Raw genomic sequence first — 144,179 nt, 5'->3', positions numbered from 1 at the left:
AAGTAGGCCAACATCTATAAAGAGGGGAAGTCACATGCGGAGGCACTGCTGAGGGTTTAAATAATAAATACGAACAGTGATGGGGTGAGAAGAAATGAAATGGAATTAGAACGATTCAAATGAAAAGAAATTAATACAGAGATAAAGGCGGAGAGAAAATAGAAAGAATGGTAAAAAATCCAAGAAAGTGTTGCTTGAAAATAGGCTGAGAGATAAATCTAAGAGAAAAAAATGCGGGTGGGGGGAAGGGGGGGGGGGAGTAAAAGCGAGCCAGGAACAAGGGTGCCCGACACGATAAGAGACAGAAGAACATGAAAAGAAGAAAAGGAGAGGGAAATGAAAGGGGCGATAGTGGAGGAGATTAGGTTGAGTGTTGTAAAGAGAAAGAGGTCCCGGAGGCCTTGGCAGAGCTGTGATCCAAGCAGCGTAACCTCTTCATCTTTTGCCAGATCCTTCAACATGACAGTTCTACCCATCTCTAGGACCCCAGAGGGGCAGCATGGGCACAATTGTTTGCCAACCTGACCCTTCATGGCCCTCCTACTCACCCCCAACCTCCATAACCAAGCCTCTAGCAGATCTGGCCTTCCAACATACATGTAGGCCCAAAGGGGGTCGAACACCTCCAGAGTCCAGATAGAAACCACTGCACTGACGATGAGCATCAATGCCGCACTTTCACTGCATGGTACGGCACTCAAGTCAACTCGCTCTGTGATGGGTGGAGCAGAAATTGTATCCATATCAGATGGCTCCTGTATGTGCATACTGTAGGGACAGCGACATTTCACAGCAGGGGAAAAAGGGAGGGTGGAGTAAAGCCTCTAGGGATCAACCAGCAAACACACAGGGATAGTTGATTGCTGATGATGCTGCTGCAGAAGTTGTCTCACTAAGATGCTGTTAATGTTTGTGGTTACGGATAGTACCTGATACTGTTTTTGGTTACTCCTTATTCAAGGTTCCAAGCGAGCTGAGCTGATGCCAGGAGGTGGAGTTAAACACTGCAGGCTGCTGATTGGTCAGAGAGAAACATGACTTTTTCAAACAGTCAAGCTACCGTCAGCAGAAACCCAGACATTCCTCTATTTGTTAATTAAATAGTAGGGTATGGTGCTGTAGTATGCTTTGGCTTGTTTGTATTACTTTAAACCAATTACATGGTCGTGGGCAGCGCTAAGGAGGAGGTGCCCTTGCAAGATAGATAGCAGAGGGCCTGAAGCTTTATCCCAGCAATGTACATCTGGTAAGCCAGACTACCGTTGAAAAGATTCAGCAAGTGTTTCACTGAAAACAGCTGCCTGCTGCTGCTGGAAATGAAATGAAAGAACAAAATAATGAGCTGAAAGATGCTAAAAAGGCTCAGAAGCTAAGAAATGTGGAGTTGATAGAGGATAGGATGTGATAATTCTCCCTAGGGCTGTACCGATTTATCGGCTGAACATAGGTGTCGGACAATATTCGCCTTGTTGACTGCTGTCGGCCCTTCTGCAAATAAGAAGACATTTGCCAATGTTTATCTGCTGTGTGCGTCAGCTTAATGATGCTTTCATCATTAAATAGATAAAATAATAAGTTAAATTAAATTATAAAAAGAAGGTTCAGTTTCAAGTTGTTGTTTTTTTAAATGAAGATGTGTTTGTTTCCCTGGCACAAAACTGGAATAAATAAATAAATACAATAACATAACATAACCAAAACAGAAAAACAACAGCAAAACATTTTTGTAAAATCAAGTATTGATTTCAACTGTAAACATGCTGATAAACTTACTGCGCTGGCAGATATGTTTACTTGCTTATAGAAAATAAGGATTTTGAGACTAAATTATAGACAAAAATAATGTGTTCAAATATTTTTTTTGACTGTGCAATACATGAATATGTATAAGAATGAAATAATTGTGAGGTCTACGGTTCTATATTATTTAAAAAAGAGAAAAAGAACTAAACAGACGCCATGGGTAAACCTAAATAAGAGATTTGTTTCATTTTTAAACAGAAAAATAAGAGAATACACTAAAGGAAGAGGTGGTAAACAAAGGACAAAAACATCAGAAGTCAACAAGAAGCACAACAGACGGGGAACAAACAGACATTTTATCTCCACAGATATATTTTGAAGATTCAAGCGCTGTTGAATGTGGACCTGACGACCCTTCAAACCCTAACCCATAAAGACACAGACGTCTAATACCTGGGGCAGGTGAGGCAGATAAAGCTTGTGAGGGCTGAGATTGTCTGAGTTGAGATTTTCTGAACAAAGGCTAAAAACCAGAGAGGAACATAAATATACTCCACAGGTGAGACAAGAAACCCACAGGGAATTTCAAAAAGCATCTCATCTCAAGAGAGAGAAAAAAGGCATCAATGCTTCAACAAGGACAAGAATAGAAATCCAACTAAATATATGGATGAAAGTTAAGGGGCCTCATATAAGAATAGTCGCCTGGATTTAGGCATCTTCCTCCTGTTCTGCAAAGCTGTTGGCTAACCTTTAACCTCCGCTTGTTTATGCCACCCTGCGGCCTTCTGCCTACGTCTTCCTGTCGAGGCGCCATGAGCTTGACGTCTCTTGCCATGATTTGTTTTGTGCTGTCTGCCAAAATCCTCCGGGCTTCAACTTATCAGACAGCACTCCCTCTGTTGTGAGTGTAAATGGGAGGGATTGCTGTGCTATTACCACATTCGTTTTTCAAATCCCTTAAGGGACGTGGCACTCTGCATAAAAAGGGACCCCTCCTTATGCACCCACTGTTTTCAGTTTGATGTAAATATGATCATCCAGGAGAGCATGGAAAGCCGTAAGAGTGGCTCTTCTCCCGCTATAGAGCGTAAGTCGCCTAATAAGTCTGCCACTCGAGTATCAACAGGGAGGATTAGGAGGAACACAAAAGATCCATTTCCTCTCCTGAGTGAACCCTTTTCTCCCATCGGCACAGATGCATCAGGGAGGAATAACACACACACTTAAGCATCCAATATGTGTCGAGCATGCAGCCTGTCTTCAACCCTGTCCTCGAGGCACCGGGGAAAGAGTTTGGCTATAGCTTGTGCCTCAGGGATCGGACTTTCCTCAGGGGTAGAGAAGGAGTCGAGGAATGCAAAATAAAGATTTCCCTCGACTGATTACAAGTCTTTCTGCAGCGAGTGCCTCAAATGGCACTAATCAGCAACTGGCCTCTAAGGCCAGGAAATGTTGCTCAGCAAATACAATCTATGATAAGTGCATCTGAACCAGACATCAATATATAGAAAACACATCGCAAATAAAAGTTAAATCATCTCAGAAATCCTGCTGGCTCTTGGTTGGTTAATGTGACCATGTCTGACGTGGGCTGCATAACGCAATTAAAAAAAAATAAAAAATAAACAAATGAAAGAAATCCTGCTGGCTCTGGAAAAGTTCTCCCGCAAAGTGAGAGTCAAGTTCATTTAGCCCTAAAACACAAATCAAGCGTGTGTTTTTTTTAAAACAGCTGATGCATTAATGTTGAGATGCATGCCTTCTTTTGCACCACAGAGCTGCCCCAACAGGAAGACGATGAGAAACAAAGGAGGAGGAAGTGTGCAGGAAGAGGAAAGAGAAGGGCAGCAAGGAACTACTGATGCATTATCCCCAAAGCAATTTCAGTCAACAGCTACTGGACTTGGTTATTTGTTGCTGTTGACTGAAATTGCTTTGGGGATAACGTTGACCTGTACAAATGAGAACATTCACAGGCTTACTGATGCATTCTAGCGCATTTTCTGCTGCAGCACCTTGTGAATAATATGGAGAAGTGAGTTCCCCCCTAAAGAAGGTCCCCTGAGCTGCCCGCAGAGCATGCTGGTCCGGCTTGATGAGAGAAGAGGAGAGGAGAGGAGAGGCGAGGAGAGGAGAGGAGAGGAGAGGAGAAGAGAAGAGTGGAGAAGAAAGGAGAAGAATCCCTGGGACTGTGGGGAGTGTACAACTGGAGTGAGATCACAGCGGTTCAGGGTGTTTAAAGAGAAAGAACACCCCCACTGCAGAGATGGAGGGCAGTGAAGAGAGAGGAGGCTGCTACAAGCCTGATAATCAAAGACGGGGAACGAAGAAAAACTTCAAGTGGTACAGGCCCCCCTTGTGATTTAGAGCTGAACAAAGCGAGGAGCCACTGAGTCTTTTTTTTTTTACTTGGAAACCCAGAAATGATATACAAAGTCCAGTGTCACTTTCCAGGGCTGAATGTGGAGCTTCTTAAAGTGTTCAGAACCGCACTGATTCACCAACAGAACAGCACTTGTCTGGAGTGGAAAGGGTATACAGAGGAGACTCAGATTAATAGTCTAAAATGTCAGAAAACAATGAAACATATCTCAGTGGCTGCACCATTAACAATCTTTTCTTAATTATAATCCGCAGCTGAACTAGCTAAATGAGCTTGATTAACCGGTTCTTCCAGTTTCCTAAATGAAAAGATTTACTACTTTTCTTTGTCTTGTATGACTCTAAATCAATTAGATATCTCTCATTGTTTGGTCGCTAAGAAAAGAGGAAAAAATGTCCATCAAAAATTCTCAAAAACGTTTTTTTTTTCAAATGAGAAGAAACAAGGGACTGGAACCAGAAAAAAATGTTTCTATTTTTGATTTATTTATGATCAAAACTGATACATTTGAACAATTAATTTTCTATCAGTTAATATATTACATCTTATGATCTAATCCAAAACGTCAAAATCTACAATTTACAGCGATATAAAAAACTTGCCAAGATCTATTTTCTGTCAAAGTGCTGACCTAGTAGCATCCATACTGTGTGAATGACAGGTGATTTCTGGGAAGTGTAGTGCTAAAGAGCCACAGAAATGAGCAGCAAAGATGCCACCACCATAAGTGAAAAGGGATGACACCAATTATAATTTCACAGAAAAAGTGGACAGGCTTTCATTTAAAAAAAAGCAAAAAATTTAAAAAAAAAAAAGGTCCTCATTTGTACTCAATCGTTCAGCTTTACTGACTCATCTGCCTACAGGGTTGCTCAGTGAAGCCTTTTGCATATTGGTCAGACGTCAAGTACTGTGAGACTATTTCACACGTTCTAATCACATTCTACATTTGAAAAAAATGGCAAACAGCTCACTGTTCTTATATGTGTTTCTATTTTTGTTTCAGTCAAGAAAAATATGACGATGGCAGGTTAAAAAAAGAAAGGCAGCTTCTCTCATCTCCTGCAGCAACCATGCAACCTAAGCTTGTCTCGCTGTGAGCTGTATCGATTTCTAGTCTCACTGCTGCTGCACGGTGCACCATGGAGGAAGGTGCTGTGGAGCGGGACTGACCTTTATCAAAGTATGCAGATGCTGGCTGTAGGGCCATGGCCGGGGCCAGGAAGGGGCACCTCCACGGGCACCCCAGACTGTCACCCTGGCAGGCAGGGCATGAAATGAAATGAGAGCAGCGACCTGTATCAGAAGCACCACTCTTCATCTTTCACGTGCAAACCATATACACCCCAAACTACCTATAAAGTAGAACATTATATTTGGTTAGAGATATTCCTGATAAGAGTCGACACAACTGTCATATGTGAAAATAACATAATCTGATTTTTAGTCCCTACGTAAAGCTCCCAAAATGCTAGATCCTAAATTTCCCATAATGCATCTCAAAAGAAAATTTTAAATGTGCTGTTTGTTAAACACCCATGTCTTTCCAACACTACAGCTCCAGTTTGTAACACAAGCGAGCTGAGATGACCCTGATTTCCTTTTCTTGGTTCACCCTTTTTGTTGACACACTTCCACAGTCTGTGACGCCACGCCGTCCGCATCACAGCCAATAAAAAGTTCCTGCATATCCTACTTGTCACCTCCTGGAGGCCAACATGAAAGGCTTTCCCCAGCAGGCAGTTCCTATTTACAGCACATCTGATATGACTGAAGGCAGCATCACAGTACTCGTGCTTTCTACTCACAAACTAGCTCACACTAATTAAAGAAAAAGATCTAATAGCACAGTATACTCAGGTTTCAGGTTGGGATATTCACAACATCTGCTGTAAGCAGATCCCTTTGCAGTGTGGATGTTTTATGTTTTTGGGAGGATCTGGGTTTTGTTTGTTTTGTAGAAGAGCTTTAGGATTATAATCAATCAGCAGGAAAGAAGGCAAACGTTTAAAAAAATTCACAGAATTATCCTCTGGAGCTGAATGCAGTTTAAAGGCTCAGTTCACCCAAATTACAAGAAAATCTTTCTCATATACACCACCACCAACAGTATACAGCCATGCACATACATTTGGTTTAATTTGCACAGGTTTTAAGATATATCTCTCAGATTTCTGCCCCGACCTGAATACAATGGACTGAAAATTACATAAACAACACTAACAGCCGAGCCAAACATCCTGCTTGAGCTGTGCGTGATGGCTGCCTCGCTGAAACTGCTGCGGCTTGCATATATGTGGTGTTCACTCAAACAGCGTTGTGAAATGCTGCCTGGCTTTCTACTTTGAGTTTACCTTTGATAATGACCATAAATAATATAATGTTCCATGTCATAATGAAAGCTTATTTGTTTTGGACAGAAAAGGCTCTGTCCACAGAAAAGAAACCAGAAAATGTTTGTACATGTCTGTGACATATTCAACATACATACACATTGAGACTGCAGTAAAAGTGCTGTAATGATTTCAACATGACTGTCAAAAGACATTTTCTTTCTCGCTTATTCCTGCGAACTGCTCATGTGTCACAGTAAAAATAGGAGAGACCTCAAATCTCCAGATGTTCCACAGTCGAGCCGCGCTGCTCCAATCTGTTAACATGGGCGCCAGAAAAAAAGCAACAGGTTCAGCAACAAACACGCACACACACACAGACACACACACACACACACACACACACACACACACACACACACACACACACACACACACACACACACACACACACACACAGCCCAGCTGAAAGAGCTTGCAGCCGTGCTGTGAGGCTGTACTGAGACACAGCGGTGCTTTGAACTAGATGCTGACGTCAGCACGCTCACTAAAACAATGTTAACATGCTGATGTGCAGCAGGTTTACCATGGTGCTGCTATGTGAGCTATAAACCAAAGTATTGCACAGATTTATATGTTTACTTGATCACCAAACATGGGCTCACCAAAATGATTCATCATTGACATTCATCCTGGTGTAAACATGTATGCCTGAACCAAGTTAAAAAAACAATCCATCCAATAGATTCATTCAAAACCACAAATGTGAACATCATGTTGGCCCGAGAGGAAAAGTCAGAGGATCACCAAAGTCAGTGGGATCATCCTCTGAGGAGAAGAATCAATTTGTTGAGATATTTTGGTTGGGACTTAAGTGGTGGAGCCACGCTGCTACTGAGACTAAAAACATCCTTTTCCATGAAAAATGTCCCTGTTTAAATTCAACTTTCACTGAGGAAAAAGTCCCCATGGAAACCATCTCCAAGGCCAGATACCATCAGGGGTTAAGTGAGGGCATAATCACACTGTCCATCCGTACCATGCCCAAGCAGGTTTTATGGGTAAAGCCTAGTTCGTTTGACCAGTGTGAGTGTGAGTGCAACCGCACTGCGCCTAGCTGCGGCCGAGCGTGCACACGTGAATGAGCACAAGCACGAGGCCTACGGTGGCCCTGACGTCATTTTATGTGCGCCTATTCCGACATAGAAAAAGAAAAAAAAAAGACGACCATGCGCAGACATTTAACAACAACAACAATGGTGGCGAAAGGTTCACGTTGGTGTGATGCGGAGGTGGAGTGTTTACTGCAGATTTGGTCGGATTAAAATATTCAAAAACAGGACAAGACGCACAAAAACTCTGAGGTCTATGGAAAGATTTGTAAACAAAACAACGCATCGCGATCACGTCAATCAATGCGTGTGACGTGTTACGGCGTGATGACGTATAGGCAGCAAGAAGCATTCCCCGAGGCCCAGGTAGTGTGAGTACAAACGGGCTGGCCAGCGGGGGGAGAGGGAGGGGGGGACAAGTACCCTAAAGCACGGGGCACGGTACGGACGGACAGTGTGAGTGCGCCCTTAGAAAGATGTATTTTGGGGATTTTGGGTGAACTGACCTTTAAACTACTTAAAGTTTAAGCCAAATAAATTCGAAATAGATCTCTTAAATGCAACAAACATCTCTCCGGGATGTGAAACTATTGCCATTTTGTCAACTGAGCACTTAAAATAACAAACTTGTTTAAAGTTTGCACTATCAATCACTGTGTAAGAGCAGGCTTCGTGTCATCTTTTCAGAATAAAACTGAGTTATAAACCAGTGCAGTGTTTTATTTGTTAAAACATTGTAGTTAAACGCTTTGACAGTCAAATTGGTCAAACTGATGCACTTACCTCCATCCTAACTCTATTAGGCTGCAGACACTGTCAAAAGTTTGCAAAGCCCGAATGTATGATCCCCCGGTCAGATTTACACACAAACACTCAGGGGGAGGCTCGGAGCTGGCGACACGCCCTGCACTGAATCGCGTTATAAATAAGCTTTAACTTAATTGCATTCCCCCAACTGGAAGGAACAAACGCAGGGCCAGCATATTTATTGCCACTCAACCTGTGTGAGTTAGTGTGCATGTGTTGGTGTTTGTTTGTGTGTGTGTGTGTGTGTGTGTGTGTGTGTGTGTGTGTGTGTGTGTGTGTGTGTGTGTGTGTGTGTGTGTGTGTGTGTGTGTGTGTGTGTGTGTGTGTTAAACAAACTGATCTGAGATGATAGCAGACGAAAAAGTGTTACAGAGAACAATTTAATGTTATTTTACAGCCAGTAAATCCTCCTAAGGAGACCTTCACTCCACCAGAGGGCTTGATTTTAGCAATGCTCGTAATGCAGCTCTATGGACAGAAATGTTGGTCAACTGCTGTGGTCTGACTGTAATATCTCAACAACTATTTGATAGATGCTATTAAACTTTTCCTAGTGCCATCAGCAGGTCAAAGTTTTCACTTGTCCAGTGAAATATTTCATTACCTCAACATGGATTGGCACCAAATTTTGACATTCAAGGTCTCAAAAATCTGAATTGTAATAACTGTATTATCTATTGGCATCATCAGGTCAAAATGTGGGTTTGTGCAGTCCTGTGGTTTATGATCAAATACCCACCGAACTAAAACCATTCGCATCGTCGCTGTACTTTGTGTTTAGTGCCAATTTGTAAATGACAATTGTTAGCATGCTAAAACGCTAAACTTAGATGGTACATTATGTTGCAATTCATTAACCTTGGAAGTCGGAACTGGGAATGACGTTACACCAGAGTTGCATGTGTTCCAGTTACTTAGTTGGAAAACCATTATATTGAATGGGTTGGCCTTTCTGGAATTATATTCGTTTTGATCCTTTGTCTACAGAAATCTCAGACCTGACCTGTCCAAAAAAGGAGCCATATGTGAGTAAGTGTGCCTTTTGTTTCATAAGTCGTGGATCACTGTTAACTTAACGTAAACTGTAAGATAAGCAAATACAAAAATACTACAAAGCAAACTTCACCACATTACCAAAGAAAACAAAGTGTGATTGCACCCAAAGACACTGTAAAAAATACAAAGACACATTCCAATTATTGAGAGAACAGAAAGTAAGAGGCCCGCATGAATAAAACAACAGAAGTGCAGCAGTGAATATGATTAGCCGGAGCTGAGATGATCCTGGTTGTGCGAGAGGGCTGGCTGCAGGGGTGGTAAGGTAAACCTCGTGGGTCTATTCCAGGGATGGCTGCAAAAGTGCTGGCAGGGGGAAAAGCTGAGTGGTCAGCAGGAGGAGGATCAGCGCGGACATGTGTTCTGTCAGTCATGCTGCCCGGAGGGGTGACAGCTACACATTCAAGAGATATTAAAGAAAAAGGGTTGGGTAAGGGCGCTGTGTGTGAGCTGAAGGAGGTGGGGGAGATCGCAGGGGGAAAAGGGCAAATCCATGCATCTTATCATAAGCGTAATGGAAATCCCTGTGTGATGCTATTCATAAAAAGGGTTTACAAGCACAGGAGTGTCATGCTCATGCAGGCGTGACCACAGTGGCAATTACTTTAGCTGATTCTGGTCTGTCCGCTGCACACACCACTCATTTGTTTATGAATCCATCAACGCCTGGTTAAACATCTGTGTCTCCAGGGATGGTGCTTCTCCACCTAGCAGCTGTGGCATCTTCTTCGGGTTACAGGAAACGGAAGCCTGTAACCTTATGGCATTTAATATTAAAATCGCTTAATACTAGCGGTTACCAACATGGGGGTTGGGACCCTCTTAAAGGCTTTCAAGATAAAGCTGAGGGTTGAAAAGGTTTTTTAAGAAGTGCTGCTCAGGACTGGAAGTGGAGATGATTCTCAATACGGTATAAGCTGCGGATTAGTTTCTTGATTCATCTTTTTTTTCATCATTCAAGCTGATGTCTTCAAATTTGGCCAAAACCTGAACATATTCAGTTGACTGAAGAATCCAGCAAGTAAAGACATTAGAAAAACTGTAACCAGACATGTTTTTTCTTCAAAAACGACTCAAATCATGAATCATTTGTTAGAATAGTTGCCAAATTAGCTGGACTAATGGACTGATAAAAAAAACTGTTCTTTACTTTTTTTCTGACTTTTCTTTTGAAATACTGGATATTATTGTATTTTCAGCTCTTCACTCCTCTGAAAATCATTAAAATAAAACAATACAAGAAGGATCATTCTCATGTTGTGCTGACAGAATAAGTTGATTAAAAGAAAAATAAACATCAACAATTTGAATTAATCATTTCAGTCATTTCAGCTTCTCCTATGTAAGAATTTGATGATGTTGTCTGTTTTATATTACTGTAAATGAAATGTCTTTGGGTTCTTGTCGGATAAAACAAGCTATTTGAACACATAACCTTGAGCTGTGGGAAACATTTGAGTGCATGAAACAAAAGTTGTTGTACTTGCTAGTTGCAGCTCTGCTCCCACATCTACACTATAACCTGATGGGTAACATAGAGACGTTGGCTCATTTTTAAAAGAACCACTGCCCTGTACCGACCCAAAATGTGTCCCAGTTAGCTTTATATCTAACCTATGGGAAGCACTCTTTAACTTGAGAGTCACTTTATAGCTTTGAACCGCCATTAAGTGTACATTTAAGAAGCTGGTGGAGCCTACAGCAGATGAGGTTCATATCCGTTAGCTCGGAGCAGAGGTGCTGCCACCAAGAAACTATTAAACTTCATCCTTCGTGCTGAGAACTATTGTCTGGCTAAGAATTGGACTGATGTATTCCAGTGCTCCAGATTAGGACTGTAATCAATTTCCACTCTGGTTGATAACAATGGGCCCAAAGTGTGTGAAAGGAGATTGAGAGTCTCTTAAAACAGGGGGAGAGAGAAAAGAAGAGCATGAGAGCTGAAGCAGTATGTGGCCTAATTGTCCTAAAGGACACAAAAAAAAGCTGTTGCCCTTTAGACAGGGAGCACACTCTGCACTCATTTAGTTGTCACAATTAACACTGAATTAGCAGCAAGAAGGAAAACTGTTCAAACCAATGTGCCAGGGAGGGAATCCTTCTGTTATTACGACATTTATGCAAAATGGAAATACACATAACATTTCCATTGTCGATTTCAGTTGGAATATGAAGGCAATGGAGGCAAATAAATTCAGTATTTTTTCATGTCGCAAGCATGAAAACGACCCTGAGGAGAGCTTTCAAGACAGCAGAAGAAACATCATTGTAATTATGCCTTTTAGTGAATATTCTACATATTCATCCCCTTTGTTTTGTGTATGGAAATGTTCTCATGAATCTTCTAGTATGCTTCTGGATGAAGCTGTCACTTCTACTGCTCCTCTTTGTCTTTTTTATGGATGCACACAGAATCTAATTCATCACTATCCGAGTGTAATTATGGAAATTTCTGGAGATTTGTTGGGAGTTCTGTAACAGCGGTCTCCCATTTCTACAAATGATCCAGAAGTCTCTGAAGGGGGAAGGAAAGAATTTCATATTAATACCCAAGCGTGTTCATGCATATGAACAGTTTTCATTGTTTTAACTGCTTAACTGAATAATGTTCTGTATGTTTTGAGAAGTCCATCATTACTCTGTAGCGAGTGCATTAATCAACACTGACTGTGTGAGTTTAGCTTAATATCCACAATATGTCTTGTGCTGTCCCTCTGCAGTTAGAGTCACATCTTGTTTGTTTGTACCCTGCATGTCAAATGTGCACATATGTCAACAAGACCTTTTCATTGACATGTATTCCACAGATGGTGATTTTGACACTTATTATTCAGTTATCATATTCTTTTTTATTTACAAGCACATGGCTTCTTCTTTGCAATCTCAATTAAAATGCCATAACATTTACAACTGATTTAAAAGCAACAATGTGATTTCAGTTCTCGCTAAAAGGATCAAAGATCGCACATTATGATCTTCGGCCCGACCCTTAACCGCAATCATTCAAGTCAGTCAAGTCATCTACATGAAGTGTTTTGATTGACTAATAAATTTCATGTCCAAAATGCATATTAGAGTTATGTTTGTAAAATAGAACATGGATTATATTCAGCCTACGTCTGCCTCATGTTGCTACTCCCTGGTTTAAGATGGTTTATAGGAATAGTTCGCTTTCTTTAGAGTTAGATGTCCATTAAGTATGAAGCTACAGCCAGCATTAGCTTAGCCTAGCATAAATACTGGAAACAGTGGAAAGGTTTGACTGGCTTTGTCCAACAGTAAAAAATACTGCCTATCAGCACCTCCAAAACTCACTGATTAACACTTTATATTTAATCTGTACAAAAACCAGTGTAAAAATGTTAATTTGTTGTGCTCCAGTGAATGAACCCTCCATCAAATGCAGATTTCTGTTTTTGTATGGATTAAACACACACGATATAACCTTGTAACTAATGAGCTTTCGAGTTGCTCATAGGTGGATTTTTGTTACCTTTGGACAGATGTAGGCTAGATGTTTTCCCAGTTTCCAGTCTTTAAGCACTGCACCAACCCAGTCTACCTTGTTGTAACACTAGATCGCAGCCTCTCCTAAGGAACATGTAAAAACACCAAACTGAAAGTTAAATCCCGAAATAACATTCTCCAGAAGCTGACTAACTCCAAATGGGGAGCAAAAGCATACACATTCTGGCTCTGTGCAACTCCTCTGCCGAGTATGCGTGTCCTGTTTGGGAGAGATCATCCCATGCCAAGAAACTAGACCCAGCGTTGAATATCACCTGCCACTTAATCATGATGTTTGAAGCCCACAAATATAAACAACCTGCACCTCCTCGCTGGCATTGCCCCTGCTGATGTGAGACAGGAAGCTGCCAGCTGAGTAGAGATAACCAAGGCCACCAGTGATGAACGCCACCTCTTCTACGGACATGTACCAAACAGACAATTCCAGGAGAAGTCTTCAGAGCCATGTCCAGCCCCTAATAGCATCCCAGGAAGAAACCAGACTCCCACTATGGACAAAAAGGCTTGACCGAAGGATGACCCCGCTCCTACCGACATGGGTATCCGAGCCCTCCCCCCGGGCCCAGAAGCACCATGGATCCAGTGGAAGACACTGAACCGCCTGAACTGCCAGGTTGTTTTTACATGAGTCTTTTCTGTTATACTGAGATGTTCTGAAGTGATAATTACTTGAGTATGAAGTCTGATTGTTCTCCCAGATCACTGCTAGCATTTATCAGTTCACAGCATGTCATGTTGTGCACTTTCACATCGGAGCGGTGCTGCACGGTAAGAACATCTAACTCGCAGCACAATGCACAACACAATGAACAGATCGATAGACCAGCATTCCCTCACAATGCCAACAACATCACCGCAGTCTCATAATAATAGTCTTTCTCCACATCTCTCTCCTCTACTCCCCCAGCAGCCTTCAGGCCTGGCCCATAAAGCTTCTCTCATATAAATCAAGCAAAACCCTGAGAGCTCAGCAAGGACCCAAGAGCATGCTGATCACCCTGACACTCAATCCCCCTCGCTGCCGGTCTCCTGGGCTGCCTCAGTCTTCAGGAACCCAGACCCTGGGGCACAAACCCCGCCTGTGAGCCACAGCATGCTGAGAGGGTCCTGATTGGTGGGGGAAGGGGATGTCACAGAGGCATGTCACTTTGATTCAGTGCCTGCAGACCAATGTGTGAGATGCAAGCGGATGCAAGCTGTGAAATAAACAAATCAATATTTCTCAGGCGTAATTCTGTACACATGCCAGTATCCCAGAGCACTGCCTCACACGGGACAAAAGGCTGTAGTATCATACAATACATGGCTCCTGTGCAATGTGTGTTACAGTGCAGTAAGTCGCTGTTATTGCAACACTGCCAGATATGCCCACTCTGTCGTAAGCCTGTGTGTTTTGTAGTGCAGTTTTGTACCTATATGGCAAAGCTGACAAGAGTGCATAACATAAGCAATTTACATTAAAAAATATTACTCATAGATGCTTAACATGACTGCTCCCAGTAGGCGCCAGAACTCCAGTCTTGTCACTCATCACAGGTGTGTTTCCATTGTAAAATGTGGCCGCTCAGAAAGTTTCAGGGCATGCCCTCTCAAATGGCCGTTCCCTCGCCATGTTTCCATTACAAAAAAAGGAGGTGACGTATCACTCTGAATGGGTTTTGATCGCCAGTGATAAGCTGATTAGTGATACAGCAGCGCGCCATTCTTTCTCCAAGTGAGAAATACATTGTTGTGTGTGTGTGTGTGTGTGTGTGTGTGTGTGTGTGTGTGTGTGTGTGTGTGTGTGTGTGTGTGTGTGTGTGTGTGTGTGTGTGTGTGTGTGTGCAACCGGGCATCTCTCAGGGTAAAAAAAAACGGCCAGTCAAACAGCGGCTCGAGAGACTCACATGCAAATTAGGGCCGTTTGGGCGAGATAGACCGGCCTCATTCAGGGTATTCGACCCTAATGGAAGGCACCTCATGACACAGTCTGCCTGCCGACCTAAAACAACCATGTACTGATTATTTTATGGGCTTGAGTCTGCCCTGTAACCTTTGTTGTTATCATTTCTACTCTCTTTCTCTTTTTGTAATACTGTTCCTTTTCTTCCAGTTTCTTTCAGTTGAAGCACACATGACACAGACAAAATCCAGAGTTCGACAAAACAAAAGCAGCAGGGATTAGAGAAAGAAGCAGGCGGGGGGGGGGGGGGGGGGGTTACTTAAGGACTTCCTGTTTCCACAGTTGTGTGACAAATCCCAAAGTTGAGCCCCTATTGCATGCGACTCACAGAATTGCTACCAAAGCACTCTGATCAGAGCGAAATCTCTTGACAGGAAAACAAGAAGGATATAGAGTTCACACTCAGATGAGAGCGCACGCTGTCTAACCATGTAAAGAAAAAAAGGTCTAGAATTTAGTACAAACAGCACATGAATAGGTTAACAAAGTATGTTCTAAATTAAATGATGTCAAGAGGCAAAGAACATCTTTGTATCTTTGTATCTAGCAGACTGCTGAAATAGCTTTGAACTTGCTTTCATATACCGGTAGCTATCGTTTCTTGACAGGTTTATCACCATCAAACAAAAAAACAAAAACAAGGACATGCAAAAAAAAGCACACAACAAAAAGAACTTATTCATGACTCCTAAATGGACTTAGCCTCAGTTGAATAAAAATCTGTAATGGTAAATCACCAACACCACATTAATAAAAAGCAACTGCTGCACAACCCTGAGGGGGGAAAAAAGATGCTGTCTTACCAGGTTTCATCGTTTTTGAACTCAAGCTCTCCGTAGGTGTCTTCAAAGTCCTCCCCTCCTCCTTTGGCGAGACCCTCCATGGTGCGATAAGGCACAATGACCGTCCCTCTTGCTCCAGAAGTCCTTATCACTTTCACTTCCATAATACCCATGCTCTCACTGACGTGCACTGAGCTGCTCTCAAAGGTGAAGATGCCTGAATGATCGTCATCCAGAATGGTCACAGTGGCCACCGCAGGGAAGCCCAGCATGGCCTTTGGGTACGGGAGACTGTTGGGGGACAGAACCTCGTCTTCCGTCTCCAGGATGCGCAGATTATTGAGCCGCACAAAAAAGTGCTCATCCTCCTCAAAGATGTCGTCGTCTATGATGCCAATGTTTATTTCTTTGAACATCTCTCCTGGCTTGAACACTACTGTGCCCTCTGAGAACTCGTAGTCGGCCCCAGCGTTGGCCGAGCCGTCCTCCGTCTTATAATCCACATAGATCGTCTTGTTGATGTCGCCACCCTTTCTGGTGACAGTAAGAATGGCGGCGCCACAGTTCTCGAGGCACTGGTAGACAGCAGGATCAAATGTAATTCGAGAGACATACTCATCTGGCTCCTCCACGTGCACCTCTTGCACGCTGGTGCTCTTCTTCGCCTGCTCCGCGACATGTTTCTTCAGGATATTTCCTGCGCCTGTCATCATGCGTGTAGCTTGGATGCGGTAGAAGGCACGGCTCTTTTGCTGGTGCGAGAGAGCATAGTAGTTGGCCATCTCGACCAGCTGATCCAACTCTTTCTCGGGGTGTTTCTGCTTAATGTCTTTCAAGATGCGGATCATGTCCCGCCGGGACTCGTCTACCTCTTTGCTCTCGATCAGACCAATAAGATTGCTTGCCGCACCTCCGTCCATGAAGTGAGAGTTGACCATCTTGCCGTCCATCTCTATCCCCTTGGAGCGTTCGGCCTCCGTCTCGATGATGACACCCCTGTGTTTATCAGTGCGATACTTCTTGTGCATAAACTTGTAGAAGAGCAGTCGTCTGTCTGCTATCCATGCAAGGAATACGCATATGGGGAAGAAGGCCAGTGTGAGTAGACCCTCCCAGACCTGGACTTCATTGGGAGAAAACACAGCCAGAATCATGTAGAGCCAGATGTAAGCAAAGATGCTCCAGCCTGCGGTGACAAAGAAAACTCTGAGGTGTTTGATCTTGCGTACCTCTCCTTGGGGTATGACAGATACACAGAGGCCAATGATGACAAACATATTGAAGGCTGCACTGCCAACAATTGTGGCAGGCCCAAGCTCACCAGCTTTGAATCCATGTCCACAAATCTCAATTACAGAGAGCATAATCTCAGGGGCGGATGAGCCCAAGGCCATGAGGGTGAGGTTTGAGACCGTTTCGTTCCACACCCTAATAGTGGTGGTGGTTGTTTCCCCATTGGGCCTTTTGATTACAAGTTCCCTCTCTTGGGAGGTGATGACCTCAATGGACGCCATGAAGCGGTCGGCAATAATGGACACTCCGAGAAACATGTAGATCATAGCCACAAAATACACTATGACCCGTGCAATCTTGTCTCCCATGGAGGGATCCTCGGGGTACCAGATTGGCAGGATGATCCCTGTACGACACTTGGAGTTTCCTGTGCAGGTTGCATTGCTGGGGGATAGCAGAGGGCTCGGAGTGGTCCGGGCCTCTGTACAAAGGAAGGCTACAGTCACAGAGACCAGCCCCAACCAGAGGCAGGCTGATGACCCCGCTTTTACAGGCCTTGAACCCTCCATGCACCCTCCTTCGTCTCAAGGGTCCTTACCAAACTGACAGTCCCCCTGGGATCCAGCACTGGGCTGTGCTGTTTCTCCACCCACCACCTAAACACAACAGACAGAAACAACAGAGATTACTTGAATGCTTTTTTATGACACAGTGTGTTTATTCTTATGTTAGACAGCTTTCAAACAGTGGTAAAACAAAAGTACTGGCATTCTCAGCTCAACTCTTTTTAGAGCCTAATGGGCGCCGACCCAGATGCCATACAACTGGCAAATTAGGTTGTCAGCACTCACAAAGTATATAATACTTCTAATAATGCACAACAGAGGAAACAGACATGTTTCAGCCCTGGGAATTCCTCTGTGTTCCTCTGACAATAATGTACAACAGTGGTAAAACAATAGCATCATGCTGCTTTGCATCTTTTTACTAGATAGATAAATGCATATTTTGCTTGATAAACATTTATTGCACTTTCTTCATGCATTACATGTTAAACATAATCATTCAGCAATGAATGCAATTACATAATGGAATAGTAATCCAACCTTAGGGTACTTTCACATTTTTTTAAATCCCAAGTTCAAGGAGTATTTTTAGTATGAGTGTGTAAGACTGTATTTGCATTTCACATGGAGAAACACACAATGTGTCTGAAGCAAGAAAATAATGTCTCAATTTAATTTCCCTTCAAGTAGAAAGTATGCAAATTATCCCACTATCACTCTGTACAACTTCAATGAGTTAGTCAGCATAGTCATGAGACCTTTATGTTATCTATGAGAGGCGGGCTGGAAAACACTTCCCCATACTTAGAAATTCATGGGATTTTCAAGTCTGTAAACCACTATGTGAACAATGTAGATAACATTAGCTTAATAAAAATATTGGCCTGTGGGCTCATTTCTAATCATAAAGTTTATTTTCAGTTTATATGTGGATATGTGCACCCAATAATGTGGATTTGAGCGTGATTGTCTAAGATCTCAGGGGTAATACACAGCTCTGAACCAAACAGCTCGCTCAGCAGGTGTGCAATGTTGCCAAACTAAGCACTGTCCAAAATGTCGCATTGGCAAAAACAGCAGAGGGGAGGCAGGACACCGTCAAGAGGCAGACTGAAACAAAGGGTACAGATGCCCCGTCCAAATGCACTCTATACTGAGCTCTAAATGCACACTTACCACTTACACAAGACAGAGCAGCATTACAATAATAATGCAGACATTGTCCAAATTCATAAAAGCTCAGGCTAAGCATCTTACGCACCTCTTCAGCTCTTGTGAGATTGGACTGAACGGTTCCTTTGATGCTAATAGGCCAGAGGCAACAGGGGGCACAAGGAACAGTTAACCGCCCCAAACTTAAAAGATGTGAGCTGCTTTAAGAGATTACCCAGAGGATTTATTATAAAGGCTGTCTACTCAGTGGTACCTGTGATTATTTGGTGGTTCAGAAGGGTGGGTGGAGACCCTCTGCAGCCTCCACCACACCTTTGGGCCCATGAGAAGCACAGATAATTTAGTCTGAATTATAATTTTCTCTTCAGAGAGATACAGACTGCACAAATTAATCAATCTGTTCTTTCACTGGAGGATTAAAAAACTTTATTACTGCCACACTTGTTTCCCTTTGCTTATGTTGAGCTAAAATGTAGTTTGAGGTTTTCTAGATTTTGTGCCTAAAAGTGCATTCTTGTGTTCTGATTCCTGGTTAAAGGGCTGATTACCTCTAGGGCCGTCTGCACTTAAATGTGTACAGTACGCACTCATGGCACTTAAGGCCACTTTGGATAAAAGCATCCATTAAATGGCATATGTTATGCTGGGTAATGCAGATTTCTTATTTGATTTAAGTCTTGAGCAGTACACTGGATCTGAAGACTTTTAAAATAACTACTTGAAATTCCAAGGTGATATTTTTGGAAATAATATCCATCATCCAGACAGACCACTGGCTAGTTTGGCTAGCTGACAATTTTGTCAGTGGAGGTGATGATAGACAAACAGGAGCTGGCATATTTGAAGCACTCGCACCAATTTAAAAGCTAAATATTGCCTCTGGAACCTAAGCAGTGTTAACACACACCTAATGTCTGCAAAAAAAACCTGGCAAAGTTTCTATCAACGTGTTGTGTGAAAACTCAGGCATTAGCAAAACCAATGAATGTAGTCTGGAATAAATTAGTCCTAATATTTCTTTCTAAGGGATCATAACCTCAATAACATCAAGAGGTGATAAAAAATAAAAATGTAGGACATCTCAGCTTGAAATTAAATCAATCAGAGGTTAAAAAAAAAAAAAGATGATCACAGAGCAGCACGTTGAGCTAGAGGAAAAGGGGATGACAGCAAATGGCAGCAGAAGCGGGAGACAAGGAACTTATATTTAACTGAATCAGCAGAGCCATTTATATGGACAAGAGCCAGCAATGCAATCCCTGTGAGAACCAACAGCGCTGAGCACAAACAAAAACAAGAGGGGAAATAATTGAGTGACAAAGTTGTAACTTGATGAGAGAAACGTTGAATCTGAAAACTATGGATTTTGCAGCTGTTTGGACTTTTGTATCAATCTGAAAGTTAACTCACCTACAAGAATAAACTTTTAGGGATAAAGAAAATGTGTGTCATGCTCAAATTACAGCCATAATCGTAAATTATTTTATTTAAAAATACTTTAAAAACTGACAGCCGGGATGAGTTTTTGAAGGAGGCTTAAGGAAGTGTTTCTCCCTGTTTTAGAATCAGAGCAGCACTGCTGACCTGCTCCCTGTCTTTTTTATTGCATGGTGGCTAGCTGGGTGGATGGGCAGAAACTGCAATGAGGCAGAAACAGACAGAGCATCCAGAATTTAAAGGCTAGAGAGCCTCTCAGTATGTTACAACCTGGGGGCGGGAATGATTAAATGACTGGTCATTTAATTGTTAGGTGATATACAAGGAGGCAGAGTCCCTAAATCTAAAGTGTTGGATCAAAATCAACTCACATATTTTATACTCACAAAATTACAACATCATTTGCACCCTGGATCAATCTCACTATTATTAAACTATTCATTTAAAGAGCAAAACATTCGACATTCCTCAACTGTTGATATGATGGATACAGATATATGTGCACACATCCAGCACGGAGCAACATTAGCATTTATTTGCAATACAGAATTTATTATGTTTTGGACTCCACCAACTCTAGAGTGAAATATCTGTCTCTTTAGCTGTTCAATTCTACTTTATGTTCACCAGCTAGCAGGCTACTAACTGGCTTACTCTGTCCTCTGCTGTAAGGTGCTGTGAATGTAAAGTACACACTGCTACAGTCGAAAAATGACACTAGGACAGCTGTGAGAGGGAACCAGAACTGCAAAGACGCAGACCATAAAAACTAAAACTATGAGCTGAAATAATTATCTGTGGTTTTTATCACTGTTATCACATCTTTGGCAACACTTATAGCGTTCAGCGTTGATTGCAGATGTATTTTTGGATCTTACTTCCCCAAGTAGAGACCAGAAAAACAGCTTCACACACAAAAGAGTTGACAGAGCCTGTCGCATTAGCTCCGCCTACCCTCTCTGGCGGACCAACCGCTACTGGGTGACGGAAAACTGTCACTAACTGTGCGCTTCTTTTCCCGAGAATGTCGTCACCCACACCTAGTGCTTAATACTGCAAGTGCAAGGGCTTTTATCAGCCATAGGCTCAGTCCCCATTGTGTTACCTCAACAGAGATAGTGACTTTATTAAAATGAAGATCTTTGAGATTATTACTTTAATGTAAAAAAAAAAAAAAATACTCATTACAGCAGCTTTAAATTAGCTGCAATTTACTGTCCTTTTGACTTTCCGCTCAAGCTTTAATGCGGGCAGTGTTGGAGAGTTGTGTGTTCATGTGTGAATGAAGGAGAACAGGAATGAAAAAGAATGAATGTGCTCAGTCAGGTACAACAAAATGGCAACAAGCTAAAGATATAAAGGCCATAGAGTTTCACTGGACAGAGGGAGTCGATTACCTGCCTGGTTAGTATCCATTTCACCAGCTGAATAAAGGTGTGCTCACAAAGATTATTTTGTAATTGTACGCTGTAGTTGTGCTCATTTACTTGTCCCCCAAAAGACACATTAGATATTTGCGCTATTCTGTGAAATAATTTTAATCTCATTTTTTTTTGCATGAAGAAATGAATTCCTCACCCTTAAAGCCCCAATAGTATTACCACTAGCAATTCCTCTACTGCTACTGTTATTAATATTACTACCAATAGCATTAATATACTACCTGTACTCGCCAACACCACTCCTATAACCACCACTACTACTACAAGGCAGATTAAGGGATACTCCAGCTATTTACTGCTTCTGTAACAATCGTCTCCTGGAAATAACGTTTAGGCCTATAGTATTATTATTATTATACTCATTTGCAACAGGATATGAGGTTCTCAAAACTATCAATACTTTGATACTTTTCAATATAACGTGTTTCAAAATGATCTGTTGGAATGTGTTCAGTGGCTCTCCCTCTGAACCAGCCCTGTGTGCGGGATGTTCATTTTAATAAAAGAAAAGAATCCTGTTTTGTGTGCCATGGACGTTTTTATTCTTTTTGCAGCGGTCTCAAAAGAGCTACCGTGCATTGTTTTTGTATCAAAGTTTAAAATTGTACATTTAAACAGTACATGTTTTGAAAGACATGTAATGTCATGCAGATTTTATATCAACATAACGAAGAGACGTTGTTAATTAAAGTATATAGCAAGTCGCAAAGTATTGGTACCGAACTTATCAGTACAATGTTGAAAAAATAATTTATATGAAATAATCCATGCAGCATTACATTTCCCAACACCACATCACTGGGAAAAACATAAGCCTGATACAAACTTCCTTTCTAGGAGACAAGGTCGCCTGGAGACTTGTACAAGACAGATTGAACAAAAAAAATCAAAGCAGCATCAGATGATACATCCTGACATAAAGCCCCATTTACACCTTCTGATATCTGTGTCTGGATAATGATGGCTGATCCACGGCACTTGCATTTTTACCTTTAGCTACTGATTCTACATGTAGTTTTTGCCAGGCAGCAACGAACAGGAAGAGTTGACCTTTGAACTTACCGGGTGGATGTTTTCATAAAAATTAGATCATGTTGTTCATTACATTTACACCAGACCACCACCAGATGTGGTGCAGCCAATCGATGGCAAGCAGACCACAATATGTTCTGTGTGCACTTACAAGTGGCATAAACCGTGTTTCTCCTTCTCCAGACATACAGATCTCATGTTAATGCAGGTTGTAAATGGGGTCTTATTTCATAAAAGTTCCAGCAGTTTTGCAGCCTAAAATTCCCAGAATGCAACTCCACACAGGCTGAATGGTGCCCCTTTAACAAAATCCTCATTTTGCAATAAAAGCTGGCAATTTATCCAATGTGTTGTATTGATCAATTGATTGAGAAAGCATTCAAGAGACACAAACAGAGTCTAAGGCAACAATATAAAGCTCATTAAGATGATTACAGTTCAGGTGAGTTGATTTTGTATTTTAAAATATTGATTTCCCATCACAGCACAAAGTGAACTGTGTGCTGTCAGCTGATGCAGAGTGAACAATTCCACTTCTCTACGTGCAGCAACATTAGAGCCGCGACCCCCTAAATTAGAAGCTACACAAAACAATTTGCATACTAATTACTGTTTTAAGGATTGTATTTTTGCATTGTGAATGTAGAGGAGGACTGTTGCTGGAGTTTAATCAAGACCGCTCGGCTGCCAAACGTATTAAAAATCTACCGAAAAGACAAAGTTGTTCACGGAAAAAAAAAACGCACAGGAACGTAAGAGTCATATTGCAACTGACATATCTAAATTAAGGCCAAAGTTCAGCTCTGACATGTTATTCCAATTAAGTCCAACGCTGACCTCTTCAACTACAAAATAGTTGAGGGTGAACCCACTTAAACTCCATTCACACAACTTTTAAACGCTTTTTCCTTGAGAAAGGAAAAGGAAATGGATATTTACTAAAAACAAATATCACAGAATCTTTGACTGAACACCTCAATATTTATAATGCAATCACATATGTGATGACTATTGAGGACGTCATGCAGCACTATTATTATAAAGTTCAGAAAAAGTCAATGTTTCAGCCATGTAAAGATACTAAAATAGCAGCAAAAATCCCCAATTTCCACATGACAATACTTATCTCCCAGCTAAAAGAGCAGACCAATATAAATGGGGCTGGACTGATTTTTTAAGGAGATAACTGTGCAAATATTCTTATACAGAACCTACAAGCATTTTATCCAAATGATACCTCAAAGAAGTTCATATTTCCCCTGAATTTTATTTCTGTACCATATAAAAATGACTGAAGCGGCATTTCGACCACCATCAGGGGATAGTAATGCTTTTATTTAAGTCCAAACTGAATTTAACATTATGACATTTTTACCACTAAGTGGGGAAACATTATAGCTAATATTAGCTAAAATTATTGTATTTTTATTTACATTAAATGTGTCCAAATCAACGTAATAACTGTGTAAATAAAAATGTGCAAAGAAAATAATGTATTTCAAGACTTTTGTTAGGAGAAAGGAACCTGGACAATTGATTATTCATTCAGCAAAAATGCCAAAAATTCGAGATTTTAAACTAAATACATTTATGCTCTGGCTAATCAAGCCATGTGAATATATTCACACTGGTTTTGGGTGAAAAATGTGCCCTTTTGAGGATCTTCTGAAATGTCATGGATGAAAACGATGAATTGATAAAATCACACAGACAGATAGTTGCAGCTTTAATGAGTCTGACTCCAGATGACTTAGACCTCTAGCTGGTGGATTTTAATGAGAAAAGCAACATAAATGTTTGATCCCGTGCATCTTTTAGTGATCACAACCCTCTTATGCTCCCCGGCTGATGCACACAGCATAATGGCTGAGGCACTTGCTGCTCTGCTCACAGATCTCTTTTCCCTTTCCCTATTTTGGGACGAGGGTCTTGTTTAAAGGAGGCAATTTGAGCTGCACGTAAACATGGACTCAGCAGACACACAGAGAGCCTCAGCTGTTGTTGATTCATCATCATAAAGGCCCCTTTCGCTCCCTATACCGATGCCACAGCTATACGTGAGGGGGGAATCCCTGCTGGAGCACCCACAGGCCGATAACTTAAAGGGTGCACTGCATACAGGCCTGCGTGGAAACATGCACAGAGAACATGAGTCTAGATGTTCTCCTCTGAAACTAACGCTCATTACTGACTTCAGGAAACACAAAATCAACTCCAAACAGTTGCAGGCCGCGCAGGAGGAAATCAAAACACATACAACCCAAACTAAAGAGTCACATATCAAAATCTGGAAATCCAGGTGTTCAGCCAATCAGCGGCGGGACTGGCTCGCCGTGCGTAACGTCCAATATCCGATACTTGCGTTGACAGACGCCAATTATTATAATGGCACACCCATTAGACGGTATCACGAATACATTGCAGCCCGTTGCAATGGATCTTATCTGCACGACGATGATGATGATGAGGAGGAGGAGGAGCAGTGGGAGTATGGACAGGTCCAAAACCTGAGCAGGCTGAAGCGCTCCGGAGTGACGGACCACATCACATCACATCACATCACTTAGAGATTAGATTTGCAGCTACACGGATCTTCAAATGCCTCTAATGTGGTAACTTTAATGTTGCTGTGATCCTGCACATATTTAAATCGGTTCCTTGCTGTTTTATCACTGATGGGTTGGTGCCGGGTTGCATCACTCATTAAACACACTGATTATTTAAGATGACTGAGTTTGCATCATGCATTATTCATTGTAACCTACCTGGATTTGTATTCCGGGGGAGTTAATGTAGAAACTGCGAAATATAGCTCCAGTCCGCCCCCTTTAATATTGTTTCACCCTCTCAACAGTCTCAGTATAATCTCGCTGTTTGGATCTCGAGTCAAACGTGCTCCTCGGACCGAAATCCCGCGGTGAAGCCACTGTGTCGTCCTCATGTACGGAGAGGCAGGTCCCCTCAGCCTGCTCGGTATTGGCGATTGGATCACACCGGCCAGAGGTGATCGCCTTTCGTCCTCTCCTGCCTTGGCGCCCTCCTCCTCAGATCCTCCCTGTCTGACTGATTGACCGGGTCGCAGAGCTGTCAATGACGGGGGAGGGAAGAGGAGGGGGAGGGGGGTCGGTATTTTAAGATTAGAGATGGATTCTTCAGAGCCCGTCCGCACGGCTCTCCCTCCTCCTGCAAGCCGTGAATCAGCGCTCTCCTCCTCCCCCTCTCTCCGCTGCGATAGCGCAGGGAATCTATGATGTCGCTCCTGTTGGTGTAGGCACTGCCGGTGGAGCTCCTCTTTTCCCGGTTGTCTTCTCCACGGAACACTGCGATTAATATTAAACACAGTCTTGCATTAGAAACGCTCAGCTGTGCATTAAGTTCCCGAGGCTGTCAGCTGGACTTTGCGCACCATCGGAATGACCACGGTGTGTCCGTTTCTGGAGCTTCCTATGATTGCTGCAGATGAGCGCTTTATTTATACATTATCCTCCTGAGATAATCTTCAGTGATATTAAGCCTATTCTCGCGCAGTGGAAGTGTGAAACGGTTGCGCCCGTACAGCCCTCCGCCCCCCGTTTTTAAAAGTCACACAGACTGGCTCGGTTAGGCGCGCAACTACGTCACCATCGGCTGAGAGAAGAAACCTGCACCACAAAGCATGAATATCACTCAGGCCCACTGCCCACCATGCCAAGTGTTCACAACAGGAGGGAGGGGGAGTAGAGAGGAGGAGAAGATTAGAGTTAAGGTATCACCCACTATTTTACCTCCCCAGAGTGAGTATGATCACATGCTGCTAATTCAAGACACAAAAACACAACAAAACAGACAATTCAGGCTTTAGAAACACACAAATGGACTAAAGCTAGATGGGACATTCAATAACAGTTATTCTCATGCCATGTTTGTAGCTTAATGAGGATTATAGTAAATGTGTATGGTCTGCACAAAAAACATAGAACAAAATCACAAGGACAAGAATGGGTCTGTGAATGTTCTCATTTGTCCAGGTCATCGTTATCCTCAAAGCAATTTCAGTCAAAAGCAACTGGACTTGGTTATTTGTCTAGGAAGACGTTTCACCTCCGGTCCGGGCCGGACCAGTCCCAGCCTGGTCAGATGCGTACATAAACTGATGAAGCCTCTTGGATGAGAGGTGAAACGTCTTCCCAGACAAATAACCAAGTCCAGTTGCTTTTGACTGAAATTGCTTTGAGGATAAGAACAAGAATGGCACATTTATGAGTGCTGCAGTATGGACTGATGAGACGATGGGCCCCATGTAAGAGGCCCCAAGACAACCAATCTCAAAGAGTCGACTTTTAGTCATTTTGGGTCTCTTCATTGGGCACTTATTGTGCTTTAGATGGTTTTCTATGTGGTCATTTTGTCCGTCTTTGTGGTTATTTTACATCCATTTATAGTGGTTTTGTATCTCTTTGTAATTGTTTTGCATTGCTCTGATGGTTTTGCATCTATTTTTAGTCATTTTGCATCTTTTTGTGGTGGTTTTGCATTTATTTTTAGAAGAAAAACAATTCTGTCATCATTTAGTTTCCCTCATTTGTCATTTTACATCTATTTTTAATCATTTTCATTGTGTCTTTGTCAATATTTCTGTTTCTTTTGTCGTTTTGTGTCTACTTTTAGTCATTTAGCATCTCTTCGTGGTGGTTTTGCATCCCTATAGGCATTTTTTTCTCTTTGTGGTTATTTTTTCATCGTTTTGTGTATACTTGGGGTCATTTAGCATATCTGTTTTTTCAGCAACATTTCATCAATCAGGGCCATTGACTTTTTGGGCCCTTAATGGTCAAGCATCCATAAAGTCAAGGCTTGACCTTCAGTAATCCATCCATGCATATAAGAAGTTATACATGGACATACTCTACAAAAATAATATTGGATCAAGCCCATGGGAGTTTCAATAACCGTTAACTGATATTTTTAACCTGGTTCTCTCTCTTATAAATGTTGGAACTGTGGTGCAAAACATTAACCGTCACAAAGACAACACGTAGAGGGCCAAGTGTGCCAATTCATCATCAAAAGGCCCTTAAAAGAATAGTTGTTGGGGAAACGCACTTATTTGCTTTCTGGCTGAGAGTTAGATGAGAAGATACAACTCAAGATTGTCCAGCCTGGCTCTGTCCTAAGGTTTGTTTACCAGCAGCTCTAAATTTTACAAAGCGACATATTGTATATTGTTTGTTTTATCCACACAAGTGTAAAAGTGACAAATTAATTTGGTGTTTGTGTTTCTGACAAGTTGAGCTTGGTTTCCTGAGGGGTACACAGGGCACATTATGTCTAGCTTTACTTCCGAGGGTATTGCCAAGGCTTTGAAATGAAGGCTGGGGCACAGTCTCAGACAACATGGGAGCTATGATGCTTTGACGGATGTGTCCAGACAGAACCAGGCTTGCTTCCAGTCTTTGTACTAAGCTAGGCTAGGCTAAGCTAAGCTAAGTGTCTCCTGGCCTGAAACGAGAGTGGTATTAATCTTTCCATCTATGTCTCGTCGAGAAAGCTAAGATAGTCTCTTCCTTTAAACTCCTTTTGCTCAGGGTCAGCTAGAGGCCAGGAAACAGTCTCACCAAAAACTCATCCCTCCTTGCAGTTGCATTGCAAAACCCAATGATCTTCCATCCCCAGTAAGATGCATTACTAGTCGCTAGATAATGAGCTTCAGTGTGCACAGTAATCCGTAACCGCTCTGACGAGACACATAAACCCATAGAGACAGGAGCAAAGCAGGATGTTGACACTGCCACCACCTTCCATTACAGGCTCATACAGGCCTGAAGCATGAGAGGAAAGAATCTTAAAAGTCCCAGGGCAAAGTAAACTGTATGTAAAAGGAATACAAGTATTTAAAAGCCTTTTAATTAATTAGCAATGAATAAATAATGAATTATTATGAATCCACCCAGAAACAACACAGAGAGACGTGGAGCACCCATCTTAGTGCAGTATGAAGACTCTCTTTCTATCGGGATGGAGCCGACATGCAAAGCAGGACAAAAAGAATCAATTGGATTCGATTTTAATTACATAGCCCGGTACAGAATCTTATTAGCCTGTTCAGATTTCCATGCTTGTTAAATTCAAATATGAAATTCAAAAAACATTTGCTTCCCAAATGGGGACAGAAGGGAAGAGACGGGACAATCTGGTCAGCCAGCGCCCACCCTCCACCCTCCACTCCCTCTCCATGTAATGCTGTAATTAGTATGGAGAATATGGTTGGCTGTCTTAATGAAGTTTTCTTATCTGCCGGAAAAAGGGTGGAGGCAAGAAAACACACTGGACAGATTGGTGCACAGGCTCTTTTGAGTGTACCTGCACCGTGCATGAACCAGATTTGAATTCAACGCTTGCTCTTGCCTCTCTCATCAAAGTCCTCCATGCGTTCACTGATGATTAATGGATTATACTTGTAATCAACACACCAGGCTTGCTTGTGCTTCCCACTGAGAGGAGCCGCAACTACAAAGGCGGACAGGCTTGATGGCCATAGCCCTGAAACATTGATTCTCTAAAAGAGGAAAGCAACTTCACCCTCTCCTTCCTGTTTTGTGCCACAGCCTCACTTGATGGGAGGCTGCATCTCTGGATCAGTTTCATGAAAACGTCTGGCTTGCAGCAGCAGAGAATCTGGAGCAGGAAACGATACAGTACAGCCCAGGAGAATAATGCTGCACTTGCACTTTGTGATTTGTATTTTCTCTCTCCATGCTGCGCTCGGCACTCTGCACATGCTGATAATTTGTAGACTGGAGTTGAAACAACTCCAGTGGATAAAAAAGAGAGAGCGGGCAGGGTGAGGGGTGGGGGGTCACCAGGGGAGTTAACAGTGACATCGCCCCTAGAGCGACGTCCACTTATGACGGCCAGTAATGAACAGTGAAGCTGTGAAATGACAAAGGTAAAGAGTCAACTCGAATCAGGATCTAAAAACACCTCAAGGCTGGAGGGCCACTTCCTGTCACCGGTGAATGTGTGTGTTTGGAGGGTGGTGGTGGCGGTGGTGTGGTCAGACAGAGTAAAGCACCAACCTCAAGGGCTCACTTTAAAAGATGCATGGAGGTAAAGGGACACAGCATTTGAGTTACATGTTAATTACAAAAAACCCTCACTTACCTCAAGTGCTACCTGTCATGCAAATAGTTTTGGTTTTATTTGCCTAGATTTGGAGATTCCTGCCTTTACCACACTGTGATGCAGCTGAGATTCAATTTGTGGAGCTCACAACTCTGAAAAATGTAATTTCAAAAAATGTATTTCACTCACAATAGTACCCAAAGTTTGGTGCTTGGGACTAGTTTACACAAAGCCATCTGTATTTGTGAACACAACTTGTATGTCTGCGAGTTGTGGAGTAACCGCTGTTTTAACGTGCTTTCAACAGATTTCATTGGGACCATTTCTTTCGTATGAACTAGTTCCAGCCAGGACTCCGTTTCTTTCCCATATGGCGAGGATTCATTTTATCCTGTCCTGTCTCTTTTTGATGTTTTTAAACCTGGAAGAATAAAACCAAAATGAATGGAGCCAAAAAGATACCGCAACATCAGACTGTATAAAATACATCTGAGGCAATTAAGAGATATTCTAATATTTAAACAGGCTTACCTCTTCAGCCTATAAAAAAATCTTAAACTCAAACGGTCTTTGGCCGTAACCTGTAATCACAAACAGTTGCTTCATATGCCATACAGCACCACTGTCGTCCCATATGCATGCATTACCTTGATAGGTGCACATAATCATATAGAGAGTAGAGCTGGTTGCTCTTCATATAACGCTCCATAATCTTGACAACCCTGCACTAATAAATCCTCTCCTCAAATAAAACCCTGACATTCCATAAATATACAGAGTGCAGTGCAGATAGAAAAGGAGCCTCTCTCACTTAAATGTACTTTCAGCTCAAATAAGATCCATAGAGACCGGTATTTGCACACATAGTATAGCTCGTCTATGGAGAGTGCCCCTTCTGCAGCTGCAGCTATTGGAGCCGACCATTCAGTGGTTCATTGGTCCGGAATATATTTGCAGAGGAAGATGGGTGAGAGAGGGATACCCACACTGACTTCATTACATCAGAGACACAGTGTAGGACACTGGACTCCACACTCAGCTACTCATCTCCCTTGTGCCTTATGGTGCAGAATGAAAGAGAGGAAGAAGGGGAAGAGGATCAAAAGCAGGCGAAGACAGGATGAGACAGAGATCAAGGCAGAGGGGTCGGATCGTCCCGGGGTCTCGGCTTGCGTGCCGGACAGCCGCACGCTCGGGGGCCCAACAGCCACGTCTCCATGGCAACGCGTGGCCCCTGCCTCGGTCCTGGGGAGAGTGGAAGTGACGGAGGCGATCTGTGCTCGTTCCGTCTGGTTCATTATGTGGGGAATGAAGTGAAACAGCCAGGGGGTGCATTTGTTCTGCGTGGACTACCCCTCAGCTGCCAAGCGTCTGTCTATTTATAGCAAATGAAACAGAGAGGAAGAGAGAGAGACTAAATAAAATCAGCACAGAGGCCATTTCCCCTCTCATTTTCCTCCCTCCTCCATGTAGAATAACCCTATTTTTTTGTTGTTGGGTTCTGCAGCTCACTGTGACTGACAGTTCAGTGAGTCAGTAGTGAAGGTTGAGGCTTTCACTGACCACAGCTTCACTGAAAAAAATGTTTCCTTGGACAAAAATAATCATTATGATCTGTAACAATTCAGAAAATGTTGAAAAAAATCTTCCTACAGCCCTATGTGACATCTTCGAATGTCTTATTTTGTCTGACCAGCAGTCCGAATCTTAAATCTTCACATTTGAGAAGCTGAAACCAGCAAGTAATCTGCATTTAATCATAAATAAATGACTTGAAATGATCAAACTTAAGTTCAGCTAATTGGTTCTTAAAGTGCTAAATAACACCCTTTCTTAGTATACAAACTCCTGAAATAATAATGCAACAAACAAATTGTTCACTCGTGTTTTTTACTGTTTTGCTCACAGGCATTGGGATTTTATGCATCCGCTGTGGGCTCCTCACACATTTACGGACCAAGAGAGCTGCTACAAAGACTGCAGTGTTAGAGTGGGAGAATACTAAAACAGAGAAGCAAGAGGTTTCCACCAATATTAGACTGAGAGCGGGGTGAGTTGAGACAGATTTTTACTCAAAGTGTCTTTAAAGTGAGGGCATGACAATTAAAATATCTACATATACATGGATCTAAAAAAATATATGACTTTCCAAAAATAAATGTCTCTTGTCCCCAATGAGGGTTGAGTTGAGCTACACAGTAAATTATGCCAAGGAAACTTAAAGGGGAATATCAGTATTTTTCAACTTGAACCCTATTTCCATATGTATTTTTGTTGAAGTGACTAATGAAAATGGTCCAGTATTGAGTGCAAGCGCAGCAACTGGGCAACAATGTTATCAAACGGGCAACTGCACATTGTCAATGTTCGTCCACCAAAAGAGTCTGTTTTTGCCTCAGATAGTTATTATAAGTGTCTCTGGAAAGATTGTTATCCTATAACAATAACAATAGCATCATCTAAAGAAAAGAGTGCAGAGCTGGAGACAGAGCGGAGATATGCTAATGCTAATAGCTAAAGTTACTATGTTGACCTGCATCTATAGCTACAAACCAAAGCATGACAGGATAAAAGCAACTTTCCATAATGTAGTGAGACACTTACTGTATAATGACAAGCCAAGCTCAGTTCACAGCGGCCAGGCTGCAGCGCTCATTAGTGGACCAGTTTAAAAAAAAAAGTTATTGCCATAAGTCACTTACCCAGAAATACATGGGGAAATAGAGTCCAGGTTAAAAAAAAAACCTGAAATTCCCCTGTAAAGCAGTTCATAGTTGCAGATTTAGTCAGTTAATGTCAAAGGTTTAGTCATTTTGTGAAGGCTTCTCCATACGCGAGGTGACTTTTAAAGATTTGAGGATTCAATAGGGAATCCTCCCGCCGTTCACAGAATGTGGTCGAATATTTAGTATTTTGCTCATGGAAGTGAATAATCATGTCTCTCATCTTTGTGAGGAATGTCTTCTTGTGAGATAATACCAGTGGTAATTAATCTTCATCTGGAGTGTGTGAGTGTTTGGGAGGAGGGATTTTTCATTCATCAAGAGGAAAAAGACTTGAGAGCTGCCTGTTTCTTCTGCAGAGTGTTCCCACATCAGGGGCCGTATTCACAAAACATCTTAAGGCTAAGAGTAGGTCCTAACTTATTAACGTATTATTGATTTAGGAGTAACTCTTAAAAATAAGGGGAATTTCACTCCTAATTTTAGGACTCTTTTATAAATCTATAAGAAATACATCAGGAAGGGTTGCTGCAGTCACAGTTTGGAGAGATTAAGTGATAGTGAGCTTTTAAAAAGGCATGGCCTTAATGGGGATGGCATTATGAACGTGGTAGAGTTGGTCAGGAATGACATCACATCACCAACCAATAAACACCACCCAAAATCACCAGATTACAACACTTCGCTATTTGGCCACGGCAAAAATGCAGCTGCATGAGAGGGAATGCAGCATTGACATGCATGCAGATAGTTTGCCATGCTTCTCTTTTTTGTCTTTGTAGAGATCCTGACTCCAAACTTTCCTTTGATAACACTTTTCCTTTCATCCACAAGTTGAGCGAGGAGAAGGAGATGGTCATTGGTCCAGTTTGGTTTTCTCTTCCGTTTTGGCAGAGCGGATGTGTCTGTATCAGCCATGGTTATTCTAGCCCTATAAATAAAATGCTTCTTATAAAAAAGCTTATATATCCACTGATTGTCTAATGAGCTGCCAGACTTGTACGCCTACCTGGCAGACAAGAAGAAGAACATACTTGATCAAAAAGTATATACATGGTTCAGCAGCGTCACTCATGGCTGCAGATTTACATCTAGCAGCCACAGATATTGTAATATTTGGCCAAAGGGCAAGTAGAAGTGCTTTCATTAGTGGGTCATATAATCAACCATTGTTTTAACTCACTGTTTGATAGATGGTAACTTAAAAGACAATTGAATAGTTGAAAATCTTACAGAGTCCATCTTTAACTAAGAACTTTTTGTGCTCCTTGGGAGTACTCTTAGCGCTAAGACAAAATGTTTTGTGACTACGGCCCTAGAGCTGTGATGATCTGGCAGCAGGAACTCTAAAGAGCTGCAGATGAGATGGGCCCCAGAGTTGAGGGATGATAGTTATTTGGTGTTTCCGAGCCCTAAATTTCATGCTACATGATTCTTGTTTCCAAGACTTCATTAACTCTCCCGCTCGTAGAACGAAGTAGTAAATATTGAATTTGATTTCCTCTTTTCTTAGCCATGTCTAATGAATATTTGATGGCCTTTTCTTGCATTTAGAAATAAAAAATTGAACAGCACGTGAAAGGGGGCGGGCCTTCTTCAAATTAGCGGCTCTAACTTCATCATGCATCCCGACAGCTCGCTTACGATAGCGAGGCCTCCCGGACTGACCCATTTTGGCCTCTGACGACTACACCCGTGCCACATTCTCCAGAAAAGAACCACAGTGTGCTGTAACATATCTTCTGCTTCAGCGCTCTTAAGTCTCCTTCACATGGTTCATTTGAAGCGGGCTGTATGGAGAAGCTGAGAGGCGGTATGGCTGTGCACAGTTAGTGAGGTTACGGATGGTTCAACAAACACACAGCTAATAAATATGATGAGTGTGTTTAAATCAAATGAATAAATACGTGAATTATAAATAGCTGAAAGTGCAGTCATATAAGATGATTTTACAAAACATGTCATCTGCAGAATATGGAGAAAAAAATGGCACATATGGTCAGTTAATCAAAAAACAGTCAACAGATTTCACTGGAACTACTTTCTACCAAATAAATAGTCCCTATGAATGTTTTTAAAAGCCTTCCACCACTGCAGCCAACCTTAGAGAAAGAGAAGACACATCCTCCAAAATAGACTTCACACCGTCCCATCGACCATCGTCAAACTCGCCATTTCTTCCTCCCCACAGTTGGAAACAGCAGCGTCCTTGCTGCAGTCTTGATTTTCAAACAGTAAACAACTCATCACAAACTGCCCAGGGGCAAGGCTTGTGGAGCATCCAGAATAAGTGTGTGATTGACCTCTAAGATTACAGATGCACCAACATGTGACCGCTCTAAATTTAGAGAAGCCTCTTCAATAACTGAAGCCCACACATACACACCGCAGACATTTTTATCAACACACAGCCCGGGCGAGGAAGACAACCCCACGACAAATGACTTGATTAATCTGTTTGGTGGATTAGAGGCCTGACATTCAAACCAACCGACAACAGAGCGAGAACATTTCGATCTGTACAACCTGTGCGTGAAAGAATAATCCTCACATATGAGCTGTTGTTTGTGTCAGAGCCGCCGAAACACTGGATATTAAAGTGACTCAAAAATCCTGAGCATAAAAAATGTGATTACAGAAAATGTATCCCAAGACATTTTCATACAGACCTCTGCAGCTGAATAATATTCATTACATCCTATTTCACAAACTGAACGAGTACAGTACATACATTATCTGTCAGTCACCCAAACGTTATTTATACGTGCAATCTGAAGACTTGCTGCAAAAAATCATGTTCTTTTGGTTTGTAGAACAAAAGCAAAACAAAAAAAGGTAATACTATTTCCATTATAAACGTAATAAATCCACCGCGTTCCAAAGTAATAACTGTCAGAGAAACAGATTACTGTCGAGACCTATAAAGCCTGAGGAAAGGCTGGACTGTTGTGTTATTTATTCTTTCAGACTTTCAACTGGTAAATCAATGCAACATCGTTGTAAACAGACTCGCCACATCTATGAGCTTTTGTCAAAAACAAAAGTAAAAATAACAATTTGGATCAATAGAACATAATTTATTGAGACATGGATATCATACACTGATATATATATGTTTTCTCTCTTTGCTCTCTCTGTGAAAAGGTACAGCAGCACACAGATGTGCCACCTACTGGTTGGTTTTTTATTACAAACCAACAGGTGACTGCTTTATACTTGCATGTATAAAATGGATGGACATAATTTGAAGCACCTGCATACCCAATTTATAATTTATTTTACACAATTTATTTTATAATTTAATTGGATTTAAAGTCCAACACAAACCAAGACGACAGAAGTCAAGTCCACGCTCGGAAGCTACAGCGTCCGAGTTACTGGAGTCCCAGGGGCGCCTTGGCTGCAGGCGCCGTCCTGCTTCAGCGTGCGTGCAGTCTGTCCTGCCTGGCGTCTTCGGCCTCAGTCTTTTTTATTCTGCCTGGCACGCTGCTGCTCCTGGTACTCCCTGGAGTCCTCCCAGGGACGAGGGCCACGGATGTTCTTCCACTCTTCCAAATTCAACTCCTTCATCTTCTGCAGGAAGGACAAAAAAACAACAACGGCAACAGGTTTAAGCTTCAGGGTGCCAAGAATTCAACACTTGACCAGACAAAAACAAAAAGGAGTTCTTGAATGGACACAAGACAATATGTCAAAGTCAATATCAGATTCTCCGTTTACTTACTGCACTTTGAAATGCCCAGATGTAGAGAATTCAAACCATCTGTTATGTCACACAGGTGAGAGGAGGCAAGAATTAAGCTGCTTTTTTTTTTTAAGAACAGCTTCAGTAACCCCCCGCCTCAAACATCGTTTTGACGTTGAATTAGAAGGGCCGAGTCTGGTTAACCAGAATCTCGCCAGATGAATTTTGTTCCGCCTTTCTTCCGCCTTGACTCCGCCTATCTCCACTCAACCATCTGGGATCGCTCCATAGGAAAGTGATTTCAGGTGGTTGAGCCAATCGGGCTGCCGGGCGGGGTTTTGTAGATGTGCTGAGCGGGGAAGCAACTGTTGTGGTTCAGAAAAAAATGGCGGCTCGCTGCTATTTCATCCGTGTTGTCCAATCTAGAGAATCTTTCTTCTTTAAAGGAACACCAGAGAACGGCTCTGGAGGCTTTTGTTGGTGGAAACCATGTCGGCTGTTCTGTTTTACTTTTCCCTGCGTCGCTCTCATCAGCGTCACAGGTCGGTTTCGATGTGAGTGGTTGAAGTAGCACGTCAATAAAGAAGACGGACAATTGGTCTATCCAATTATATGCAATTTTTGATAAGGCCCAGCCTCCTGAAACCACTTTCCTATGGAGCGATCCCAGATGGATGAGTGAAGCAAGGAGGAACGAAATTCATCCGGAGAGAGTCAGGTTAGAGTCTGGTTTCTGTGACTGACAATCCCACAGGAGAGACTATGCCCAGTAATCCCCATAATTAAACAATACAAATTCTCTATGAAGGCCGGCAATATTAGTACCAATAGACGTCTAAAGGGAGCTGTTGCACCTTTATTACATCTAACCTGGCTGCATAAGAGTTTTTAGATTCAAGGTAAAACAAGCTCTTCGACACCTTTTAAAGCATCTTGCATTCTGATGGCACCCTATAAGAGCAGGTGTTGTTCACCAGCTACACTGTGTTGCAGACGCACCACCACAGTTTCTTTCATCTCCTCTGCCCTCTTCAGGGTGCCCAGTCTGTGTCTCCTTACCTCATACTCTTCCTCCAGCATGGCTGACTGCTTTTGGACGTTGACTTTGGCCTCCAATGAGGGATCCAACTGAGAGAGAGAGAGGAGCAGAGGAGAAATGTTACAATACGGAGCTTTCTGATAGAAAGGCACGCACTTACAACAGCACAGAGGAAATTAAAAAAGAAGAAAGTGATAGATGTTGAGGGGCTCTTTCTTTCAGAGAAGGATTAGGTGGGTATCGATATTCAAATAAAGCCATTTATCTTTTTAAGAATCTTGAAACCGTTTGTTGCAACAACTGAAGCAGCCTCTCATCCTCCTCTTTTTTGATTTTTTTCTTTCACATATAAACGGTCTGCAGATGAGGTGAAGTCGTTTTCAGGCTCAAAACCGTGTGGAAGAGACCAGCACTGAAGACTTTTCTCTCCGGTGTCAAAGTCTAGACTCTCCAAACCCAGAGGGAAGAACTGATTTACCCTCTTTTTACTCTCTAAAATATTCTGCTTGATTCAGCGCCAACATCACCAGGTTTTACTCAAAAAAAGGAGAAAAAAATACGTGTCTGAGGGTTTTGGGAGAGAGAGCCGAGTCCAACGGAGCTATCTGGGTTTTGCAATTCAAATTGATTTTGCCTGAGAACAGGAGTGAAATGAATCCCATTCTGAATCATTACTTTTAATGAGTTCTAATATTTCACAGCAATAATGCCACAGTTACTCGGGTGACTGATGAGTTTCATAATTCCATGATTGATTTTTAATTAGACCTACATTACTACAGCAAATACATATATAGAATATTTTAGCAGCCTTCAGACCAGGGAATTAATAGCCTAAGTAATTAGTATGATACCTACTATGGAGGTGTTATTAGCTTTCCTCAACTGCCACAAGGCTGAACCTCAAAAACAAACTGAGAAAATGAAGAAAATCTCAGAAAAAACCTGGACAGAGAAGGCAAAAAGGCCTTGAAGTTCATCTCTTCCTTTCCGGCTAAATTAAACTGTTGAAGAGAAAATGCTAATTGGATCATACAGTGACTTAACTTGTGATTCAAGTGGGCAAATATCTGTGTGAACACAATAATGGAATCAGCTGATAACAGCTCCAAGTAAGAACTGCAAGAGTGGTTTTTAATCATGTGCATTTGGACAACTGTTTAGATATTCCATGCATTAAATCACATGTGCACACACACGCTGAGCAGCAGGGTTGAATCTTTAATCCACAGGGTCTGAGAGTAGAGATGCTCGGCCTGCCGCAGGACCCGTCAGAGGAGAGTGGGAGAGAGAGAGAGAGAGAGGGAGAGAGAGAGAGAGAGAGAGAGAGAGAGGTATATATATATATATATAAAGAGATAGATAGAGAGATAGATAGATAGAGTCGTGTGGGGGCAGCTGTACAGGCACGCTGCCAGGGGCACGATGCCTCCCTCCAACGTCGTCACCCACAGTCTACTGCCGCCTAACATGGACAGTAATAAGAAAAGATGCCCCTGCCATCTGCCTCCCACCCACATGACGTGCATCTGCGTTTGTCAAAGCAGAATAGCACAAAACAGCCACTTCCCCTCGCAGCCACCTCATCAGATTGTGACGGCTTCTAATAGAGGGCTGGTCTTCTGTCATTCTAATGAATTGTGTCCGTCATTTAGTGAATTATTAGAGCTTGTTCTCACTTCTTGTTCTTGTACTGACTCACTAAATGGGTTCCAAAAGCTTTTCAGTGTTGTATGCCTGCAGTGTCTGAAGTGACGGATAGATCATTTATCTAATTCTAATAATAAATAGGCCAAAATCAACCACACTGCACTGTGAGATCCCAGAAGAATCTCTATATGTGTGCTATTTTCACACCACTAAATTCCTAGTGTGCAATTGTGTGTGTGTGTGTGTGTGTGTGTGTGTGTGTGTGTGTGTGTGTGTGTGTGTGTGTGTGTGTGTGTGTGTGTGTGTGTGTGTGTGTGTGTGTGTGTGACCACTAGGAGGAGTCATTGCACACACACTTCTTTCCACCGTTTTCTTGTAATGGTGGAAATGTGAGAAACTTCATCTTATGTCACAAATATCATCAGCATCTCTCCATCAAATATATATAAAATAAAGGAGACATTTACTACAAACCTTTTTCCTGATCTTCTGGGCATCATACCGAATTTGTGTAAACTCTCGCAGTCCAAAAGAACCTCCAACTACGAGCAACTGCAAAAACACAGAGTAAATATAATTCAGTCCTTTGGCCACTGATGTTGGAGCATTGCAGAGAATTTAATTCAACAGAGCTTGGAGGGTGTTTCTTCTGAATCATGTAGACACGACATTACAACACACATAACTTTTTACAACTTAGTTGTCATTTGAGCATCAATTATCCAAGAACCCGATTCTTTCGTCCAAAATATGCAACACAATTTAACAGCGCCGCTAATTATTGTACAGCCTCGTAAACGGCCATAAAGTTGAAAAAACACCCCTCTATAAAACTGAACATTATAAACTTCCTGAAGAAAGAGTTTATCGCAGGGCTGTTTGCAGCTTCTGATTCAGCAGTTCAGGGAAACTTCAATGACAGTATTGATCTACAGATTCTGTTTTCTGCATCACTTCATCCCGCTATGAAGTGGTGATGCTTGTTAAAGCCTTAATGCTGTTTAAAACACACTTTCAGATTTGTGAAACCTTTAGTTAATTTAATACAGCATAATAATAGGCTACATAATAATAAACTATATTCATAATAGATCAGCTTAGCTTTTAAAAAAACTTGACATTCATACCTGTAAAACCTGGACTTGGTTAACGAGCAGACTGCCGTAAATGTTTAACACAGTTTCAGATTTGTGAAATATCTTTGAGATAGCATAACCAGACCACATCACGTCAGGTCTAGATCAAAAACTATGATACTTAAGACTTGTAAAATCATACCCAGATTAACTCAGAGAGGCTAAAGAGTGTTTTAAACAAGCATTTCATCTTCTTGTGAAAACACAAACAAGGGCGATTCACCAATTATTTCACATCCAGGCTGCATCAGACCAAACCCAGGAACCAGACAAATCTACAGACTCGTGTTTTATCTGATGTAGCCTGGAAGACCGGGTCCAGATTTTTTTTTTTTAATTAACTTTGGCAATTCATTTCTTACTTTGTTTAATTAAAATGTTGTCCAGACATGACCAGTCCAAATTTAGATTATTGTTCTACATCTACCCAGACTTGGTCTGATGTGGGCTTGGTTGGGGGAAAAAAGTGATTTCACAAATAAAATAAAGATACCAAAAATCCAAAAGTGTGTGTAAACAGTTACTGGAGTCCAGGTTTGACAAGTGTAAAGGTTTTTGGGTGTTTCTTTGTTTTTTTAAAAGCTAAACCTGGTCCATTGTGAATACGGAAAAATTATATTTTTTTGCTTTCATAAATAAAATTTTACTTATTATTTAGCTGCACTGAAACTGACACTTTCTATTGAGCAGACTTTACTTATTTACTGTTGCTGCTCTTGTTTTGTTGATTTCTTTGTCTGTAACTTATTTTACGTCTTATCTTTCTTTCTTTCTTTGTCTTACACCAAGAGAAGTCAAACAAAGTTTTGTTGTACATCCTGAATAATGACAATAAAGATGAGTTCATTCATAAAACAGAAAGTGAGTTTTAAACAGGGTTCCTACACCTTTTCAAAAGTCAAAACCAAGTACCTTTAAAGCATTTCAAGGTGCATTCATGCTTTTCCAGCACCTTACGGTAAAATACAGTGGTAAAATACATATTCATATACAATACAAGACTCAGCAGTCAGTACGTATTGTTGCACTTGTTGGTCACATTAAATTAGATGTTGTTGTCCTATAAACTGCCAACAAGATGTTTTGAGACAGATTTCTACAGAAGTACTACAAATTAAAAGAAAACTAACTCGACAGAAATATAATCACCAACTTCTGATAATCCGTTAATCATCAAAAGTCATTTTTCATGCAAAAATGTCAGAAAGTTTGTTTGTCAAATATGGATATCTTCTTTTCTCTGTGTCATATCACATATAACTTCCCATATAACAGAAATGTCATGCACTTTATTCAAAATCCAAGCACTTTTAAAACCTGAACAGAGTTCCTGCAGGTGCTGGAAATCCTTGAAATCAGAATCATAATCATAAATACTAAATAATCCCGGTGGATATTATGTCAAACACTTGAATGTTAGTGTGGTGTTTCCGAGGATATCCAGCACCTGCAGGAACCATGTTTAAACAGCGTAAAAGCTTTTTTACTAGAATATCTTACTTACACCATTTAACAACAATAATGCATGTTAAACTTCAGCGTCATGCGGTGCTGTTATATTTCAGACTGCTACAGTTTTAGTTGCAACTGGGTGATTGAATAAAGTTGATAATGCTTTGAAGCTCTTACATTAAATATGCTAGTTGCTAAGTTAGCACAACAGATACATCCTGGTGCTGATCAGTTTACAGTGAATTACAGGTAACTACATGGATACATTTAATTTAACCTTTAGCACATCTTCCGTTAAACAGTATAACTCAAAGCTAACGTAGAGGTGAGGGACGGTTTTAAGAATAAATACGTAACACAGGATAAAAACGTTACTTACAAGCATAGGGATCCCATATTTGACTGTTTTGTTTTTCTGCAGGGCCTTTAGGTTAAACATGACTCCTCTCTGCCGCTACAAATCCATCTTACGGATGAAAACACAGCAGGTCACAGCTGGGACACGTTTCCTGGATGAGTCCGACGCACCAAGTGGTCCGTGTAGTTGTGAAGACTCGTTCAAAGGTTCCGGTGTCTGTCTGTGTCTGTGTCCGTGTATGTATTTCCATCGGGGGGTTCAATTATGGAATAATGCCCATTTCAATTTGAAAATGTGCAATTTTGGTTTTCAAGAAAATTGTTTTGATGCTATTTTTGAGGGTTACAAATTTGAATAATGTATTTACTTTTTGTTTCTTTACTTATATCATTTTCTTTTTCTTAGAGGTGGGTAGATTTAATGGAATATTTAAAAAAAGCATATGTAAACTTTTTCTTCAGCCTAAGCCTTTTCAGTGCCAATTTACTGGTTGAGTTTATATAGTGCTTATACTGCCAGAATAAACAAACAAAACAAACAAAAGTCGAAGAAAAATAACGAAATGGTTGTTTGATGTAAAAATCTCTCTCGTTGTTTCTGATTTCTCCTTTTATTATTTTGTTTAAGCTTTAAATTTCGATAGGATTATGTTTTTTTATGTTACAAGGAGCTGTTGTGTTCTTGCAGAGTCTCACACGATCAAACCTTGAACCTTCAACAGCTTTGCAGCACTGTGCGGTCACGTGCAACCTTTCAGGGCGGAACCAAGGATGGACCGGGCAAAGCAGGAAACTGGGCTTCAGACCCTAAAACTTCAGGTTCACTGTGTGGCAACTAGTCTGTCGTAATTTTATTACAAATGTGTTTGTGGATACTGTGTGCACCACTTTGACCATCACATCATACACTGAAATGATATGGGCATTAAGGCTGCACCTGTCTTATCATGAAATCTTGTCCCCATCTTGTTGAAGGGGCCAAAGTTTGAATTATTTTTTTTTTAAAGGTTAAATGTAGAATTCATGTTAAGACCTGCAGAAACTTAAAAACATCCTGACTCACCGTAATAATAACAATAATCCAAAACTCCTGGAGTTATTGGACAAATGTACCGCACGCACGCACACACACACGCGCACACACACACACACACACACACACACACACACACACACACACACACACACACACACACACACACACACACACACACACACACACACACACACACACACACACACACACACACACACACACACACACACACACACACACACACACACACACACACACACACACACACACACACACACACACACACACACACACACACACCCTCTCTTGATGCATGAAATAACTAACTTTATGTGGGAGTATTTATGCCGCCATAATCATTTTAATGAGTCCTGTTTTTACCTGCTTCTCCAGGGACATGGGGATGCAAACAGTTTTATGATCGTTTTACTTTTCAGAGTCAGCTAAATGCACAAATTATCAAAGTAAATGAATCAAAACTGATCCCTTTAGTAAACAAAATAAGAGGAGAAAGTATAGCAATTTTCTTTATTACAATTTTTGTCTCTTATTTTCAATCAGGTGAAGAAAAATACCTTTTTTTGTTCAGTATAATAAAATATGTTAACTTTATTCATTTTATGAAGAAAAAACAATGACAACAAGAAAATAAAAACAGAAACAAACATTTTTTTTCTCTCTCGCTCTTTGTAAACCCGGAGAGCTGCTGCATTGCGTGGGAAGCAAATACAACGGAGACAAAGTGTGAGGGAGCAGTGAGGAGGAGGAGGAGGAGGAGGAGGAGGAGGAGGAAACAGAGGATAATGACAAAAAAAAGGCCAGAGACATACAAAAAATGAGCGTAGTAGGACAGGAGTTTGGTGAAGGGGCGGTCGGAGGACATGGCGGTGATCGGGGCAGGTAGGCTGGTGGTCCTGGGTCAGGACGACTGACAGAGTGTTCAGAGGTCGCTCTCTCCGTACAGAGCGGTAGAGAACGACATGTAGTCGAGGGCTCCGGGCACGCCGTCGGGGCCGGTGTAGGGGGCCATGCGAGCCATGCAGTACTCCGCCTGGTCAGGAGGAAGCTCTCGGCGCAGCTCATCGGCTAAAATGTAGTTCTGTAAAGGATGAGAAAAAATAAATTGGTGAGGACATGTGGAAAGAAAATGAGCTTTATATAAAGAGCAGGTCTCTGAAATTAGAATATTCTTTCATATTTGAATATGTATTGGTTGTCATTGAATTAAAAAGACTCCCTTTAATGTGAAAGAGTTGTTATTTTTATTAATCATAATAAACAGCCATCTCTGCGGTTCGATGCAGCTTTCTACCACTTTAAGCTCCTTTTATTATAGTCAAGAGTTGAACTGATGTGTGATGGAAGAATGTGAAGAAAGTCAAACATCTGGCCAGCCAAATAGTCTTGGATAGTTTTCGTTGCAGCTGACAGAACAAATTCAAGGTAAGAACGGCTAATAGAAGTCCAGTGAGATGTCCATGCTGCCCCATTTGTGTAGGACGTGTAAGTAACATCATGGGAGTACAATTTGGTTCTTATTTTTGAAGAGCTTAGTCACTTTATGATCTTTTTTTTTTTGAGGGTGTTTCTGGCTTTGAAATTCAACAATTGTCAACAGATTTACACAAATACTTAAAGAAATATTTAAACTTTTTTGGTCACTTGCAGTGAAACAAGATGTCCAGGACACAACATATATCACCTCTTTGGTTGAAATGACAAACAATTACCTATTAACACATCCAGCAGATGCAGAGCAACATTATCGTTCATTAAGAGTCGTGCTGCAGATTTGTTCCTGAGGGAGATGTCTGCCTCTTTAGCTAATGCTCCACTATATTAACCAGCTAGCTTGTTATTTACTTTGTTTGTCTGCTGTTTGGTGCTGAGCAGGTTAGTGTACAGCGTATTAATCAGTTTTTTCCACCGGAAGATGGATGGAAAACCAAAATAATGTACTGAAATATGTGAAAACTGTGTAGAGCTGAAGGGAACTGCATTCATTCGGGAGATACTTTCACACACACACACACACACACACACACACACACACACACACACACACACACACACACACACACACACACACACACACACACACACACACACACACACACACACACACACACACACACACACACACACACACACACACACACACACACACACACACACACACACACACACACACACACACACACATATATTAATCTAAAAATATTGATTATACTTTAAATGCTTAGTTGTTCAAACGATTTCCCCCTGGGATTATTAAAGTATTTCTTATTCTGATTCTGATTTAAAGTCTTTCTTTGATTTTATTTTTACTTCATTCTTCATCATCGTTGTCTCTTTTCTGCCACCCATAAGTGTCTTAAATATTCATCTTTCTGCTCCACTTGATTGTTACTCTACTACAACACGAGGCTGTACCTTATCCCCCGCCAGGACTTTGAAGGAGGCCATGACTTGGTCGGCAGTGTCTGTGTCGGCCGTCTCGCGGGACATGAAGTCGATGAAGGCCTGGAAGGTGACGAGGCCCATCCGGTTGGGATCCACGATGCTCATGATGCGGGAGAACTCGTTCTCACCCTGGTGGCAACAGAGAGGAACTGTGAGGCAAAGTCGCCGTGGTGACGGTTGCCAAGGCAACACAGGAAAACAACCAGCAAGTGACAGATATTCTGCATACAGAGATATAACCTGGGATAGCTTATTTTGTTCTTTGTTTAGCACTAATATTATTACAAGAATGAGTACATTAATTTAAGGTGGACGATAAACAATTTTAAAATAAAATATAATATACAAACATTCAATATATATCACATTTAGGTTATATCTATCCATTACCATTTTTCCGACTGGTCTCCCTAATCACACACAAACAAACTTTGATACTTGAAGAGTGCTCGTGGCTTTACCAGGTTGTAACCAACGGAGATAAGGCAGGTTTTGAAGTCTTCAGCATCCATGATTCCTGATCTCTTCTACAAGGTCAGCGATGGACAAAACCAGGAGGAGGAGAAAGAGCGGCAGGAAGGATAGCGGAGGGATATAATTGGAAGTTTAAAGGATGAACAAAGACAGAAATAAGGAAGAAAGCCGCAAAAATCCACAATGTGGACATTGCAAGGTTTTGGGAAATCACAAAGGAAGTTTAGACAGTAAAGGTGGGAATAGAGGAAGATTGCAGGGAAGGATAGAAGTACAAGGGGGGGAAATACAAAAGAAAAAAAAGAAACCAGTTAAACCTCTCACAGCGGGGGTGTGGCTACGATTGAGTACCTGTGCATCGTTGGCGATATCGAAGCCCAGGCTGATCAGGCAGGCCTTGAACTCCTCTGCGCCCAGAGTGCCCGAGTGGTCCTGGGGGTGTGGGAGGCCAGTGCCAGGTGAGGCGTCGGGGGGCCACAGGCCATGCAGCAACACATACAGCAGTGTCAGTGGTGGTGATGGGGTAGGAAGGGGAGGGAGGTGAGGTAGTGTTGGAGGGGGGTGGGGGGAGGGGGAGGAGAGAGTGCATCATGCACAGGGAGTAAAAGGAGGTGAGGGGGTGAAGGGAGAGGGGCCATGCATGAGATAGAAAACAGAGAACACAGTGCATATTCATTAGGATCTGGCAGGTGAACACACGGTGGCAGCAGTGCTGCCATGCTGGGCGAGAGCATTCAGAGGCGTTAAAGTGCAGTGTGGCAGGCAGACTACAGGACCTTTGGTGAGGTTATTCATGTCGTCAATGGCACGTGTACTTAACAGCACAAAACACGTTGCCCTTGGAAGCAAAAGTATCTCTTTACCTTTTTTTGTACAGCATCAATGCAAAATTCTTCATTTACAATCACATTCATGTTCCACTCATATAACATAAATGCAAATACACGGTTATTTTTTATGTCATAAAAAGACTAATATTTACATTTCAGAAGCTGGAACCAGTGTTTTTGTGCCATTTCTTATTAAATAAATTACTACTGGATTTTCAGAATAAAGCTTCTATCGATTAAGCAACTCATCTTTTCAGCTCTACTTAAGCTTATTCCTCTGTGGATTTATTCATTTCTTGGTTGTTTAATCTACAAAATATGAGGAAAAAACTATAAAAGCCTATCCCAACTACCTACATTTACATTTTATCTTCAAATAGCTTGTTTTGTGCAAAAGATATTCTATTTGCACTAATGTAACACAGAAAAATAACAACTCATTTTAGAAGCTAAAATGAGCAAATATTTTATAAAAGTTGTGGTCTATTTATTTTCTACTGCTGACAGAGCGATTCATCCACTAATTGTTTCAACACTGGCACAGGATCTAAGTTAAATGTTTCCTCATCTATCGTAAGTCGACCTGAAATCTCTAAAGCATCACAATAATCTAGTGCTGCAGTTCGATGCAGCGTCCCCTCAAACCTCCCAACAAATGTCAAGGTGGAAGCCTTGGAAGGGGTAACCGTTAATGCTAATGAAATACGAAACTAAATCAAGTTCAGGTCCACATTTGGCGTCCTGTGGGCCCCGATCATCAACCTCAGGTATTGATTAACAATAGGCCAGCTCCGGAAAAAAGCATGAGGTAATGAGCAGGAGAGCTGGGCTGAGGAGGTGGAGGAGGAGAGGGAGCTAAATAAAAACTCATCCATAATTGGTGCTGTTCCTGACACGGTGAGCCCCAGTGTAAACACCAAGTTCTAGAGGTGGGGAGGCAGACATTACTGGATTTCACAATAAAAGATTTGAACTGGTGTATGAGGCAGATTCAGGCCCACAGAGCTTTTAAAGATGAATGTTGAGTCACTGAACTGCAAGTCTCTTTTCAACCAAGCGATAAAAAGTTAATACACAGCCTGATGCATTTCCCACACTGTGCACACTCACTGTTTTGAGGTTAAAGGGTCGTTAAATGTTAGCCGTTAGCCACGCATCGGGCAACATGACACAACAAACCCAGAAAGTCTATATTCTCACCTAAACTTCTTTGCTTTGTTGATGCCGTCTAAACATTTAAAAGACAAACCTGTGACTCCACATGTCAGGAGCCGTTTCATCCATCTTTAAAGCTCACAACGTAAACACTTTCATGCTGAGAGTGGTACTGATTTTTCTCATCTAACTCTCTGTAAACATATTTCCCAAATGTTGAACTATTCTTTTAATAACGCAAAACCTTTTCTCCCTATTTCTCACTTTACAACAGGTGTTTGTTGAGCAGCGTACCACCTACAGCGCCGCTTGTCTCCTGCTGCTCTGTGTCTGCACCGTGACTCAAGACGAGTACTGACCCTGTCGAAGTGGTTGAAGGAAGCCCGGTACTCGTTCAGCTGCTCCTGGCTGATGCCCTTGGCGTCTCGCGTCAAGATCTGGTTCTCGATCTCGTTGATAGTGCGGGCGATGGTGGTGAGTAGCTGCTCCCAGCCCACACGGATGTGCTGCAGAGGCGAGAGGAGACACAAAGGTAGAGTTTAAGCAAGGCTAAGGAAGAGAGGGATAGAAAAAGACTCTCAGAGGCATTCAATGGTGTGAGATAAAATGTTTTAACCTGCATGGAGGATCAGAAGTCTGGGATTTTACTGCATCGGGACAATGCAGAAATCTCTCATGCTGTCATAAATGGTGTCCGCATTTAAGATATTATAGTGCCACTGTGAGCAAAATAATTCAAAGGACATTTTTGACCATGTTTCAGCCAGACTGGATTTTTATTCCAAAGCAGAGCTACTTGATTTCTCTGGGGTATTTATGCAGTTACCATGGTGTACCTAGAAACAATGTGTTCAGCAGCTCCAATCGTTTAGAAAAAGTATGATCTGATAAAATCTCCCTCTGTATAAAGTCTATCCACATTGTGTTCAGGGAGTAAATGAACACAAAAGCAGTCACATGTAACACCTTAACGAAACGCTGGGGATGGGGAAAAAACGATTCTTAGATGCATCGCAATACTCTCTTGAAATGATATATTTTGATGCAGAAAGTTCAGTAATATTTCAGTGAGCCTTATAGTCAATGAGCCACTGTTGAATGTTTATTTTTTTAAATAAATTAAAAGTAAATAACATTTTATATCCCTAATGCAAGCGGTGTGTCACTAATTAGGAATGATAATGGAAGTAAATTAATCTGTTTATGTTGATTATGGATCTGTTAAATTACATTTTGGCACCAGCTTTACGTTCAAACATTTATATTGTTTTCAGTTTCCTGTTTCTGTTCCACCTGCCTCTCATTACCCAGCCTACCCTGGTGTATTTAGTCTGTCCTTCCCTTTCGTCTGTGCCAGTCTGTCTTGTCTGTTCCCAGTGAGCGTTCCAGCCTTCTCTCCTAGCAATTTTGATCTATGATTTCTGTATTTTACCTGCTTTTGGCAACGAAAAGACTATGAACTTTCCCTCTCTGTTCTGAGTCGTACATTTGTGTTCGTTCCTCTGCTGTACCAGTGGATGTGATAGTCACGCAGTGAAGAAAAAGAAATCATGTACAGAAATTAAAATTGTTGATCAAGAGGCATCGATAATGGTTTTATCGTATGTCGTATCGCATGGTAGCCCTCTGAGTCAATTCATGAGGTGCCTGGAGATGCCCACCCCTAGTTAGCATGCTAGCAAGAAAATAAAAATTCCCAAATGTAATATACAAGTAATGAATAAATGGTTAAACCTGCAGCTTCTGCCAGTGATAATAATACACATACAGACCTGACAAAATACACTGAAAACCAAGGTGAAAAGTGACCACATAAGGAGTTCAATGCCTATTTATCTAAAGGGTTGCTTTAGTCTGGGAATAGACAGTATACTGTATTTCTTTACAGAAAGTAGCTTCACACTGGTTAAACCCCAACTGAAAGGGTGCACGTGGCGAGCAAAAAATACCATTTGCATAAGTACATTAGCAAATATGGCATTTACACTTTAAATCTGCTCTTGTCTCTTTAATGAGGGCTTTGCACAGAAGCTCTTTCTGCACACACACACACACACACACACACACACACACACACACACACACACACACACACACACACACACACACACACACACACACACACACACACACACACACACACACACACACACACACACACACACACACACACACACACACACACACACACACACACACACACACACACACACACACAGCTTTGAAAATGGGTCAGTTAATGTGCAGAATTTCAATAAAAAGATTAATATGAATTATTGGCCAGTAAAAATAATTCCTGGCAGCTTTGGCAGGGGTTTATAGTTTTCCAGCACTTGGCTGATGAGCCAAAAAGTTAATTATGTGCACTGGAGACTGGATCTGGATAAAGTGCAACGTCAGGAAAGTTCAGTATTAAATTCTCAAACACTTTTCCTGTGGTTGTCTGAAAATCGTGCCACCCTTTGCTTTGTTCAACCAACACGACATAAAAACAACGCATAAAAAGTAGTTGCAAACAAACGAACACCAAACTCAAAGTCTTTTCTTCATCATGATTTAAAGCTTGGCTCCGAGTTTTACCTCCATGGTGTAGTTGGTGTGCTTGTTGTCGAAGATGAGAGCTTCCTGTATGAGCTGGTGGTCTCCCTCCAGCTGGTCGATCTTTGGCTTGTAGTTGACGATGCTCTTCTCGTACTGGCGTAGATGTGTCAGCTGGTCCTCCAGAGTGCCGTGCATCTCGATTGAGATGCGGCCGATTTCCTGCAGAGATAAATACGGATGATCTAAGATGAGAATGAGTCATTGCAAAGTGGGGGGCATGATAAGAATATAGAAAAATACCTCCCAAATAATCACTATTGTTGCCTCAAGGCATTTATATCTTTACCTCACACAACCCTGTCACACAGACACATTATTATTATTATAATTATATCTAATTTAAGTATTTTACTTGTATGCTATATAACATAATTTTCTGGACATAACAGTGAAAACATCAGATACACATTAAAATCATCTTACACTGGAGTCAGAAGGTTTTACCACTTCTTATTTTAAACTAGTTTATGACTGAACTCCATGCCTCGTAACGTGGTCATTTGACCGTCGGCTCTGCTCACACTGACCTCCATCTTGGTCTGGATCCAGGGCCCTATGACGTTGGCCTGGTTGGCAAACTGTCGGCGCAGGCGCTCGTTGTTCTGCTGTCTGGCGTGTTCCTCAATCAGAGCCTGGTCGCGCTGAGGCACCAGCTGCCTGACCTACAGTGGGCAGGGCAGTCACAGAAAAACCCAAGCGTGTTAATAATACACATGAATGGGATTCCATTCAAGGGGAGACTGGAACGTATCGCAGACGGAGGACACTGTATTTTGTTTCTACTTCTCCAATTTTCCATCATGAGGATGAAATCATATGTCTTAAAAAATATATATTAAAAAAAATTAGTTTTGGTGTTTTAGTGCTTATTTAACACTGCTGGCAGTAACAGGTTTTTATTGTAGTATCCAGGCTCAGTTTATGTAATTGTTAGAGTGTATAGAGAGGCTCGAACTCACACAGACAGACAGGCAGACAGACAGACAGACAGACAGGCAGACAGTCACGGCTTCCCTTTAAAAAATACAATAGCTAGGCCAAAAATATCAAAAGCAAAACATTAAGGCTACAACATCTTTAAGAGGGTCTGGGGTGTTATTAGTTAAATCCTCTTTAGATCTTTAGAGCTTTCTTGCCAAGAGTTAGATGAGAAAATCAATATCACTTATGTTTACGGCCAACTGCTGCATTTGATCTTACTTTGATAAATAAAGATTAAAGTTGTTTTCTTTTAAGTTTTCAGTGCTTGTGCACATACATTTGGGTCCCTGGAGTGCCTACACACACAAACTGTGAAATAAAACAACCCTGTCAGTTTTCTATGAGCTTCCTTGAGATTCAACAAGCCGTTGAGATTTGTCTCCTCTTCCTGTCACACGCAGGCTCATCAAAACATACCAGCCCCCATCTGATTATCTCCACCCAGGGCTTGAACACTTTGCACGGCGCATTTCAGACCGAGAGAGAACACAGGTATATTCTTCAGGCTGTCTTTAAAGAAGGATGACCGGGGCGGCCGATAGCACAGTGGTTAGAGCCGTAGCCCCATGTAAAGAGGCTGAAGGTCCTCAAGGCAGCGGCCGCGGGTTCGACTCCGACCTGCGGCCCTTTGCTGCATGTCTCCCCCCACCCCCTCTCTCTCAACCCATTTCCTGTCTGTCCTATCTAATAAATGGCTTGAAAACTGCCAAAAAAATAATCTTACAAAAAAAAGATCTCCACTTCCTCCCACTGTACAAAAGGGAAAACTAAATATAATTTTGCCACCAGAGTCTGCACAGTAGTGATCGGACGGTGGAGTCAAGTCATCGATGTCCCAACCATTCCTCCGCTCGACCAATCACAAGTCAATCACAGCTGTCAATCAAGATGTTTGATCCCGTTTTTATAGCATTAAATAACTAATTAACACTTGAACAAATATTGGCTTGACAAGAACTACCTAAACCTTAAGGTGACTCCTCAGTTTGGTCTTTGTCCCATCCGCTAACACTAATTTATGAGCTATACTGCAGTACAAGTGTGAACCTGAAAATGAGCACAATATGTCCCCTATAACATTGGGTATTTCCTTGCTTGTGATTGATTTTTTATTACCTTGTCCCATTTTGCGTTTATCTCCTGTGGGTTGATGGTGGTGTAGGGGTTGGTACCGGCCATATTCACATGATAGGTCTGCACAATCTTGGCAATTTCATTGTGGATGCCCAGGATGGCCTGGCGCTCTTTGTCAGCCTCTGGCAGCGTGGCTTTGAACTGCTCGTGGGCTGTGCTTAATCCCTGAGACACAACACACAAACACATAAGATGACAATGGAAACCACAAAAAAACAATAAAAGCTTCTTTTTCTAAAAGAGAAATTTACTTCCTCTGTCTTCAAACTACTTTATGTATCTCTGGATAACAACATACATGAATATAACATGATTAAATACATTCGTTATTATATTATTCTAAATATTATAGCTTTGTTCTGGAAAAGTTGATGCTATTTATACATTGACTTCACAGTGGCTTAGTTGAAATTTGAAACAATAGATTTATATTTACTTCATTATATTCACTTATAGATACAGTATATAATACTGTAAACCAACAGTACTTTCTTTTGGTTTCATACTTGCACTGAGATGAGTAACATCTGTACCTAACAAATACATAAAAGTCACTACTCCGTGTCTCTCCCATGCTTTCCAAATTTACATTTGGTTTAAATGAAAGTTTGACACATTTAATTTGCCTTCTTCTTTCCTTTACTCTTCCCTGCGAGTCCTCTCGGTGCTCACCTGGATTTCTTCGATGGTGTGGACGATAAAGGTGTCCTGCAGGTCCTCCATGGCGCCCTCCATCCAGTTGTTGAACGGCGCCGCTCTTTTGGCAAACTCAAGGTAAAGTTGGTCAATGGTTTCAAGCAGCTTCTCTGTTCTCTGTAGAGCATTAAAACTAAATTATAAACAAGGTTCCCGCACAAATTCACAGGCTTTGTTGGCTGAAATTCATGGACGCTTCATTTTATTCATGATCTTCCAGAGAGCTGGGGCATAAAAATGGATTTAGGGGGTTGAACAGAATTTTCACAAATAAAAAATCTCAAGTCTCCAAACTTAAAAAGGATTTTCAAAGCCAAGAGGTATCCAGGAAATCAAATCTCTTCCCAGCCTCATGCTGTGAAGGAGAACACTTTCATCTCTTAACATGTAATTATTTCTGCTCTAACCAGCACCATGAAGGAAATAGGGAGCTTCAAAACAGAGATAACAAAGTGATTTTAGAAGTAAGAGACTCTTCAGAAACTCGTTACCCCAGAGTCTCTTTCTAAACTGGTCTCACCTGCAAAGCCTCGCTGCGTTTCTGGGTCAGACCTCCCAGTGCGTCCCACTGGTCACAAATCCGCTGGCAGCGAGCGTTTACACTGGGGGAGTCGTAGTAGTCCAGCTCACTGGAGCACAAACAGACGAGGGATCAAGAGATTCATCATCATCACCTTCATCACAGAACTTTACATTTCCATTATTTAAACATGAGATTCTTGCCCCATAAAGGGTTAAGCTATTGTTCTCCTGGTTGCTTTCTGCCATCGTCTTTCTTTGATGCACTTCAATGCCTTTATGATCCTGCTGTGTCATTTTTTGTGTTTTTTTGTGAGTCACTCGTTAGGTTTGCGTTTCACTTTTTCAGTGTTTCATCATTTACATCTGCAAATTAAGTGAACCAGAGCGAGAGTGACTTGAGGTTTAAGATGAAAAATTCAGAAAATCGTAACTGAATGAAAAGCTTTGAGGTCACCACTGACAACAACACAAAGTGAGATAGAAAGAGTTAAGGTTAATCCCATATAATGTTTTTATATTTTAATTGAACTCATCCGCGACTACCGAGCAGCTCCAATAATGACTTTTTTGGTTCTGCATTTTTTGATTCCCTCCCCATTTTATTAAAGATTCGATTTGACAGAAGGGTGGGATTCAGACAAAAGCCGGAATTAGAAAGTCGTCTACTTCAGCACCACGGACAGCGTCAAACGCAGCTAGGCTATTGATATTTCAGAGCCATGGTCGGGGCCATAGATTCTAACTTGCTCACACCTCAGAAATAAAGGATCAATGAAACAGGGAGGCAATGCTAACATATTCAACTGAACAACCCCTCTGCTGCTGGGGGATGGAGGATGGATGGCAGGTTAACAACTTGCATTTTGGTCATTTTGCTAACAAGGGGGATAGCAAGCCCCTTCATCACCACTCAAACTGCCTGATACCTTAATTAATAATAATACACTTTATTTATCTTGCACAGTTCATGCATAACATGCTAAATATAAAATCAGATAATCATAACATTTTTGATAAAACAATAAAAACCAAAGAAAAATTACGTAAAATTGACTTCAAACAACCATCCGTTTTCTTAAGATATTGATCAATAGAAGGTAGCAGCGAGTTCTTCGTAAATCTTACTTTAACTCCTGTGCGATGGCAGCGATCTGCTCAACGCGGTCCTGATGTGCAGCCAGGTCGCTCTCAAAGGCCTCGTGTTTCTTCAGCAGGGCCTTGATCTCTGACAGAGAGGCCGTCTCGAAGTCATGCTTCTGCAGCATTTCTTCCTTACCTGACGGGGGAGACACAGAAAATGCACCGGTCAAGCTTAGACAAAAAGACAAATCTCAAATCTGTCAACAGGGATATCTGTCTGTTTAGAATGCTTGTTAAGTGATACTAAAACAAATGACGATTACATATCGGCTGTAACTTCTTTTTTACTTTGTTGTGTGACCTTTAGCAGCCAGCTTGAGCCGTACGAGACACTCCCTACCTTCAGTCCAAGCTTCATGGATGGCTGCTTTCTGGCGGAATTTCTCCGCCAGGTGGTCGAGTCTCTCCAGCCTGCGAATCTCATTGAGGAGCCACTCTTCATAGCCCTTCTCTGCTCCCTCTAGATTTCCCCATGCATTGTTGATGTCCTGTAAAAGGCAAGGAAAAGAAAAACTGTGGATTTATTCACTTCAAAAACAGAAGGAGAAGGAGAAACAGACATAAGAATGGCATCATGTTTGAATGTGAAAATAGTATGTTTTGTCTGCAATTATCCACTTCATATAAAATAGAAAAGGGACTTGATAGTTAAAGGGTTTTTGGAAGCTACATGTTCTCCAGCTTCAACTATAAAAGGTAACAATACTCTTAAAGCCATATTTGGGCTGTATTGTAAATGGACATCCTAAAGCAAACAAGCAAGCCAGTAAAACTCAGGTTAAAATGGGATCAAATGATTAATGTAAGCTGAGGTAACTCTTTGGCCACTGAAGCCCATCACAGTACTGCACAGTTTTGGATCTCAAAGTTTTTCTGAAAGAATTTTAAATTTGCGCGTGTGAGTTTGTACTTTCACAAGTTTCTGTGACCTACCGAGACCATCTTCCCCTCTGAGGGCATGAAGGCGGGTCTGTTGCTGAGTCTTAGCTTGGTCTGCAAGGTGTTGAAGTTGATCTCCAGCTGGCACTTCTCCTGCACTTTAGGCGGCTTGTGTTGGCGGCGGTAATCTCTGAAGTCCTCAAGCTTCTGCTGCATGGCCTGCATGGTGTTCTCAGGCATGCGGTTCTCCAGCCAAGGGATGGTGCGACGGATCCACTCCAGCAGCTGGGGTGTTGATGGTGGTGGTATGTGGGCAAGTGTGTGTGTGTGTGTGTGTGTGTGTGTGTGTGTGTGTGTGTGTGTGTGTGTGTGTGTGTGTGTGTGTGTGTATTGAAGGATGAGCAGAAGAGAGATGGAGGAGAAACAAGTACCATTCAAGGGAAAGAAAATGGAAATGTAAAGGAGAGCCATGCAAATGAGAGGAAAGGGGAAATAAATGAGGTGTAGCAGGTGTAATTTGTGTGTGAAATGAGAGGGAAAAGAACACAGGTTGAGATAACTGGTTAGCTAAATGTTTTGTTCATTTCTTGCAACCAAATGTAAAAACATTAAAGGACCGTATATGTATTTTTGCATGTTTTATTCCATTTAGTTATATAATGTGTGTTATTTTTAATGTTGAAAATGTCACAAATGTGTTTTGTTCAATCAAGAATTCAACATTTTTATTCACAAAATGTCTATTCTCTTTCATGTCTTTTCCCTTTCTTACATTTTTCAAAATAAAAAACCCTAAACATCCAGAAATATTAAGTTCATAATCACATCACAAACAAAACAAAAGCAGCCAAACCAGCTGGAACCATTAAATAATGATTAATCAAATCATCAAAATAGTCTGAAAATGAACTGAAACCAAAAGCTTCCTGGATGATTAATAACCTTAATCAATCTGAAAATAAACGCTTTAGAAAATGATTTGAGATATAAAAAGTATTGGCAGTTTGTCCTAAATGAGCTAAAACAGGCAAAAACTTTTACTTTACTACTACTACTAAGCTACTTTTTATGCGACAAAGCATCAGTGTTTCCCTGACTGCTTCTTTAACTCAAGTTTGTTTCTAACCCTGCACCTGCACGGAGCACACACCTCCCCCAGGGGGCTGGGCAGCGAGGGAGCGGCTTAAAAAGGAAGAACAGGGAGACAGAAGGGGCAGAGGAGGTGCAGGACAATTAGAGGGAAAAAATGGGGGAGTGCTCACATCACTGGCCAGCTTCTCATAGTCCTCCATCAGCTGCTCATTCTCTTGGTTGACAGCCAGCACCTTGCAGATCCTGTTGGCCGCTGTCTCTGCCTGGAAGACGAGGGCAAGGGGAGAAACAGTGTGAGACCCAGAGCTGAGTGGAAGTTATATATTTGTAGTGGGGGGATGTAGCTAAGTACGTTTACTAAAGTGCTGCACTCAAATGCAATTCTGAGGTACTGTATGTGTACTTTATTTAAGTATTTTTGCTAAATCTAAAGAGAATTTTTACTCCACTACTTTTATATGACAGCTGTATTTACTATTTAGATACTACATATTTACATTGGGACCACTTTCAAAAATATTCAATTCCTAATGCAGTATTTCTACAGTTACATTTATTCCCGCCATAATATAATAACAATAAAAAACGCTGATTACACCATGATCCCTCAGAATTAACAATCTGATTATGTCATATATAATTCTATCTCAGCAACAAGACATCTTTCAGATGATCGCGTTGCTTTAGTTTTGATACTTTATGTAAATTTTGCCGCTGATACTTCTGTACTTTAACTCAAGTAGAACACTGAATGCAGGACCTTTACTTGTAATTGAGTATTTCTAAATTTACGCTCATTCCAGCCGTTAAAACTGCATACATCCATCTACACAAGCAGTGTAGTCCGAGTTTTCCCAAATTTGTCATTTTGAGGATGAAGCAATGAATCAGTGACAATGCTACATTCAGCTACTGTATGATGTGATCTCTGTTATACTGTTGCACTGTAGAAGTCACCAAAATGTCTAAGGATTTATAATCTAACGCGTATGTCCAGACAAGGACATACTGCATCACATTGTACCTGTCGTCAGGTGTTGGGGCACCTTACTCTCTGCACCAGTCTTTTTATAGCACAGCACAGAACGGTGTGTTATTTCAGCCTACATACACAGACCAGGGGAAAGAGGAGAGCGAGGCTCCCGTGAGAATTAAAAAAAACAGCCCAGTGGAGGGGAAAAGAGGGGCTCATCCCATGACACAACACTTCCTTAACATTGGCCTGTCAGTCTTCATCGCTGGACTGCCAATGCATGAACGAAGCAGTTTCCATGACAACATGTAGTCAGTTAACCCCGTCGGGTTCAAGATGAGTAAATGTGGTCAGGAAGGCTCATTGGAAACAGAAGCAGAGAAAAAAAATACAGAGACATTGAAGCAACATGCACAAAATTCGGAAGATATGAAGCAGATTTAAGCTCAGAAATGTTGCATATTCAGCCGGATATAGCACTTCATCAGCAGTATTCTTTTAATTAAGTGGCCTAAGATAATATCCAAATGAAAAGGAATCCATGTGTCATGAATCAACCCAAACAGCACTATTATCGATTCCCCTCTAAAGAAGCTGGCAAGGCAATGAATTGGTTTGAAAAGGCGGCATAACCTCACAGCCGTTTCCTTTTAGAGAGCAGACACACGGTGAGGTAGACTTGAAATCTCACTACCACCACATTTCATAGCCCAGAGACTGGCGTCCCCCCCCCCCACACACACACACAGGCCGGCTCCCAGCCTCTTTTGTCAAAAGATCACAGGGGAAACTTGGCTCGATCAGAGACATGCTCCGGGGGTTCCACCGGGAGCGAGCTGCCTTAAAAGGAGCGCCAGGATGTGCAGGTCGTGCTTCTGTGAGCAAATGTTTGCACGCTGGGCCTGTTTACTGACAGCCCCCACAGCGAGGACCTCTTTCATGAATTACTTTGTCCTGACATCAGAGGTAGAAGAACGATCCTACGGTTTATCTGTGAAGCCAACGTGGACCTACAGTCTGGTCTGATTCTCACATGTATTATCTTTATGTTTTAATCACAGGGCTGAGCAGGGTTTTAATATCTGATGATCTTTCAAAGAGCCAGAAGGCATCAAAGCGTACAGTACTGTGTTTTCAGAGTCATTGAGTTAAATTAAAACAGAAAAGGTTTTGACTCTATATTCCAAACAAAGATTATCTTGAAGCAGTAACAACATTTTAAAAGTTCTATAATCAGTATATTCATTCAGTTTTTGATGAACTTTCAAATTGGCTTTACATTTTATTTCTGCAATTTAAACCTGCAATAACAAACTGTGAAGACAACGTTGACCAGTTATCATATTTTGGAGCAGCTTTAAGGTTATGCTCAATGTAATGCAAGTAAAACATTTGATTAAGTTAAAGTGAAGTTCCTTGTCACTTCCTTCGCTCAGGGTTCAACCTTGCTTCATAGATTAGACCAAGCACAGATACAATAAAACATGAAATAATAATATTCATGAAAGCCTTTTCAATTATATTGTCTGTAAATTTGATCTATGTGTTGTTTAAAATCCTTGTCCACACTGCCGGGTATAACATGGTGGAAAACACCAAATCCCTTTATCCTGTTTGATTTAATTTAAATTGATTTAAAGTTAAATTTCCCCCTCAAAACAGTCAAATGTCAAGTGATCCATCAGCTTTATACCACCGAATATGGGGAATGTGTCTGCAAGTGTAGAGTGTAAACTCATTAAACAGTCCAATATTTAATATCACTTAATTACTGTATTCATATAAATATTAATAAAGATTCTAGTTGGTATCTTTTATTTATTTATACATTATTTTCCACTGCTTTATATATATTTATTTTTTGCATCATAAAAAAAGAGAAGAATTTATGTCATTCTTTTGAAAAATAGGGAAGAGTTTCACAATTTAGAAAACAGGTTAAATATTCATATTATATTACAACTATTTTTTTTAATTTTTGAGATTTTTTAATACCTTGAAATGGACTGTAAGATAATACATAAGAGGCACAAACTGTGGCAAACACCGACCCTTTCTTTGTAAAGGGTAAATGTCCATGTCAGGCCAACAGGGAAAAGTGGGAGTGATGGTGTTTATGGGGAAATGTCTGCCCTAGAGGGAACAATCCCAGGTGTTAGACGGAGGAGGAGAGTCGCTGTTTCTATCAGGGATCCATGCCAGCGCTGTAAAAACTGTTTGCCAGCCTGCGGTGGTTTCCGGACTGCTGCTCCTCAGGAGGTTCAACAGCTCCATTACGAAGTAGATCCTAATAAAGATTTGAAGTAGCAGGAGGCTTTGGGGATATCCTGTGTGTGCGATTAGTCTCTATTATTCTCTGCAGAGATCTCTACGGACTTTGGCATGTGTTCGGCTAAATGTATTCCACTGAGAGTGGCAGAACATGATGCTGGAAGAGGAGAAAGGCTGTGCGCTTTATCAAGGATCAATATGTTGCTGAAAGAGAGCAGATAAGGAGGTGCTGAATAACTGAGGGGTTTGGTTTCCCACCGGGGGCCAAAATGTATGAAGTCATAGCAAGTCACATTAATAGTTCAACAGTTCTGTTTTGAGCTAAGATGTCAGCTATGTTAATGTGTGTGTGTGTGTGTGTGTGTGTGTGTGTGTGTGTGTGTGTGTGTGTGTGTGTGTGTGTGTGTAGGGGGCTGGTTACTGTTTTTAAATGAGCGTGTATCGACCAGAGGTGCAGTCGTTTATTTACATAAGCCAGCAGTTACGGAGCAACATAATCATTCATTTTGGGTTTTGTTTGTGTCCAGCTGATGAATGTTAATCCGATATTCATTCTCCATTTAGCTCTGGTCTGTTCGCTCCAACAAAAGGAGAGAAAAATCTGGCTCTTTAGCTGCTAAATGCTCCACTGTGTGTCACCAGCTGCTCTCTCTAAGGCAGGTAGCGTACAGTGGGTTTATTTATGCTAATGGAGCTGGAAACAACACTATAGGAGTGAACCACAACAGTTCCCATAAACGGTGGGACGGGAAAACCGAAACATTGAGCTTAAAGATGCTACAATGCCAAATGTAGCGCTGGGGATGGGAATCAAGAACCCTTGGAATCGTTTGCCTCCAAGCTTATTAATTCCTTTCGTCAATGCCACCGTGTTTTTTTGCAAAGCACTAACGCCAAACTCATGCGTTGACACTGCTGGTCACTTGCAACAGGAAGACGACAAAGCGGAGAGGACAAAACGGTCCAAGGACTGGTGTTATAATAAACACGAGCGCCTGAAAATCAAACTGAAAAAGAAAGCTGTACAAATATTTTCTCATTTTATCTACACTTTGACCAGATAAAAAACAGCTACATTGATGCTGAAAACCTGTGTAGGCTGACTTTATTTACCACAAAGAAATTGATCAGGAATCAATAAGGGAATCGATCAAGAATCGGACCGATAAGCAGAATCGAAACCGGCTGAGGGGAGCTGCAGAGTCAGGAGATAATTGTGTATCGATTCATTGCGACGAGCGACCCCTCTCACATTACACACAGTCATCTGATCCATTGTTAATACTAAATTATCAATTACAGGAGCTTTATTAACCAAGCCTTCAAAATGTGTCATATGATAAGATTTTTTAATAGCATCAAAAGGATTGCTGATAAATAAGAACAGTTAATTCCAAACAAAATTTGGGTATTTCATTGCCTGATATTGTCTTTTTTTGGTGTTATTCAGTGTTATGAGTCAAATTTAAGCAGCCAAAAAAAACATTTAAAGTTGGCAAAAACAACTGTTAATTCTCTACCAGTCACTTTGGCAGGTTTCCGGTTATTGTTTTTGGAGATTTTCTTTTTTTACCATTTCATTTCTCACCTTCTGCTTGCCTGAGAACGCGTGGTAGTAACACGACACATAAGTCATGATGGCCTTCTCATCTGGCCTCAAGGTGCTAATGATATCTGCCCAGGGAACAGGAGGAAGGGGAGGAGAGAGGACAGAGAAGAGAAAAAATGCACAAGAATAAAAGAGTGCAGAGACAAAAGGAGCCAGCAGGGGGCACGATCACAAGAGGAGGCAACAGCTGGGGCACAAGTCATCTCCAGTCTACCTGTGAGGTTGCTTTCAAGTTGGGTTGTTCATAGGGGAAATCTCAATTTTCCCTAAAAATCTTATGATAAATATAACTGAATTTAAAGTTGGAAGTGAGCGCAATTACGTGGGAAGCTTTGGCTCAGCTCAAGATACAGTTTAGATAAATTAACACAAGTGCCTCGAGCGGTTCATCCACACCATGGTGATGGTGTCAAATATCTGCCAGTAATGTGAAATACGGAGGATGAAGTCAGTCAAGCGGGGAGAGAAAACTACAATATTCTGTGATTATTCATTCTGTAAGGAGGGAGGAACTTTTTGAGCTTATAAACTTTGCATTTCTTTGTATTTTCTCACTAATCTTTAAGTTTTAATTGAAGAAGTCACCTCTCAGATCTGTGATGTAACCCGGAGTCCAGCTGTGGTGTCTGCTCTCAGTGAGGCAGACTTATAAACGCAGACGTTTTATTACTTTTTATCCTGGGTTGCTTAAACACAGCTGTGTCTCTCTGCTGCTGGGCCTCTCAAATGAAGCTGGCTCTTATATAACTTCTGCTTTGTGATGCTCTGCTTCTCGCTGTCTGTCTGAAAGGAGGCCCAGCACAATCTCACACTTCCTGTTGTGCTTCAGGGTAGCTGTCAAACTAGCAGACAATCCATCATTTATCCAACAGAAAAAAGTTTGATACAACACTTTGTTTTCCTGCGGAGAAATAAGGAACCAGACTCCCCACTTAAGCCAGACAGTGTGTATCCATTAAAATTAAACGACAGCTTGCCGCTTGTCTTTGAAGTGCCATTTTCAATTTCATTTATTCCTCCACCCTCCTTTTAAGCCATCACTCTCAAGGCTGAACGTAACCGTCCATTTAAATGGTTACATCTCCCCCACCATGCAAGACTTCATGCTAATTTGTTTCTCTCCATCAGCAACAGCGGCTTTAATCGCAGGCAATCATCATCATTTATCAGACAAACTTCCCCGGAACCTCCCACACCGCTCAGCAAAACCATAATCAGTGGCGAATTTGCCAGCCTGTGGTGCCATAACACAGTAGACTGGAGATACAGTACACTTGTGCTCATTGCCTCTAAGAACAGAGTTGTCATCCCATCATGCATTTGTGTGAACCATGCGGAAAGTGAAGGAGAGTGACCCCTGCAGGGGGCGTTGTGCACTGCAGAGAGAGAAGGTAACTGTTAGGAGAAACACACAGAAGTAGAGACGAGGGAGGAGAGGGGTGAGGAAGAGGAAGAGGAAGGAGACGCTGCATCCAGGATACCTTCTGGGCGCCTGAGAAGGCGTGGTAGAAGCTAGAGACGTAGGTCATGATCGCCTTCTCGTCCGGACGGGCAGTGCCCACAATGTCTGCGAGGAGAGAGGAGGTCAGGGAGGGGGTGGAGGGCGGAGGGTGGAGTTGAGGTTGTTAAACAGAGCACAGATTAATGAAGACACAGGAAGTTGAGCTGGGCTTCAGCTCTTCACATAAACAATATCCAGAGTGGAAAGAAAAACACACTGTGTCACTGTCCAGATGTGCTGAACAGGGAGGATATGATGTACACTTTGTAATCTGTCTTAAACACAGAAACACACACATTGGACGCCTACAAGTACAGTCAGATGTGAGCAGAAACTATTCTTGAAACTATTCAGAATGAGGTCTTAAGGCTTTAATCTTTTTGTAGAGAGAGAGAACTGCATATTTTGTATTTAACAGAAAAAAGGCTGTGTGTGTCCATCTGTGTGTGCACAGCTGCATGTGTGAGTGTGAGTATATTCTCTCAGAGAAATTGGTTCCTCGAGGTCAACGAGCAGGCTACAAAAAACAAGTGGCGGAAAAATTAATCTGATATCTTGCATGCTGCAGTTCAGAACATTAACCAGATTTTGGTCATTTTTTATTCTCCTCTTGCCTCTTTCTGAAAGCACATTAACTCTGGAGACAACTGGTGCCATTCAGCAAGTAAACGTGATGTAATGTAGTCAGGAATGTGAGGAAAAAATTGGAGTTCTGCCCATTTTCACACCTTTGCAGACGAGGCTAATCGCTGTCAGATTCTACGTTTTCGGGAAGTTGTAAAAACCTGAATGGTGCACATCCCGTCTAGTCTTTCAGATTTCTGGGGGAGAATATTTTGGTCTTTGAACACAAGAAGAAGTCTGTTCTCCTCATCATCCTTTTACTGTTTGCCTCCACGTCTGCTCACCTTCTGCGTCCAACATCTTGGGGATGTCCAGGTACTTCTCCGCCACGTCGAAGGCTGTGTTCAGGTTGGTCATGGGGTCGTCCTGTCAACAGCACACCATCAACACCATTATAGCACATGTGAAGACATAGTATAATATTTCTGAGTTTCACTTATCATTTAGAGAGTGGAAACTCTTAACTTTTTAGTTAAGTACTGTTTTTCTCCTTAATAATGATCTATGTTACAACCAAATACATTGGGTTTTACCACTTGTGTAAAAATAACCTGAGTGTAGTGGAAACAATTAACAATTCATTGATAAGTAGATAGGAAATTAGTCTGCAGCTATTTTTACAACTGGTTTATCATTTAAAGGCACATACTATGCAGGATTTGTAGGTTGCTGTTTATAAACACGAGAGCTCATAAGTTACTTGGAATTAAGTGCGAAAAAAATAATTAAAAAATGACTAAGAGAGAGAGAGAGAGAGAGAGAGAGAGAGAGAGAGAGCAGCAGTGGCTGAGCGAGCTAGAGAGTGAATAAAGAGAGGGAGTGCCGTTAGTGAGGGCAAGACCCAAACGTTTTTTTCTGATTGTTTCACAGCGATCACGTTCTAGCATAATGAAACAACCAAACAACTCTGTGGGAAGGTTTTTGCGTGAATGTACAGTAGCTGCTTCATCCTGTCCGTGGTGGCCTCTCTGCTCTGCATGTGCATCTTATTTTTTTTTTTTTTTTTTTTAGGAAAATCCTGCATAGTAAGTTTTTTTTTTTCTAGGAAAAATGCCGAACATTCAGTTTCCACTTCTCGGATGTGAGGATTTGATGCTTTTCTCTATTTAATGTGAACGAAAACTAAATATCTTTGGGTTTTGGATTGCCGGTCGGACAAAAGAAGCAACGTGAGGATGTCAGATAGGACTTTTTTTTCTTCTGATTTCATAGACCAACAATTAATCGTTTAATTGAGAAAATAATAGGTGAAAATAAAAAACGATTGTTAAATGCTCCATTTTGAACTAGCACTCAACTAAAGGGCAACTTAAAACAAAGATACCAAATAATTTTAGGGGTTAAATATAAAATCTAAATGAAAGCACTAGTGCTCTTTTACACAAATGCATTATGGATTTACAGTGTGATGTTTGTCGACCAGGTGCTGTACACGGGGTTATTTAGTGGCACAGAGTTCACAGTCAGAGTATAACTTTCTTATACATCTGTGAACTCGACTGTGACTCAGTAGGAAACTTCCACCTGACTGACGCAAAGACACAAGAACGTACCACTACTGTTTGACCTGGTTTCATCATGAGAGCTTAACTCGTCTTCATTCACTCTGTACTTGTGTTGGTTTTAGAAGCATTTGCTATGTGAACATTAGTACTGGCTTCTTCTTGTTTCATGTTAGACAACGTTTGCTCACCTTGCGCAGTTTTCCATAGTCAATGAGCTCTGGACGGTGTCGGTGAATGAGTGCACAGAAACCCAGACCGTCTTTCCAGCTGGAACAGAAAGAGAGAAAAATAGTTGTGATGAAGGTGAAAGTGAGGTGAAACATAACGAGCGGAGGAAAAGAAAGGGATTTTGACTTTAATCTTTGATCAAGACCATTCCCCTCCGTCTGACTATCAAACTTGTTTCAAGTATCACGTCCACATCTTTGCAGCAGTGTTCCTGTAACACAGCAGAAACCTGACCACTGTCAGCCTCAAAGGGAAGGTAGATTATCTAATGTACCTACCACATGGTCCAAGCCTCCAATTAAAGTTGAACCACAGCTTTTGAAGTTTGAGAAATTACATGTTTGTAATGTTTTGTCGTTAAGTTATTTTAGGAGAGACATCTTCGGTAACCCAGAGATTTATGTATTTTATTTTAAGGAAATATGCAGTTATAAGACTTAATATAAGATTTATTATTGCGGTCTAATGTTCAAGAAGATAAAGAGTGTGGTGGAACAAACACAATCTACAAAAAATGATGTCGAAGGAAACAGTGTTGAGCCTCTCTGAAGAAGAAAAAGTGGGGACCCATCTCATTATTGTCAAGGACCAGGACAAAATTGTTAATAGCGGTCATTTGGCATATGAGAGCCAGATATTGGAACAAGTTCAGACAACTAAATCCCTGCTTGGTTACTTTTGTACACTAAACAGACGTGGTACTTCGGTGCTGGTTTACTTTATATTTTCAGAATAATTTTCTTGGCGAGTGGTCTCACAGAGGACTTACAGATGTTGTTTTACAGAACGCTTCAGCACTGCAGCTTCAAACGCAGCATGTCCCATTTTCATCAAGCCATAAAAGTTTATTTATTTATGTCCTGCTTTTATAACACTGTTACTATGTGAATGCTACCATTAGCTGTATTAGCTGTAAGTTAAAACTTCTGCTTTTACTGTTGAATGTCTGTGTGAATCTGACAAGACTAGAGAGGCGCTTGTACTTGACAAGTCCATTTACCATTTAAACATTTAAACGTTTACCCAGCCAGCCTCCAGAGTCCATAGTCTTTGTAATTGATCCTCAAGTGTGAGTAGAGCAGCTCATTGTCCGGATAATTCCCAGTGAGCGAGTGGGCGTGATGACAAAAATGTCTAACTGGACGGACGACGAGATCCTGGAACTTCAGTCAGTAAGGGCCAACACGGAAATCATCAGACAAATTCAAAGAAACAAATCAGCTATATAACTGCGGCGTAACTGCGTCATGTCCTGCGTCCTGCACGCTTTACCCAGGTGCTACCCCTCGCCTAAACCAACCAGAGTATCTCAGTGAGACTTCAGACAATGACTGGACCTGATTCTTTGGACATGATCAAAAGCTCAGAAAACAGATCAATTGTCACCTTATAAAGTTGAAATGACATAGCCAACAGGTAATATTTACACATTCAGCAGAAACAGAGCAACATTAGCATCCATTTGTACTCATGTTTCTGTGTTAAGATTTCCATCTGCATAACTGTAGGTTAAAAAATCACTTCTAAAACAGATACAGTTGCTTAAATGTGCAAAGCTGCTAAATTTAAAACCCGGCACAAAGTTCAAGAACGTGGAATTGAATAAAATGTTGTTCTGAAATCAATGACCGTGCTTTTAATTAGCTGAAAGACATATTTTTAGTTCGTCCTCCTGTGTTCATTGATTTAGTGGCCTTGATGCTGAGGCCAGTTAGTCTAAATGCAGTATGATGTGATGCTGCAGTGCAATCTCAATTTGGACGAGGTCTGGAGGATAAAGTGCTTTCCGCTCACACGCTAAGAAATTAGTGGGATGGGTTATTTCTTATTTGCCATAAAATGTGCCTGTAATGTGAGAGAGCCGCTTGACAAGAAAAAAAAAGTGCTCCTCCTCGTCTGATGCACAGCTATCAGCACTCATAGTGAGACAACATCAAAGGCCTGGCCTCTGCTCTGACAGTCCCCCCTCTCCTGCTCCGGGATCATCAGTCCTCTCCCTTTACCTTCTGCTGAAATGACCTCCCCTCCACCTTTCTTCTCGCCTCGGCTTTCATGCACATCTGAGGATCCCACTGGTCTTTTTTTCAATAATTCAACACACATCCTTTGACGTGGACCGAGGCCCTAAATAAACCCACCTACAGACACACAGGGATGAAAGCAGGATGCTAGGAGAGGATGCTAACACATACACTCACTTTCTCTTCACTCTATGCAATTGGGTTTACTGTTCACATGCAACAAAACTACTGATATATGAGAACACGTCTGCTGGTCTGTTCTCTGTTAAATCAGGTCTCCTCTGCTCAGCATCAGCACTGTTTTTCATGTAATCTGGTGTGCTTGAAATTGAATTTAACATAAAATTTTAAATGAACCGGACAAGCAGGTGACCACATTTTAATTTAAAGCAGTGTCCGTATAAGAGAAAGTTGGAGGATGGGAGGAGTAATACTACAATGTTGTGTGAGCCTTGAAGGGTCTTTATCCAAACTCTGCAGGATTACTGTTTAAGTTTGGTTTATTTGACCGGATGAAACAAGCCGTTTAAACTCCGGTGACCCCAAATAACTGCACAAGAAGCCTGCAAATGCAGTACAACCAAAAACAGAACCCCAAATACAGGTTTTACATGTAAGAAGAAACCGATTTTGATGTGTTTTTAAAAGGATCCAAGGTCCAGATGCAGACCGAACTGCAAAAAGTGAAGCGGCGGGGTATGACTAGCCTCGTGAGACCATCGTGATTTCGCGAGCTCCACTGTATTTTACTCGCAGATCAGTCTGGTAACTTTTAGCAGAGAACATTTGTAGAAGTTAGCCAAGCAACCGAACCAATCAGCTTTGGTTATGAGGCGGGTCGAAGTGTGACAAAAAGAGAAGCGACTGTTCAGTGTAAACAACATGGAGGCTTCCACAGATGAGATGAGCCGCTCACTAACTCTTTTTTTCTCCTTTTTCTAGATCCTTCTATTGAAATATATATATATATATATTTATCCATAAATTCGTGTTAGACAAACGGCAAATACACTTTACCGACATGTTTATTTTCCCCCGACGCTGTTAGTACGTCATACGCTTTGTTGATCCGATTGGTTGATTTGGCCTGTATGTTGGTGATAGACAGATGGTTTATCCAATCAGCAACCAGTATTTTTGCTCCTTCCCAAAAGGTCTCCAACTGAGAGTTCCCAGATGGATGTGCTGAGCAAATGAGAATTATTCAAATCAATCCATCTGGCAGAGTCAGGTTAGCGGCGGGATATGACCCCCTCACTTTTCAAAATCCTGTTATTTTCCCTCTCATTTAGAAAGTTTAGTTTGATTTTTTTTTTTTTAATAAAGATTTTTGGCAAAAACTGCAGTTACGCGACTAGTTTTTACCATGTGGTTATTTTATAAAGACTATTTATTGAATTACTAGAAAACATGTTATATCATGATATACAACGTTATGGAGATATGAAATGAACATTCTGGCCATATCACCCCGCCCTATTCATCTGTTTAAATTAGATTAGAAGGCATAAAGTACTGCATAATTAAGGGCGTGGCCGCTTTGAGTGCCGTACTGCTGCTCATGGAGGAATTGTTGGGTCTCTGTTTATCATAAGTGTGGTCTACTCTTTATGTATAGTGTCTTGAGATAACTTTTGTTATGACTTGGCACTGTAAATAAAATTGAATGGAATTGAGTAACAGATGGGTCAGCAACCAGGGTTCATTCAACGGCTCTTCAGAAACCTGTGGGTGACGTCACAGGGACTACGACCATGTTTCAAACCGTCTTTGGGTACAACACAGATCCCCAGCCAGGAGTCAAATCGTGGCTGTGGTTGTTATGGCTAGCAGGATGCCCCAACTTTTTTCCTTAGACTCTTCCAACTGCCAACATCCAGGGAAGAAACTCTTTTCCCATTTACAGTATGCCCGTTTATTTAGATGGCATTGTTCCAGACCTTCTAACCTTATGCAAACTTCATATGTGACCCTTTAGTGGAGAAGTTTGAGTGCCCCTAACTGAGAACAAGAACAACCTGGGGACAAACCACAGCCTGGACTGATGCTCATGTTCACATCTTTCCTTATAAGAGAGAGAGAGAGAGAGAGAGAGAGAGAGTGAGAGTGAGAGTGAGAGTGAGAGTGAGAGTGAGAGTGAGAGTGAGAGAGAGAGAGAGAGAGAGAGAGAGAGAGAGAGAGAGAGAGAGAGTATACTGCTGCAAAGACTGTGTGGGCTGAGTCCGAACTCTGCTTAAGTTACAGTACAGCTGGATTTGTATCGACGCCCGACTTTTGTTTAGCACTGTCTCGGATACAGTTTGGCAGCATAGAATCTTTTAGAGCTAAATAAATAAATAAATAAATCCCAAAGTGAAGATGTTTCTAAATAAAACTGTTCTTAGGTAAGATGATAGCATGTCTGCTCTTTCCCCCTTCTTTGAATTTTTACGTCTTCTTACTAACTGCAACTGTACCTTGGCGTGTAAGTTAAACCCTTTTTTGTCTGACTTGACTGTGTTTTTCCTCACCTGATGTGAAAGTTCTGGATGTTGACGTTCTTGTAGGGAGCAGTCTTCCTCTGGCACCACAACAGGAGGCCCTCTTTGGCAGATGTCTCTGCGGTCGGGGGAGAGGGGGATCATTGTGAAGTTGGAGAAACTCTCAGGCTTTTACTTTGACCAACTCTCCACTAATCCCTGTTTAGAGGTGGATTAAGTGGAGGTGAAGTGAATGGGGAAGCATGGGTGATTGCTCGGGTGTTTCATGCTCTCTTCAGTCTCTTGTTTGCAGCGGATACAGAGAGGAGTTATTGTTCCAAAACAGTCACATTAAATACTTAAAAACACACTGCGCTGGAATCTAAAGCTGAACAAATCAAGGCTGATCACTCCTGACATTTAAATTGGATTACACTGTAAGTGCATTATATATGTTAACCGAGGAGAGGACCATAACGTAAACACGTCCACCTCCATAGGAAAAGAAAAGTCTCTGAAACAGTCATATTCGAATTTACATGCATTAGCCCGAGTGTATATGTGGTACTGTGCCAGTTTTTTAAGCTTGGTGAGATGTGTGACAAAGGTCTTGATTCTGAGACACTGTGTCCATGAAAAGTGTTTTCAGTTGCAAATGAAGACAATGAGCAGTTCTTTTCAACAAAGTGAATGAACACACACACACACACACACACACACACACACACACACACACACACACACACACACACACACACACACACACACACACACACACACACACACACACACACACACACACACACACACACACACACACACACACACACACACACACACACACACACACACACACACACACACACACACACACACACACACACACAAACAGTACCTTCCACAGAAATGTCTTGGATGGCGAAGCGGAGGATTATGGTCCAGATCATTCCCAGGGTCATCTTAGCGTTGCCATCTACGATCTCTGAAGAAGGGCAAAGCAATAACATTAACATTTTAGGTTTTACTCATTTAACAGCCACTTATAAATTATATTTCTCACATCTGGCACACATGCAAAAGCAAAAGCACTGAGATTGTGAGTTCCAGATAAAATAGCTGTCTAGATGTCTAAAACTGGGCTGAAATGGTTAAAAAGTGAACGGTAGCTGCGATCCCATTTGACCAAATGGAAATGCCTGAATTATTGATCAATCTTCATACATTTTGTACAGACATTCAAGGTCCATAGGGAATTAATCTACTAACTTTGGTGACGCCCTGATTGTTAATTTAGCATGACCCATCCATCATCTGTAACTGCTTATCCTATTCAGGGTTGTGGGAGGCAGATCCCCAGGCGCGGTACACCCTGGACAGGTCGCCAGCCTATCACAGTGTCATTCACACTAAGGGGCAATTTTAGAGTCAACAAATAACCTGCATAACACCTGCATGTTGAAGCTGGAGGAACTGGCACAACAGAGAAAACCCAGGCCAACATGGGGAGAACATGCAAACTCCACACAGAAGAGCATACAACAATCTCTTTCTTTAGATTAGTTTGGAAGGAAAACTCTCTAAAGGAAACAGGAAGAAACTTCATGTTGTGTGTACGCCATTCATGTAAAAAGCATTTTAATAACTATACTGCAGTTTGTCGAAAAGGCTCTGCATCACACTGAAACATAGTCAATTAAATGCTGTTGAAACAAAAGTTATTTGTAACCCAAATGTCTAAAACACAAGTTTCACCTTAACTTTAATCCACAGAGATTTACATGTAAATTTGAATAGTTAAATTTCAACTATTACAATCAATAACAAAGAGTGTAGCACAGTGTATAATGCTGATACATACATATGGGTACTTCAAAACTGAACGACGTCTTTATCAGCACGTTTTAATGCCTTTGAGATGAGGAAACTTAATTAGTCCTTCAGAGGGGGGACTAACAGAGTGAGTACTAAGCTCTTATGAATGAAACGTGTGATAATTCAGTTCAATAATTAGAGACTGGACTTGTTAAGCTGTCACTCAGCCTGCAGTTGGAGGCTGTGAATGTACTGTCCGGTTCTGTCTGTGTTGTCGATAATGAAAACCCCCCTCAACGCGTCACCCTGTTTGCCCGCCTTCAATAATCGTTTGTTTCTCGCTCTAATCCAATAAGTCACGGGACACGAGCTCCACCGCAGCTCGACTGTGACGGACAGACTTGGACTGCGAGATGTCAGTCAGGTCTCTGTACGTGTAACGCGGTGTGAACGACGGCTCGGATCGAATTAGGGAGGCAGAAAAAGTTGCCCTGGGTTGTTCGAGCTGACGCATGCAGATACATGTTGAGATTAGTGCTAATGAACATGACCGATCAACGTAGGGGAGGAACACAAATCCTGTTAATTCGCTTTGAAACTGCACCCCCCTCTTCATCATCCCACCCACAACAAACCCCCTCTGATGAGTCGCACAGATCTGACCCTTCATCTAGACTGTCCCATCCCACCGCCGGGCTGCAGGGCCGCTCCACCAGGAGGGGATTCCAGGAGGCTAATCTGTCTGGAATGCTGGTCTGGCTTAGAAGCTTTTATACCGGCCAATGCGTACTGCAACCAAATCGCCATCTTAACAAGTCTTTTTTTTTTTTGCCAAAAAGTCTTGTTTTCTTAAAACTAGGGCTGCAATCAAAGATTAAATTCTTTGTCGATGAATCTGTCCATCAAAAAAATGGCAAAAAACATTCAGTTTATTTATTGTCGTTAAAATATTCACATTTGAGAAACTGGGATCTGAAATTTAGACTTTTTTTTTAAATGACTCAAACTGATTCATCAGTTATCAAAATAGTTGCCGAATAATTTAACAGTTGACAATTAATGGATTCATCTTTGCAGCTCTTCTTAAAACAAGTGAGGAGTGCACTTGTCTATAGGTCTTCCTCTTGATTGTTCCATTGTTTGTTTGTTTGATTTTTTGTTTAAAAAATAAATAAATAAATAAATCTAAAAAAGAGTGAGGAGGTCATCCTAATTAGTTTTTATGAATGGTTCATTAACAGAAAAGTGAATGACATTGGAAACTAGTTGATTATAATTAGTAGATAATTACTGCACAGGATGATTTCTTTTACCTCATTTAAAGAAAATACAATTTTATAATGGTTTATAACTTAAACTTAAGAGACAAAAATTACTTGATTAGACAGAGATTTTTGCAGCGTGGGCGGTCAAACCCATGTAGTGTAGCTCGGAGCAGGCAGAGGGAGAATCATGAGGTAAAATATGTGAAGTCATTACTTCATTGATCCACGTTTCATGGAGGTGTAACAGGATTATGCACAAGTCAGCAGTTTTTCCAGTTACAGCTCTGGGTTTATTGTTAAAAAAATTTCCTTGCAAGGATTTATTTCAACACTGAAACAGTGAAAGACAGAAGAAGAGGAGAAGTGCTGAACACCAGGGTTAAAGGTTAACTTAATCAGGTCAGATTCCATGCGTGTTCAACCTGGACCTATTAAGTAATATTCTTTAAAGGGTCAGTTCACCCAAAGATAACACAATTGCCTCATTTACCTTTAGTGGTGTGTCATGCAGAAAGTGTGTGTTTTTTGCGCTGAAGTTTTAAGATATCTGCCCATGTAATCTCTGTACAGCAGGCATAAACATTCATTCATCTTCAACCGCTTATCCCGGGGTCGCGGGGGTGCTGGAGCCGATCCCAGCTGACATCGGGCGTGAGGCGGGGTACACCCTGGACAGGACGGCAGTCCATCACAGGGCACATAGAGACGTACAGAGACAGACAACCATTCACACCTACGGGCAATTTTAAAGTCATCAATTAACCTAACACATGCATGTCATTGGACTGTGGGAGGAAACCAGAGAACCCGGAGGAAACCCACGCAGACACAGGGAGAACATGCAAACTCTGCACAGAAGGGCCCAGGCCAGGATGCAAACCTGTAACCTTCTTGCTGTGAGGCGACAGTGCTAACCACTACACCACCGTGTAGCCCTAGGCGTAAACAGAGAACATTAATATTTTTGCTGTAAGCAGTTTTCATGGGGACTATTTCCTTAACAGAAAGTAGTTCCAGCAGAAATTGTCGACAGTTTGTGGACTGATCCAGAGTAACCGGGACGTTGTTTCTAGAAAGGCAAGTTCTTGTTGAGTTATTCAAATATGTCATGTTTCTGCGCAAATATTTGTTCAGACATCTAAAAACGCCGGTGTTTTTGAGCCCCTAAAACAGAGATATTTGAAAACACTGCTGACCCTGTTTTACTTTGAAAACTCTGGGTTTCTGTTTTAGTCTGGGTCATAGGCTGTATTTAAAGATCTTAACTTTGCAACTTTGCAACCAGAGTCCCCACAGTAGTGATCGAGCTGTATCGACATCCTGCGAGTCAATCACAGCTGTCAGTTATGATGTTTCAGCCCGTTATTATAGTATCAAATAACTGATTAATAAGAACTGCCTAAAATAAAAGAAACGCGACATGGGCTTTATGATCTACTCTGCAGCCAGCCGCCAGGGGGTGATCCAGATGTTTTAGCTTCACTTCAGGGAGCCGTCAAGCCGTCCATCTTTAATACAGTCTATGGTCTGGATGAACAGAAACAGACACCCAGTTTTGCTTCCTGATTTGGTCAAGATGTGTCCTTCTATGATTTGTCATGCCCCTATCACATGACCCTTTTTCCAGTGTACGTGAATAGCGTACATATAGAGATTATTTCTGAAATTATGCTAGAATACTTGTGAGGACGGGGATGGTTTGGAGATGGCGTGCAAGTTCTGTCAACTCAAGAAAATGCCAGAGGGGTGTGTGTGGTTGTAAAAGAGGGAAATAGATAGATAGAGAGAGAGAGTGAGAGAAGGAGTGTTTACTCTGCTAAAGAGTTGTTTACTCTCCGATGGGAGGAGGACGGACATCCCCAAGTTATTTGTGCTGAACAATGAGCAGCCTCAGCCCCTGAGGGGATTGCTGATCCTCAGATCTACGCACAGAAAATGCACCGCAAAGCAAAACCTCCACCGGAACACTCTGGAATAAGGATCTCATTAAACTGCACAGCAGCCAGCGACACTGCCATGGTAACGACAGAGAGAGAGAGAGAGAGAGAGAGAGAGAGAGAGAGAGAGAGAGAGAGAGAGAGAGAGAGAGGGAGAGACAGAGAGGGGGGCTACATGATACATTACGATTTACAGAATAACAGGCAGCGTAGTAGCTATTGATTTGTCTGACGGCCTAATTAAATCAATAGGAGACAATCTGAGATGTAAACACACTGGAAACTCCCTCAACCTTCATCTTGTGGCGGAGGTGTCGTCTATAAAACAGAGATGTGACAACACTCACCCTCTGCGCCGATAGACACCAGTTTCACTCCTTTGCTGGCGATGAAGTCAAGTGCTTTGTTAACGTTGGAGATCTTGTGGACTCTCATCTTGCCTCTCTCTGGTTTGGCCAAGCGTTCACCTAGACAAGAAAACACAAGAAAAGCAGACACACAGAGGAGGATGAGTATGTCTGGCACAATAAAAAGTGTTGAGAAAGTGCCAAAAGTTGCAGGTTTCGCTGAAGCACAGCTTTCCTCAAAACTAATATAAGCGTTTCAATATTACATTACATTTCTTGTTTTAGTTAGACATTCTGTGAAATGTGAGTTTTCACCGTCTTGCTGAGAATTAGACAATAAGATTGATATGATAATATTTGTGCCCAGTCTACATATTCACTTAGAAATACACTATAATAAGATATTCTTATTCACTATGACTTGAAAAGAAACAGATGTGAGAGTTGCAATGATCCTTTCTTCTGAGCATCTTCCCCCAAATATCAAAGACTGATCCTGAGATCCAGACTCAGCGTCTGAAAGTGCTGTCCATGATTTCATTCTGTTAATTTTGTTTAGTAGAACGCTGTTTACCCGAGATGACCTCCAGCAGCAGCATCAGTTTCAGTCCATCCCGGAAGTCCTCCTCGATGTTCTCGATCTGCGTTCCTGCTTTCCTCAGGTGAGAGTTACACCAAGCTGTAAAAGTCTACAGAGATGAAGGAGAGAGGGAGAATCATTAGTCACTGCACTTACGGACATAAAACCATGCACTGTGTGTGTGTGTGTGTGTGTGTGTGTGTGTGTGTGTGTGTGTGTGTGTGTGTGTGTGTGTGTGTGTGTGTGTGTGTGTGTGTGTGTGTGTGTGTGTGTGTGTGCAGCACCCAGAGGATCACACATGAGCCACCCAGGTGCCTGCTGGGTAAGCAACTTTGATTGTGATGCCACCGGCGTCTCTTTGTGTTTGTTCATACTGAAGAGTTATTAAGTTCACACTCTTTTATAATCTGTTGACAATGGCACCTGTCCAGCACATTAACCCAGCAAGGTTAACATCATCGCAGGCATAATTATATTTGTGTCTGTAAACATTGAAGCTGCAGGCCGCTGTTTGAAGAAGTGAGATTTGTTTTTTTTTTTGTTTTTTTTTACGAACTGGAAGATGCTGGTTCATTTCATATGAAATCCTATAAAATACAATTCCAGTGAAATGTAGTAAGTCCCTTCAATTTATGCATTGAAAATCGCTGCCTTTCAGTAAATTAAAACGATTTATTAATTACTTGTACTGGATTGTGATTTCAGTGTGGCACGGTGAGGTGGTGGTTAGCACTGTCGCTTCACAGCAAGTTCAAATCCGGCTGGGGCCCTTCTGCGTGGAGTTTGCACAGAGAGTTTGTTTGTCCCCGTGTCTGAGTGGGTTCTCCCGCTTCCTCCCAGAGTCCAGAGAAAGTGTTAATCAGTGACTCTAAATTGCCTGTAAATGTGAGTTTAAGTGGTTGTCTCTCTCAGTTTGTCTCTATGTGCCCTGCGATAGACTGGTGTCCTGTCCAGGGTGGACCCCGTCTGATGTCAGCTGGGATCAGCTCCAGTGAAATGCTAATGCAACATGCTCATGTTGTCAATGCCATAAATATAAAGTAGACTGAGGCAGGTTTTTTAAACCAAATATTGGACTACTTAAAACTGTTAAAGGTAAATTCTAAGGAATCACATTTATTCCATCATCCTGAGAGCAACATGAATGTTTGATATTTGAGATATTTGACTCAAAAACCTCAAGGTGGTGCTGGAGGAAAAGCCACCGAATTCAGCTGGATTCATCCTCAGAGAACCATGAAAGTCTGCGCAAATCGTCCAATCGAGTAGATGTTGAGGTATTTCAGTGTGGACCAAAGTGGTGGCCCGACCAACCAACAGACCAACAGATGGGCATGTTTAATATGCCCTAAATCCCTGCCGGCTTGGTTTATGTTGTTTTGTAACTGAACCAGACCTGTTGACTAATAAATGTGTTTCCTGTTGGTTTATTCGCATACCTCCACTCTTTCATGGGAACTTTTTTCTGTGATGCTAACAAGCTTATGTGCTGCAGCTCTCTCCTCAGGGGCCACAGCACACTGGAGCATTGTAAACTGTATACAGTAGGTGTAGCTGGTGGATTCTTTGGCATTGCTGGCATGCAACCACGCTAACGGAAAACATCTGGAGCGGGATCTCAGCCGCCCCAACAGGAGCTGGCAGTGAAGAGTTGGCCTGCCATGCACCCCGCTGTGAACGCCTCTTTATGAGTTCCCGGGTTAATTACACTCAGGGCCGAAAAACACCAGGCACCATGTTTCCACCAGAGAGCTGAAGGAGGACCTGCAGGAGCGGAGCCAGGCGTTTTTATGAAAGCCTGCACTGTCTGTCACTGGACTGCATTCAACTGACGGGGGAACAAAAGCCACTTAAAAGTCACTGGTGAGCTGGTTCTGGAGCACTCGTGGAACTTCCGCAATGAGATCACTCTTAAAAATGGAGTGGCGTGAGGTTTACACAGCTATCAATAAACTCGAGAGCCGGGTTTTCAGATGTGTGCGGAGTTTGTTGGCATGCGGTGGGAGTTTCAACCAATGAAAAAAAAAAAAAAAAAAAAGGATACTGCAGAAGATGTGGAGAGAGAAGGGCAAGATTATATAGCGTTTTATCTCCAAGGGCAGAAATGACAGAAAAAGATTTATGTGCAACTGGCAGACACACGCCCTGAGCCCATAAGATACTGTATTCCTCTGGAGTTAGTCATGATTTAAGGCAGGTTTCAACAGGCACTAAAGATATTTCAATGAATCCTAATCAATAGACCCTGTAGAGGCTTGCCAAAGATCTTAAAGGGTTGAGGCAGGGCTGTGGTGTCAGCAGCTACCGTGGAATATTTAATCAAAAGTGTTACATTCAGGGTTTTTTCTAGCTCTGCAGGTCCACATTCTCACAGGGTTGGGGCTTTCTTTTTTTGTCCAGGGTTTGATTTTTTTGACAAGTGTCAGACCATTTTCTTTGCCTTCCCTTTTATGGTTCACTTTCCCAGCACTTAAACTCAAACACCCAAGACAGAAAGAAAACTCCAAGTGCTTTTGGGGAATTTGACAAATTTGCAACTCTAAAATAACATGAGGTTACTGAAGACTTTGACCTTTAATATACTCATATCCTGTTAACATTTCACCAGTGAACTTCACACAGACAAAAGGGCAGCGACCGACAACCATGAGACCTCCTTTAATAATTCCAGGTTGAAGGTACAAAGGGGAAAGGGACAGATGTTTTAAGTGGATAAAAATGAGCGCATTTTTACTTTAAACTCATGCTTAGTGCAGCTTTAACAGGAATAGACAGCTGAAAATGTCAAAAGGCTTTGAGTCAACCCGTAAAGAGCACAGTTGTGAAAACGTCTAAAAGTTCACTGAAGGAATGTTAGCTTGTTAAATGTGCTGGACGAAGGGTAAGTTTTGGCCACTCTGGGGCTGAGCGACAGGCCTCCTCCTGACAAGAATTAGCCGGCCCTCCTGCGGCTCCTCTAACTCTCTGGGTCACTGTGGAGTTTGGCAGCAGCACAGTGCAGGCTGGCAGCCACCTGCGCTGTCACATGACCCCGCTGGCTGTGTTTTGGTCAACACTCCCAGGCCCTTCAGGTGTTTTGGGGCTCTTGGCAGGTCACGACACTGAGTTACTGGTCCACTGGTTGCAGCGGTTGATTATAGTCGGATAGGGTATTAAAAGGAAAACCTGCGGTCAGTCTAATCTCACAAAATCTGTACAAAGAAAAGTATGAGGAATACAAATGTTTTAAAAAAACAGTCCTCTGTGAAAGCCAGTAATTGATGTTTTATTGGATTTAAGGAAGTTTACTCTCTGATCTCTCAAAGCCTTTTCTTTTATAAGTTTAAATATGAACACTAAAGCAGTTGAACAGGCTGTTTAACCCGAATAATAGTCAAATATAACTAATCATTGACTGGAGAAGATTCTAACTGTTTGCCTGCAAAACTGTAGCATTATCCTCCGTCTTTCAGCTGATTATCATATATGTTGCCATATTATGCTCGTTTCCAGGTTCGTGGTCTTTCTGTATAACTGGCACAAAATGGAGGAGCTTGTCAGCAACTGATCTTACTGGACGGGACTGCCACAAAACGTTTATTGTCTCAGATTAAAGCTGCAGTCGGCAAGTGTGGCAGATCGAGTTGAATCAGTCAATTTTTGAATATTTACAACTCTCATGCCCCTCCCCCTTTACCACCGAACTTCTCTACTCCCTCCCATCGAGTGCTCGTCAGTGCGTGTGCAGCAGATTCCTGTGAACGCGCCGGTGTCTTCTCTCATCGATAAACACTGAATGGACAGTATGATACGGGCGCATGGATTTTTGCAAAACAAACAACAATCTGGGGCGGCTGGTGGCTGAGTGGTTAGAGCAGTCGCCCCATGTAAAGAGGCTGAAGGTCTTGGAGGCAGCCGCCGTGGGTTCGACTCTGCGGCTCTTTGCTGCATGTCTCCTATCCCTATCTCTCTCACCCCATTTCCTGTCTGTCCTATCTAATAAAAGGCTTGAAAACTGCCCAAAAAAAATCTTTAAAACAAGCAATAATCTCTAGGTGCACAATGATTTTTGTTGTTCTATCGGGGCATAGTGGGCGTTTCAGTGAATATGATCAAACAAATGTTGCAGACGGCAATTTTAACTTAAAGAATGGGACCTAATTGTAAACCAACAAAATAGCAAAATAGAGGCCAGGATGCTGTGATGTACATCACAAACAGCTGTGTAACAGTGTGTAAGTGTTTTTAAGAGGCTTCATTGCCTTTAGCATCCGAGCATCTTACAGACCAATTGTTGTATAAATACAGTACTTTGCTGTGTATAGTGTGTGTCGTATGATCCCGGCACTCCATGTGTGATCGTGTTGTCCTTGTACAATTTGTGTCGGAGCCGTATGTGCTGTGAATCTCTGTAAGCTGTTAAAATGTCTGCTCCAGAGTCCCGGAGACCAATTCCTGCTCATCAACAACGTACCAGTGAAAATCGTCCTCGTTAAACACAGTCTGCTTCAGCCTCTGTACAGCATGTCGTGTAACGAAGCAAAGTGAAAGCATGACTGACTGAGTCTGCGGGAGGAGGGACCGGAGGGTCGTAAATCTTTGAGAGCGCCTCTCCCCCTCCTCTGCTGTCTGCCTCTTCTCTCTCGTCTCAGCCGCCCAGAACTGAGGCGGGCTGTAAAAACAACAGGGGTTCGAGGGCCGCAGGAATCTGCTCCGCATCAATTTCAGGGAAAGACGCCAGTCAGCATCATTATGGCAGCATTTTTCCCATGGCAACCACTGAACGCAACGCTCAGCAGACAAACTACCTGAAGAGTAAACTGGTGTGTTTTAGTGCATTTTTATAGTTTTTCAGCAGTTTTTCCTGACTGATATTTTGAGCAGACTATCATCTGGTTTATAAATAATCTTGATAAACAGATTATGCAAAATAATGTAGAATCTGTAGGTGACGGTACAAGATTTGGGTGGCAGAAGTGGTCTGGTTTCCATTTGCAGTCTGAGTACTATTGACCAATCACGTTTGAGCAGACTTTTGTCTGTAAACAGACCATATGGAGAACAAAAGAGGCGAACACATCGGCTGTCATGCAATCACAAAGCCCATAACTATCATAAGACAAAGATTGAGCTTGTTTTTATTTACGATTTACGTTGATTAACGATGTCTAAGAGGAAGTCTCGCCTGGATATCAGCTGGCTACACCGGAAAGCCAAAAATATTAGTCCCCATTGCCCCCAGAAAACTAAATTGTCATCACACCGATAGCCAATGGGTTCTGAGATTGGTTTATAAAATGTCAGAAAATTGTAGGAAAAAAAAGTCGATCGCAATTTTCCATAGCCCGAAGTTCCTGCCTGTTAAAAGGAAAATTTCCGTTGCCACTGTGCGCAAGATTGCTGGATATAGATATCGCAACTTACAGTTGCTCATGGATGAATAGTCAAGTCTCTGTAAATCTAGACCAACTCTATTTGGCACTATAAATAAAATGTAATTGAATTGTGATGTCTTCAAATTACTTGTTTTGTTGTTGAAAGTAAAACAGTAATATACAGATATACAGAAAAGCCACAACTCTTAACCTCTGAGAAGGTGAAACTGGTGTTTTTTTGGCATGAGACAATTATCAATACAGTAAAGGGGAAACAACATTTTTGTAAATGCCCTTAATTGTTTTCTTGCACAGTCAGATGAGATGGCTGATATTACCCTAATGTCTGTACACTAAATATGAAGTTAGAGCCAGCGGCTAGTGAGCTGAACATCCGCCCCATTAAATCACCATATTTAAAGCCATCACATACAGTATTCTTAAAACTCACTCTCTCCTCGCTCCTGTTCCTTTCCCCACCTCTCACTCAGCTCCCAGCCTCCCCCCTCGTCCATTCCCCACTCCATTAATCAGCCTCAGTTAGGAAAATATTTCCTACTTCTCTGCCAGGTCCATATTAGTACAATCCTTTAACTGAAACAAGCCAGCTCATGAGTGCGAGCCCCTGCCATATCCGAACACACGGGCAGGCAGACAAGGAAAGAGAGGAAAGGCAGATATTGCTGGCACAGTGTCTGACACAGGAAGGCGGTTTTCAACACCACAGCCAGTTTCTCAAGCTTGAGTCCACGGCTCGGGGTACCCGAGGGCCTCTCATGTCCTGATGAAACCCCACAAAACAGACAGACAAATTGCAAGGAAAACTTCTTGAAAAATATATTTCCAGCGTCTCCTCCAGAAAGTTCAATAAAGCAGGAGAAAGAAGCCGAGAGGAGGTCGAAGGGGGGAAAAACATTTCTCTTCTGAATCAAATCCACAACATTAAACCGTAACGCCACCCACGGCTCGAGCAGAATGAAAACTGTCTGGATGAGTTGGGGGGAAATGGGCCTCTGCGAATCCCAAGGAGGAGAGAGTGTCGTTTTTTCGCCTGTTAAGTCTATTTCCGCTGCCGTCTTCTCACTCAGGTTCCTGTTGGCCTGAAAAGTGCTGTTGGAAAAGAGTGTCTGGTGCCAGGAAAGCAGCCTGCTAACAGCTACAGCACCTTCCTCCCTCTCAGACTCCCAGATGATTTCCTGATGTGTGATGGATTAAGGCATCGTGTTTAACCAGACAAGTTCACAGAGAGCGCGCTCTGATTTAAAATGGCACCCTGGAGGGACTGCTGCTGACGAAAGGGAGAGCTGTGCCTGAGGCATGCCTTGCTCAAGGGTGGATCAATGGTAAATGATACAGAAGGGGTAAACCTGCAGCATAATCAGCTCATTTCAATAAAATCAATGTGATCTGTGGATTCCTGCGTGGAAGCAAATTTGTAGAAATCTACTGCGACAAGTTCTATTTTGGTAAACAAACACATTTGCGCTGTTGAACTTCTTGACAGCCCTGACCTTTTAGGGGATGGAGAGCAGGAGAATTTAAAATGGAGGAGGCTATCATTGGGCTGCATACCTCAGGAGGTAGAGCGATTTTCCTGGTTTAATCCCCGGCTCCTTTCCTGAACCCTTAACTGCTAATGAGGACGTTGGCGCCTTGCAGAATATAAACTTCAAAAAACTTGTTTCGTATTCTCATGAACAGGTTCGTACGATATCGCACAAAATGTTCTGCACAAAAATTTGTATGATGTTTTATGAAACAGTGAACGAAAGTCGGCCGCCAGAAGGCAGCGGACTGGAAGTGGACCACAACACCAGGGCAGGTTTTAGCCTAAAAAGGTGACGGTTAGAGTGAGGGCTTGAAAACGACTTGGTTAGGATTAGAAAAATGGTCGCAGCTTGGTTTTAGTGCCTCCGGGACATGGACGGCAACGAAAATGCATGAATTACTGCACAATACTTTTTCGTTGTTATGTGTACAAAAAATGCATGAGAACAGCCTGATCATGGACACATTCCTAGAAGTTGCATTAAAACAAAATAGACTGACATTGAAAAGAGAACTGAGAAGTGAATCTGACAGTCTGGCAGAGTGAACGGAAGACGGTTCGGGTTTTCTGCTGCCTTAAGTGTGGAAGAGAAAAAAAGAGCCCGTGTGAAGCACAGAAGACGGAGCGATCGTGATGCAGGACGGGCCGAGCTGCTGCTGTGTCTAGATGCTCTGCAGACTGCTGTGCTGTGGCTCCGTGAATCTGGCAAACACAGAGACCCAAAGACAAATTCCATCTCAGCAGTTGAGTGGGAGGCGAGAGAGCGGAGAGGCATGATCCAAAGTCTGAGGAAAATGACGGTAGAGAGCAGAACCATGACTGTATATGATGAAGCCTCAGACAGATGGGAAGACTGGGGAAACATTATGTCTGAGTGAGTTTATTCCCCAGCATGATCTTGACACTGCTGACCTTTGAGCTGAATGAAAACCATCCACTTTTATAAAACCCCTTTTCTGCTGGAGTGTACAGTACTCCACAAGAGACATATGGCATGGACGGGAATGTGGAAAATATGCTTGTAGGCATGTCTTTTGTGAGGACGCAAATTCGTTTTGTTGTGCTGTTTTCTGAATGAGAATTTACACTAAATCATAATAAACCATGACTTAAAAAAGGTTACAACAGAGCTCAAAACTGAACACTTTGGATTTTGAGCAGAAACTGCTGCATTTTTCAAGAAAACAATGGAAAGAGACTACTTGGAATCACTTCCTATGAGTCTGATCCTGAGACAAACAAAGAGAAAGAGTTGGACACCCAACATGCAGACATTTACACCTCGAGCACAAACAGCATGACACAGCTTCATAAAAAGTGCCACTGCATCCATCCTGCTCAGAGTGAGTCATGGACCTGAACAATATGACCTTTCTGCCCCCTCGACCTGCTGGAGAGATGAAGGGGAAATATCTGCTTTACTCTCAGCTACAGCCCAGAAATGCTCTCTATCTAACACAGGAAGGGCCGGTGTCTAAGGGCCTTCCAACTAGCCAGGGTAGTGCACTAAAAGGGTTAAAGGTCATCAGCCTTCCCACTCTGTCTCTTTCCGCTAAAGCTCACTGGAGACTACAGCCTGACTTACCCCCCCCCCCCACACACACACACACACACACACACACACACACACACATACACATACACACACACACAAACACACACTTCTCTGGCTCCCAAAACAGTAAATGAGGAGGCAAATATGGAGCAGGTGGAACGCTGAATTTGCTCACTGCAGCTGATCGAATTTTACTCAAAAACGAACTAACTCTGATACCCAGGGATGTCCGTGGATTTATAGTCTGTGTCATGAGATGCTTCATTTACTACTTCAACCTCGCAGAACTTCTCGGCAGTCGCCCCATGTAAAGAAGCTGAGGCAGCGTCCGCGAGTTCGACTCCGACCTGCAGCCCTTTGCTGCATGTCCTACCTCTCTCTCTCACCCCATTTCCTTTCTGGCCTATATAATAAAGGCTTGAAAAACTGCACAAAAAAAAACAACACAGGATTTTAATTTGAATTCTAGTCAAGAGCGCAAGGTTCTCACACACACACACCAGAGAAGAGGAAGCATTCTTTCCTGCAGTCATGATGGAGTGAGACGGTCTCTCAGGTGCAGCGTCCACTCGACCAGGCACTCAAACAGGCTGTTACTGCAAACTGCCGACTCAGCACAGTCATCCCATTACACTTATCTATTGCCTTGGCTGCTGCTTCGGTGCACACGCTCGTGCACAAGGGCGAGTGCGTGGAAGCAAATGCACCTCGGAGTGTGAAGTGCGAGAAAAAATGCAAATGCAGAGACACACATACAACCTGTCTGCATACAGGTTTGTGCACAAATGCATGCAGCAAATACACTTGCACACGTGCACACGCACTTGCACATGTGCATGCAAACGTGTGCTGACGGAGCAGTGAGCCAGCCAAGAAGTGCAGATTGACAAAGAATGGCAGCCATTGTGAGCAGTCCGCTGATATTTACTCTCTTGTGACCCTGATGCATATTCGTGTGTGTGTGTGTGTGTGTGTGTGTGTGTGTGTGTGTGTGTGTGTGTGTGTGTGTGTGTGTGTGTGTGTGTGTGTGTGTGTGTGTGTGTGTGTGTGTGTGTGTGTGTGTGTCTGTGTGTGTGTGTGTTTGTGTGTGTGCGCGTGCTATAATGAGAAGTCAGAGTGGAAGTAGCTCTTTCCTCAGCCAAGTTCATTTAACAAAGAGTGGCTCGTCTGTGAAAATGCCGCAGAGCACCTAACACTGGGCGGTTGCTATGACAACCGCAGAAGCCTGGAGACCCACAAACAAACAGATTGGCTGCGTTGAGGCTCTAAAGAACCCACGTCCACGGCTCCCTGAGTGCTCGCAACCATAAAAACATCTATTTACAACCGTAAAAACATCTGTGACCGTGAGAGTTAGTCTGGACAGATTTCAATGACTGCATTTAAGCTGCATCAATGGAATATGGTACACACTTCCTGTCTCCTAAGTGGGCGTGGCCTCATTTGAAAGTGTAGTGAACATAATGTGGATGAAAGAAGAGTTACATGTGTTTATCTTTACTTTCTTTTGCTAACATTAGATATTTACACAGCTTACAGACATAGTTAAAGTTACAAAAAGGAGTTATCTGAGGAGTTCACAATTGTTAAATAATGTTAGCTTAGCGCCAACGAGACAATTTTTTTGGTGTATGAACTATTAACGGAGAAATCAGGTAGGGTCGCTAACAGCCGGACGTGGCTAACACTGATTAGCTCGGGGCAGCACAGTGAAGGCATTAAAACGGCTTTTTTTAACCACTAATACTGTGCAAAATCACACCAAACCTCTGCAGTCGCATGAGAAGAGTCCCTACACATAAAACGAAGCACTAATTGGCTCCTTCCTTTTGGATTGACTTTGGTAATGAACTTGAATGGACTTTATTATGAGAGGAGCTGGTCTTTCAAAACACTACACTTCGTTGTTGGTGTTGGGTTTTATGCATGGGACTCTTCTCTTTCTACTGCAGAGGTTTGGTGCTATTTCGATGAGTATTAGTGGTTAAAAAAGCTGTTTTAATGCCTTCACCAAACTGCCCCGAGCTAATCAGTGTTAGCTAACAGCCGGCCAATGCCGATGTTGTAGCGACTCTACCGGATATCTCCATTCATACACAAAAAAAATTTGTCTCGATGGCTTATTTGATGACCGAATTCGCAGAAAAAGACCCTGGGATTATTTTACATTAACAGTACATTTTGATGATATTTAAATACTCAAGACTGTTTACATTGTGGCCTTGCAACTTTACTTCAGTGATCAGAGGAATACTCTGAAGGACACACATTCATTTAACACAAAAATACCTTTAAAGCCGTTTTTCTCACATCTATGAACTGTCAAGGACAACCTACTCAAGAAGAAACACCTGCTTCAGTGACGTTATATCCCTTCTGTATTTGGTGAGAACAAAAAACAAATGTGTCCGGACAAATGTCTAGCATTACGTAAGCCGATAAGGAGATGAAGCACGTCAGCTGATCTCATTGCACTCAAATTGGATGCAAATCCATGTGCAGATGTTATTCAAATAAGTGTCGAAGCATCAAAGAGGCCATACTGAGCAACAAGTCATTCAAAAGTCCAGTGTGAGCATCAATCTCCTCGCTTCGCCGGCTCAAAGCAGGAGTGTCCTTCTGCACAAAGGCCGGTCTGTAGAAAAGCCTGTTGTCTGTACTGTACGTGTCCACACTGTGACTCGGCTTTATGGTACTTGAACAAACACGGAGGACTGTGTGCACAGAGGCACATGCAGCTGCAGGGCATAAATGAGAGAATTATTTTACTTAACCCTCTGATGCTCAACAGATGTGACAATATTATTTGATATACACTTTATAAGTGTTTATTCGTACCATCTTGTTCACAAAATGATGTCATCCAGGATTTTTAGGGATAATTATTTTATTTTTATTATTATTGTCAATTATATTAATTTCTCCATCTTGCTATGTAGAGATAAAATGTTTTTTTTGAGAACTAATTGATATTTGCACACAGGTTTAAAGTCAACAAAAAGATAAAATCATACTTATCATCATAATAATCATATAATAATTGTTTTTGCAACAATTCTGACGAAACACAATTAATACTGTAATAATTAGAGTTTGTGATGTTAAAAACAAATTAGTTTGTTAAGTGAATTTATTATATATTGAGCTAGAAAATGCATTACATGGAAACAAAATAATGAACACGGGTCACTTTTGACCCATGTGCATCAGAGGGTTTAATATCATCAACTCAGTGTAGTGCCAGGAAATTCATTAATTCATATTTGATAAACTTAAAAGTCAATTCTAAAGAAAGTATGTCGATCACAAAGTTTATTAGACGTCCTTCATTTAAAGAAGAGACAAAGGGATCTGCACTAGATGAAGGGACAAGAGATTTACTCTGAAAGTTTTTACAGCAACTCAGCACACCATAATTCCTGAGTCATGCCTGAGCTGTTGTGCTCTCTAACAACAGTCAGCTGCCAATCTACACAGTGTGATGGGAAGTACAGTGGCCTATTCACCCGAGTCATAACACGGCAGTCATGAGTCAGCTCCAGCTCGGTTTCTGCCTGCAGCGGTCGTGTGATGGGAAATATGCGGCCCGCTCGTGCGGCTGCTTTGTGCCGGAGCAGCGTTTTTCACTGCTGACCATCACCTGACTCAGAGAAATGCTGAGCTGAGGGAGGAGCTACGCTGCACTCGAACAAAGGGCGCTTTTCAACACACGTCTACACATCCACTGTACTGTATGTGTCCAGTTAACACCATTGTACGTATGTGCCACATTTCTGTCCACCGAGCTGTGGCAGCAGTACACATGCAACATTTTCTAAAAACAATGACACTTTTCGTATCAGAGGAAAAGAAAATACTTTCTGATGCTTGGGGACACCTTACACATATTCTATATTTGCACCCAAGATATTTAACACTGCAGGTAGATTAAACTACACAACATATACGTTCCTATATATATATATATTTATATATAATATATTATTTTCTGATAACAGTGCATTACAGCGTCTTTAACTTCTAAAACCAGTGGTGGAAGAAGTCCTTAGATCTTACACACTTCAGTGTAGAAAACTCTGTTATAAGTAAAAGTCCTGCATTCAAATCTTAATCAAGTACCTAAGTATTAGCCTCGAAATATACTCAAAGTACCACAATTTAAAGTACTCATTTTACAGAAATTAAGGCTTGTTGATAGGTGCTTGGTGAGAATTCACCGTCTTTCAATGGAGTCACATTGTGCTGACATCATATGTGATGTTGTGGCACATAATTATATTTTCTACACTGATCATAACAAGAACACCTACTCAAATGTTTGGCCCTACGCAGGATGGTCCATTTCAGATTCATTGGATTATAGTTATTGATTCATTCATGTGACATTCTTTATATTCTGCATGGTAGCTTAAGCCATAATAATACTTCATAATTTATTAGTTTTCTAGTGAAAAAAAACCCATACTTTCTGAAAAACATACAGTGGAGTAAAAAGTACAATTACTTAACTGATTTACAAATTGAAGTAGAGTAGAAGAAAAAAGTTGCAAAAAATGAATATACTCAAAGTGTAAGTACCTCAAAATTGTACTCAAGTACAGAAATTGGGTAAATGTACTTTTATTATGTCTCTTACAAAAATGCTACGTTTTCTGTGTTTGAACTTGAATTCTTTGCTTTAACACAGAGTTTTTTTGAAAAGTCAAACTGGAACTGATATGCAGGAAATGAAAATATGAAGTAGAAGCGGTAACATTTTCACTTCAGCAAATAAACCTCACACGAAAGCTCCAGGTAACATGCAAACTGAAACCTTGATCACAAGTTACTGCGATCTATTCAGCTGAACTGAGCTCCAGTGGCCACTTGACTTCCTCTGACCCCCACATGATGCATCCATTGAGGCCTGTGTGAAGTGTTCATGTTACAAAAAGAGATCATCAATAACACACACTGCTGACTTGCTGAATGAATGGACAAGCTAGAAACTAAAAAAGAAAAATTGATCTGCAAAAATTCTACTTTTCAGAAACCCCTGTATCATAAAAGATGAAACATAAACTTTGGTTTGAATATGTGCACCTTCGTAAAAACAAGCCTCTTTAAAACCTCTGAATCAATGCCTGAAGCTCAGGTTTGGTGTTTTTTCCTAATTCTATTCTAATTCCTGTGTTGGGTTGAAGAATGGGGATGATATATCCCTCTGTCTACCCAGCTGCATCCATGAAAAAGTGACGAATGGGCACAAAAGTGGGGACGATCAAGCATGGATGAGATTGATAAGATTCTTACTTTTTGTGCAAATTGATACTTTCAGAATCTTACTTTAAGAAGCGATTACATTCAGGATGACCCTTTTCAGTCTTTCTAGGGACAGTGCTGCAGGGTTTCCTGAAATAAGATCGCCTCCACTAATGACAGAAGAAATTCTAACATTTTAAAGAAATATCAGGCTTATTAGTTCTTCAGGGGAAACGAGCAGCGGCGCTACTTCTCACAGCAAAGGCCAGTTAACGAGCGAGGTGATTGTTGAAACCGTCATTTACACTCATAATAAGATGTGATGCTTGAGGGTCTGTCTGGTTCAGCTCGGCAGATGATTGATTCATCGATCCCATCTTGTGTTTGTCCTGCAGCGCGTTGCTTTACCTCTTTTCTTCAGAAGGACAAAAAACCTCAGCACCACAGAAGTGGAGTGTTCTGTTATTTATTAATGCCAACACACTATATGTAGACTATCCTGCTAGGTATCAAAGTGCACAGTAACAGCTTCACCTAAATATGACCTGAGAATATGAGCAGTAACTTAAGATAACATTTGGTTTTGAAATGAAAACTGTATTTTTTTTTCTGCTGGGCAAAGAAAAAATCTTGTGGGCATCTGTGTTTCTTCTCTGGCATTTCTGGGCTGGATCAGTGGAAGGTCACAGAGGTTGTAATTACGACGGGCGAGAAAAGGAAGAAATGGTTGACCGTGAGACTGGTTCAGGAGGACATGCACACGTACTGTATGTTCTCAGCCTTTCTGAGTGACTACAGCTACACATGAGCAGCACTATAAGCTACACTGAGTGGCATTGCTGCTGGTTTACCCTGCCTGTCCTCTGGTGCCCATCCACCAGTTACAGCACCTGCCAGCACTTCACACGGCTCAAACCACTCAGCTGCCCCGCCGCGCTGCCAAGAGCTCTCCACTGCACACCGACAAGCAGCAGGCCGATTCTCCCCCTGCGCTGGGACACCATGGGTGGGGCTGTTGGAGGGGGAGGTGTCTGTTACAACTTGTAATGAGATCTCCCCTGAGCACTTCACAGTGGCCACTGTTGTTTACTGTCGCAAATCAAGCGTCGTCGGGAGCGTGCAGACTAATCCTGCAGCAGGAAACAGAGACTGAAAGAGTACTACAGGGGAAAAGAAATGTCGGTCAGTTCTTGTTGCTGCTGCAGAATTTAATTGCACAGGCTGTATCACGAGCGGCACAGAGTCATCAGCGCGTAATGCAACTTGCCCTGCAGGGAGTGGAACTCTAACTGATCGTGAGCGCCCGTGGACTAGACGATCAATAGAAGCCACTGATTGAAATTCAGACGTTCAATGCTTGTCCCACTTTAGAAAAGTAGAAGAGTGCAACAAATAGCCTCTGGCCTCGGATTCCATCAGAACACACTTGTCCCAAGGACTCGTTAACACAGATTGATGAATTGATTTATTTCCAGCATTATCATTCTAGATCCACAACATTGGCTTTATCTGCTTTCTTTGCAGTGTGTGTTTAATCTCCTCGCCTGTAGCAGTGGCCACCTAGGAAGGCTGATTCCCCCACATTGAATTTAACCTCCTCTGAATTAGACTTAATTGCCTTCAGTGTAATTAAAACCCTACATAACATCCTGACGTCATTGTTCAAATGCTGCAATTGCCCATTTATTACACACAGAGCAAACAGTGACGCACCACACTGTGCCCAGTGGAAGACAGGCTTCCTGATAAGGCTGGAGGGAGATTTCAACGGTGAAAACAAGCAAAAAACTAGATGTTGAAGAGAAAGTGAAAAAAGAAAGAGGGAAGCAAAGGTGATACAAGCTGATGAGAGAGGAACTATAACTGGCTGAGGGAATGCTTTTTTATTCTTATAAATCTTATTTTAAATCACACGTCAGGGGGAAAATTGTGGCGCATGGGAAGTGATGCGCTGATAAGTTTCCGGTGAAGCAACAGCAGCTGCTGATTTTGGATAAACAGCAGGGTAGTTGGTTTGAGGAGTGAAGTCGAAACTTCATCAAGAGCAAATCCAAGAAAAACTTTTTTGAAGACTAAATACCTCCCATACCTCCAAATGACAGGCTGTCCACTTGTTAGAACTTAATTTCTTGATTTCTATTTCATCCAAAGTTAAAAAAAAAGTTTATAATTTTGGGAAATGTGAGGAAAAACAATACCACACTTATATCTGCTCATTGAATATAAGTCTGGTTAGCTTAGCTGAGCATAGCATAAAGATTGGGAACAGCTGAAGTGTTAAAGTGTAAAAATAACAATTTGTTGTTTTAGAGGGGTTATGTGCATGGACCATTTCTTTCCTGGAGTAACTGCTGGTTGCTTGGCTACTGCTTGGCTTGCTGTTTCCTGTCTTTATGCTAAACTAAGCTAAGCTAAGCAGCCGCTGGCTATAGCCTTATACCTAACAGACAGTGATGAGAGAATGTCATGGATCTCCTCATGTAACTCTCCACCAGAAAGCACACTTTCACTTTAAATACAGGAGATGTGGTGTGTGTGTACAACTTGCTTTCCTGTTGAGTAATAAGTGACGTAACTACTTTAACATGTGAGAGTAGCTGATTACATGTTTCAAGGAACTTACAGAGCACAGTTAATGACAGAGTGAGTATGTTGCAGGAGGAAAAACACACTGAAGCAACTGAAGAGTAAAGAGTCATTCGATAGCTCAGTGATGATAAATTATTGAGTCCAGGTTGACAATGTGACAAAGGCTGGCCTTCTGCACACGCTCTCTTTGTGCAGAGACCTGAAAGCTCCTCTGTCTGAACCTCTTCTTCCACTCACTGCCTCCTCCCTCCTCTCCTTCCTCCCTCCCCCATTGCTCCACCCACACAGCTACTGAATGGAAAGGTGTGCCTGCTGCCTGCTTTTACCCCAGTATCTATTTACTCAAAGCTGCTTTCACTTACATGAGACGCACCGCAGCTGCTCCTGTGAGGAGACTTACAGCTAATACACTCACATGTTCATAGACTCGGAGTCCAGTACGCGCCCCCCCCCCCCCCCCCCCCTCGGCTTCAAAGAGAGGTTTTTGCAGCGAGCACATGCACTAGAGAATGCATGTGGTTTCATTAATAGCATTAGCGGAGGAAAGACCCGACTACATCCTTCCCATGTGGTGCAAGAAAATTCCTTGGAAACATGCGGACGGATCGCCTATAAACCCCCTCTGGGTCATATGCTATTGAAGACATGTGACCGTAAGTGTGTAGTGGTTCCAGACGTGTTCGAGCATTGAGCAGGTTTTGTGCTCTGCAGTCTTTGCTCCACAGGAAATGCACCTTGACCCCAAATCCCATGGTGGATGTGGAATCCAAAAAAACTCCCCGTCTGGGTCTCAAATCTGCCACCGAGCTGCAAATATAATACTCCAGTCTGTCCATTATGGAACTATGATGCAAAGCAGTCAAACATATCCAACCCCCCTGAAACAATACTTAAGATTTATTGCACAATTGGCCTTGAAACCGCTTTAATGACCTATAACCAAAAGCTCGGAGCTGATTTCTGTGTACGTTTCTAAATTTGGAGCGTGAGCCTGAGAAAATAAGCTATGCAAGAATTTGCATCAGGGCCCTGGCATTTGGGAGCTGTTCAGATAAGAGACTGGTAATTGCTCACATTTGACTTTTCAAACAGTGAATTCTAAAAAAACCCAGATGCTTTGCACAGCTTGATGGAGAATAATTAGCTTTCACCTCCCTGAAACAAATAAAGAGAAACTGTTCACGGACAAGAAGTGCAACTTAAGCATGAAAATGTTTTCCAGACTGAGAAAGAATGAGGAGTTTTGTTGAAGTTCAGCCTTCTCTCTTCAGACAGTATTTGACCACATTAAGGCCTAGTGCAAAACACAGAGAAGATGCAGCAACAGGAATGAAAAGTTGTGTCGTGTACCTTAAACTTGTTGAACTCGAACACTGAATTGCTTGCAAACAACCTGCAATTGTTTTAAGAAAGAAGTAATTATCCAGATGGAAGATTACAACCAGTCTTATAAAATGTTGGTACGGCTGGGTTATGGCTTGTTAGTTTTTACGTTTGGATCACCATTACGTAATTATTTAAAAGGTCATTTTATTTTCCAACAAGACTTAAAATTTACAGGCGTGTCAGCGGCTCTGTTAGGCCGTACTTTAGCAAAGTGGTAGTTAAAGCTAAATAAACGTCAGTCAGCATGCTAATGTCAGCATGCTAACTTCAGCATGCTAACATGTTTTTAGTGACCGGCGTTGTGCATGAACGCGATAAAAAGAGCCAGTACTTAAACATGCTCACGTTTTTGATGAACTGGTTTGTAACTAAAGAGCAGGAATATGAGCGTTGTTCAGATTTGCGACAGTTAACGGCATTCTCACACTGTGCTTTGAGGCACCTGAGGATTTACGACACCTGTTCCCCCGTCCTAAATCTGGACCAAACCTTATCCCTAACCCTAATAACAAAGGGGGTGCTACGGGATGTCATTATTTATCGAGGGAAACACTATTCGACCAGGAAACAGACTTCGACACAACACCTGTTCACAGGTGGACCGGTTGCGTCAGCCACATCGAGTTGAAGCATCCAAATCAATCATAAATGACCATGAAATAGTTCTTTTTTTGGGACTGTTTATTTTAATCTGAGTGAACTTAACTCAACTGACAATGCCAACATGCTGATGTTTAGCAGGTATAATGTTTAAGATTTCCGCAATCTTAGTTGAACATGTTAGCATTCAGTTCAACCTGAGCGGGACATGAATGATCTTTCATGGTAATCCATCAATCCAATATTTGTTGAGACATTTCACTCAAAACTACAAATGTGGACCTCATTGTGGCGTTAAAGGAAAAGTCCGGAGGATTCCTCCTCTGTGGCCCATGAATGCCTGTATAAAATTTCATGATGGGCCGACATTGCCGTCCACAGAGCCAAACCACAAGCCTGGATAAAAATCTAATGAGCCTGTTAACACAGTGGAAAAAGCTGGTAGCTTCACCCATATGTAGTAAAACAACTCTCTGAAAGGATCAATCTGTGTGAGCTGTCCCATTGACTTTTCTTGAGTAAACACTTCCACCAGCTCTCCAACAGGAGCCTCACTACACCTCACTGGAGAACAATACCCCTCTCTGAGACGTGGAGTCGGGTTATGTAAGAGTCATTAGACACAGGTCAGTATCCTCTGACACTCCATACATCAAGCCAGGAGCTTCAGGTTATAAAGAGTAGATGGTTTCCTCCCCGACTGCAAGCTCCTCGTAACAAGATGTTTTTGTTAATAATGAAACATGCTCAATCCAAACCTGACCGTGTTCGCACAGGATCAAATTACTGAAAGGGAGAAAAAGACGAAGGGAGGCAGGATGAGGAGAGAAGTGGGTAGAAAAGTGAGTTAGTCGAATCGCAAATGGGACAAATGTTAAGTGGTCAAAATGTTTACGTTTTTCATAGAAATCATTCCCTTTTACTCATCACGGTGGGATTGCATTGATTTCAACACTGGAAATATTGTAAAACTTCATTTATGTTGCAAATGGCTAAAGCATCATTTTCACCAGCCACTACATTGATAATGGGCTTATCAATTCATTCACTTTACCTTCTTGGTAAGTAATAAAATCAATCAAAACATGATTGTTTCTGGTTGATGTCAAACTTTTCCACAAGTTCACTAAATTCTGATTCAAGAGACGACAATCTGCATCTTCAGTTTCTGAATTAAAAAAAAAGTTGGGCTGCTTCCTCTAATCCCCTGAGCTGTGAGCACACGCAAAGGGACGCAATGGGATGGCTGGATGCTCCTGGGTCCTCTCAGCTGGGGTGTCAGCCTGTGACCCCATCAATCAGGACAAACGAGGCAGGGCCCTGACAGCGTGACCGGGGCGGTGTGATCGGTTCGCCGGGGAGCTCCTGTTGGGATTTATGACCCAGCTGTGTTAAACACGACAGCGAGCGGACACAGGATTATCTGCCTCCCAGAGTACTGGAGACTTCTGTAAAGATATCTGTGTATTTTCTTACTTCTTACTCCTTCACGGAGAACAGCAGCCTCCCTGACAGATGACTAAGTGACTGAACAATGAATAGAGTCGTCTCCTGCTGGGAAACAGATAGAAGGTTGATCATTTCCCTGAAGCATCTTTGAATCAGACAGAGGAGGCATCTGAGACACAAGGCTGCGTCATCCTCTCACCTTTCTTTGAAAGAATAGTTGGACCTTTTAAATATGCTTTGTCACTCTTGCTAGACTTCAACTGTATGTTGAATATAAGGTTACAGCCAGCAGCTGGTTATCTTTAGCTTAGCATAAAGACTGGAAACAGGGGGAAACAGTTAGCCTGGCTCTGTCCAAAAGTTACAAAAGCACATGCCCGGGGCCCAAAGTGTCAGGGACCATGACCATGACAATGGATGTTTCTGAACACACACACACACGCACACAAACGCACGCACACACACACACACGCACCAACCAGCAGATTGACCATACCACGCACCCATAATGACCACAAACACACACAAAACAGCCACAAACAACCTAAATGACTACAACAGACATTAAATGACTTCAGAGATGCAAGACGACCATAATAAGACATTATTGACTGAAAATAGACACAAAATGATCGAAAACATACACACATATATGGATACATTAAACCTACAAATGACCTAAAATAACCACAAAGAGACACAAAACGACTACAATTAACCCACAACAACTACAAAGAAACGTAAAATGTGTCTTCATTGTCCCTATGTAGACATAAAAAATATTGCTTTTATGTATGGAAGGGTAGCAAAGACTCAGAGATAAGTTTTATCTGCTGCTCAAGGGCACTTTACAGCCACTGAAGACCTACTCAGTCAGTTTCGACTTTGCTGCCTAACTTAAAAACCATTTGGGTTATTTCACGTGTGTTTTCTGTATTTTTTGTTTTCTAATGATGCCAGGCTCCTAACGAAGCAGATTTTGACAGTTAAACTCATATTGAATAAACATATATTTCCAAACTATTAACTTTGTGGCACATTTAGTACAATAGAACAAATGAAATGTAAGTAAAGAATACATGATGTTAAATAGAAATATCTCAGAAAAAGTTCAGGGGATTTCCTGCATTTTTGGGAAGAGAAAGTGTTATTTAACTTTCCCAGGGGGTCTGACCTGATGACCTGCATATGATTACCCAACCTTTCTCACAAAATAATGCATAAAACCTTACTTTGAGTGAATGAAAATAAAAAAATAGATAATAGGGGTGTGGAGGAGTGACACTCATGTTTTATATAGTGAAAAGAAGCAACATTTCAGCACATAACGAGAGCACAGCCACTTGCCACCGACAGAGAGAGGGGGATCACTCTTTCCACATTCCCTGCTTTGTCACCACCAGTCTGTGACGCTCTTCTTTTGTTAAAGAGGGCAGCGCAAGGTGCATCATGGGAACAGAGGAATCTGATGACAGGAAGCATTTTGTGAGGTGGCCAGAGCTGACAGTACACATCCTATTATGCAATTTAGCAAACAGCTGCTGTCTTCTCACTAGAACTGAAACGTCACACGGCCGTTCATGCGTTGAGTTAGTTTCCTGAAACTTGTCGGTAATTAGATCCCTGGGCACAGAAAAGAGATGTAGGTTAGTCTTCCTTCCTGAGTATTGGATTATTATCCAGTAACAGTAAGTGTTATTCCCTCCAGAAGCAGTGAAAGTGACTCCAGGTGCAGGTCAGGATGCTGGGTTTGCCTTGGACAGCCCCGCCCAAGAGAGTGCTGTCTGATGAGTCAAAGTGGGCAGTTTAACATGGTGACAAGACTGATGACGGATTCACTTAGTGTGCACTTCCTGAATATCTGTCACACCAAAAAGACAAGTTCCTGCACGGTTTTCTGGCGTCAGAGAGACACAGAACAGAAGTGTAGACTGTGCCTGTCAGAATAGATCAATTTGAAACTATAAGTCATAAAGAGAGACAAAAAGCCTACAATGAACAAATCATCGGACTGATCAGGAATGTGTCAATATTATCCGTGACCTGGCTTGTACAGTCGGAGCAGGGGAATGTGGGTGTGGGTTAGGAGTGTTTGGGAACACAGAGGTTGGGGTGTGGGAGATGGGAAGCGGGAGGCGGGAGGTTTACAGGCAGGGCTGATCGAAGGTACTGCAGCCTATATCCTTATAAGGACAAACCTGGACAAAATAGCCTCAGCAGCTAACACCTGAACTCCACCTTCCAGCTACGAAAACAACACGAGTAAAATGTTAGAGAGTGAAAGACAGATAAGGCGTGTTTGTTTGTGGACAAATACATAAAGTCTTGTGTTGTTTACGTGGAAATATGTGGGTCGTCTGCAGCTTTAAGTAACATCTGGCACAGTGTGCCTGAGACACCTGGGTCTGCAAAGACATTAAGATTCCAAGATAAGAAGATAGCAGCGCCTTTATACCTGGGGCTCAGGTTAGGACTTGCATCAGACTCAAAATATTTGAGGCACTCTCTGACATGTTGGGTTTGTGTGCGTCAAAGTAAAATGGCAAAATAGAGTCAAAGAGAAAGAGAAAAAAGTCCTCAACTGCGCAATATGTACGTCTTGGCTGCTTTTTTTGTATTTTTCTAGTGTTGCAGCCTAGTTTACCAGGCTCCAACACTCTACTTTGACACTTTTTGCATCTGGCAAACAAGCAGGATAGGTTGGTGCGAAAAGTCAAAGTGGGGCTGACAGTGAGTGACCCTCCCCCTTGTTTTTGCAGTGTGTCTGTTGATGCTACTTGGCCTTCGTCTGCATGCACAGTAAATATAATTTGTTCTTTCAACCGAATAACTTTGAAATCAGCTTGATGTGTCCTAAAACTGCAAAAAAGAAAAGAAGCCAGAATTGAAAGTGGAGTGAGACCTGTAGATCCCCCTCTCCCCTCTCTGTCCTGAGCTCTCACTCGCTGAAACGACCTGTGATTGGTCAGAGATTCCTGTCACAGTCTAGATTTTCTAAAGCCTGAAAACAGAGACAGGAGGGACTGCAGAAGTCTCTCTGAACACTTACATTACAATATGACATTTTGGCCCAACAATGCTAAAGGTAAACTGCCTACCCCGCCTTTAAGGAAGCACCTGACTCATTTAAACACTGATCATGTCAGAATTATAATATCTCAATAATGATAATAATGTGTTTCATGATGGGAAACAATCAGCAAAGATGAAAGGCTTCTAGCTTATCTGTACATTAGACACAAAGCTGAGTGCTAAAGCCTGAAGAAAATTTGGGTGATGTGTGTTGAATATGGATGACTGTGTCTGTCGCCCTGAGGCTGAGGACAGAGGTGCAAGCCTGCCAGGGTGGGGGGGCCTCACGTCTCCCCTCTCAGCCTGTGATTGTGTTCATCTAGTCAGACCTCAACATAACCACTTATCACTGCTCTGTGGAGAGGAGAGGAAGAGATGAATAAAACATTCCTGCTCTCTGTGCAGCATGATTAGATCAATGAGGGTCATACAGGCAGAAATATGCGGGTCATCAGAGGAAAGTATTTCAGCATGATAGGAGTCTGTGATCCAGGCTGGAGGGGATACTGTCAGGTGTTACTGCTTTTATTACATGGAGAGCTTCAGGCACTACAGAGGTATCAGCATGAGATGATGTCCAGCCCTGTCTGCTGTTCACACCTGACATCAGCCCTGCATACCTTTCCTTTATTTCCTTTAATTTAGACCGGTAGCAGCCTGCCGATGACATAATCCAGGAAACTAGAAGCTGAGAGCTTGCAGAGCAAGAAAGAAACGTGGGGGGAAAAGTTTTCCAACGGCAGCGAGAGGGGCCGATTATTACCATTTTTGGGCACGCTCGCTCCCATGCAAGCCCAGCCCAAACCGCAGCGCTTACTCAGATTCCACAGCGCTTTTCTTCCCCGTTTTTCAAAGCGGAAGAAAAGTATGGGGAACAGGGAAAAGAGTAACACCCCCTTTCTCGAAGACCATTCATGCTCTGTCTGGAAAAGGAGCAGCAGCTGTTGGACGCGTGTAGGTGATTTGGGCTCGTTAAAGACAATGTATGGTGCCTTACAACCCTTGTATTATAAAGCCGATCCGTGTGCGCGTGTAACGGAGATCATGTGAATGTATTCAGACGATTGGAGATGGATAAACTAACTTCCAGACTGTGGCTTTGATGCAGCAAACAACTTCCAACACAAACAGAAATGCAACATTTGCTCCAGACGTCTGTGGCGTGCAGAACCCGCGCGTAAAAGGAGACGCAGAATGAGTTCTGGTGGGTTTAACCCCCTCCTCACACACCCAAACACACACACACACACACTCCATCCCCTGGCTGTTAAGCATGGCCTAATCCACGTCGCATCATAAACCAGATGACAGGAGGGGCCACTCACACACACCATATGCAGTCAAGCGCATGGCTGACATCTGTTGCGCTGGAAAGGTGGGCGTCATGTCCAGTTTTTAATCGTTTTTCTACCCCCTTTTTATTTATTTTTTACACTCCCCCTCTTTTACTCGTTCCCTCCTGCTGCAGGATATTTCATAACGCTACACAGGATGTGTGCGAGTGTGTGTGAGACGTGGAGGCGAGAAAAGAAAAGTTTTGGAGCACAAATAACCCTCCTGATAAAAAAAAATAAAGTAGCTGAGAAACCTGCGCAGGTGATTTACCAAAGCGCTATAATGAGCCTAATACTTAAAGCAAACAGCTGCCAGTCTGCGTTTTGGGGCTGTCGGCTGCCTCCTGCTGCGAGAACTGATCGATCTGTAGCATCTAATGCGTGTGTGATAATAATATTAATCAGCTAATTATTATTATTATTGTTATTACAGGACACTTCCGCACCTTTACACTGGAGGTATAGGAGGAAGTGAGGCTCTCACCTTTCTCTGCTGCTTCTCCCATGCAGGATCCAGGAGGAGATCCCGATCCCAGTCATCTTCCTGGTGCATATAAGGCTCTTCATCATACTGATCCATGTTATTATACATGTATCTATAAAGCTTTATATATAGACGCTCTCTGCTTGTCTCGTGTAGGCTCTCCCCCGGTCCTCGGCGCGGTGATGTTTTACAGCAGTATATTAGCTCGGTATTCGCTCTCCGCCACGCATTCAAGACGGTGTGTGGATGAAATTAACGGTCCACCCCCGGCTTCCCTCTCTCTCTCTCTCTCTCTCTCTCTCTCTTTCTCTCTCTCTCTCTCTCTTTCACCCTCCAACTCTGCCTCTTGTCTCTCTCTATCTGCTCTAGTTTTTTGCCCAGCAGCAGGACTCCGCGGTAGGCAGGCAGGCAGGAAGGCAGCGGTAGGCAGGTCCAGGTCCAGTGGCGGAGGAGCGACAGACGCAAAAACTTTGCTTCAGACAAATTTAATCGATAACCGACCGCGGGATCTGATTGGACGCCTCGGGGAGCACATGTCCCGCCTTCTTGAAGCGGATTGGCTGGCCCTGCTGTCAGTGCGGAGGCTTTATATCCACGGTCGAGTGCTTAGGTTGAGCTGACTGTCTGGGAGGATACTTCAGAGTCTAACTAGAATATAATAAATGTTACGAGTTACTTCACAGGGTGAAGTAGAGCTATAAAGCAAAACACTTTTAAAGAACGGAAAAAAATAAACATTTTAAACAATTGCTGACAAGGAGGCTTTGAAAGTAAGCTTAAAAATGCAACAGAGTGGTGCAATGTACCTTTATTGAAATAGGCCTGCTGTACTGTACAGACTAATGCATACTATATTATTGGATAACAACCCAATAAATGATGCATCAGTGTCACTTTAAGGGCGCAGCTGGTAAAGGTGGAGCTCGTTTTAATGAGCCACCTTTATACACTTATTTAACTGGCTTTTGTCTCATGTTTGTATGATCATTTTGTGCTTTTAAGTCTTTTATTTTTATTTGCATTGGTATTTATTTATTTTGATTGCTCATTTTACTGTTTGGGTGTTAGTTTAACAATGTTATCATGTGAAGCACTTTGTGACTTTGTCTGTAAAATGTGCAGTATTAAATAAATGTATTATTATTATACTACCAGGTATTTTAATCTATATTAATTGGCTATAGGGGAGACAGGGGATGGTTGTAACACTTCGAATTTCTTAAAGAATCACCTGATTCGCTCTGCACATGCTCAGTTTAGTCCTTATTCTCCATGTGAGGAAGTGGAAGACACAGCTTTAGTTTATTATTATTTTTTGGGGTAAAAAAAAGTATTACGATTTACAACTCTCCCTGGTTTCCCCTACATCGTTATTTGTTTGCTGATTAAATTTTATTTTAATAATCTGAATAAAGTAACTAAAACTGCAGTGCAGTAAAAAAAATAGTCCCTCTAAAGTACAATCATACTTAAATTACAGCAAATGTAATATGAGTATTATCAGCAATACTTCAAGTGTTAACAGTGAAAGTATCCATTATGTAGTAATTCTGATATCAGAAAGTATATTATTATAAGGACTATCATATTACTGGAATATCATTATAGTTTGTATTCTTCTAATTGCGTTTTAAAATATTATACTGAAAAATAAATCATGCGTAGCCTACAATGTAGACTACAGGTAGTTCAGTACATTTATTTGATATTTTAAGTTTTGTTCTGTTTTTAGTTACTTTGCTGACATTATAAAAATATATATAAATCAACTGATAAATTATATTATTATAGGTTATGCGACTGTACCACCAATATATAAAGTAATTCAAATTACCCAAATATATATATATATATATGATTCTGATATTGGTCATTCTCTGCCATAAGTACTTTTACTTTTGCTACTTTAACTATAATATGGTCTTTTTTGGGGTCAAATTACTACTTCTCCCGCATCTGACAATAAAAATATACCCGTAAAAAAATAGTGGTATACATATTGTCACTTCAATTCAAGTAACTAATTTCCATGTTATAATATTGTAGAGGAAAATTGCATTCTACCCTTCACTGCACAACATTAAAATGACAGCAGTAGTTATTCAAGTATCATGCGCTCAGATGTAGTGGAACAAAAAGTGCACTATTTGCCTCAAGACAACGAAAACACAGTGGAGCACCTCAGGATTATAATGAAGGCTACTAACTTAGTAACTCTCTAAATATACACAAAAGCCACGATTAAGCTCTTCCATGCCGTGTAAACTACTGTACACTTTACTGTATTAACACTGCGCATGCGCAGAACAAACTACCAGTCATTCAAAAAAAGGTGCGTCACAACGACGCTCATGTATACACGTGAAGGGAAGGTCAGGTCTGTCTGCCTTGTAAGGTAAACCGACTCTCTCTGTGTCACACACACACACACACACACACACACACACACACACACACACACACACACACACACACACACACACACACACACACACACACACACACACACACACACACACACACACACACACACACACACACACACACACACACACACACACACACACACACACACACACACACAGCAGGAGAGATGCCTACACGGGATAGCCCCGGCAGTCAGGAGAAAGTGGAGCGCTCTTCCATATATGGACAAACTTCCAAGGGTGAATGTTTGGGAAAGTGATGTCACGGACCGGGAGCAGGCTGCCAGCTCACCCGCCCTCCCGGTCCCAACGGCAGCCAGGCCGGTGGTGGTGATGACAGTCAGCCATAGACCAAAACCAAAAGTAGCTGACTCCGGCATGTTAGTGATGCAGTCTGGAGATAATTAGACATGTTTTTTTTCATCTGCTAATTAACCTAATAGTCATTTTAAAAAAAAACTCGACATTTAAATTAAACTATTGACTTAAATTTAATGTGCCAATTAATAACTCTATTTAATTATCGCGTTTTTAAATAGTAAATGATTTAATTTGCTTGTAAATGGATTTGCAAATACACATTAGAACAGGAGTTTACAGCCACCTTAGCTGTGTGAGGCTGTACTTTAGCATTTAGCTTAATGCTAATGTAAGTCACCTGAGCGTAGGCCTACCTATGTTTGCTGGGTCCTATGTCCCTTTTTTTTTTTTAAGGGTCCCATGTTCCCCGGTCCGTTAGTTTTTTCAACAATCAGTGCCGAATGCCATTGCACATAGGCCTAAGTAGACCCTAATCCTAACCCCCAACCCTAACCTCAAGCCCCTAACTAAATGCTGAATTAAATCCCCGAAAGCGTCGACCCCTTTTCGGGAAAAGGGGTCTGATGTTCCCCGACCGTCGAGCATCAGACCCCGAGAACATAGGGATGTCCCCGTAAGCCACAATGAAAATCCAATTAAACTATTGACTAAAAGTTCATGTTTATGTCTGTGCCAATTCATAACTCAATTTCATTATGGGATTTAAAATAAAAACAGGTTTAATCAGCTTATAAATGGATTTGCACAATACATTTGTAAAAGAGTTTATTTTTCTTTGAGGCTGTACTGAGCTGACTTTGAGCTAAATGCTAGTGCTAGTAAGCACAATGAAAACATATGAAGGCTTGCTCCACATAAAACTCTGACATGGAAATATGTAGTCTAGACATTACATCACAAAAAAGTTTTTTGTGCCATTAACATGAACAACGAACCATAAACAAAGTGGCTCTATGAGGCTTTAAATTCATGTGGCGTTGGAATAACCTGAAAAATTAGTTCCTGAATGAGAAAATTCACTAGGCCTGTCCTTTCTTAGTCAATAAGACATTTTTGATGCTTTTATCATGCTGAATGAATTATTTCCAAGAAACTAATGAACACATCTCTGTTAAACACAAGATTTAAAGTGGTGCTTCCGCATGATTCAACAAATCGATTAGTCAACATTATAGGATGAGTCGACTAAGAATTTCTTTTATCGAGGACAGGCCAAAAACTCCCGCCCTCCTCAAGACAGAACAACCCTCAACTTTTTAAATCGGTCTAATTTTACCAACTTTATGGAAGCATTATACTGAGATAAATGATTACAATTCATCCTGAAGGGAACATGCATATCTTACCGAATTTTATGGCAATCCATCCGATAGTTGTCGAGACACTGGAAACCACACTAGTCAACCTGTTGGTGGCACCAGATGAAACCACCATCAACGTCTCCAAACAATTTCATGGCTATTCTTTAAATAGTTGAGATATTTCCGCCCACATCAAAGGATGTGGATCACCGTCCTTGGAGCAGTGCCTGTAGTGTTGCTAACATAAAAAAGGCTTTTAGGTGTCACTACAGCACAAACACACTAAAAGCTAAAAGAAGTTAAAACCACAGAGCATCAACAGGAGCTCTAATTGGCCATCTGACAGAAAGAGGCTCTTCATCTCAACACTTTAAATGACGGCCTATTAGACGCATCAATTAACTCATTATAATTAACCACTGAAATGTGTAATTATTCTGGTGGCACACTCCCGGCTGCGCGGCTTGGTTTGGGCTGACTGGAGTCATTTCACCCGATCCATCGAGTTGACGTCAACATAATACTATTCAGCAGAATCCCAGAATATCTTGTGAAGAGTCAGTGGTGCAAAGAAACTCAGGCCTGCTTTTGTGAGGCACACAGGTCATGTGAAGAGCCGGTACATTGGGCTCGGTCTGGTCTCTGGCAGGTCCCCAAGGTATTCCAGTCATGTAGGGAGGGGAATTCTTAAATAGCTGTCCTTGCTGTTAAAGCTCAACCATGTAGGGATACTGCAGAAAAAAAACAGGATAATCCCATTGAGATGTACATGTGTTTGGGTTTGTGGTCAAACAACTTGAGCCAAAACACCATCTGGGGCCCAAAGGAGCACACTGTAGGCACGGGATGAAGAATGTGAGGACTCAATCTAACAGGAGAATTTAGCTCCTTTGGAATGTGATGCAGATGCGAAAAGATCCTACTTCAAGCCCCTGAAAACTTCTACTACAGGTGCCACTGAATATGTGGCTCCAGAGCATAGGCCGTATTGAATATGGACGTAGCCTCTGTGACGTCATTCATTGGTTTCCGAAGAGCCGATTTGAGGCTCAGTGTGGGTGACGCCATCTTGCCTGTCTCCGCCTGCTCCCGGGCAAAGAGGTGGTGGAGCGTGGATGGAGCTGAGGCGAGCCGAATGAAGTCTGCAATCTATGCTTTAACTTTAAGCCTAAATATGATTTTAAAGGGTGACTTGTAACCCCCCCTTACGGTTATCAAGTATGGGGGATAATAAGCTATAGACACTGAAAGCATTTTTTTTTGTTCCAGGCTGTAAACATGTTAACTTCTGCTGTAAAGTTGGGCATTTAACATGGGAGTCTATTGGGATTGAATCTTTTGGAGCCAGTTTCAAGTTTCCGTTCGAGGAACTGCAGTTTCCGGCACGTTTGGCCTAATTTTTCTTCCATATTCGCCAACATTACTAGTTATGATCTGATATATGTGCAAAATTCAACACTTGATGGTAGGACATCATCTGTGTGGTGATACATTTAGCAGTACACCCTGAAGGAATGCGTCCCTATAGCCTTTGCAAGGAAAGAAGACCACATTAGCAGCTACTAGCATAATAAATCTAAATCTCTGACAGTTGTAAACTGAAGTTGACGGTTGAGGCGCTGGGTTTTGAAATGGTAAAAAAAGAAAATAAAAAAACGACAATGCCTTTTTCAAAAACGGAGCTCAGCCAATCACAAACCAGTGAGAAAAGCAAGGACAAAAACACAAATTCAGATATATGTCATCCGAAATAAACAGAACTTCTCCAACTTTGTTAGAAAACACTGTTCAGGTGCGACCACAACCCTCATGGTAAGAAGCTGATTGAGGAAAAAGTTCCCAGACCCATATGGTGCACTAGACTTAACCCATGCTCGATGTAGTGGAAGTCCTCAAGGTCTGTGGTTGTATGGGGCCCCTCCCAGTCGTGGATGTGACCTATATGTGGCAGGGTGTTGCTGCAAAAGAGCAGTCAACCTTCCCTGAATAAATACGGATATAAAAAAGTCCATTGTAATTTCATTAATGGGTTCAATTCTCTTCTAATGTCACCAGTTAAGCATGCTTTAGCATTGTTTAATAACATTAAAATATATGTGACTTCTCTCATTATACTTTTGATTGATGTCTCAGTCATAAAACTATTCTCTAGCCTGTGATTAATCATTAAGCCGTATGCAGCCCAGCAGGCACACTCCAGTCAAAATGTAAACAACCACAAAGCATACAATATCTCTATTTGAATACTTGTCCCAGGGGAAACATGGGGGTTAAATGAAGGGTGTCTACTTCCTGCAGATAAGTGACGGCCACACTGAGAAGTTCCAAGAAGCAGAGGAAATTATTTTGACAAGAGAGCAGTACAAACAACTCGATAACCCTCGACGACATGTTTGCCTGCCCTCAGATTACCACTTCACCGCCAACTCGCTCGTGAGGCCGTAATGCAGCGCGGTGGTGTTTTCTTTCTTTGTAATCTTTTCCAACAACCACTGGTATGCCCTCTGGTAGCCTGCTTTGTCTGGCAGAAGAGCGCCGTCGTTCAGGCTGTAGACAGGACACAACTGGCATCGCTGTTTCCTCAGACAGGAATGACATCATGCGCCTTAATGGACAATCACCACACAGTTGGGGAATCTGAGTGGGCGTGTCCAGATTGTCTGCTGAACAGACACTCGTCCATTTATAGGTTTTCACCTCATGGCGGGTCAATATCCTGTCTTAATACTGTTTGTTTTGTTGTTTTTTGGTCAACTTTTACTTTAAAAATGTACGCGATATCCACCTATTTGACTTTCCTGTGAAACACTTTTCTCATATTTAATTAATTGATACCAGTGTTTTTTTAGATTCAATATATTTAAAGTGGCTTTGAGTGATAATTTTACTGTTTGGCTACTTTTAAGCTAGCAAAATAAATGAACAGATAAAAGGATGCACAATTTATCGTCCAGAATTGTAGGTCTGAGGTCAAGGTCAGAAGAGGCGTTCCAGACTCAGTCATGTACCATGAAATGACAAAAATGAAAAAACTGAAGAACTACTTTGCAAAACACTTAGTTGTTTTTTAAACGTTTTTTTTAAAGTCACTACCCAGATAGACGGCTTCTACTACAGATGAGATTGAAAGTTTATTTCCTGAACTTGGAAACAGTAGCCGATGGAGTTTGTCCAGTTGTCATTCTTAGATGTCCATTTACTAGTGCGGACATTGTCTTGTCACCGACTGTTTCTATGTCAAGAATTCACTTTTAACGACAACCTCTAAGCCGATATGGAAGAAACGTTCTGTAAGTGCTCAGAAAGATGGAAATGTGAACATCTGTAATTCCATGACAGCTGAGCAAAAAGATATGTAAATACTTTGGGGTGAGTTTGTTTTGTCAACCGTTTTAAATGTACTTTTTAAGAGCAGCCCTAGACTCTGAATTATGAACTCCTTGTGATCCCTGAATCATGATTTTAATTCTTAGTAATGTTTATGTTTTATTCAGAGTGGCTGCCAATAACTGATGTACCTATTCTCTGAATCAACACAAAAATAGCTTTTAGTTCAGTCAATAAAATATATTCTGCTCTAGTCGACATTGGTTGCTCAAGGTCACGACCAGCTGAACACATTTCTTTCACAGGAGAGCTGAAGCCGTGTTGCCATGGTAACTGTCAGCAGTAGGTACTGAAGGACCCAAATGCACGGCCAAATAACTAATTTACATCATTTCAGACGGACGTGTGTCGACCAATCAAACTCTATTGTTAATCAGCAAAGCCGCAGGAAGAAGTTGTGGTTTTGTCACTGGAGAACAAATTATTCTTTAATTGCAAGAAAACAAAAGCGAGCGCTGGCTTGTAATGGTACCCAGGGGCTGGATAATGAGTCAAAAAACAATTGGCGCAAACACTGAAAGCATCATTTCAATGCACAGCTTAAACAAATGGAGCTCCTTGAGATTTCACACAGACACAGTCCATTCTTCAGACACCCTGAAGGAGTCTCAGCCGAGAATCACTTGGAAAAAAAAAAAAGATTTACGCTCAGTGTGAAACTGTAGAAATTAAAATGCTGCAAAGCTTTTGTCCTCCGTAAGAGCTTTTTTTGTTATGGTTGGAGGAGCTTTCTGCAACACCCACAGCATGAGAAAGAAACATTGATGCTGCATAAAAATAAATGTGTTTCACTTAAAATACCATCGTTAACAACAATATTTAGCTTGTGTTCCATATTTTTCAATCTTTTATTGTCATCTCTGGTTTGACCAAAAGGATGATGACATTGTCCAATTAAAAAAAAAAAAAAATCAAAAATCAACCACACTTTTCTTTTTTTTAGTTCCTTAACGTCTTCTGCTCATAATCAGCATGAGTTCATCAGTATGTCACATGACTACAAGACGCAAAATGAAAAAAAGCTGAGTTGTAAAAACCTATAGAAAACCCACTTTCTATATTAAGTCTGTTAACAAATGACTTCTTTGCGGGATCAGAAAGAGGCGTCATTATGTTTTTAACTTCTTTTCTGTGGGCGAGGCACCTGACTCGCCCTCCTCTGATCCCATATGAATCCGTTTCAGAGCGCTCTGTGCCAGGCCTTTTTCTCTCTGTGGCCGGGTGTCTTCAGACGTAACGCCAGTCTCTTCCTCTGATTCTGAGGAGACGTGGAGGTTCTCCCTCACATAAGATGCTACAGTCCGGTGTCGCCCGTTCACCCCAGGGCTATGTCGGCTCGGAGAGTTACTGTCTAAAGCGACCGAGCTGCTACAAGCCTCTCTGCTGTCAGAGGTGTCTAACGCCAGCTCTGCAGCAGCCCGTTCTTCAGTCCTGCACCCGTCCAGTGACCGTGGAGACGCAGCTGGATGTCTTTCCAGCTCAGTCCTGTCACTCCCTTCCTCATTCTCTTGGCTCTCGGGGGACATTATTGGACTCAGACACACAAAGTCAGAAGGGCTAAGATGTTTTTCCTCATCTCTGGTGCCGCCAGCGCTGGGCTTGATTTGGAGAGAATTTTGTACCTCGCCTGATGAGGAGGAAGACAGGTCCTCGATTGATATCGACGGGTAACTGCAGGAGTCGATGGCCGAGAACAGAGTCTGTACAGACTCGGGTCGATCCCCAGCTCTGGAGACTACATGCATGCGTCGTCGCCTCATGACGTTGCGCCGCCTCACTGAACTACGCCGCTCCTCGTCGTCACTGCTGGAGCTGGAGGTGGATGTGGAGGAGCTGGAGGCTCCGGCAGGAAGCGAGGGAGAGGAGGTTGGGCTGGACAGCGTGGAGTTGTCCCTGGGGCTCGGGGAGCGAGGCCGCGGCATGGGGTCAAGCCAAAACTCGCTTGAGTCCGAGTCCTCGTTTACAAGGAAGCCAGACTGATGCCGCTGATGTCTGCCTCGTCTCCTCGGACGCTCCTCCACCTCTGCTCCGGCTTGCTCTTCTCCTCCTGAGGCATCAGGTCCAGCCAGAGAGGAGGACGAGGAGTTATCAGAGTCACTGTGATTACCAGCAGCAGAGACAGCAGCGGGAGGTGTTGGTGTGGCTCTCGTGGTGCGACGTCCCCGGGCATGGAGCTGCATGATGGCTTCCTCGCTCAGGTCACTGTCAGAGTCGGAGCTCCAGCCCTCGATCTCCCGACGCACCAGAGAGTCAAAGAAAGCCATCATGCGCGGATCCTCCTGGATGGACTGGCTGACGTAGTCGTGGGACAGGCCGCTGCCGCTGTTGAGCACCAGGCTTATGTACTCCTCGTGGGTGTAGAGGCTGCGTGACTTGTCCTCCACACGGCCCTCGAGGTCACCTAGACTCTCTGGCTGCTGGTAGGGACTCCACACCTGAGACAGATGGAGAAACAATAAGATGGAGAAACAATAAGATGGAAGAAGATATGAATGAGGGAATGACAAGGAAAGGGGGAATGGTGGGGAGAGGGAATAAAGGAAAGATTTAAAGTTGGACAGATAAGAAGGCAGATTGAAAAAAGGATGGAAAAGAAGTGATAACCTTGAATTACAGAACACCTGGACTTATATCACCTTTCACTCTGTACAGTAAAATGTACAAAACAGAGCGATTGTGTTACTGTGCTGACAAAGAAGAAGCCTTTGTGTGAATGGTTTCTACTTCTACTACATACATTTTAGACTGTTTGTGAGGACCAATTAAAATAAGTAGTAAGAAACTGCAGTTTCTGATGACCTTAAAGGTCAGATAAAGGTCTCAGTCAGAGTCTTTCTATAGAGAGTCTTAAATTTAACTTAATTTAACAAAATTAATTTGCACAAACATAAACCACATCTACAACGTTGAGAGGATGACGGTACGATGCCCCTGTGATGTATCATGTGAGGTGTGTTGAGTTTTTAATCATGTTATCAAATGTCGAAAACAACTATTAGATGCGGCGTTACCAAATTTGGCGTTTTTTTTATTTGACTGGGCGGTATAACATGTCTTTGGGCATCTTGTGATCATTTGGGCAACATTTTGTAACATTTGGAACAAAATGTTATAAAGCCTAATGAGACTGAAAACTGATGATGAAGTTAATCACAATGGGAAGAAACTTCTTTCCTGTTATAATTATTATTTTGTTATAGTTCTGTGATGAAAAACTTTCATATGTATAAGTAATAACGCTCTTTTTCTTCTTGCACTCATTTTCAGCCACAAAATAAGACAACATAGTGGGAATAAAGGATAGCATAACAACATGTGTTCTGTTTCTATGAGCAGAAACAACATGACTTGACTGAGTCAGTGAGACATTCAGCCAACTTCAAACGCTGCCTGGTTTATTCATAAGGTCGGCACTAGGACAGCACAGTGACTCAGACAGCCTGCACGGAATCAGACTTCAAATACGGGAACGCTGCTGTAAAAAAAAGATCCTAATGTGAGGAGTGATTTGTTTTGGTTTATAACTGCAGGCTGTTGTCAATGAAGTCAACAGATTAAAACAATTTTAATTTTAACAACAAATAAAACTGGTGTTGCAGCCTAATCAAGGTTGAACTACAGTGAAAGCTTTATCAATAATATGTGATTTACTGATATTCTTATGAGGCCCTTTGTATTTGATCCAGGCTATTGAAGACCTTTAAAAAGCCTGGCAGTTTATCACAGTCTGGGTCTGGTTTCAGAAGTACTGTATGTATGGAACCATTCATATCTTTGACCCAGTTTTTTTTAACACTGCCCAACATCATCCGTTACAGACGTCAGTCAATAATAGGGGGGAAATCCATCTTTTTTCATCCACAGAAGGGAAGTCGGAGCTCAGTCAGTTACTGCGTCCTGTCATTGGAGATCAATGTCTCACTAAAGGGCACGTCTACCGTCTGAACATTTGAGGACGCAAGCTCAAATTTAGTCTACTTATGGAATAATTACTCCCAACTGCTGCATTGCATTATGTCTGTAACTCACCTTCAGGCCTCTAAAAAAAAACATGTATTCTTTCTTAAAAACGCAGCATCCTTTACTCACCTTGATGACTTTCTCCACGCCGGAGGAGCAGATCATGTAGGTGTGAGGGTTGAAGCGAACCTGGTTCACTATGGAGCGGTGACCCTTCAGGACCATGAAAGCCCCGTTTACCACGCGACCAGCGCCTCCTTGAAGGAAGAACACCGTGTGAGTTTGTTTAATGTGATACTAGCAGACAAAATACATGAGCTCAGAGTTCCAGAAATACAAGACCATGACGAGGATTTATCAAAACAAACGCATCCGGCATAATGATTATTCAACCCGCTTCAGAAAATACAGACTGTGAAATACAGCAGGAATGTAATCCTCATAATATGCCATTAGTCTGACACCAAATAGGCCCAGCGCACATATTTTCAGTGTGAGTAACTCCAGGGAAAAAAAAATCCATAAACGTGTCAGGTGGTGCTCCAGAGCTACAAACGACCCCATTCTTGGACTGTTGCATTTTTGGGATTTTCTTCCCAGAGTAATTACATTTGAGGCATGTTCACAGTAAAGCCTACTGTATATGGAGCAGTTATTTTACACTTTTCAGCATTTACCTTAGCTTTTTTTAGTGTGTTGGGGACGGATGAAAACACACGTTATGTGCAGTTTGATACGAACGTGAACTTAAACTGAACAAGGCTACAAAAGAGGCAAACAATATAGGATATCTGATAGTTACTCATGCCTGGAAAGTATGTTGTGACCAAATGGACTGAAGGCAAACCACAGTCTTGGCTGATGCTCATTGGCAAGAGCACAGAGACGTCCATCATTCTTTCTGAGGCTTAAACTTACAAAGACTGGAGGTCAATCAGGTTTGTTTTTCTCACCCTGACGCCACTGAAATCTTTAACCTTGCAGGAGTCTTCAAAACTCCTCCTGTCCTTGAAACAAGCTATTTGCAAGTTGCGGTACATCTGTTTACAAACTGATTTCCTGGTGAACAGTGTGAACTTAAAGAAGCCCATTAACAAACAAAGAATTTAGCAGAGTAGACGGAAGAAAATCAGCAATCTCACAATGGAAACTCGATGATTAATCTTTTGTCAAGTGGAGACACAAACATCAGCGTACATACACCTAAATATGCAGTCGGTGCAGACAGATTCAGTAACTCACCTGCTTCTGGGTCCTTCGGGATTTTCCACATGTAGAGGTTGAAGTCATCTGATCCAGACAAGATGTACTGAGGGGGGAAACAGAGGGATGTTCAGAGATTTAAGTCTGCTCCATTTCTGATGACAAAACTTTCCATACACCCTCATACACAAGTACACTGAGAGAGACAAACCCCAGGGGTCAATACATGGCACGAAACCACCAGATCTTATCGCAGCGCTTCGTCTCATAATGTGGATCAAACACACTCTTGACATGACACGACAGCCTGACCCCAACGCAGCTCCTGCTCCTCGTCTGAACTGTTATTAGAATTTGTAAACAGATGGTTCCACTTAAAGCTGTCGCTTAAGGTAACTTTCGACAGAGCTGGAGTGGGGGGTTAGGGGGGATGTGCTAGGTTCTTATACATACATGTGTCTTAAAGCTGCATGTAAGGAGAGAAAGGCTAGAAGATGTTTGGTTTTTTTTTTGCACCGACTAATATCTGATGGAAGATTTCCGGTAGAATGGGTTTTCAGCCCGATGGCCAAGTAATTTTACCTCACAGAACACAAGAGCTGCTGGTCTACGGCTGGCTCCATCAGTCAGTTTGTTCACTTTGTTACTTCCTTACCCTTTTAAACAGAACCGTCACACAATAACGATTAGGATCGAGACAGCGGTAGACCAGCAACTCCTGTGTTCTGTGAGGTAAAATGACTGTTATTGAGCGTAGATAACTGAGCTTTAGTTCCCTTCGTGTACACTTAAAAAGGGCTGTCTGACGGCAAGGCAAAGGTGTGCAATATTCTAAATATAACAAACTAATATTGATTTTTTTAGGTGCTGTCCCCCCCGTCCACAGCTGTACATTTCTTAGTTTCTGTGACGATACGCCTGCCTGCTTCTCCACTATTTACTGTCGGTAACACAGGGACTATGGTTCCCTTTGAGCCAGACGGGTAGTCATCTTAGGCCCGCAGGAGTTGCAATACATCTGGTACCAGGTTCAAATCCTGGCGGGAGTGTCTGACTGTACATTGGCCATTGTTAGAGACTGAGCTCGGTGAGCTCGGTGTACTAGCATTTGGCTGGAGGTTGGTTATACACTGGACTTCTATAAACATAAATATTACGGGCACAATGTGAAAGACTCGAGTGAAATATTTTCCTTCCTCGACTCTGTTCTTTTCTTCTTTCTATGAGCACAGTTCTATGCAATTAAAGTGCGTGACAAGCCTTGTTTTAATATCTGGAGACACATTTTTCTTAAATCATTTACATTTGTTGTTGTTAGGCCTTGTCCTGTGCTGCAGGGTTGCTTCAGTTGTGAAATATTTTTTTGTTGTTTTATCCGCCAATGATTCAAACAAATGTCTTCAATTTCCTTTCTGTTTATATTCTGTTTCTCTCTGTGGGTTTTTCAGGGTGTTGCTCAAGTCAATGTATCACTTTTTCTGGTAAAAAATATGTCTCCATCTAAAAAGGAGCCAACATAGAAATGGTATTGTTGTTACTCATATCACCGTGAGCTCCAGGGCTCATGAACACACTCTGAACTGAACACCTGTGTGCTCCGCCTCAGGTTCCCAGAGGACACGTCAAGTAGGAATGTCACACCCATAACTCCCTCCCTCTTTTCCTTTCCATCATTTTTGTGCGGTAAGTTGCCACCCTGCGCCTCTGCCTTCACATCATTCTGAGAAAATCCTCTGCCATCTGTGGTTCAGGGTCTACGTGAGGAAGTTTCTCAAAAATGGCGCTCGTGCCGTGAGAGCAATGACGGGATAAAGTTCCTGCTTTAACAAGCATGATCACGACCTTTGTCACATGTTTCTTTTGCCACCTTTTCTCGTTTCCTCTAAACTGTGCTGTCTTAGGACTACTTAAATTCATATCCTGTATTTACACTCTATGAAATATCTGGCATAAGGATCCTAGAGTTTACTTTTTGGTTTAAGAATCTGAAAGTGCATGTCCCAGAGGCTCTCAGAAAATAAAGATCATACACCGTAGGAGGGCGTAATATAAATAAAACTCTCACTGTAGAAGTAATATAATAGTAGATCTTCTGGAAAAATCAAATAATTAAATCTTTATAGACAAAATAAACCAAGGTTATCGTCCCACCCTGAAAATTACTTGATAAAATGGTCCAGTATTGCCATAAAACAGTCGTGTTCACTGAGTTACAACATTGCCCATAATGGTCCGACACAACCAGATATATTGAAGGAGAAGCCTCCAGTATAACGACAATATGGTGATATCTCTGTCTGATAGATTTTATGATGTAACAGCATATGCTGTGTGGTTATTCTGCTAAACTACAAGGCAGCTGAGTTGTTTTTTTCTGACCCCTAGTGGTCAAAATCTTTACTGCAGCTTTTAGTGTATAATAATAATAACAATTCAAAAGTTATTATTAAATCCAGAAACCATCATCAGTAGCCATACTAATAGTGCTCTGTTGCATCTGTAACCGTGCCTCACAGTGATGTCACAGTTTACTGACTCTGGAGCACACTTCTACATCACTGCAGCACGGTGAGAAGGTAAACCACCGAGTCAGCAAAAACAAGATAATCAAAAGGGTGTTACATTGCTCTTTGGATGATGGGAGTGTCCTCCAACGTTTTTTTAAATTCCTTTAAGGATTCTGTATATTTCTGATTGAGTAGCATTATCAAATCCAACCTGCTTCCAAAAGCTTCATCATTACATCTAAGGATGCACCAATCTTATATTTTCAGTCTTGATACAAACACCTGTCCAGTGGCCAAGTTCTGCTCCGATTACAAGTGTTTAATTAATAAGATGTACCGGTATGCCTGACTGTGTGAAAATGACTGGGTCATTCTTTATGTGTAACATCAGGCTTGACTTAAACATGAAAATGTAAAAATGAATCTACTGTAAGCTATTATTACAATAATAAATGTTGCACCAGCAACTTGGTAAATAATCTTCAAATTTAACTTGAGTTATTATTTAAGTGCAAGCCTTAAGTAAGTGTTATTCAGCAACAAATTGAATACGAATACGAATTTAACGTATATAGTATGTACAGATAGAATTGAATTGATTGGCCCTAATGTCATTGAGATCAGCTATTTGATCACATCGGACAGATATCAGTATCGTATCGGTGCATCCGCAAATACATCTTCGTAAACACAGAAGTAACCAGGTAAGAACATTTAATTGTTATCACATGAGAAAGTACAAGTATTTAACTCAGGCTCAATTATAAATGTGCACAAAAAATACTTGATGTGATTACAAACTGTGCCACACAAGGGGTAAGTGGTAATTATAGGGTAACGAGACAGAATAAGTGATAGTTCATCAGTATATCTTTTTTAATACAAATAAATGTTAATACTAGACTCAAACATATAAAGCACCCACTGGAAGATATCACAGATTAAAGGTGTTTCTCCTCAACAGCAGCAGGTGAGGAGCTTCAAACCAGCAACCTTCGTGTACAGCCCCGACCTGATCCTGTGACCTTTAAACCACCTCCTTCACTCATGTAGAACGGGATCATTTTTTAAGTCTTCATGAGCTCCACTGACACCCGAGAATAATGTTAAGATAATAAACATGGCTGCAGGATGATGTCATGTCTGAGGAGGACCAACGGGAGGACAGTTGGCTCAGTGCAGAGGGCTTCTGGTGTTCCTCCAACACTGCAAAGTCCCAATTTCACAGAAGGAACTAATATATTCTATTTTTATTTCAATTGGTCCCACATGTTCCCAATATTCTCATTTTAAGCAACCGCAACGTCTGATAAAACAGTGTCTCCACTGTTTGTTTTGTTGTATCAGGCGCTAAATCACACTCTTGAGAGCAATATATTATATGCAGGACGTTTTATAGCTGCACATGTAGATGAAAAGGAACATTTCAGACATATATTTCCCTGGATCTGGACGGATGGTGACTAGAATTGCTTTGTTTTTCTTTTTTGCAGTTCTGCTACGATTTTGTAGTATATGTTAAAGTACTTATCAAGAACGTTTCTATTATCTCAACTAGTAGCAATAAAATCAGGATTTGTCAATCTGATGACCAACCTGATCTTTGTCCCCAGCGAAGCAGCAGCTCTTCATGGTGCAGGAGTTGAAGTAGCCCTGGTTGTCGAACTGGAAGCTTGGCAGGCGAGAGTGAAGCTCGTAGAGGACAGGGGGAAGGCGGCGACGCAGTGCCAGCAGCTGGGTGCCGGTGCTGTTGAAGCGAACGCTCATGGCGCTCTGCAGAGACATGCTGCCTCCGTAACGCAGCAGTGAGCTGAGAAAACAGAAGGGAAGAACATATTAGGACTGCGTAAAACTTCAGTTTCAATGAGACTTCAGAAGAAAGGAGCATCCCAACTAAAATCTCTAATAGAGTTGAGCTTTTTATATCCCTATTATTACTCATCTTTGGCCCGACTTGTTTCTTTTCTTCTTCTTCTTTGAGAGTTAGTAATGACACACTGAACATGATTTGTATGTATTGATGTTCCATTATTTTTCAAATACTTTAAATCTTTGTAAAGCACTTTTCAAAACAAAACAATAAATATTATAACCGAGAAGATGCACTGTAATGTGCATGTTAAGAGACTTGTCAATCCTAAATTCAAGGATGAAATAAAACAGCTCTTTCACTGAACACACTCCAAGTCAAAGCTATCTTTAAACGTAGTGGTAAAATTGAGGGAATTTCTTACTGTAAACATGCCCACACTGCAGGGCAGCAGAGCCAACAGAGGAGGAAGAGAAATGACTCAGTGCTTACTTTTATTTGAAGTGCCGCCATTGTGTACTAGTAACCAAAAATCTAACCAAACCTGAGCATGTGAAAACACACACTTCGCCCGAGTGTTTTCAGTCATTTATGAGTACAAACATTTGGTTTTTGCAGTGAGATGGTTATTGGCAGAAGACCAGTGGTGATAAGTAAGACAGCAGCACCACCTGGTGAACAAACTGTAAACTATAAACCGTCCAAACTCAAAATTTATTTAAATCACCGTGTATAATGATCAAACATGACATCTAAGTAACATTTAAAATACATAAATTGTCCTTTTTAGTGACTTTTACTTTTACTTTTAAGATATTGTCAGTGGCATGGATGTAATAAACTTGCATTTATTTTTGTTATTTTTATACTTTAAAGGCTTTTTTCGGTTTTATTAATTCTAATAGCAATTTATTTTTCTATTATTTTATTAGCTCCATTGTGTTTTGTTTGCATGCTTTTTAAAATATTTTTCATTGTATAACAGCTCATTACCCCAAAAGGTAACAATAAAGTTGAATCTCTTGAAAACTGGGTCAAGTGACAGAGGAGATGTCTAACCTGCGTGGCTTGCGGATGTCCCATAATCCAACTCCCTCCTTGGAGTTGGCTGTGGCGATGAGCCTCGGCTCCACAGGGTTAAACATGACGCTGTGGAAGGCCGAGGGGTAGCTGGCCAGGCAGAACGGCTCTACAGGCAGAGATGACATTTAATGAGTTAGAATTACATCATTATGAACACTTCTGTCAACTACTGTGACAGTGTTTTAGCCAAACTAGGAGCACGACTCTAGGGATGTCAATATGGATCTGTCAGACTTTGCACTCACAATCATCGATGTTTTGTACTGATTTCAGGGATCTCCTGACCTCCACGAGGTTCACATCTTCATATAATATATATTTTAATATTTTCACTTTTTTACACTGGAAGAATTTCTACATATACGTGTCGAGAGTTTTAGGTGGAGCAGAGTTTGATATGATCCTATTATACTCCAGGAGAGGGCAGTCAACTCCCCAGCCACTCCACAACACTCACATCACTGTTGCATGTTAATAATCCACAATTTCATCTAAAAATTCCCCAGCTCAGGTGTATTTACTAGTTTAGATGCATCATTCTTATGGCTACAGTGGATTCAATATTAAAACGCCTCATATATTTAGAGACAGCTTGACCGACAAAGGAGTTTGGAAACATTTGTGTGTAACTTTCCTACTTTCAAACTTTGAGTGGCGTAACAGACGGACATAAAAAAACCCCTTGGCAGACATACGGATTGCTGCTAAATGTATTATTAGGCCAACGCGGTCACAAGGAAGACTGCAAAAATAGAAGGATGTGGACGTCATGCAAGATGATCCACTGCATTTTTAAAGTGATCAACAAGTCCCACTAAGTCCCATCATGAGGTATTATATACCCTTTTCAGTCCAACACAATACCTTCATAGACACGGCATGACTGCCAATGAAGAGCTTTTTAATTATAACCATCAAGAGAAGAGATGCTTTACATACAAAGTTCTGTTTGGGTATTTTTATTATCATTGTAGAGGTTCATTTTCATGCAATTAAGCTAACTTTACAAAGTGATCCGGTGTGTTTACCAGACTGAGCGCCAATCTTAAACTTTGCAGCCCAAAGCGTTGAACATGGCAGTACTACATAAAGTTATCACTATTACAGAAACATACATGCATCTGCCACTTACCTGCACTTGGCGGCTCGCGAGTGTCCCAGATAAGAACGCGTCCGTCGTCAGATGAGCTGGCGAACACGTTGTCATTGACCGGGCTGACAGACAAACTGTAAACAGCGTCGATATGCAGGAACACGTTCAGAGTCTCCCTTCTGTTGGAACAACAATCATCCAAATGCAAAATGTTATGTTAGTGTAAATGCTAATACATTCGCCAACAGTCTTTCTAGATACTGCACATGAATATGTCAAAATTATTTCATGCTACAGTAACGAGTGTCATTTGTGTTGTTTTACCCACCTCTCCACATCGTGAAGAATCACCTGTTCATCATTTCCTGCAAAACAACAAACAGCGGATTGGAAATGAGAGAGAGGGGAGATGCAAAACTAGCTTGACCTTCAGTCGTTTTTTTAAATCGGGTGGTAAGTTAATTATCTATCAACTAAATCTTTATACGCCATTATTAATATTCTTTCCTCTCCACTTATTTGCTAAAACTAAACATTGTGCACGTCAGAAAGTTTTCCGTCATGATTAATGTGCAATAAAGTAACTTCAACAGTTCTGCAAGCACTTACATGTGCATTAGAATACCCATTAAACATTTAATCTAAAAGAGTATTTTGCTTTCTAATGTAAAAACTAAGATGACTTTTATTTACAGTCCCATTTGCATTCAGATGCATTTTTTTACGTTTATTTCACTCCTTGATTATTAATTAGGACTAAACAAGTACTCTGCAGGAGGTGCAATATTTGATAAAGGCAAAATATTTGTCAAAATGTCATTATGAATAAAGTATTGTGCTGCTGCAGAGATGTTCAAGTTGAAAAGAACTTTATTTGGTTCAGATCCCCACCAAAACAAAACAAAATTGCACCATGATTTTAACATATTTTTCAATGAAAGTGAGAATAATAATGGGAAAATGATAGTTCCCTCCAATATCCTGAATCATATCACGATTGCAATATCAGTTTTATTTTTATTTATTCTAAGTTAATTCACTTTTCTGCCTTAAAGTTCACATCTACCTTTCACCTACACACCCAAGAGTGACACGCCACAAACACGGCTGCACAGGTCAAAGGACGAGGATGAGGATTATCCTTGTTGTTGTCAAAGAGCAGAGATCACGTGTAGTTTTGTCTTTGCTCTTACCACCAGAGAAGACCTTTTTGTTGGTGCTGTCAAAGGCCAGGCAGAAGATGTTGGACAGGTGCTCGCCCTTCAGCTTCACAGGCTTGGCCCGAGCATGGAGGGCTTCTTCCATGTGCCACAGGAGCACCCGGCGGTCATCTCCTCCTGAAGACATGACCAGACAGATTGACACCACCAACTTACAAACCTTTTGATCTACTTACAAACCTAAAGTTTGAGTTGAAAACAGTTTCACTGATATTCCCTTCTCAGATGGTTTCCTTTGTTAGAGACACAAAGAGATGAAACTCTTCAGTAATTCATAACAAAATGGAAGGATTTGGAGCTACAGTGTTTAATGATTTAGTGGATCAGCAAAAGAATAATCAGTAAGTTTTTTGATAATTAATATCAATAGTCACTTTTCTTGTTCCAGTTTTCTTTGTTTTATATCAGTATAAACCAGTGGAAAGTCTCTTTTACTAAAAAGTATATTTACTCAAGAACTGAACTCCACTTATTGAGGTGTGCGTCCTTTACTTGAGTATTTCCATTTTATTCTTCTGATCTACTACATTTGGGAGATAAGGGGGTGTTTTAATCCAAATTAGGTCCACCTTTACCAGCTATAACATTTTAATGCACCAATTATTATCTAATGATACAATATACATTTTTTCTGCATAATCAGTATTTGAACTTGTGGTGCTTTAAGGATATTGTGAAACATTTTGAAGGTATGGATTTGGCTTGTAACAAAGTATTTCTACATTGTTTCTAATTTTACTTGCGTGCCTCTTCCGAAACTGCTATAAACTCACCATTTGTTGAGAAAACCATAATAGGCGGGGGTTTTTTCAGAATTTAATGGACATGTTGATAATTTAACCTGCATTAGCTAGTTGCAGCCCAACACAGTGAAGTCAGTAAAAAAGCTCTTTCTGCAGGCTGCACATACAAAGCACAACTGCACAACTAAAACACCAAATCTAGATAAAGGAGTGATTTTAATGGTCCAACAGTTAATGATTAGACTTAATTGGCCAGGAACAGTATCCATCTTTCAGTCATCGAGGTGGCAGATTACAAAGCACTGACTGGTTTAGGGCCAAAATACATTTCTGATCATATCCTTAGCTATGAACCATCCAGAGCTCTCAGATTGTTTGGGACAGTTCTGCTATTTGTCCCAGGGTTAAAACTAAACACGGAGAGGCAGCGTTCAGTTTTCATGCTCCACACATCAGAAACAAACTCCCAGAAAACGACAGGTGCTGCAACTCTCCGCTCCTTTAAATGAACTGAAGACGTTTCTGTTTGCCGCTGCCTTTCAGTAAACAAAACAATTTGCACTGTTGCCCAAAAAGTTAAAATTGTTGTTTTCAGACACATTACTCTGTTTATTGTATTTATATGTGGTTGAACTTCCACTTTGATATGTTTGGAAGAGATTCATCAATAAAGTTTGAGAAGATATTCACTTTACATATGAAGAATACATCACACTGTCACAATCATTTCATGAGAAGAAGTAAAAAAAATGTATTCCAACTTGAACAGTGTATTAACTGGTATACTGCACTGTAACTTATATTCATTTGATATTCTTGGTTTTCTATAGAATTTTTTACATTTGTATCTTATTTCAAATATTTTATTTGCGTGATTTTAATTTTGTAATTATTCTATCTGAATGTAATTTTATTTAAATGTAATATATGTGTACTGTGTTAATATGTGTTTCTCTCTCATGCTTTAATGTTTTATGTAAAGCACTCTGAATTACCTTGTTGTTAAAAGGTGCTATACGAATACACTTGCCTAATGACTAATGACGTACATCTAAACAGCTCATACACTGCAATTTATCAGGTTATCTGCAGATCTATTGTACAAAGTAAGACCAACCAATAATGGCAAGCTCAGGGTTGTTAACACTTCTTCCCAAACTGCTATAAACTCCTTTCAAAACAATTAACAAAAGAAGAAATATGAGGAAACTACAATGGGCATTGTTTTCGTAATTTAACTGACAAATTGATGATTTAATCTGCATTAGTTAGCTGCAGCCCTACACAATAAAGTCAGAAAATAGGCTCTTCTGCAGATGGCATTCAATGTGGGTGAAGCATATGGTGCAAAATCTAGACAGGGGGTGATTTTAATGTTAATAATTATACTCAACTGGCCAGGAGCAGAATATATCTTCCAGGCATCAAGGCTGCAGAGCTAATGGGGTACATTACTGTAAACAGCTCATTTACTGGGATCTAGGAAGTCACCTGCAGCTCTATTGTGCAAAGTAAGACCAAAAAATGGCAAGCTCAGGTTGTTAACACTAGGCCAGATGATGGTTTTTAATCCTCTCAGGACATAAATAGCTTTGTGCTTTCAGAAGGCAGCCATGCTAGGACTCATCTGAGAGGGGGGGAAATGAGCAGTTCTTGCGGGGCCACGGTGACGAGCTCCTGGGGTTGACATATGGTGACTTGGTCCGGGGGAGCTGCTGCCCCTCTGAGCTGCTGGGTGTCTGACGTTGGCGAGCTAGGCTAGGCTAGTTAGCGTTAGCATGCTAGCAGTTTAGAGCAGTGGGGAATAACAGGGGGATTTTGTCAACTTACCGGACACGAGCCATTCCCCGCCGTTGTTGGAGAACTCAATGGCGTTGACACAGCCGAAGTGTCCGAGCATGTCCTTCTTGAAGAGGCTGGTGCAGCCGGCCAGCCTGCGTCTCTGGAATTCCTCCTTCATGAGCGGCTGCCCGGTCAGCTCTCTGCGGGACAAGAAGCCCACTGAGGAGCGCATACCGCAGCCCTGCAGCTCCCTCATCACCACCGCCGTGCGACACAGATATACGGCGTTTGTGCTTTCACCGCCGCACCCTGGACATCTAGGTCTTGGTAGTGTTGTTGTTGTTGTTGTGGTTGTTGTGTTGTTGTTGTTGTTGTGTTGTAGTCTACATTATGGTGGAAACCCCGCTGATGTCGACGTTTGTTTCGTGCCTGCTCTCCTCCTCCTCTCTCCTCGGTAGTCCCAGCAGCAGCTTCCTGCTCCGGTGGAGGATCTCTCTCTCCCCCTGTCTGTCACTCACACAACTTACTTTACACCGACATTCACCAGCACTCACAGTTTAGGTGTGGTTACCGGCTAACTGTTCTCTCTGAAGTCATCAAAACATCTTTGTTTTAATTATTTTAATTCTGCTGTTTTGTTCTTTTTTTAAAAAATACTTTTTATTATTGTATTTTTTTTACTGAGCTCATTGTATTTGTCTGCCTTGACTGGGAAGCACTTTGGGTCTACTTCTGTTGTTTTTAAATGTGCTATAGAAATAAAGTGACTTGACTTTACTTGAGTAAAATAAAAGTATTCAATTAGTATTAAAATAAAAAATAGGCTATCATTAGCAAAAACAAAGTTCTGCAGAGAAATTGCCACTGCATTCATATAAAATAAGACGGTTGTGCTAAATTAATATATATTTGATTCTATAGATACTATAAACTATACTAAAGCTGTCAGATTTGTAGTGGTGTAAAAAGTACAATATTTCCCTCTGAGATGTGGTGGGGTAGTATAAAGTAGCAGAAAATAGAAATAATCACAATTGTACTTAAGTAAATGTGCTCATTTTCCATCACTGCTGACACAACCACAAGGTCTCTTTTAATAACACTGTAAAATACTCATTATGACTAACTCACTATGTTAACTAATCTTAAACTATACATTTGATTCTGTACACTTATGTTATGTGAAACATTCATTTAAAAGTAACCACTTACTAAAGCTGTCAGATCAGTGGTGGAGTTAAAATGAAAATATTTCCCTCTGTGATTTAGTGGGGTGGTATAAACAGAAAAATTATTTCCCATCACTTAATACTAATAACCCATATGCTAATAACACACTGTAAAAGTATGTAATTATAATCAGGAAAATTTACTTAAGTAATAAAATAAAATGTCCCCTGTGACTGTTTTATTTATAATATCATTAGAATGTAAGAGCAGGATTTTAATTTGTTTTAATCTATTTTTTGTTTAGGACTCATTTTTATTAAGGATTAATCTGCTGATTATTTTCTCCATTATTCAAATGATTGTTTGGTATTTTTAATTTTTTTCACTTCAGTTCATTTAGTAGCTGTTCTGCTGAAGAAGATCATGACATTGTTTTCAAAGAGAACCTCAGGAAATAATGTTGTTTTTCCAACAATATCAGGCTACGTTTTTATTGGTTGTTCACGTGTCACCTTCACTGCCTGGAGTTTATATCGCTGATTAACCTTTATATTTAGATGTGGTTAACAGAGCTTAATGACTCACACGTGGAAAGAAAAGTACATTTTAGTGTGTATAGTAGTTTTATTACTCCAAGTTTCGGGATTACAGTGGTAGTCTTTAGGGAACTTTCAGTTTCAACGCGCCTTTCTCTGAGACAACATGAAAAACCAAAACATCTAAAACATTTTCTACACAGAGAAACAAATGTCTGCTCAACATCAACGGGCCATAGTGTCCTTTTAACTGATTCAAACCCATGTTTGATAGCCAACTGTGATTATACTGCAGAATCAATGCACCGTGTCCACATACTTTGTTGTTGTCCCACCAGAATCAGCACCATGTTAGCAAAGGGACAAATATTTATGTTGATTTGTCAAAATTAAGCAATTTAGGCACTTATCAAGAAATTGGCAAAGATTATGATGAAACTGCTACTGAAAGAAATTTTACAAGCGAAATACCTTTTAAGTGTTATGCTTAACAGTCAACGAAGGATTGAGCAAAATCTACTGACAGAACATTTTTTTGAAATGTTAACATCACATACACAACGTAAAGTAACCTTACAGAATATCAAAATAAAATCAAAATAGTCCAAGGAGGCCTCACACTGAGCATGAAGTGATATTACACAGCACTGAGAAGATGCAGATGCTTGGTTTGCATATAAACTATGCCATGTCCCCGGTGCTTGTGCTGTTGTTCAGCTAATGGCAGACATGCTGTCCGTCTATGTGCGTCTGTGAACCACAGTCCGTTGTACCTCCAGGTTCCCGAGTAAATTTAATCTAATCTAATGGACAAACATTTAAAAGTGCTTTACATTAAGGTACCTTCAATACATTCACCTCTACATTATGAAGTCTTCTATTAATACCACACAGGTAACGAGTGAGCTGCAGCTGAGTATTCCTTTGGCAAAAGTAACGATGGCTTTTAGCAAAAGATATGGAGTGCGTCCGCGGAGTGTGGGGCTTGAGAACGAAGAGTTTTACTGTAGGAAAAAAAATTTAAAAAGCTAATTGCATTAAATTGTGGAACCCCTCTGTAGAAATGGTTTCATTTTATAAACCAAGCTTAAAGGAATAGTTAGACATCTGGTGTAAAAAAAACAACACATTTGCTTTTCCTCTCGGGGTCATCCCTATGTTCCCAGGGTCCTTATTGTAAGGGATTAGTAGCTGCAAAACAATGAAGGGAGATTGATGTTTCAAATGCAGTTTAAATGATAAAATCCATTCAGCCACTTTGCAAAGTTCAATTTTGAAAGTCAAGAAAACTATCCTGCCTGCAAGTTTGAGGGAGTAAGCGGTGCAGGTTTTAAGGAATATAACATCAGGAGGCTTTCATCTGTAGGCGAGTTACAGTATTTCAGGACATTCAGGACCCAGGGAAACATTTGACCTAAAGAAAAACACTGCTGAGAACATAAAACCCTTTAAAAGGTCTCCTTAATGTGTCACATGAAGAGGATATTGAGCTGGAACAAAGATACCCAAGATCTCTCGATATGAAGCTACAGCCAGCATTAGCTTAGTTTAGCTTAGCACAAAGACTGGAAACAGGGAAACCGCTAGCTTGGCTCAGTGTAAAACCACAAATTGTCCTTTTTAGTGGAGCTTAAACAAAGGAGATATAATGTGTATAATTATAATGTTATAATTAGCGAGCTTTAAAGATGCTGGTAGGTGGATTTTGTTACTTTTGATCACGCTAGCTGTTTGATAGCAGCTAGTTAGGTTATCTTTGTATAAAGACTGGAAACAGGGTAATAGGTCCAACTATTAAAAAAAAACTATTTTATTTCTCTTTCGTGTAATCTATACAACAACTTGTATGGATAAAACAAACAAGATAGAGCTTGTTAATTGATTTTCTTTAGACTCACTGGTAGAAGGATTTTATTATATTTGGATAGAGCCAGGCTAGCTGTTCCCCTCTGTTTCTGTTTTTTATGCTAAGTTAAGCTAACGTGGCTGTAGCCTCATACTGAAAAGACGTTAGGGCGGTATCAGTCAATAAAACCCTCGAAAAGAACGCACATATCCGTTAACAGCAACGTATTCCTTTCAATCCATAGTACCAATTAAAACGCATTTCATTTTGTGCTATTAATCATTTCTTTGACTTCTGTTTTCTCATGTGTCTCACTTCGGAGTAAAACTCAAGCCAATTTACCGGAAGGAGAAGTAGAAAAGAGATTGAAAATGACAAGTAAGTATCAGTGCCAGGTTATTATTCAGAATTGCATTCACACAGTATTCAGTCTATTGCACATACGACTTCTTCATTGAGTGCAGGGAGCAAAAAGCTCAGGGACGTTTACTTTTTTTCTTCTTCAGGGTTAAGACGATGAAGCGACATCAATCCCAAATTTCTTCATCGTTGGAAAAGAAGATAAACCTCTTCCACTTCATTACAAGGCAGCTGCTCTTGTTTTTTAAATATATATTATATATATATATATATCCTTTTCTTGAATAAATGCGCCGACTAAGTGATTATAACCAGCGTCACCAAATTAAAATATGATGGCAGAGGGATGAAACCTGGGCACTTGTACAGTATGTTAAAGATTACAAGTAGTCTAATTATTATTTAATTTGTGTTGTTGTTTTTTTTCCAAAAGTCTATAAAACATCAGCAGGATTTTGTTTTCTTTTTAAACGCTGAGTAAAGAAATATTCCCTTGGCAGCCTTGCCTCGAGATGTTTTTACATAAATACAATTTTTTAAAAAAGAACACGCAAAAGATTAAATAACTGGACAAATGCAACAGATGAAAGCAGGATCTTAAATTAAGACAGTAGGATAGAAGAAGATGGGGGGGGTGTGTAGATAGGACAGGGTTAAAAGCTGTTGGAACAGGGGAAAGGGGAGATAAGGGGGCGGGGCGGGGGGGGGGGGGGGTGTTGTCCTCAGTGTCTCAGTCTCTTAGGTGCTTCTAGTAAGGGCCTTTTGAGTGTCCAAAGATCCCAATCGGGAAGTGTTTGACATGTGAGGACCACTGTGCCGCCAGCTGGAAAAACTTGACATCGTTCCATTCGACACCGTCAATCAGAACTGCAGAGGAAGAGACGCAAAAACAAACATTACTACAGCGACACTTCCATTAGTCCCACCTGTATATAATAAACAAATTCTGGATGTGTTTTCATTTGAGCAGCAAGATTAACATGTTTTTTTTATTTTTTTATTTAGGTGATTAGTCTCTGAAAGGTTCAAAAGTGCTCATCACAGACTTCCAGAGCCTGACGTGACAATTCACAATCGCTAATAACTATTTAAAACACAGAAAACCTACATTTAAGAAGCTCAAACCAGAGAATGTTTAAATGTTTTTCTTGATACTAGAAAGAAAAAACGATTATTTTCCAGTATGTAGATTATTAATTCTTGAAAAGTATACAGTGAAATGCACTTTTAAAAAAAACAGCATGTTATGCAGGTATGTTTACTGTTTACTGTAGTGATGGTGAGATGAAACATTAAGAAGCATCGAAGCTTTCCATCCCATTGGTTCACTCATGGGCCGAAGCTCCACGCTGCTTCACCAAGTGGACAATAAATGTAAAACAGGCTCACGAGTGAATATAATGACACCATGGCTTTGGTGCGTGAAGCTTTGAATTGAATTGTGCTTAGATGATAATGCCAATAAACAATTAATATACTCATTAATATAGTGTATGTTTTTTTCTGATTGCAGGGACAGAGGGGAAAGTTGAAACAGATTGGGGAGAGGGTTGTGATGTGAATGTGCCAGAGTTACAAGGGACATTTTATTCATTTTATTTAAAAGTAACTTCTCCACAGTGCTGGGGCTTCTGACGGTTTCTTTTTCTGAGGGGATTTCACCTGCTTTAGAAAACACCCTTTCACAGGGCACAGATGAAGCTGCGGTACAGAGAAAAGTAACAGCGGGTTTATGAAAGTTGGGATACACATTGCTTCTCATTACTCAGACTCGGTTATTTTTCGAATCGCACGGAAAACCAGTGAACAGTTCTTGAACAATTTCCCGAATCAGACACAGGGTACGGCCGGCTGACGACGCTTCGAACGTCACCACATACGTCATCGACGCAAGCCTCAATACATGTTTTTCAAAAATCTCTCTTGATTACTCAACACACGCTTAGGGCGCATAGGGTGCACCCGTTCCGCGCATAACTGCGGCCAGCGGGCCGTCCACGGCCCGCTCGAAAGAGGTGGGCTTTAGCGGAGCCGTTTGCACATGTACGAGCACGAGCGTGCACACGTGTACGAGCACGAGCACGAGCCCTACAGCGGTAGCGTTATGTCCGCCTGTTCGGACATGTAAATAGAAGGACAGACCATGCGCGGACATTTAACAACAACAACAATGACGGTGAAAGGTTCATGTTGGTGTGATGCGGAGGTGGAGTGTTTACTGCAGATTTGGTCGGATGAAAATATTCAAAAACAGTCGACAAGACGCACAAAAACTCCGAGGTCTATGGAGAGATTTGTAAACAAAGCCACACACACGCGATCAATGCGTGTGACGTGTTACGGCGTGATGGCGTATGGACAGCAAGAAGCATTGGCCGAGGCCCTGGTAGTGTGAGTACAAACGGGGCTGGGGCGCGGGGGTAGAGGGAGGGGGGACAAGTACCCTAAAGCCCGGGTCGCGGTGCGGAAGGACAGTGTGAGTACGCCCTTAGAAGCCTCAACAGAGAACGACACATCACCCGTATATGGTTGTTTTCTTTGTACTATGATTTATTCGTTATCTGTGTGCACTTTTTCTACTCGTCTGTCTACTGTTCCTACCTCTCCGGACTGTTTCTGATGCCACATTTTCAGCCTGGGGCTCAAAAAGCTCAAATGATCTTGTATGTTAAGAAGATCAAAATCTTTCCAGTTTTAGGCGCGGTGGTAAAACAACAGAAATAACACCTGAGGACCATGTGAGGATGTCCATGCTGTTGAGGGCTGCAGGGCAGGAGGGCTGTGTAGAAAATGTACCTCTCAGCATGGTCTGCTGTTGCTTGGCTGTGCAGATGAGCCGACTGATGCCCTCGATCACTTGACTCTTCGACTCCACCTCCTTGTCTTTGCTCTTTTTTGGCAGGAACATGACTGACAGAAGGGGGACAACAGAGATGCATGCTGTGAGTAAGTGAGGGATTCAGATTATTGGGATGGTATTTGGCCTTTTGGTGCAACGTTTGAGATCAGATTGCAAAATGTTTTGTGGGATCACATTGAATCCTGTGGATATGCTGTAATATAGTAATCAGAAAATAACACATCCAAAGAAGCCTGCTGCATCAGTCACCCTGGTGTTCAACTTACCCTTCTTATTCTTCTCCTTGGTCACCACAGTCATGGACATGGTGGGCTGGAGGCTCGGCTCTGTACCACCCAGTGGCAGCCGGCTGACCTGCAGCGAGCGGAAATTGCACTTCAGAGTGTTTTTGGAGGAGGAGTCCCGCTTCTCCATGTCTTTCTTCCTTTCTGTTTGAGCCACCCAGTAGTCAACCTGAAGCCCCATCAGTTCCGCCTGACCTACAGAGCTACAGACAACAGGCAGTGTAAGGTGGATGTTCTGGACCATACCAGTCTTTTAAAAATAGAAAACTACCAGTTAGAACTCAGAATGCAGTATTTGAAAAGGCATGTTCTTACTGTCATATATTAAAGGAACATTTATTTAACATTTTTGAAGATAGGGTTAGTTACATGAAGAACTTGATACTATAGTCATGTTTGTACAGTAAATTTGAAGCTACTAGCAGCATACAGTAGCTAAGCATAAAAAGCCAATTGAGCTGTTAAAGTCTAATTCCGGCTCAAAATCATCCAATGGTCTTTTTCGGCACTTTCATATATCAAATAAGCCATCAAGACAGTTATTTTTGTGAAACAACTATTAACGGAGAAATCCTGGAGAGTCGCTAACAGCCGGATGTATTTAACACTGATTAGCTCGGGGCAGTACGGTGAAGGCATAAAAACGGCTTTTTACCCACTAATCCTTCCCGAAATAACACCAGACCTCTGCAGTAGAATGAGAAGAGTCCCTACACAGAAACAAAACACCAACAACGTAGTTAGTGAACTCAGAGTTTATTAAAAGAGTGTTTTGAAAGACCTACCTACTGGCCCCTGTACCAGCTCCTCTCATAGTGAAGTCCATTCAAGTCAATTACCAAAGTCAATCCAAAAGAAAGGAACCAATTGGTGCTTTGTTTTCTGTGTAGGGACTCTCTTCTCAAAGCCGTTTTAATACCTGCACCGTACTGCCTCCAGCTAATCAGTGTTAGCCACGTCCAGCTGTTAGCGGCTCTCCGGGATTTCTCCGTTAACTGTTCAAATAACTGTTTCGATGGCTCATTTGATGTATGTTAGTGGTCTTTACTAAGTGTATATAAGTAAAGACCATGGGATTATTTTTTACCTGGAATAACACTTTAAGCGACGATAACCAGATGCTGGTTGTAGCTTCATATTTACTATGAGAGTGCTATTGAGCTTCAACTCTAACTCTGCAAGAAAGGGCATCCCCCCAAATATTGTAAGAAAAATAATAAATAATATGTTAACTAATGTTCCATTTCATAATAGAAACGTTCTGATATAAATTATGCAAACAAGTAGGAAGAAAAACACAATATCATTAAGATTTTTTGTAGTCATATTCTTTATTTATTTACTACGTCAAAATGTATTAACCCTAGAACACCAGTGCTGGGTGGTTTTCACCCGAGCAAATACATTTATGTGATTTTCATTATGCTGCATTTATCAGAGTGTCATGGGTCTCTGAGTAGCTTCAGCATTGTCTTTGACATCTGTGATGGCATGGGTGTTTTCCTAATCCAAAACACACTTTTTCCTACAGGCACGTTTGGGTGATTTTCACCCAGCAATAGTGATAGAAGGTAAAGTAGGTTTTTGGTGGATTTTACCCAGGGAAATTGTTATTTGTGTGCCAAGGACACTGAGTATTTACCAGGAAGGGGTGGACCAAAAAACAAGTATCCATCTTCATTATTTTTTTAGGAACTTTTTGGTCCCAATTCCTTCTTTTCCAGTATTTTTGGAGCATTTTTATATGGTCCCCTCATGATGCTTTTCATTCATTTTTCTAGAAACGGCACAGTTTAAAATAAAAGAACACTACTCAAATTTGTCATGCATTGTCATGTTTTATAAAATTCTGATGACAAGTACTTTTGATTGGGCGTATTATCTCGGGTAAAAATCATCTGGTGTTAGTGATGGTGTTTTGAATTTAAGCGTTAGTGTTCTAGGGTTAAAGAAAAACAAATCTATTAAAATGTACACAAAGGTCACATTTACATTTGCTCCATTTTGCTCGAATAGCTCTTCACCAGTCATGACGTTATATACCTGTAAGCGCAGAAGCTGGTGGTGACCGAGGGAGAGGAGGGCGGGGTGGGCGATGCCTCTTTGAGTGCAGGCGATACTTGTGGAGGGGTGGAGGAGAGCAGCGAAGAGCCCAGAGGTGCTGCGTCATCAGAGTCTCCTGAGGGAGGAAACACTCAATCATTTATTTCCCCTACTACCTCTGTTTGGAGCTCTGGTGTAGGTTAGTAGGCTATGTAACAATTTTTAATACTTTTTTTTACATTACTCTGTTTTAAATGTCTCATTGCTTGCCTGACGTTGCAGATGTTTGCTCCACGAGGCCAACTTTCACCATCTGCAGAATTCAAAATGGAAGGGAAAGGATTATTATTTTGCTGTGTCAGTGTTAAACATGAGCCAGTTAGATAAAGACAAAATCAACACACAGTGAATATTTAGGGTAAATCGGGAGAGGGGAGGTTACTTACCCCAATGAAAGGTATGAATTTCTGACATGAGTCCTCATCGGGGCTGTGGTGGCCGAAAGAGAGTTCAGGTGAAAAGGAGGCAGGAAAATAATCAAAAAAAGGAAAGAATTTATGTATAGATAGGAAAATCTACTCCTAGGAGCATTACGGAATGCTTGGCTATGAAAGGTAAAAGGTTATTTCAATAAATCTACAGTTAGTAAAATTTAGATCTAGTAATTAGTCAACTTTTGATGATGCTGATTTCCAATGTTTCACATGTGGAAATACAGTAGTCTTCCATTGCATAGAAACACGCAAAGCTATCACAGCCCAGACAGACTCAACGGAGCATGCTTCATTTTCTGCTGGGCTTTAAACCTCCATTAAAACAGATTAAGTTCCCGACTGCAGGCCCCCTTATCGAAGCTGGAGAAGCAGAGAGCAAAACATGCAAGCTATCGGCCCATTCCAAGGCCTCCAACAAAGCCATCCATTTATTGCAGACACAGAGCGGCTCTACCAAACCAAAGTCAGAAGGGGCATTCAAGGGGAAAGCAAGTCCAACAGGAGGAACAAATAAACTACCGAGTCATAAAGAAGTGGATGAGAAGGAAGAGCACCAACCTAAATCCACAACTTCTGCGGTTCCATGCACTACCTGTGAGCGGTAGTGCATAACTACACTTACAAGCCTTTCTGTGAACTATTTTCCTGGCAATGACCAGAAAAATAGCCTGAATGGTTCTACTTCTATGCGTTTTCTAAATGCAAAGACGAGTTGATGATGTGAAAGGTTGTTGCTCTTGCCTTGAAGAAACCTGCCATCGCCCCCCCAGGGAAGAAACAGAGAGACTACAGAGAGAAAGAGAGAAGACAGTCTACAGTAGGTCACAGTTTTGCACATCGAGGCCACGTTTATGTTCTCCCAACACAACACATCTCTGCTGGAATCGGTTTCAGAGCAGCCAGAGAGAGAGAGACAGACAGAGAGAGAGAGAGAGAGAGAAAGCCAGATGTCTGCTTGGTATGTTATGTTCATCTGGCCTTGCAGTGATGGATTATGACAGATCACATGACTTCTGTCTGAGGCGTTTGAGCCATATATTCACTTAAATGTGTGATGTATCGGTTCAAAAGATGCACATGCATGTCAACCCATGTCGATGGATGTAAAACATTGGACATAACACATGCACTTTTCAGATAAAGGTCAAATCTAGTTCTTCATGTATGTGAAAAAAAGAGTAAGTGGTATTAGCATCATTTTGGTGTTTGTATTGTTGTTTATTACAGAATGTACAATAATGTTACCATTATCCTATGCATTTATATATAATAAAAGTTGCCTTGCAGCTGTGATCTGTGAATTCTTCATTTAAAACGGAAATTCTGAAGATGGATTTTTATTTTAACGGAAAATTGATATTATATAAATCAAATTTTTAATATTATTATTGTCTAAGCTACCAGTTTTTCTTTACATTTTTGTGTCCGTAATCGAAATATTCCCATTTATACATCTACATGCTGTGTTTTCTGCTGTTTTCAAACACTTTTTATTTTTGCAGAGTTAGAATAAAAAAACACTTTATTTTACAGTCCATTGTTTTCTGAATAATTTCCAAAAAGTTTCTTGATAGAACTATGTAACTTGGTCATTATCATAGGGGAAATATGAAAGCTCAAATTAAATTTTAAATGTATATATTCTGAGACAAAATGTTGATTACTTACTATATAATGTTAAATACAAATGTTTGTTCTACCTGCTAAATAAACAGGATCACCTCGGCTAGATTAACGATAAAATATACTTAAAGACTTCCTGGCAGTCCTAAAACTCAAAAGTGAATTCAGTGATATTTTAAAAAACATGCCCTTTAGTATTTTAGAGGACACGCCAACTGATCATTTGAAGGTGATGTTACACCACATTGAACCAAAACATGTAACTTAAATGCTGATCCTGGTTGTTATTATTATCGACGTCATTTCACCGAGAGCGTGCACTTTTAACTGGACAAATAAGAGACAGACATGGATGGCCAGAAGCACGTGGACATCATGGAGAGGAAACAGCGGGGAGGAAGAAACAGGAGAAAAGGCCCAGGAGGAGGGAACACAGAACTGACAGTCTCTTGCCACTTTATCAGCACATGGGGATTGTTTGGAGGAGAATCTGAGTACGAATTGTTTCTTTTTTGTTGGGAAAATTCAGTCAGGAATAGCAATCTTCACAACAAGAGCACACAGATGTCGGAATAAAGTAATTCTTCAATATTTGTGGATACTTATTTGCTTTTTCCAGACACCACTAACATGCTTGCACGGTAACTATGAACATACAGACAGGTGGTTAGCTTAGCATAGCTTAGCATAAAGACTGGAAACAGCTAGCATGGCTCTGTCCAAAGGGAATAAAATGTATCTAAAGATGCCTAAGATTGACCTTTAATTGTTTTATATTGAAACAATGTTACACTAATAAAAAAACAGACCTCTTCATGAAATGTTTTTATTTATAGAGAAATAGACACTCAAGCTAGCTTAAATGGACAAGAAACTCTTCCGTGTTGCATTTCTTGTGGGCTGATACCAAAAGGTTTACCTCTAAATAAAGACTCGACCTGATGCAGCTTTAATTAGTTCAAGAAATCTCATACAGTGCCTGAGTGCTTGTGTTCTTGTGTTCTTTACAACTGTGAGCAGTGGCAGCTTATTATCTGAGAAGTTAAGCTGTCAATAGTAAAATGAAAAACAAACATAGGCAGCTGTTAAAGTGGCAAGATCCAGGAGGCTGAGAAGGTTTCAAGGGGAAATGGCTCCAACAGACAGGAAGCGCATGAATCACCAGGCTACGTGAGAAACAAACTCAATCGACCACAATACCTTACTGCAAAATCAAAATGAAAGCTCTTTTTCCTTCAAAGAAAGAAAAGAAAAAATACAACAAAATGATAAAAACATGTTATTCGCACGCACACACACACAGTGATGAAAAGACAGTGATGTTTTTAAAGATAGACACCGCCGCTCCCACACAAACACAATCTCCAAAACATTAGTGAAACTTTTATCACCATTTTGTTTTTCAAAAGGGGGTTAAAAGTGTGTACTACTATTCTATTCTGCCCAGCAACTGGTTTTAGTTGAACATTCTGTTGCTAGTAGCAACCGCTCCTTGCACAATTCCAAAACAGTTAACTGACATTGTTACAGCCGCCATTTTGTCAGATCTGTGACCAGGCAAATGTTCATGAACATAATTTATCTAAGGTGAGTGCCCAAATACTCTTATTGTTGCCCTTTCTGTTTTAAATTGCTGTTAGTTTAGTGCTAACCAAGCTAGCCATTAGACTAAGCTAGCTGTGTCAAACTAATGTGTTGCTAATACAACATTCTAAGTTAGATTACTGCTAACTGCTAGGTGTTTTGATCTTTTAACTCTCTGTATATGATTACACGATGATTGTCTGTTTTGTAGCCTAACTCTTACGGGGACTATAAGCAAAAGACTGACATTTTAGAAAATAATGATTTCTGGCCATTATGAAGCAGCCAGTTAGCTTGGCTTAGCCTAAAGACTGGAAACAGGGGCAACAGCTAGCCTGGCTCTGTCTAATGTTAAAAAATATATAAAAAATATAATATAAAAAACTTTTGAAAAATTGAAAAAAATATATATATAATGGATCTTTTTGGAATCTTTTGACATAACCAAGCAAGCTGTATCCCTGTTTCCAGTCTTTACGCTAAGATAACTAGCTGCTGGATAGCTTCTTATTCAACATACCTGGTATCAATCTCCTCATCTTAACAAGAAGGCAAATGTTTTTACCAAAATGTCAAAATTTTGCCTTAATGTTAGTCTCCTCTGGTGAAACTTCTCCCTGGCGTGATGAACTAATCTGACAGCTAGTCTCTTTTTATCAGAGTCCAGTTTCCTTCTGTTTTCATTTTCAGAATAGTCTGTGTATCTACTTTTTGCTGATTTGTAATCACTATCATTGAATTTATTCCAGTAAAAACATAGTGAGGGCAGAAAATCTATCTTGTCCAATTATAAAATTGCAACACAATTCATTTTATTTTTCTGAAAAATCCTGCTTTTAATTGTTAGAAATGTGAATTTTGTCTCCTTGTAATTGCCCTTAATGTTATAGTAATCTGCAAAAATGAATGAAATGTATTTTGAAACCTTAATCTTTTACAGGACATTTGAATCCCCTTTTGAAAAACCAGTGAAAGCTCTGCATTAGAAGCATTTGTTAGACTAAACCCCCAGACTTAGCTCACACAAACACTCAAGTCCCACTTCAGTACAGCTCAGTGTGAAATGTTCTCAGGTGTGTTAATAAATTAAAAAACACACCTCTTCTGTTTATAGGTGAGCATGGCCTCTGCGATGGGAAGCTGGTGCGCTCCGTTAGCACCCACCATGTACTGAGTTACCCTCGACACCACGTCTGGGTTCTCCTGGGCTGCACAGTCAGAAACATTCATTAAAAGGTTCATATTCATTCTTCAAAATGACCAGTTTTCCTGATTGCTCTCTAAAGACTGTTGTTAACTATAACAATAAGTTATTTACCCATAACAGGAGCCTCTGGCTTGAGAAACAGATCCCTCCAAGCAGCGTCTTGGAACAAACTGTTGTATCGATAGTCAATAGTGCCGAGATATTTGGAGACGGGATGTGCACCTAAACCATTTAAACACAAAATTAGTCAAAACTCAGACAGCTTTAAAGGTGCAGTGTTAAATTAAAGGAAACTAAGATTGTCAGGTTATCAGAAGTCTCCAACATTATTTATAGCATGATAATTCTGCAAGATTTTAATCCGACAATCATATATATTCATCTATGAACAAAAAGCACAGCATAGCACCTCTAAATATAACAACAAAACCCTAGTTACTGACCTAGAGGGATGATAAGGAACCTCATGTAGCCGAGCCAGTCAGGGGTCTTATGGGAAAGGTGATCCACAAAAAGCCTCAGAACAGCACTGAGGTAGTGCTGCGCTCCGGCCACCGCAATCTTTATGGGAATGGGAGTCTGGGAGTTACAGTTGCAACTAGGAAGGAAATAAAATGACGGCTTACAGTTTCAAAATCAGTACCATCAACTTTGGTCTATGGCTATGTACACAGAGAGTGAGTGAGACGCCGACTTACAATCTCTGTATGCGGGAGACGATAGTGTTGAATGCAGCTTGGATGTCGGCCGTGGTGCAGGTGCAGACCACTGGTAGATGGTGGTTTTGCAGCATGTCTGACAGATACTGAGAGGGGAGGAGGAGAAGAGACAGATGAACTATGACTTCATTATGAAAATATAAAATATAAATGTACTGGTTAAATCATTTATACCAGCTATCCTTTAACTATCTTAATCAGGAATTATTTCTAAACCATGATTATTATTATTATAAGAGTCTGTACAGTCTTCACAGTGTTGTGGAGGAGGAGAGGCTTTGTATTTTTTTAAACCAATCACAATCATCTTTGGTGACGCTAAGTCAACAGATAGCGAAGATAGCCCATTGCTGTACATCTGGTGAGTCAGACTAATAGTCGGTATAACTTTCAAAAAATGGTGAATACCAAACAAGAACTGTAACATCTATCCACAGATTTTGAAAGGATTAAGACAAAAAAGCCATTTCAAGCTTGTCTTGCTGGTGTTCCTCACCTGGCCCTGCCAGTCTGACGTGTTAATGAGGATGATGCTGTCAGGGAGGTGGTTATCAGACACCAGGATGTGGTTTAGTTGGTCATACACCGTCTTTCTTGGGATCTAGACAGGTAGAATAAGAAAGCGTTTGGTTATTTGAGGACCATAAGATATGTTTGATAAAACTGTCCTACAGTGAATCTTCCAGATTCAAAACTTTAAAGTGACTAAATTGTTTAGCCAGGATTTAAGATGAATCTTTAAGACATCATGGTTTGCAGAGAGGCTCGTCTTTTATAATAACTGTTATTTTATTATGTTGGTTTATGTTGTGCTGCAGTTCTCTTCTCCTACCTGTAGGTGGCAGCGTGTGTCCAGGGACCGCTCATTGTCGAGGCTGTTGGCCCTCTCATTTTGCGGCCTGCTGGGCTGGCGCTCCTTCAGGGACGTGCTCCTGCCTCGTCTTCCTGCCAACTTCGGTTCCTGCCTGAAAACAGAAAAAGGAGAAGAGGAAGAGAAGTGGAGGACTGGAAGAAGCAGAGGAAGTGATGTAATGGTCCACGACACGAAGCAGAAACCTTGCTCTGATCAGTGGGAGATGATTACGAAGAGTCATATATCCACAAATATTAATTAAAAGCTAAAACTGACTCATTAAATCTTAAAGAGTTCTGTCCATCCTGCAGATGTATACCAATGCTTTAAAAAAGTGGTTTATTGTATTTTTTACCTGTTGGATGAAATGATTAGGGACTCTGTCTTGGTCATTTTGCCAATCGGTGGCAGTCTCTCTAGAAAAGTGTCCATGTTGTCCATCTCCAGCTCTGTGGTCGGAGTCACTGCCTCCGGCTGCTCCTGAGGGAAAACACAAAGAGAGAAAAACAGGTTTTATGAGAGCTAACAGACGTGTTTATGCCTTCTTCTTTTCACACCTTAAAAGACTTGACTTTCCCAGTCGATGTAGTTGTTGTCCATTATGATTGACTCTAATTGTGTCTGGGTGTTTATGACTGCAAACGTCACCATTAAGATGTGTCTCTTCTTCCTGTAGTGAAGTGACTGTGGGACTACAGCTAAAGAGAATATACAGCCACACTGGACCCTTACTTAACAAAAATAATCATTTTTAAAAAAGCATGGAAGAGCTCATTTTCACACGTTTCCCCTTAAAATCTGAGCTTATAATAATAAGTGTATTGAAGAGATGATACTCACAAAGGAAATGTTATCAGACACACCATCATCTGGAAACTTGGCCCCACTGCACTTGGTTTTATCTGGGTCGATCTGGAATGAGGTGGTGAGAAGAGAAATAAACGTTACCTGGAGCCCTATCAAGGAAAGCATTGTTTCTTTCAACTTCTCGTGATGGATTCCTGGTTCAACAGAAGCCCTACAGTTTCACAAACAAACAAGTGAACTAGAGACCAGCTAGCGATTGGATCACACCGTTGCAATCCAAATGAGGCAAGGGGCAAGTGTGTGGGGGAGAGGGACCCTTCCCTGCTTTCTAACCCTTGCTCGGTTCGTACGTATCTTTAAAATTCTATTTATCTCAACCAGAAACCTGTGAACTCTCTTGACTGTATCTTGCACATTTATAAGGCCAGGAGCGTAAAATGGTGGGTCCAAGGCCCCACTTTACATTATATTTTTTTTAAATTCCTTTTTTATATATTATATATATATATATATATATATATATATATATAATATTATAATTATATTTATTTATTTTTTAATTGTATTTCTTATGTATTTAAGCATACTGTATTCTTATTTTTTCTTTTATCCTGAAATTTTCATTATATATCTGAAATAATATGTCTATATCTGATATGTATATGATGATATAGACATATTGTCTATTGATATGTTTATCTGTCTCTAATGTCAAATGTCAAGTGAGCAAAAGAAAAGTTTCCACCTTGGTGGACGCAGATTTATTCTGTTCTATTCTAACCTGGCCTTCATTTGAAAGGTCTCTGACTGTATCTTGCACAGTATCACAATAACAAAATCTGGCCACAGACAGACAGACATGTAACAAAAGACCATCTTGCGGTGGCCACAATGCTATGCACAATGGTCCCTTCCCTATTTCCAGTGTCTTTGCTCGGACCGCACCCATCCTCCACCTCAACCTTCATTTTGATCCCAACTACACACCTGTAACGTTTCGTGACTGTATCTTGCACGGTCGTGATGGTATTTGCGGTGAAAAAATCTGGCCACAGACATACAGTATAAACACCTGGCAAAATAAAAAGGTGAAAACAATACCAGTGTTGCTGACATGGCTGGTAATAACTGGTTTAAACCTTCTGTACTTCACTAAAAGATGCCATTGAGCAGGATAAGTGATGCCTTTCTGCTCCAGTGGATTTTCTAATCAGCTATAAATGCAATTCAGTGGTTACGCTGGTCGGCCTGCAGCTGTTGTTGTGGTATTACTGTGGTATTAGTAACGCAGTTTGTTTGAGTAAATACAGAGGAAGCCGGGGTCTGAGGTCATGTGATTCAAAAGACAAAGAAGCAGTAAAGTCTGCTCTCATTTCAACTGTATTAAAGTCGCATGTTGAAAGTATGCAGGAAGGAAGGAAATCCCTGCTGAAGTTATTAAGGATTGTTTTACACATTGTGTTATTCACTGTGGTCTCACCGGGCTCGGGGGCTCCCGGTGGCTCCGGCTGCTGTGGATGCTGCCGATCTCAGTTTGAGAGCTGGAGAGAGAAAGACCCTCGAAATATGGCCTGAAACACAAGAAACAATTTGGTTGAGACAAATCATTTTGTCTGAAATGACTATTGACTGATAAGGAGTCTCCTCTGTGTCAGTTCAGTACAGTCAGTGAAGTGACGGCGTCCTAAAACTCTACCACTCATATTTGGCTTTATGCTTTTTTTTTGTCACCCTGCATTTTATATTAATGCAGTTGTATAAAGTCTTCTGGGGTTTTCTAACTGAAAATCAGCATTAGAAACTGAAGTGTTTACAAGGTCGAAAGAAAAAAAGAAACTACTGTACTGTATTGAATAATAAGATAAGATATTCCTTTATTAGTCCCACAAAGGGAAATTTCCTTTATAAAGCAGCAAGTGGATAGAAAACATAGAAGAAGCATCACTGAGAAACAATAAATTGTAGAAAATATTTTTTTTAAATGAACAAAATAAACACAGGGAAATGTAAAGAAGTGTCATTGTTGCTCAAAATAATATGAACGTGTAGTATTCTGCAGGGTTCAGGGATCATTTAAGGGCAAGGATGTTTTTCAGCAATTCCAGTCAGAATTCAGACTTCTTGTTAAGTATTTTACCTTCTTTATCATCATTATTTGGCCTTCAATACTTAATTATGAGCAAAGTGTTGCACAAAAAACACAAACACACTCATAACTGCTGAGAAACACTCACTTGAGTTTGGGTTTTGGTGTGCTGAGGACGCTGTCGTCGTCGTCTAGCTCCGGGCCACTGTCACTCGGATTCTCAAACTCCACACTGTCCAGGTCCAGGTCCTCTTCCTCCACCTCAGGGGGCGGCTCTGCGGGGTCCTGCTCCGAGTCCAGCACCTTCAGACACGCACATATACGCACAATCACAAACATTACACGTTAAGAAGCTCAACAGCTCCACTGAACTAAACTCCCAGAGCAACACAAGACAAACACTTACCTCATCTGAAACTCTGAACCGCTTCAGAAGAGCCACCACTCGCTGCTTAAAGTTCTGCTGCTAAAACACACAAGAACAAACACACGAGTCAGTCTGTGACCTAGTTATGATTTACTACAGTGCTCTAAGCAATCCAATACAGACCAAAACAGCTACAGTCGCCGAGCTCCTCCATTTGAGTCATTTTACCGGCAGTAGATGCATTTGCAGTGTTGACTGGGTATTGATTTTTCTGCGTGTGCTCATGTAAATCAATAATCAAGCAACATCATGCCTCATCTGCCTTATGAGGACTGCATCTCCTGCTTCTGCTCACTGTGCTTTATGAAACCATATCACACAGGGGTAAAAACATATTAAAAATGTCTCTTTAAAACTCATTGGAATGTTCAGTTTTACTTCTGAAACTTCAAGATGAAGAAAGTTGGGGTGTTAATTGGAAAGAAGTGGAGATTATTTTAGAAGCACATTCGGCTGCAGTGCCTGAACAAACACTGTATTCTTCAGCAAACATGATGCAAAGCAATCAAAATTCATTTATAGGGAGAACTATTTGGGAGCCCTTTATTGAATACCTGGAAACATCTGAGGTCCAAATAGTCTTCCATGTCATCTTTACAACTTTAGAAATGCACAAGGAAAGCTTACGCAAGATTCTGTGGGTTTGTTGAGAATAGTGCTGAGTGCGTTACATGCAAAATAAATCTAAAATATTACGGCTGGATTTGATTTAAGTTTTGTACCACAACGAACCTTAATCCTGTTGGATGAAAGACACATACTTCATGTTCAAGGACTAGTTCAACAGAGAGAGTTAAATGTGAAGATCAATACCACTCCCATGTCTGTGTGTTAGCAGCCAGTTAGCTTAGTTCAGTATAAAAACAGGGCGAGGCCGCTAACCTGTTTCTGTCCACAACAAAATCTGCCTTTCAGCACTTCTAAAGCTCACTAATTAACATGTTATATGTCATTTGTTTAAGGTGTAAAACCGACACGTTATGGTTTTATGCCGGGGGCTTTTTCTTAGCCAGGCACAGTGACCTCCTGGAGACCCCAAGAAGTACTGTCCTGTCTGTTACCACCACTTTACCGCAATGAAACTTGAGGTGGATACCCTGGACAGCTTCAGTTTCCCTGCAGGTACGCTGCAATGCTCAAACAAAACATGTCCATGTATTGTTTCTATTTACTTTAGCTGGGCCTCGTCTCTTACTCTGGTGATTGAGGGAGTCCTCACTATAGACCTCCTCTGCTTCTTTGGCTTTCTCACATCGTACTCATCGTCCTCGAGATCCTGAAATCAAGACACAGTGAGGTTAAAATACCCATTAAAAACAGAAAATGCAGTATTGCTTGCCTCGTTGACCTCCAGGCCGACTCACCTGTCCCTGCACGGCGTCGTCGCTGGCCTCCTGCTCTGAGGAGAAGCTCTCATACTCTTCCTCAGAGTAGTTATCTAAAGCATAGGACAAGCAGTGAGATTAAAGGCTGTAGAAGACGCCTCATACATATTTCAATGAGTCTTAAATTTGACATACAGCCAGGCTCTAAATATACATGATGTACAGTACACAAAGATCCGTATGCTACCTGAATTTAATGGCTTTCTGCACGATGAGAGAGAGTAAAACCACCCTGAACCCTGTGATCCCTGCTCTGTTTAGCCCATCGAGCATATTAGGTGATTATGATGGTTTCCTGCTGTGTTAACCTCAGAAGAACACCACGGGGCAATGAGAGGCAAAGAGTACCGGAGCATTTGATCTTCTGTCCTCCCTGCAGGGCTGCCTCCTCATGGTCTATTGGCTGACTGGACAGGGAAAAGATCCAGATCTCTGCCACCTTCCCCAGCATGTCTTTCTGGTTGCCGCAGAGAGGCAGAACTTGGCCTCCCTCTGTTGGGTGCTGCATCACCTAGGAGAGGTAGAAGAAAGGAGAGCAGAGGCAGAACATGAAAAAGACGGGAGGAAATGAAGAGAGAGGAATATTTCACATCAGT

The 144,179-nt window shown here is 41.4% G+C and overlaps 5 protein-coding genes across 10 annotated transcripts in view; all 5 read right to left on the bottom strand.

The window, feature by feature from the left end:
* slc8a3 (solute carrier family 8 member 3) overlaps positions 1 to 34,627 on the bottom strand; it is a 136,808-nt gene extending 102,181 nt beyond the window's left edge. For 2 of the 3 annotated variants that reach the window (XR_014593419.1, XM_083924199.1), the window contains exons 1-3: positions 34,499 to 34,605; positions 25,338 to 25,892; positions 15,711 to 17,578 (exon numbers count right to left, since the gene is read on the bottom strand). Coding sequence is in view for 2 of the 3 variants with exons in the window: in XM_083924199.1 (XP_083780325.1) it covers positions 15,711 to 17,491 (1,781 nt within the window). In the remaining variant the exon portion in view is untranslated. Of the gene's footprint in view, positions 1 to 15,710; positions 17,579 to 25,337; positions 25,893 to 34,498 lie in introns of all 3 variants that reach the window. The other variant, XM_083924200.1, reaches the window with a different exon arrangement.
* An 836-nt stretch (positions 34,628 to 35,463) lies between these two features.
* On the bottom strand, positions 35,464 to 41,876 carry cox16 (cytochrome c oxidase assembly factor COX16). Its single transcript, XM_083924964.1, has 4 exons — positions 41,738 to 41,876; positions 39,245 to 39,322; positions 37,141 to 37,209; positions 35,464 to 35,969 (listed from the first exon to the last, which is right to left on the bottom strand). Exons 1-4 carry the CDS (start codon positions 41,795 to 41,797, stop codon positions 35,856 to 35,858), a joined length of 321 nt encoding a protein of 106 aa, XP_083781090.1. The 5' UTR covers positions 41,798 to 41,876; the 3' UTR covers positions 35,464 to 35,855.
* A 1,388-nt stretch (positions 41,877 to 43,264) lies between these two features.
* actn1 (actinin, alpha 1) lies at positions 43,265 to 100,907 on the bottom strand. Of its 3 annotated transcripts, XM_083924956.1 has the most exons (22): positions 100,464 to 100,907; positions 75,845 to 75,959; positions 75,271 to 75,390; positions 70,805 to 70,891; positions 69,961 to 70,048; positions 65,390 to 65,468; positions 63,981 to 64,062; positions 63,053 to 63,138; positions 56,889 to 56,981; positions 55,681 to 55,911; positions 55,088 to 55,235; positions 54,733 to 54,883; positions 53,606 to 53,714; positions 53,062 to 53,202; positions 52,372 to 52,554; positions 50,802 to 50,936; positions 50,254 to 50,433; positions 48,033 to 48,179; positions 46,040 to 46,120; positions 45,676 to 45,741; positions 45,185 to 45,343; positions 43,265 to 43,850 (listed from the first exon to the last, which is right to left on the bottom strand). In XM_083924956.1, exons 1-22 carry the CDS (start codon positions 100,569 to 100,571, stop codon positions 43,692 to 43,694), a joined length of 2,748 nt encoding a protein of 915 aa, XP_083781082.1. In that variant the 5' UTR covers positions 100,572 to 100,907; the 3' UTR covers positions 43,265 to 43,691. The 3 variants fall into 3 exon arrangements, with proteins under 3 accessions (XP_083781082.1, XP_083781080.1, XP_083781081.1); XM_083924954.1 differs by lacking the exon at positions 45,676 to 45,741; XM_083924955.1 differs by lacking the exon at positions 46,040 to 46,120.
* Positions 100,908 to 108,376: 7,469 nt separating this feature from the next.
* dcaf5 (ddb1 and cul4 associated factor 5) lies at positions 108,377 to 123,738 on the bottom strand. The gene is made up of 9 exons (XM_083924960.1): positions 123,348 to 123,738; positions 120,748 to 120,891; positions 119,883 to 119,919; positions 119,594 to 119,733; positions 118,438 to 118,567; positions 117,165 to 117,378; positions 113,101 to 113,167; positions 111,988 to 112,115; positions 108,377 to 110,333 (listed from the first exon to the last, which is right to left on the bottom strand). The coding sequence occupies exons 1-9, from the start codon at positions 123,553 to 123,555 to the stop codon at positions 109,008 to 109,010; spliced, it is 2,394 nt and encodes a 797-aa protein (XP_083781086.1). The 5' UTR covers positions 123,556 to 123,738; the 3' UTR covers positions 108,377 to 109,007.
* Positions 123,739 to 125,127: 1,389 nt separating this feature from the next.
* The window catches only part of pacs2 (phosphofurin acidic cluster sorting protein 2), a 68,451-nt gene continuing 49,399 nt past the window's right edge, over positions 125,128 to 144,179 (bottom strand). The window contains exons 5-25 of one of the 2 annotated variants that reach the window (XM_083924958.1): positions 143,932 to 144,094; positions 143,563 to 143,636; positions 143,394 to 143,474; positions 142,178 to 142,237; positions 141,920 to 142,074; positions 141,166 to 141,256; positions 139,719 to 139,790; positions 139,234 to 139,358; positions 138,858 to 138,990; positions 138,522 to 138,626; positions 138,005 to 138,111; positions 137,750 to 137,904; positions 137,418 to 137,528; positions 137,199 to 137,307; positions 135,716 to 135,748; positions 132,845 to 132,887; positions 132,669 to 132,711; positions 132,399 to 132,534; positions 130,338 to 130,558; positions 130,008 to 130,121; positions 125,128 to 128,078 (exon numbers count right to left, since the gene is read on the bottom strand). In XM_083924958.1, coding sequence (XP_083781084.1) covers positions 127,960 to 128,078; positions 130,008 to 130,121; positions 130,338 to 130,558; positions 132,399 to 132,534; positions 132,669 to 132,711; positions 132,845 to 132,887; positions 135,716 to 135,748; positions 137,199 to 137,307; positions 137,418 to 137,528; positions 137,750 to 137,904; positions 138,005 to 138,111; positions 138,522 to 138,626; positions 138,858 to 138,990; positions 139,234 to 139,358; positions 139,719 to 139,790; positions 141,166 to 141,256; positions 141,920 to 142,074; positions 142,178 to 142,237; positions 143,394 to 143,474; positions 143,563 to 143,636; positions 143,932 to 144,094 — 2,250 coding nt within the window. In that variant the 3' untranslated portion in view covers positions 125,128 to 127,959. The remainder of the gene's footprint in view (positions 128,079 to 130,007; positions 130,122 to 130,337; positions 130,559 to 132,398; positions 132,535 to 132,668; positions 132,712 to 132,844; positions 132,888 to 135,715; positions 135,749 to 137,198; positions 137,308 to 137,417; positions 137,529 to 137,749; positions 137,905 to 138,004; positions 138,112 to 138,521; positions 138,627 to 138,857; positions 138,991 to 139,233; positions 139,359 to 139,718; positions 139,791 to 141,165; positions 141,257 to 141,919; positions 142,075 to 142,177; positions 142,238 to 143,393; positions 143,475 to 143,562; positions 143,637 to 143,931; positions 144,095 to 144,179) is intronic. The other variant, XM_083924959.1, reaches the window with a different exon arrangement.

Source organism: Echiichthys vipera (genome assembly GCF_963691815.1).
Source record: "Echiichthys vipera genome assembly, chromosome: 12".
Lineage (NCBI taxonomy): Eukaryota > Metazoa > Chordata > Actinopteri > Perciformes > Trachinidae > Echiichthys > Echiichthys vipera.
Note: the sequence above shows the minus strand (reverse complement) of the source record. Positions and strands in the feature narration are given on the sequence as shown.

Coding starts and splice junctions, on each gene's coding strand:
- dcaf5 (XM_083924960.1), bottom strand. CDS start 123,555: ATGAGGGAGCTGCAGGGCTGCGGTATGCGCTCCTCAGTGGGCTTCTTG. Junction 120,892..123,347: donor CGGGGAATGGCTCGTGTCCG/GTAAGTTGACAA, acceptor TCATGTCTTCAG/GAGGAGATGACCGCCGGGTG. Junction 113,168..117,164: donor TCGCTGGGGACAAAGATCAG/GTTGGTCATCAG, acceptor TTCCCCCCTCAG/TACATCTTGTCTGGATCAGA.
- actn1 (XM_083924956.1), bottom strand. CDS start 100,571: ATGTATAATAACATGGATCAGTATGATGAAGAGCCTTATATGCACCAG. Junction 75,391..75,844: donor GCTGCTGGAGGTCATCTCGG/GTAAACAGCGTT, acceptor TTTCTTGTCTAG/GTGAACGCTTGGCCAAACCA. Junction 53,715..54,732: donor GCCATCGCACAGGAGTTAAA/GTAAGATTTACG, acceptor TTTGTGCTCCAG/TGAGCTGGACTACTACGACT.
- cox16 (XM_083924964.1), bottom strand. CDS start 41,797: ATGTTTAACCTAAAGGCCCTGCAGAAAAACAAAACAGTCAAATATGGG. Junction 37,210..39,244: donor CCCAGAAGATCAGGAAAAAG/GTTTGTAGTAAA, acceptor TCTCTCTCTCAG/TTGGATCCCTCATTGGAGGC. Junction 35,970..37,140: donor TGCTGGAGGAAGAGTATGAG/GTAAGGAGACAC, acceptor TCCTTCCTGCAG/AAGATGAAGGAGTTGAATTT.